Source organism: Thunnus thynnus, chromosome 23 (genome assembly GCF_963924715.1).
Source record: "Thunnus thynnus chromosome 23, fThuThy2.1, whole genome shotgun sequence".
In the NCBI taxonomy this organism is placed as follows: Eukaryota; Metazoa; Chordata; class Actinopteri; order Scombriformes; family Scombridae; genus Thunnus; species Thunnus thynnus.
This window is the reverse complement of record NC_089539.1, coordinates 6,480,623-6,595,982: the sequence shown is the minus strand read 5'-3', so window position 1 is coordinate 6,595,982 and position 115,360 is coordinate 6,480,623. Positions and strand designations below refer to the sequence as shown.

Sequence of the window (115,360 nt, the reverse complement as noted above, 5' to 3'; positions counted from 1 at the left end):
TTGACACATTTATTTCTTTTTATTATGAAATCCAAAGCAAGGTATCCTTGTTGGTAGCTCTTTGTCTGCTAAAAATGAAAAAATTATTAGTATCATGTTATATGCCGCATGCCTTTCCATTCTGTATGTTTGGCTTGATAGTGACCTATCAAAGTGGTATGATACAGTACAATCACTTTACAGTACAATCATTTTTTCATTAAGGTAGAACAACCCATTCAAATCTTTATTGGAGTAGATTATATAAGCATATTGTCTTTTCTTTTACTGCTCAACATATTATGTTTTGTTTAACTGTGAATGCATTCCTATTTCTCCCCCTTTCTCTGCTCTTTTTTGTGACGGTAGGTTGAGATGATTTAATTTGATCGATTTCTGTATAGAGCCTATTGTATGTATACACGCTGGGATAGTAGTGTATGCTTTTGGGTACGTAATTTGATGATATGCATACATTTCTTTCCTGACATGTTCTGTTTGTTGTGTCAAATGAAAAAGACAGTGGGAAATAAAAATTGCGTACTAAAAATGCTTGATTTTCGAGTGTGGTATTGATGGAGGCAATTGTCAAACAATGAAACACATTACAGAAATGAATAATGCATGAAAACATGTAGGAAGGCAACGTAACAGCAGCACTGACAGCCCAGAATAGAAAAGCTAAACATCAAATTGATTTGCTACTGTGGGACATTTAACAATTTGAAACTGGCAATTGTGTTCAAAGTTGCATTAGCTAGGTTGACAGTTAATGTTAGCCTCACATCATTTCATGTGTTGTACAAAATAGTAAAACAATTACCAGCATAGTGCACTGTCAATATACATAATGTATATGTTTTAGTAGTATGGGATTGATACATGATGTGTTTAGAAGTTAAAGTGCTAATGAATGACGATTACCTCCATTGCTTGTAGTGGTTAGCTGCTATTTTTAGCTAGCACGTTTATATGTTCCAGCTAAGAATGTTTGCCACTCAAAATGTCATCATTACCTGTTTTCTCTTGTTAAAATCTTTGTGTATTGGATTTGAAATCTAGCTGTGCTGTGTGAAGTCAGCTCATCAGAATGTATCAATATCTAAAGCAAAATGTCCCCCAGAGCTGTCACATGACATGTGTCTGTTTTTGCTGTCAACAAAGGCTCATATAGTAAATAACACTGTGGGTGGGAGGACAGGTTGAATTTTTAACATGCTGGTTTTAGGTTACGCTCAAAAGATGCATCCCTTTGAACCTGAAAAGGGTCAAAGGTCACATGAAAACCAACATGCTAGTGGTTGCCATGCCACTGCAGTGTTTGTGGTTAATGAGGGTTTTGGCGGGTGAAACATGTTCAATACAGTTTGCCTTAATCAAATCACTACCTAATAGAAATGTCCCCAGAGCTGCAGTGAAATCCCTTATCCTTTATAATTCACAGTGAAAATGTGGGCTTGCACACACTTAAAAACTACAAAGCAGTCACAAGGGTCCTGCAAGGTGCTATATGCATTATTTATACCTATACATTATCTTACACCTCACACTCACCAAGAGGAGGTGGAAGGCAGCTTTTGAACCGGGAAGAAATGTGTGGAGGTCTTAACACCTGTGTTTCTAGTGCAAAACAGCAGCGTTTGGTCTATGAACACACACATAACATAGAGGGTCTATAGACACAGCAGCTGTGAGCGCTGAAGTAAAAAGTCGAAACATGCAAGGGGTGTTACATCACCTGCGGTGGTATGTGATGTGTTATATGTGTTAATGTGGAATGGAATTAAAATGTACATTTCAACATTATTTAGTTAAACCCTAACCATCTTTTCTAAATCGTCACAGCTAATAGTCTCTACTTTCATTAGCTATTTCTCTTTTCACCTTTTTTGGTCATGCTATTTATTGGCCATTTTGAATTTAGATTCCATTCAGTGAGTGTGGGAGCTTTCAGTACATCAAGCATTTCTGAGATTCTGCTGACAATTGTTCTGAATTTGGTAATCCAAGCCCTGCAAAAAACAAGGCTAGTGATATTCTGTGTTTTTGTTATTGTCAAAAAATCACATGGAAAAAACAAAACTAGCAGTGTGTTAGGCCATCTCTCAACACACTCTTCCTACATCCTTACCCTATCCTTCACCCTAAACCTATTTGTCCTCTTACTGATGATGCAAATCTTTAAAAACAGGTCACAAATATGTTGCCTCACTTTGAAAACAGGCTTAGTAATATCCCAATACAGCTGGGAACTGTAGTTTTTAGCAAACATTACTCAAACTGGAAAAAATAGTGCATTTGTAAGGACTATTTTCAGCTGCGGATTGATACACATTTGGTGCTCTTGTGAGTTTTTTCTGGCAGCGGGATGGTAAATATGGGATTGAGTCAAAATAAACAGTGCCCATGTGTCATGGTAATGAAGGAACATGTCACCCAGTGCAACAAGATACACAGACAATACTTGTTAGTAGGATGAATTCATTGTTGGGTTTGGTCTTTCCATGGGATTTCTTGACAATAACAAAAATACAGGATATCACCAGCCTCATCCTTTAAAATTGCACTTTGTCGATTTGACATGTCAAAGTAATTTAGTAGTTACAGGTATTACTAAGACAGTGAAAACAGATGTATAATGTGTTCTTGCGCTCTGGAGAAAATGACTGAAATTATGGCTTTCAGACTGCAAATTTATAATAGAAAGCCTGCATTACAAACTGGTAACATGGAGTTTGACAGACAGAGATTTACCTGGCAGGGTGGTTATAATGAAAAACATTATTAAACTGCATAATGGGTGAAGGATCAAATGTGGTTTTGGAGCTTCACACATATTTGGAGTTAAAGTCACAATACTTTGACCTCTGTTGAATGTTTCAGTCCCTCAGGTTTATGAAATCACAACACTCACTTGCTGTCATCCCTCTAAATAAAGCACTATGTAATGGTGGACATGCTGCACCTGCACATACTAACATACATGCATACCATTAAAACACTCTCTCACTCTCTTTCACACACCCTATCTGCTCTTTCATATGGTGTATGTGCTTGTACTATACACCCTTGGTAATTATGGTATATATGCACTCAATCAACTATGGCAGGTCCTTCCATTAAAATCACTCTTGCAGCTTCTTTGCCCTGTGACAGCCTCCGGTGTGTGAAGGGTCATCATTAACAGCAGCACATATAGTATCTGCTGGATGGATATAAGTGTAAGATAAGGTACTGTGCAGACAGGCCAAGAGTCGCCACTTTCATGAAAATATGCAGTGCCTCTTTTTCTCTCAGTGCTTATTTTTTTCACTCTTCATTTTTATGTTATTTCTGAGTCCCACTATAATCTGGGTCAGCGCTGCAAAATTCGGGAAAAAAATGTAAAAAATTTCTAAACAAAACGAGAGCAATTTTCCTTTCACAATGGTATGTTTTAATGATGTCCCTCTAAGACTTAGCAAGAAATGTGAGCAGTTGTGAGCATGATTTGATGTCTGATTTCGAGAGGAAACGTTGCCAAATGACACAAGATGACCTGCTTGATGGTTTGCTACTAAAATCCATGCTGATGAGTGTTTCCACTTAGACGATGGATGGATTTTCCTCTCCATCAGTGGGTTCATTCATTCTCACCTAGTGTTTAAAACTACAGTTCTGCAAAGTTCGAGTGTTGCAAATGGAGACAGTTGCTGGGATATTCACACTTGATGGTTGGGATCTGTCACAGTGAACAGAGGGGGGAAATTAATGTCAACATTTGAATTTTTTTAACAGCCACTGTTCAAAATGAAATAGTTGCATATTCTAAAAAAGTATGGGAAATAAAATTGCACCACATGATTTTACCATTAATTGTGAAGCCCTCTAAGGTTGCTGCCTCTATTGGGCACTTAAAGTGACCTCTTCAGTGACATCTGGACTAAAAACCTTAAAGCTGCAAGTGTGTTTTGTTATGAGAGAAGAGAAAAAAGTACTTGCTGCTTAGTCTTCATGGTATATAAAGGTCAAGAGTGGATCTAATTTCTATTCAGTTTGGTGTAAAAGAATGTCTGTGAGGCAGGGATAAAAATTAATGAAAGCTTGCCTTGCTTAACTGATCAAATGCGTCAAATTAAACTGCAAAAATATTGGTGTCTTTAAAATATATTTGATAAGTACGTACAATATCTATTTTTGAAATTGACTCCTTTAAAAAAATAGTTTAACACTTTGGGAAAAACGTTCACTTTCTTGCCAAGAGTGAGATGAGATGACTGACACCATTCTCATGTATGGTAAATATGAAGCTACCCCCAGCAGTAGCCCGTTAGCTTAGCTTAGCATAAAGTCTGGACACAGTGGGAAAAAATCTAGCCTGACTCTATCTACAGGTAACAAAATCCACCTACCAGCACATCTACAGCTCACTAATTAACACATGATGGGCCCTATCTTACACCTGACGCCAAGCGCAAGTGTCTTTGCTAGTTTAAGACCAACATAGTTGTCATTTTCCTGTCCAGCGCCCATATTGTTTAAATAGCAAATGCACTTGTGCCCATCTAAGCACCCATGGGCGTGTTGGTCTTAAAATGAGGTGTGGTCAGGCGCATTGTTGGCATATTGCCAACTTGAGGCAGCAGGAAGCGATTGTGCTATTGCCCAACAAAAACCTGGTCTGAAGTCAATGGCGCAGGGTTTCACTGTTATTTTAAGGGCACATTATCAAGACAGTAATATGCACCTATATAGGCAGGTGCACAACGCACATACACTCTGCTTGTTACACACACACTGACACGCGCACAAACATTACAAATTAAAGGATTACAATATGAAAGATGTTTATTGTGTACATTAACATATTTTTAAAAATACATGTCATAATAGTTAGTCATAATATTTATCAGAAATAGATAATCACAGTAATGACATGTCTGATAAAATTAAACTGTCTAAGTATTTGACCAAATCGTGGCAAAACACGCAGGTATTTAAACAGACCCGTCAGGATGAGGGTGTCTGTTAAGACCCAGCAAACAGATTTCAACAACAGATCAGACATGCATCAACTTTCCTGCTACATCAATATATGAGGAACACATGGGGAAATAAATGAGGTGAAACAATGATTAAACTAAAGAAGGTGTTGGCTGGAAGCGCCCACTGGCAGGAGCCTTCCACTACTGTGGGCAGGGGAGAAAGAAAGAACTCTGGACAGTTTCTAGCTGCTGCCAGCAGCAGGATCAGCACCTTGGAGAGCTGTCAAGTCCTGACAACTGTATGGTTAATTTTTACATGATTAAAATTAACGATCTAATTTTTGAACAATATTTAACAAATATTCTTTAACATTTTTGAGAATACAGTGATCAGGTTTCCATACTTTCAGCAATTAAAACCCTGCTGATTTTACCTGTGACTCCATGACTGAACAAAACAATTTAAAAAAGAACCAAAGCTGTAATTAAAAAATAAACTTTTTCAAAAAAGAAACAACACAACACAGAAATTTGCAACAAATTAATGAACAGGACCTTAAATTGGTGCTCTTCTTCCTCCTTGGGTTTGCAAGCGAGGAGCACCATGATGGGGCTGGAGACGGGAGGGTCCAGGAGCTGCAGGGTCCAGTGTGCTCGTTATGAACCGGGTGCTTTCATTTGGTGCATGAGCAGACTTTTTTCCTTTGCAGAGAAGTGTTCATTCTTGCTACTTGGCAAATGCACCATTATAATAACAATCTGCCAAGGTGCAAGCGCACCTGGCTTTTAAAGGGAATAGGAGATGACACCCTGATTGGTTTATTGCATGTTACACACAAAACACACCCATGATTAATTAAGAGACTAAATGCAACCTTTTTTTTAACCACCACCAATTTTTCCGCAGTTAAAATAGCAAAAGTGGATTTGGACTCACCAAAGATTCACCTAAATGCACTTGCACCATGTGCTTCAGACAGTGTGCTTAGGGCCCTATATCTTGTTTGTTTAATCCGAACAAAAACCAAAGCGTTTAAAAGATAAGCCATGATTTGACAAGGAATTATGATATTCCTAGGTAGGGCACAGTGATTTCTTAGAGTCTTGTTGTCATCATGAGGTTGCCAGGAAGGCTTTTTTGTTTGTTTGTTTGTTTGTTTGGTTGTGGACAGTTTGTAGGTGTTACCCTATTTCCAGTCTTTATGCTAAGCTAACTGGCTATACTTCATGGACAGTCATGAGAATATCAACGGTCTTACCCTCAGCAAGAAAGTAGAATGACATGAAAAATTTTGCTGCACCCTTCGCCTGACCTCACTGATCGTTCAGCATGTTCCCGTGACTTTGGCATACTGAGTTGATGACATTATCTCTTCATCACGCTGAAAAGAAATAAGTAGGTCGAATCGGTGGATGGACAGATAGATGGGATGTTGAACTCCAGCTACACTCATCATCCAGACCACAGTGCTCTTCAAACCTGGTCCTCTGCCAGCTGTCAAAGCCTTGCTGGTGTTCCTTCTAACCATGTAATCAGGGACTATTTTACACCTGGAATGCAAAAGAGATACAATTAGTAACATTTAACCACTAGGTAAGACAGAACACCAGCAGGCTGCGGATCCTGAGTCGCATGAGTAAAAGCTACTGAACCATCCAATTTCAGCAAGGTAGACAGAGTAGATGTGTATTTCTAAAGAGAATGCTTCATATTATGCACAGGCGTCCCTGACCTTCTTTGTAGTTCATGACTGCTGCCGCATTCCTGTAATCAAGAACAGAAAATTATCTGAAATGAGAAAGGGAAGAAAAATAAGAAAAATGTTGGTCTATCCACGCCTTGCATATCAATGACCTGACTATGTGATTCTGGTGTGAAGATGGACACTCTGGCAAAATCCCCAGAGGCCTTCCCCTCTGATGGTTGGCACCATGGAAACATACGGCGATTTGTCTGTCACGGTGTCCCGGGTGGAAAGCTCATAATTACTAGTGCATTGTGATTAGACTGAAGTCAGGATTATAAGGCAACTGGCCTCATTCTCACTTGGCTTTCAGCTAATGGATTTGACTCATCTTCAGAAATGAGAATTCAATTGATTTTTTTCTCTTCTTTTTTTTTGTCTGGTATTGAATTGGTTGTGTGTATGTGAGGATCCACAAGATCGAACAAGAAAGCAAGAAGCAAGAAAAAAAAAAACAGCTGACGGAGCTTCAAGCTCACAGCTTACAACCTTGACAAACTGATTAGGTAGAAAAATACTTTCATGTGGTATGAAAGACACCATCTGCTAGTTGCAAACTGACACATACACAAACAGCGATAAACAGCTTCTGAACCACAGATAGAAAGCATTTTAGAAAATAAAGTTTCATGTGATTGTAATAATGAACACTTAAGACCAAATGAGACCACATGAAGTGAATAAGGCAGCAGGCTAAATTTTGCATCCCAATACTACATGGATAAACAGTATTTTGAAAAAAGAGGGGGATTATGTAAACCGTTTGCACAGCTTAACACCATCTGAAATATTCTGCTTCAACAAGCAAATCCTAAAACGCTGCTCTTCCTTTACAGTGAAAAAGGAAATGGGGAGTTTTTGTAAGCAGCATCAGTGTTTGTTTGCTTGTTTTCAAAACTCAATGCTCTTTTTCTGACACACTATTTCATACTAGCATTATAGATTCTTGCATAGACCTTAAGCAGCACAGTGCAACCCCGCAGCAATGAAACTGTGCTTCTGTAAGAGAAAATGAAAACGACATCTTCAAGGTCACAGATGTTTAATTACAACGATGTTATCTTTAATGAACCAAATCGTCCTTGCAAAGGAACCATTAACACCATGATGCTGCATAGGCAGGCTTGGGAACCACCAGGCTGTGCTGATAATCACATTGGGCCATTTCTGCAGGGGTTATGAGCCTGAACCACTGAAATGAACACTGTCAGTATCAAAGATTTAAGGGTGTTAATTCCCAGAGATTTTTATTCTCTTTGATTTTTTTGTACCTGAATGTAAGAAATGAAAGGTGCAAAAAGATAATGCAGCAATAAAATGAGACATAACAGTTATGTCAAAACATACTCACTTTTAAGTAAAATGATATAAACCTCAAAAAGGAAGTAATTTACTGTGTATTACTACTACTTCTAAACACAATAGAACTACAATTTAACGGCCTAGTGAATGTAAGGTCAACTCCTATAGGAAATATGTGTTGATGAGAGCAGTGGGAGTGAATCAAAACAGTAAAGTTATGGGCTGTAAAACCAAAACTTTGAGCTGAAAGATACTAACATCCTCCATGCAACTCTTTGTGGGTTCATGACTACAAGTGACCCCATTCATTTCATTCATAGTCAATTGACACATTCTTATTCAAAAAGTATTGTTCAGTGCAGCTTTAAATGTGACTTTCAGTGCTGTGAACAACACAAACAAATTCTATTCACCACCGCTGTCAGCTAGTTACTAACTTGATCTGCCTGCTGTTTGGTGCTGGGTAGGTAGCGTACAGTGGCACCAGAGCTTAGCTATGGGCTGTAAAACTAAAACTATGAGCTGAAAGATGATAAAACAAATGTATATCCAGTAGGATGACACATCTCTGTGGGCTTGACACTACAAGCGACACATTACACATTTGTTTGATCCATTGTTAAAATAAAAAATATGAATCATTGCAGTTTTAAAGTTGCCAGCCAGCACATTTTTTGTTGATTTGCAGGTAAACAGTTTTCTTATTGTTTCTATGTATTCCAATTATGCAACAGTTGTTTCATGAATACATTGTCATTGCAGGTTTGATAAAAGCTATACAGACACCTTTGTATAACCATCTGCCAGACAGGTGTGGTTTCATAACGCAGCTTTTACACTCAAACAACATCTTTATGTAATAATTTGCACACAAGAATGTTTCAATTCCATATATCCACTGCAGTTAACTTGACTTATTTTAAGCAAAGAATAAAACTAGTGATTCTACTAGTAACAGATGGACAAAAAATGCTCCTCCTACCATACCTCCTCCTCTTCCTCTTCTTCTTCACCACACACCCCTCTCCTCCTCCTCTTCTTCTTCTTCACAACACACCCCTCTCCTCCTCCTCTTCTTCTTCTTCTTCATCACACACCCCTCTCCTCCTCCTCCTCTTCTTCTTCACCACACACCCCTCTCCTCCTCCTCCTCCTCTTCTTCTTCTTCACCACACACCCCTCTCCTCCCCCTCTTCTTCTTCCTCACCACACACCCCTCTCCTCCCCCTCCTCTTTTTCTTCTTCTTCACCACACACCCCTCTCCTCCTCCTCATCTTCCTCTTCACCACACACCTCTCTCCTCCTCCTTCTCCTCCTCCTCCTCTTTTTCTTCACAACACACTCCTCTCCTCCTCCTCCCCTTCTTCTTCACCACGCACCCCTCTCCTCCTTTTGGCAGCATCCACTCTCATATTATTGGTGTTCTGGCTGCGGCTGCTGTGTTCCGTGTTTACTCTCAGGGCGACCCCTCCCACAGCGACATGCAACCCGACCTGCAGGTGAGCAGTTCAGACCCAGCTTCCCTGTTTCCTCCCCAAACTCTCAGTGGATTATTTGCTGGAGGGAGAGACGATGTACTCCAGATAAAGCGAAGTTGCCTTTTAGGATTGTAGGATTCACAAACGGGACGCGGTCCTGCATCGCGCGTCTGGATATGAAGGCAAACGCAGACAAGGGGATGATTTGAAGGCAGCAGTGTGGGCGTATAGGTGAGCTGTCGGCTGGGTTTCTTCTGTTTGTTTTATTGTGTTTTCCACAAAAGTCGTAGTTGGTATCTCTGCTGAGACAAACTGCGTGTGCGAATAGGACAGAGAACTTGGGAAATTTAGACAGGCATGAAAATTATAATTATACTAAAAAACTGTTTATTTTTCCGCCTCACTTTCCTATTTTTCATTGTTATTCTTATTTAATAATTGCACTATTCTTAACGTTTTACTTCTGTAAAACTTAACCTATTCTCTACTGTTTTCATACTTTCATCTTCTTAAATGATTATTATAAGGACAGATTCACAAAGGAAAGAGCCGCTCCTATCTTGTATAATTATGGTGATTTTGAATAACAGAGTAGCGCGATTTAATTTAACTCTAATTATTTCAAAATTATATATTTTTAAAGTAATATTCTTGTTTTTTATTATACTAAATATTTCAGTAGTAGTGTGCCATAGGTTTAATTAAACACATGTTAGGACTGAACAGATGATGAAAAAAAAGAGGATGAAAAAAATGTATTTTTAAAATGTATAAAAAAAGACAAAACTCAATGAAAACAGTTGTGGTGTTATTAAAAAGTATGGTGCTGTCGACCGACGCAATAAGTAATCAGACTGTATTGTATTGGTGGTAAATATGGGGGAGGAGTATGGATCACTGACATGTACAGATTAGGTTACACTTGTCCCAGCAGTTACTAACAGTTTCCACTACAGATAACGCCAGCAGTAGTGTTTAAATGTGGATTACAATTGATTTATAGTGTTTTACTACATGTGACTGGCGAGCACGTGTTTAGTGCCAGTTTTGCTGGTAGATTATTACTAAAAGTTGTATAAAAGAATAATGTGATTCATTTCCTTGTTTTCTCTGTCTTTGTGTCTCTCTTCAGTTCATAAAAGCAGTCCAGTATCAGAGGCTTGTAATCCTGACATGTGTAAAACCAGTGAGACAGTAACCTGAGATCCCATCCTGAGGGAAAACCAGGATGTGTCCCATTGTGTCACAGCTTTTAGGCAAGATCAATGTTGGAGGCAGCCGTTGCAACCCTGCTGCTGCAGCCTTGCTGCTCTCCCTGTGTCTTGGCCTCCCTCCCTCTGTGGCTACTTGCCCATCCTACTGCCTTTGTGCCAGTGATATAATTTCCTGCAGTGGCCGCAATCTGTCCGTGCTGCCCTTTGATCTCCCAAGCTATGCCACACGGTTGGACCTGAGCCACAATGCCCTCACTGTGCTGCCTGCGGATTGGATCTCCCAGCCATTTGACAGGCTCTCTACACTGGTTCTCAGCCGAAACTCCATTGGCCAAATTGAGGTGAACACCTTTGTGATGATGCCGCATCTCCTTCACCTGGACCTCTCGTCCAACCGCCTGACAGTGCTGAACTCGTCCATATTTACTGGTCTGAAGGAACTGAGAGAGCTGTTGCTGTTTGGCAACCAGATCGTTCTAATCAACCCAGGGGCCTTCAGTGATCTTCACAGCCTGAAGAGGTTCTACCTCTCAGGGAACAGACTCACAGACTTCCCCTTGGGGCTTTATGAGGAACCAGGAGGGCCTCGTAACCTGACCTTTCTTGATCTGTCATCTAACAGGCTCTCCAACGTGCCCGTCCAGATCCTACTGTCTCTCACCCGACAAGGTGGAATTTATTTGCAGGAAAACCCTTTGGTCTGTGACTGTGCTTTACTCGCCTTGCTGGAGTACTGGATGTGGAAACAGTATCGTCCCCTGGTAGACTTCAAAGGTGAATACCCATGTAGAGACAATGCAGGACCAGGGCCTAATTGTAGCCAGCAGGGAGTGTCGGACATGCCCCTTGAGACTCAAATGTACCAAGTAGAGCTGGGTAAATGGCTATGGGTGCCATGTGTGGGGCTAGCTGTGCCTGCCCAGGATGGGCTGGCAGTGTTCTGGGTTACTCCTAGGACAGTGCTTAATTCATCAGCAAATGATCCAAGTGACCACCTCACAGTCCTCCCTAATGGCACCCTCGAAATCAGAGGAGCACTGTTGGAGGATTCTGGTACATATGGCTGTGTGGCAGCCCGTGGGCGCCACTATGACCCCAACGAGTCTCTGGAGATCATTGTGGTGGTCGGAAACTTGAGCTCTGCCAGTGGCTTGGCACATCGCAGTGGCGCAGAGCATTTCAACACTGCGTTCACCACCTTGGCTTCCTGTGTGGTCAGCATCATACTGGTGCTGCTCTACCTGTACCTCACTCCCTGTCGATGCAGAGAAAACAGGGGTGGGGCATCAAGAGGGTGCGGCGGACGAGCCATAATCCTCTGTTCGGACCCCAGAGAGGTAGAGTCAGGACAGCGGCGGTCAAATGGAAAGAGGGTAGCTTTCTTAGAGCCTCAGGCAGAGGATACTAATATTGATGGCCCAAAAACACCAGTGATAAATTTCGGCCATGTTACCACTGAGGGAATTCTCAAGAATGGGAGTAGGACAGTGGGACAGACCCTCACAGACACTGCTCATGTGGTATAGCAAAAAAAAAAAAATCACCTTTTGCAAATTGTTGTATTCTTAGAGTCTGGACCCAAGTGTTTTTTTCACCATTCTGTTTCAGTTCATGATGAAAAAATCCATTTGATGTAGTGTGCTGTGATTCTTGTGAAGTAGTTATGTACTGTAGGGTTTGAGTGTTTGGTCTAAAGCAGAAAATGAAGTCTATTTGTAGGCAGAATTTCAATTACTTCTCGACTGTAAGTGGTGTCTGTTTTTACATTAAGAGTTCATATGGAAATTTCACTGTTGCCGTGAGAAATTGTTACCGCAAAGATCACAAAGATCATATAAATGTGGGTGGTGTTTTAAATTGGGCTGAGGGGAATATTCACCTCTGATAAGCTGCTAGAGACGTTAATGGATATTATACAGTATATACATTGTGAATACTGCCATCATGGTGACCCTTGTTATTTTTAACTGTCTGTCTTGTGCTGTGTCATTTTCAAAACATAAAACAGTCATATGTATGAAATGATCTGAACTTCGATGTTCTACAGATCAAACTGTCTGCTATGCATCATCTTCAAATTATGTTAATCAAATGTAACCCTGTGGAAGTTGCTTCTTAAAAGAAACATATAGTGATGTTATCAAGTGGAAACCAACAAAATGTTTACTTTGTGCTAAGAAAAGCAGACTTTTATTTGACTGATACATATTTGTTTTGATGGAATTCTCTTAAAGGGTTGCTTAACCCAAATTACAAAAATATTTTTTTTTCTTCATTACACATAGTGATATCTAGCCATGCAGAAAGTTTTATTTATTTGTTTAAGGTTCTGAGATATCTGTCTCTGAGATTTCCGCCTCCACACCAGTACAATGGAGGTAAAAATTACATTTAAAGCTGCACTAATCAATATTTGTAAATTGGAATCAATTTGTGTAATGTGAATGGGATCACTTGTAGTCACAAACCCATAGAGAATTAACACCAACTCTGCAGTTTCTCCCCCCAGCTCTTCTTAGTGTTTTATGGTATGTTCAGACAGAATGCAAAGCAAATCTTTGCTTTTTGTGTTCAGTTCAGCTTCTAACGGAACTCAGAACTCACCGGTTCTTTCTGTTATTTCCCTCCAGTCTCTCTCCTTTTCCCTGTTGTCTCTGTACATTTATGAAGCAAGCCACAGGATAGGCATGAATTTTTCAACTGTGTTCTGAGTTGAAACATCTTCAACTCTCATTGACGTGTCTTTATGTCCATTCACGCCGCCTAGGGCGAATTTGAGTCTACTTGTGTCTTTGCATTGACTTTATATATAGTTGCATCACGTCTAAAATTCGCTTCAAGTTCTTTCTGAACACACAGTTAGCGTCTTTCAGCTTATTGGTTCATTCCCACAGCTCTCATCAACCACGTTTCAATTTGTAGAAGGCAGCTATTTTCAGTGAAAAACCTCTGATAAATCCATTTAACACTACCCGCCCAGCACCAAACAGCAGACAGTCAAAGTTACCGAGTAGCTGGTGAACATAGTGAAGCATTTTGCAGCTTAGCAGCCAGATCCCTCAGGAGTTGGTGGAGACCAAAACAGAGTTAAAATGAAAGTGAATATTGGACTTAAATTAGTGTAGAGTCCAAAAACATGACTCTAAATGAAAAAATGCTTATGTTGCTCTGTGTCTGTTGGATATGTAAGTAGGTAACTGTTTGCTAACATGTTCACCATCAACTTTATAACGTGATAATATGTCTATGGTGTGTTTACAGCTTGTTGTGCTGAGGCCAATAAAATCAATTGATGCTTTGAATTGTAATTGTTTTCAGCAAAGGACTTCTCAAAATTTTGGTCAATAAAAATGATATGTACGGCTAGACACCAGTAGAGGTAAGTGAGAAAATATGTTATTTTGTCATTTGTGTGCACTGACCCTTTAAGCTGTAATTTGAGCACCATATCAAAAAGTGATACTTTGCTAACATCATAGGAAGATTCAGTCTTCTCCATGGTCAGTCAGAGGTCAGCTGTAGAACAACCCGCCTGGAACTGGTTAGGACTGACACTTAAGCAGGACGGACATTTGTCAACCTGATCCCTGGTTGTCCTCTTTAAAATTGATTTCCCTGCTCACCCTCCACCTTGTTACACAGACTTGCTAGACTAGCTTTAAAAATACCACATTCACAGAGGAATTGATCCTTATCAGTTCAGACAGGAAGGGAGTTTTGGCTGGGCAATATAGCTCCAGTCAGCCTAGATCAGTGTCACAGAAATCAGAAGGTTTGCCAGCTTGCCCCGAGCCCACCATGACCCACATTCCTCCATCCTTCCATTGTTTGATTTCGATAGGTGTGTGGAGTCATTTGCAAGGTGCCAAGAGACTTGTTAAAGTTTCAGTGTCCTTGGTTGTACCACTGTTTGAATATTAACATCTTTTTATGTATTTTCTGTTTCATTAGAATGCAGCATAAATTTTAAGTAGAGCAATGAAGGTAACACTTTGTCATGTCTGCAATGACTAATATTTCTGTTTTAATTTAGTTTATTTGTGTTTTAATCTAATTTAATTAATTTGTATTTAAAATGTGCTAATTTTGGAGGACGAGTATGTTCTTTTATGCCTACAAGTGAAAATTAAAATAATACCCATATTTGAGGTGTTTAGTATCATGTTTTGCTCCTCTCTGGAGGTCTGTTCAAATATTTTTTTGGTAGTACTCCGATGTAAAATGAACAGAGTCAGAGCAGTTTGGGTGAAAATGAAAAAATAGTGTTACATCAGAAGGATTTAAGGATAGCAAATAACCCCTTAGTGAGACAACAAATCGCATTTTCAAAAATCCTCTTATAAGCTTTTTCAATGGCTGGTGAAAAACGTAAAAATCCTGTAAAACCCTTTTTTTCTTGTACACTTGTTGGTCAGTACTTTTCCAAGTGGAAAGATATTTCATATGAATGTAGAGTAATTTCAGTGTGTTGTAATTGCAGTAACGACACAAGAAACCTTTTATTACGCTTTATGCTTTCAGAGGCGACAGACCAATGGCAGTGTTGGATAGATGCTTCAGGTAGTGTGGGATCCCATTGGGACTAATTTAAGCATCCCTCGCCATTCACAGCTACAAACTGCTTTTCACAGGTCAAGACAGTGACATCTGAAGTGTGTTGCAGGTGTTGTAAATGCAGTAGAGAAAACCAGCCACTCATTTCTGCATTTCATTTAGTAGATTTAGTAGATTCATATTTAATGTTAGGAGCCATAGAAAACTGTATTAGCACTCATGTTTGTAGTGTTAAAAGTATTAGTAGAAGGAGGAGCACATCATTCCAATCAAACCCTTCCTTCATTTCTTGCCTTTATTGAACTTCTATTTTTTTTTTGATTGACCCCTTCCTATATTAAAATCTCCATATCAATCTGAATCAATCAAATCAAAGTGTGGTGGTTCAGCCTTTAGTTGAACCACCACACTTTGCAACCGTCTGTCTATATGTATGTTTTTCTATTATTTGTGGTGGCCTTGAGAGCTCAATGCACTGCACCTGAAGAGTGCATGTGCAAATACACAAAACACAAGTAAACAAAGACATATCTTCACCAATTCCACAACATGTGTATGCTGAGAAATAAAACACGGTCAAACAAAAAGAAAACACATTCACTAATTTAACACAACACATATTCAGCATAACAAGTACAGAAGACACAAACCCAGACAACACAACCAAATTCAGAAATGCTCTGAAGTTGACTACTTGTGTTGGAAAATGAGCTTGCGATTCAAAGATCCCCTCCAGACATCTTTTGAGACATATAACAAATACTTTGCTTTGAAATGCTTTTTATTTTGCTTTCACTGTTCAATGCTTCAAAATTCTCCTAATTCACTGTAAAGTCCATTTAAGATGAGCACAGAGGAACTTTCCTCTTCAGCAGATGAATGTGAAAACAACCTTCATTCTGCACAGTGAAGCTCAAACATCCAAGTGAAGGCACAATAAGCTAAACACATTTTTGACTGGAGGGGGACTTTTAACATTCTGATAGCATGATTTCAATGTGTTTTCTTGGGTTACAGTGTATTGACTTGCAACCATGTCTTAACATTAGTTTAATAGCACAGCCATCAGGGTGCTCGAACAAAGAAAGCCACAGTGAACTTGTGTGGCTGGGTGTACATCTTTATGCAGTCTATATGGCTTATGGCACAATATACTCTGTATGGAGTGATGCTGAATTTAATCTGTCATCTCTATATAATTGTGTGGTAGTTGTTTTTGTAATTTAGTAGCAGTTGCATTCATTGTAATACTTGGTTGTATAGTAATAGAGGAGTAGGTGCAGTAATGGAGCTGCAGGAGTAGTGGGTGTATTAGCTTCTATAATAATACACATTGGATCAATATTATACAATGTAGTATTTGCAAATTCTGCTAAAACTGATTAAAAAAAAGTTTGAGACATAAATATAGTCCGACACCACAGAAGCATTTAATCTCCTCTGTGCCCAATATAAATGTAGTAATTTCCTGACTATCCATAATTCAAATGCTGGAGGAGTGTAATGGATGTGTGGGTTGTAATTGAAATAGGAACATTAATGTGGACACATTCAAGACAATGGGACCATTTAGCAAATTTAATTAACATGATTTTACAGCACATCCTCATAATTAAATGACCACATAGGTCGATTGTACCATGCACTCCAGAAAGACCCATAGGATCGTTTTCAGAACGACCCATAAGAGTGAAATATGCTGCTTTCCAAAACTTGTACAAATCACTGTTGAAAAATAATGATGTTTTATGGTGTGACAGCACTGTGGTTAAGGTCTGATTAGGTTTAGGCACAAAAACTACCTGGTTAGGGTTAGGGAAAGATCATGGTTTGGGTTAAAATGTTCACTTGTAACGTGGTTACCACTTCCGTGAAGTTAGGCAACCTTTATCATCATGGCAATAGTAAACACCAAGACAATTATTACAGTTTTTTTTTAAAAATGTCCCAACTTGCAGTTGGAAACATGACATTTGTGGTTGGAAATGGGAAGCGAACTGTGGTCTCTTGCAGCAAAGTCCACTTTTTGCCATTTATCTATCTAGCCATCCACCCTACCTGCTTCCTCCTAATAAGGAAATTTGTCACCTCATATTGACATCATCTGAACTGCATCACTTCCCTGGGTCATAATTACTATGGCCGCTAGATGGTGTCTGTCACTCAAATGTAACTATAGGTTGTTTTTGTTGGCGTGAATTTTAGACCTAAACTGTCATTGTTCTTGTGAGGACGGGCTGTGATTTTGTTAATGTTTCTTAACTGTACGATCCAACCACCATGTTGAGACAGTTCAGTCCAGAGCTATGTTATATAGAAAGACACACCTTACCCGAGAAAGATCACTATAATCTTTCCACTATTATGGTAATCATGCCCCCCGCAGACTTACCATTTCATAAGCAAATGCTGCTTATATGATAATCAGCTCTTTTGGAGCCAGAACTCAACTCACAGCACATAATAATGATGTAAAGTCTTGTCAAAAAGTCTTGTCAACATGCATCAAAAATTAATGCCATTTGATGGACACCTCCTTTATTCATAGCACATTATACTGTAAGTGCCAACATTTGGAGCATGTGTGAGCCCAGTGGGATTTGATCTTGTAATATTGGTGGCATATTTCCTGCTGCTGTATAATGTATGTTGGACCCAAGAGCTTAACAGTTAGAGTACTAAGTACTGTGCTTTCAGGGTTCCTGGTGACATGCATAAAAACCATGTCCAAAAACTACACTATTTGCATTAATATTTGTTTAATTTTTTATGACAAGTAAAACCATTTGGAGTGAAGCAGCACAATAAACAATGTAATTGATAAATAACTGAAACAAGCAGATTTATAGGAGTAAAATGTATGACACACCTTCAGTTTCTTAGGGACATCATGCTCTCCAGAACTTGGGCCATATATTACAGAGGAAAAAGGGTAACAGACAGAAATTCCATTATCCAGGGTGAAAACTTAATATATATAACACCAACTCCAAGTATGAGTTCTGTAATAACTGTGAAAAGCCTCTGCTTGACGATGAATTGGCCTTAAAGGTGGGAAAAATATTTCAGGATTACATTGAGAGAGTTTATTACATCCTGCAGGGCCATGTCAGGTATTCAAGATATCCTTTTTTGTGCTGTCTGACTTTCTTCATGACTTAACCTTAAAGTTGTAACTCTTAAATTAAATTATAATTATAATGTTAGGTTGGAGTACCTTTAGTGGCTCCATGTGCAAAGTCTGATAAATTGACTCGAGTGAGTCAGCGTCCGATGGGGCTGAAGACTTCAAGTTTGAAAATGAAAAAAATTTGGGGGTGTCTAGCTAGAAAAAAGTTAGGTTACCAGACCTCTTTAGCCTGCTGCTCATCTCTGCTGGAGGCTAGCGGCTCCAGACTACTAGCATATACAACCCAACTGTTGCCGGTCAACTTGAATTGTGGGTAATATAGGTGCCAAGTTTTGACAAAGAATTAGAGGCATGCATAAACTGCTTCACAATAAAAGCCACTCCTTGTATTGCCAGATGAACACTTACAATGTAAACTAGCAGCAGGAGGAAATGTTGGGTTAGCATTAGCAGTAAATTAATACAGCACTGACACGGCTGAAGGAGAGTCAACAGTAAACAGTATGGACGATATCAATGAGATAAATTATGCTAGATTACATGCCTGCTTTTCTGTGGATCCGTCATGTGTATGTAGACCATTGGAAACCCATGTGGGAATGGCAGACCCTGCCAATAGCAATGAAAACTACTATATAGAAAGGTGATTAAAGAATATAAATATATTGAGTGGCTATTGTCACTTGTCAAAAATGGGATTTAATTTAATGAAAAATTTAAAAATTATAACTTTAAGTCTTCCTTGATTACAGAGCAGTGTTGTCCGTAACATTGTAATATGACCGTATTAAGGCAGAATGATATTTCAACATTACTACTCTTACTGAGGAACACTAATATCATAGTCTAAACACTTGAAAATAATATTTCAAGCTCAGAATGATTAAGTGTTTGAGGACGAACCAGTAAGTGCTTAGGAGAGAGCTAGAATGGATGTTTCATCAACTTGCTCTAATATGCTTTAGCTTAAGGAGCATATCAGAGTGGATGGAGGAGGCAGACAGAGGAGGGAATGTGATTCATTACTGAGAGATGTGAGCTATTTGTTCAAGGGATGAGTGTTCAGCCCACAACAAGATAGGGAGAAATTTTAATATTATGAGTGCATTAGAGCCGGACTAACCTGATATTGTAGATATGTGAGATAAGGTTTCCAGTGTAATTTTAAAGCCACAAAAAGAGAAGTTTGGACTAGGTGGCATGATTATGAGCTAGATCACACTTCATTAAAATGTACAAAGGCAAATAATACAATTTTCATTTATTGCTGTGAACTGTAAGAAGTTTCTTTATTCTGCAAGATCATTCAGTGGGATTCACAGGATGAATACAGCATATTACCTGTGAAATTGCAGGTGAAATCTCTCTTAAAAATGACATGAGGTAGCAAATATCTGTGCAGCTTAATTGGGCAGAGACAGGCACTACACACTGCCATGTTTAGAAGGCTGGATGCTAAAAATGACGACATTCTAGTGGTTTATTCTTTCATCTCTTTCCACCGAAAAGGAAGGACTGCAAATTGATCTTTAAAGCTGACATTGATGATTTGTGGATCTCACACAGCTCTTAATCCATTTTCTATGAGGTATGTGTGTTTTCCGATAATCAAGGCAACATAACACTGCCAGGAAATTTCCTTTGAGAGAGAAAGAGAGGTCAGGTACTATAGAGACTCCCATGAATACAGAGAGAGAATTTGCAATCAAACGCTAATGATGGTAGTGAATGAAGTATGAAGGAACTCAACAGAATTTTAGACACAGGAAGCTTGTAATGTTACAGTTAATTTATTGTTATGTCACCTCAGGCTTCCTGATCATAACCATAGCACTTACCTCCCTTACTCATGTACTAACACAGTACTCTGTCTACGAAGGCATATGATTGTTGCAATAGATTGCAGAGCAGTGTGCGTCAAGTGACAGATGGTGTGTCAACTTCAAATGTATTCACTACAACACTACCAAGGTCGAGCAGAGACATCAAAAGTATCTGGATGTTTAATATATCAGGAGTGAAAGGAAGTGCCAAAGGTGTTCATTCTGCAAAAATAAAAATACAAGCTGTGGCATTTAGAGATATTTCAGTTAACCTTAAACACATCTTTCATTTACATTCAAAGTGAGGTTTTATTATTTATACAGCATACAACATTAAAAGACTGGTCTTTGCCCCACATAACATTTTTTACTTACTTCAACATGTTTCAAATTTAAAGCTGCTGATATTTACGCAATAACATTTAGTCTGATGAGAATTTTCGGCACTTTAGTTTTTTTTTAAAAGCTGCCCTGATCAATATTTTTATATGAACAACGGGTAAAGTGTAATGTCAGAGGTGTTGCTCTTAGTAACAATGCCACAAAGAATTATCATCGACTCTGCTCAACGCAGCATTTTAGCGTCAGACAAAGTTAGTGACTAGCTGGTGAACATGGTGGCATTTAGCAGCTAAAGAAACTAGTGCTAAAAGGTGCATATTGGGCTTAGATTCACCAAGTGGAAATGATAATTTTGCTTTGTTTCTGCTGAAGCTGTAAATAAACAGCTGCTTACTAATAAGTTTGCAGCTTGTTGTGCTTCCATCAAGTGCCCCCCCAAAGTGCAACTTGAAGTCAGTAATTTGACTTTTTAAAGCCATCACCGCCGCCGTGTAAAGTAAGTGTTTTTTACTTGACTACAAATAAAATTATATCCATTGCGGAATACACATTCATAGCATGGGTGTCTGAAAAAATTGTTTGTTGTCAAAAGTTTTGATCAATTAAGTGTTTTTCTCACCTGTTGCAGTGTTCAGATATAAGCAACAATACATAATATGTAATGTGGTTATAATTGCCAAAAGAGGTTAGTAGCTAACAGTAGCTAGTTGAGTCGACTGCCACACACCTGGCCAGTTGCTATGTGAAGTAGGTGTACTTGTGCTTGACCTGTGCAAAAAGTTTCAGAAACTGTCAGATGCAGCTTCTCCCCAAGAAGAATAAATCTGTGCTGCCCCAGTTGCAGTACAAAAAGAAAAAGAGCTACCTCCATACTGTACCTGAGGCCATTTGTCTATTGAACTCCCCCCTCCCCTCTGGGAATCCTCCCATCCCCACTACTGACTGATGTGCCCAGCATGTAGTATTCCCCTCTGGGGATGAATACAGTTCTTTGAATTGAACTGAATTTGCATGCAGGTAATCACATCCAGGTGTTCCTGAGTTTTTTTTTTTATATAACATAATAACATAATGCACAAAGCATGCTGGGAGATGGAGGCACTGTGCGACAGACTTTTTGAGCAGAAGAAGCCACATTTTTGTGTCCATGTGAATGGCATTTCTGGAATTTCTACACTTTAGCAAAGCAATGTCCCTTGATTTTTGAGGGGAAATCCTTTCCCTTATTTGTGGACATATATTTGATTCAGTCTCATACTACAATTAGTGTTCAATGCTATGTTCACAGCAGTGAAATTCCTAAATTGCCTATCAACCAAACAATTTGTAACCACTGGTAACTACTGTAGAGTTTCTATTAAAGCAGTTCCAGCAGCATGGCCACTGTGCCTGTCTTTGTTAATTCAAACCTGTTTATTCCAAAATGACAGAAATGTTAAATGCATCTCCTCCTGTGCACTGGAGGAATTTTAGAGTAAAGAGCCAATAAAACAAGAACAGTGAGCAGTATATAAGCACAAAACAGACCTTTATATTATAATAATATAATTATATTCTGACTTTTATTTTTTACATTAAAATGTAAACTATTACAATTTTAGTAAAATAATGGTATCTACTCATACTGGTTATTTTATGTATCATGTTAGAGAGCCACAGGAGTGCTAACATATTTCCCCTCATTAGGCAATTACAGCTCCTCTAAGACAGCCAGGTGTAAAGTGCATCATCCAACCCCCTCTTAAGACAGAGCTGTAAAGCCTTAATACTGAAGGGACAGATGGGAGAAATGTGCTACCCAAAGATGCAGCAGATGAAGATGACCCAGATTCCATGGGTAAGAAGGTGAAAGGAGTGTCTTCTCTGCAAAGTAATTTCCTCTCTCTGCAGCAGGCGATGACAGCTTTGCCCTTAAAATTGTCTGATCAAATATTTCAGTGTGAATGTAGGGTCACAGTCTGGGCAGGATGTGAGCTGCTAGCCGTATCTTCAATATGTTATTAGGCCTTATTATCTGTCCACTGTTGCACACTGGGTGTGTGTGTGTGTGTGTGTGTGTGTGTGTGTGTGTGTGTGTGTGTATAAATTCTGTATTACCAAACTAATGACAGCCAAGTGCCCTCACAAGGGCAAAGTAAATGAGCATTCAGTTTGAAGGACTTTAAAATGGGGTTTAGGATTAAGTTCAGTGACACTTAAAGGTTGGGATTTGGGTCAAAGGTTAAAGCTGAGATTAAAATTTAGGTTTAGGAATGTCATAGGGATGTTAAAGCAACTATAATCAGTGTTTTTATATTAGCAATGGATCACATGATTACTTGTATGTAAAAGTAGTGAATCATAGTGAAGACAAAAAAAAGGTGATGATATGTCAGTGTGTTCATAGCTTGTTTCCATTGCCCACGAGAAGCCAAAAATCTGTTATTGCTGGTTAAAAGTTGAGCTGAAATTCAAACTGTCCTTACTTTTTCTGTAAGGAAATGTGAACGATAATGATGGTGCAAATATTGTGTGTTTTTGGACACAACCCTCAGCCTATGGGTGGGTGTTTCCCATTGCTGTCAAATCCTGTGCTTTTTCAGTACATCTGCATAGTGCAGGTTACTGTTTAAGAAGTCCCTTTAGAACATTCATCATTTGGGAGCACCAATCATGCTGTTCAATTTGTATCCCACTCAGAAAGTAGAAGCTAGTTAGCTAGCTAACATAAACACTGATTCTCACTACAAGTTACTTTTCTATCATGTTATTTCAACACCTGCTGAGTCATTGGCAGCTCCCACACACTCAGTGTTGTGTTTGTCCCATGGTATACAAAGGAGGGGAGTCTAGCTAGCGTTGGCTGTCACTCTATTATGGGTCCAGTCCAACATGGAGAAATATAGGAATCGCAGTAATGTCGATACTGCTCAGCTAAATCACAGATAGGACTAAGCGATGGCTAACAACATTAGTCATGACATCATGTGAAGGCTAGCCTCTGTTCCACTAGCGTCTAGTTTATGTGCAAGTTCTCATTCAGATATTTTTTCATCGATTTTTATGAAAAAAGGAAGCGTGTTCCTGGGGTTTACTTTCCAGACAGCACTTGCTTTTTGAAGTTGAAACCTTCAAAAATAAACAACCATTAATTTTTTAGCATAGCTCTCATCAAAACTTACCAGCACAGTGGCATGGGAAGCCTACTTACATCATTGTAACTTGGCTTTGTTGACTACTAATGTCTTTTTAAAAAAACTTTTTGTTGTCATCTCTGCTATCTTGGGGTATTGGGGTGCAAGGCTCAGGCTTGTTATGTTATGTTGTGGCATTTTGGTTAAATTAATCAGCTTTTGCTTTAGCAACATTGTGGTGTTTGTTCATTAAGTTTGAATTAGAAAATTGCTTGTGCTACACTGTGATGCGCTCTGACACAGATATTGAGTGAACCCTTTTTCTGTTGATACTGTGTAATTAACAAGTTTGTGATTATTAAAGTATTAAAGTACATGTTGTTAAGCATTATTTTAATATGAGGGGTTCTCTTGTCACATAGTAGTATTGGCATTTTTACCCTGTAAAGGCACACATTTCCAACCATGTTTAAAGTCTGGCCTCCCTGTGAAAACTGAATGCTCCCCCGTTCAATTTGTTCTGGCTACAGGGCTGCTCCTCTCTCTCTTGCTGTTATTACAGACATGTCTGCACTAACTGCAACCCCTTGACTGGCCAAACCAGAGATATTGAATAAACAGTGATATTAAATAGGTTGTGGACTAAGGCTGGATTTTTAGTTATTTACCACACTTCAAATGTCAATGGGATTTTGAATTTAGTTTTCTTACACCTGTAACAGAACGGAAGTTCCAGTATCACTTCGGCTCTCTGTGGCTATGTTCAAAATCGCATACTACAGAAACGTACTTCCTACTACATAATCAGTATGTACTGCATACCGCTTACTAAATGAACAATTAAGTATGCCATCATCAGCAGACTGTTTATACTGAGGTAAACTCAAGCAAGACAGTCCTGACAGTCAAAAATTTGATGAAATTAGTTCATAAGTCCAAACACAGAGAAGCAGAAAAGAAAAAGAAATGAGACAGACTGAGAAAGAGAATGAAAAATGGAGAAAAAGAGAAAGGAAAAGGGAGGAAAATTGAGATGGACTTGTCAGCTGTGTCGCCCTGGCAACTGCAGCCAGGAAACAGCAGGAGTGTTTTATTTTTCTGTTTTTCTTTTCTTTTTTTTCCCTAGCATTTGCAGGGATGATCCAGGATGTGACATCAGGGCCTTGCTGTCTAATGTCTGTGTGTGCAAACAATCTGCCTGGCAGCTTACAAGCAGCGCTCGTTATCTGAAATACAGAGCCAGGCAGCTGGAGCCTTGACATTTCAAGGAGGCGGGTTTCTGGCACGAGGGTAATTCATCTACTCGCCGTGCAGGTTACGAGGGGGAGAAAACACGTGCTGGACGCCTGGCTCGCTGTCTGTTCTCTTTAAGCCTCTGATGGATGCAAATATTTAATATGAGGAGGGATTTGTGGAGGAAACTGTACCTGAACACAAATATTTGGCATATGGATTATAACAAACAACATATAGCAGAGAAAACACAAGTAAAAATGAATATTTAAATAATTTAAAAGCCAGACATATTCAAATTTAGTAGTTTAATAATGTAAGTCTAAAGTAATAATGGTTTTAAATGGAGTGCAGGATTGATTACAATATACTCAAGGTTGCCTTTCCTCTTAAATCTTTAAAGATCTGGTATTATGGCCTTTTTTGACTCATTTTTATGAGTAGTCTATTTTAAACATCTGTGACATTTTATTCACCAAAGATTGTTTGGATTTCTCTAAATCCATCTCTCCTTACAGCCCAGATTCCCTTCGGTCCTCCAGCAGGCTATCTTGGAAGCTGTTCACATAAAATCAACATTAATAATGACCACCTACTACATTTGGCTGGAGGTGTGGCCCCCACCTTCACCCCCCGCCAGTCAGAGTACTACCTAATCAATAAAACAAATTCCCTTACGCTGCGTCTTTACCTGGAATAATGGCTGCAGCTGGAGGACAGTATATATTGTATATATGAACTGGAGTCTGATCCTGAATGAAGGGGAAGAACCTGCTGTTACCCAGGTGAGATTTCACAAGGATGTTTCAGAAGATCGTGTCTAAGTTTCCCACAAAGTAAAAGTCATTTTTTCAAACGTGGCTGGAGGTCGCTAGCTTAGCTTTAGACAGATATATTATTTTAGCTGAGTAACAGAAAGAAACCATGTTTTAAAACTTCATCCAAAGATTGAAGATGTAAAAGTAGAGAATCCTGCAGTGTACTGCATCTCGTTAAGCAGACGGTTGGCTGCAAAATGCGCCAAACACACACACAGAACTACTCGCCAATAATGCAGGGAAAATCTCCCAAAAAAAAAAAGAAAGAAATCTCCTCTGGAAGGCTGTAAAGACTTTTAAGTTGCTGAACAACCAACAACACTTCCAGTGTCCTGCTTCCAGTGTCCTGAACTGTGACTACAGAAGTTACGTACTCATTCTGCGTAGGGCTGGGCGGTGATGGGCTCATGCTAAAGCTTCCTCCATATTTGATTTGACTTTCTGGTATGACATAGTATTGCGTTCCGCCTCAACACCGCTAGCTCTTGAGCAGCAAATTTAAAAATTTCAAATAACTTAAAGAGACCGAGGAGATAGAAGAGAGAGTCATTTTACAACACAGGAGGGCCCCCAACATCACCCTAATCCAGATCTTTTTTTTTGTTTTTCCACAATACCAGCCCTTAATGTGAAACATTTGTGCAAGTCCAGCAGCTGCCTTAAAAACTTTAAAGTCTCCCTCCACTCAAAAATGTTTTTCTTCTCATTCCTTCAGTTGGATGTTGGAACAACACTGTGCAGAATGATGTGTATGCAAAATTTATTTTCACATTCATCTGCTGAAAGTGGAACGTTTCTCTGTGCTCATCGAAAATAAGATTTTAAGGGGCGGGCCTACAAACATGATTTGTGACATCACAACTAGTTTGGAGCCAATCATAGTCCAGTTTTCAACTTCCACAAGTGTGATGAAGAAACTTGAAGCCTCCAGTGCACAAACACTGAAAATGGACTTTACAGTGAAGTAGGAGACATCTTGTGTCCAACAGGAAAACCTTAAAAAATTAAATATATTGCATATTCATAGATTCTGGATTTTTAACGAGGGAGAAGGAGTAGATTTAATTTTAAGTAATTGAACTTTTTTGTGGAAAAAACATATTCGCCACAAATTATTTTTCATAGCAGTATACTTCTATATGTCTTAAAACATGTCTGGAGGGGATCTTTAAATGTGATAAATTATAAATAAAAGTAAAGTAAAATAAAATTGCCTATAAAAGTGATTCAAGTAGCAGCACAATGCTGATTGGGCCAGTCACACAGAGCACAGGGATGGGGCATGATGTGATGGACGAATTAAATGAGGTTTTTCCAAATTGCTCATTTATTTTAACATCAAAGAGAATAAATCCCAGGAGATCCTGCAGTCTTCAGAGGTTCAGGTTTCTCTGGCATAACAATGTGTTTCCAAACTGCTTGTGGTGGGTTGCAGGATTTGAAGTAGAAATGAGAGTTCATCAAGTCAAAACAGCATACATTGTGTCATTCTGAAACAGCTAAACTTCTGTTAAATCCTGTATGACTTTGGTAATAGGTTGTGCACAACATACAGGCATCATACTGTATTTACCAGACAGTCTGTAATACTTTATAAAGGTAAGGATATAAAAAAAGAAGCAAGTCTAGCTGTTTCTTGACTTTATTGCTTTAAATTTTTTGATTTTTGTGAAGATTTTCTGTCAGTAACTTTAGCAGCTCACACAAGCTGCATCCACAACAGTGAGATGCTCTTCTTTGCTGAAATGTGATCATTTATTGTTGCCTTGTTTATCAGAAAACATACATCCTGCAAGTCAAAGCTGCCAAGATTTGTATTTAGGAGCACATCTGTGTCCCATCCCCATTAATTCAGATGCTGCAGATTTGCAGTCTGCCAAATTTATTTGCCCACTGGTGGGAAATTGGCACACACGAGGAATATAAATAGCATGCTTTAGGGTGTTTTCTGAGAGTGTTTCTGGATGATTTTCTTTTTTAGGATGATGACATCTGATGATCTGATCCCTAAAGGATAATTTAATGTTCTTCTTGCCTACCTATTCTTGCTACTGTTCCCTCTATCATGTGTTTAATTAAAGCAAGAATAAAGAATTTCACTGTTCTAAAAATGGTCCCTCTTTCTTTTACGCCACATGCTCACTGTTTTACCACACACCTCAGATCAACTACACCGATTTCACAGAGGGCTGAGCTGCCAAAATGCAGGATATGAGGAAATGTCAGATATTATCCTCCTGACAGCCTTACGTAACTCCTGAGCGCGTGTCAGGGGTAATCCTCTTAGTGGGAGAAAAGTCGCCTTAATAGGAAACAAAACACAGTTTGCCTCCTCTGTCCCCTGCTTTTAATAATCAAAATGGAGTTTGTACGAAGGCCACCACACCAGAGTAATCCATGCTGGAGGACAAGCCTCTGCTCTCTAATCTATGATTATTTATATATTCAAAATGACCAGATAGTGATAAACTGTTGGATCAACAGATGTGTTTGGGTATTAAAATGCATCTGAAGGAACATTCAACACAATGCCAATCATGGTGGTATTGTTTTGTTGGAAAAATCTCAAGGTGTGTGACTTTGAGAGGGTGATATAAATTCATTCATACATTGAAATATTAAACATAGATTCTGGTAAAAACGTCATTGATTGTCCCTGCTTTCCAGCAGACAAGCTCATAAAAACTGTCTTGATCTTGAAGGCAGTGTTTTGCCTCATCATAAATTACAGAGAGATAAGCCCTGATTGTAAAAGTCTTCTTATCTGTGTTGACAGGGATAACAAGCTGCCTAGCCTTGAGGCCAGCTGCACGAGGCACAGCGTGTGTAAAATCTCAGTTTACACAAACAAAGGTTGAAGGATGTGCAACATCATCAGCAAATTTACCCCCTTCATCTCCTGTGTCGTAGGCTACTACAAGAAACAATATATTATGTACAAACAGAGTAAATACGTTTTCAATCCACTCAAGAATCTTTAAAAAAAACAACTTCATATTTATGTTATTCTTGATATGACTTGGTCAAAGTAATGATAGTGTTATGAAGAGTTAAACACATAAACTGTGTGAAAGTCTGCTGCTGCTGCTGAAACGTAGCTAAGCTCTCTGGTCCCCCTCTGATGGTGTGAAAGAGAATTACAGGTTTGGCTCATGAGCAAATTGAGGTCATGTCCTCTGAATTTTTTTTGTGTGTGTGTGTGTGTGTATGTGTAAATTTAAAGGTTTTATCAACCTGGGGTAAGTAAGCATTCTACAAATACAGTCTTAGACTGCATATGTTCAGATTTGACTGACTCTGGGTCAATAAAATTGTACATAAACACAAGCTTCAGCATCCCCCCCTCAGAAATTTATACCTGACAGTATGGCTTTGAAACAGCCTTTGAGCCCTCATTTTGGGAAATAACATTTACAGAAGGTATAAATGAGCAGTTAACAGAATAAATAAAATATGAAAAATGCTAATATTAAAAAAAAAGACTGCACCCCCAGTTTTTGATCTAGGGGATGCATTAGGGGGACTCACTATTATTCTATTATATTCTACTGTATGTAATCCTGGCTATGGCCCTGCTTTTACCAATGTTAATAAAAACATGTGCTGTGTATTGTGTATATATAACATCATTCTTTACTTTCAGGGGAAAAAAATGTACTAACACTGACTTAAAACACTCTCCGCTACCTGAGTATTTAAGGTAGTTTCTTTTTCTTTGTGCTCTCTTTTTTCTTAGTGGACGAAAATAATACAAATCAATACAATATAAATATATTAGATGTACAGAAAATATATGAAAAATAAATAACAGAATAAAAATATACAGTACTGTGCAAAAGTTTTAGGCATTTTAGATGTTTGGATTCTTACGTATAATGCAATACCATCAGGGAGGCATCTGATCTGATGTCCCAAATTTATTCTGCAGCGTGACGATGAGCCCAAACATACAACCAGAGTCAAAAAGAAATGAAGCTTAGCGAAAGTTCAGTCAGGAAGACTATCTTTTGCAACCCATGCGTAATTTTTGCACTCATACCTCCCTGTCATTCTCATTTCTCACGCATGCTGTTAATGTACGGGGGCATAGTTTGAGTTTCAGCTGTCACCAGCTGATCACTTCTACCTATAGCATGGCGACACATTTTCATTGTTAGCCTATCATCTGGTTGGTCTCCACCCGGTCTCCGCAGGATCGCTGGTACCATCACTTCATCAGCTATCGGTCTCATCTCAAGTCATCTTCCACCACCATCACCAGTACCTGGACTCCATGGGGGGATCTATCTCAGGGATGATGTCCTTGTGGAGTCCAAGCGCCAAAGACTCTATGACTATCACATCTATCTGTATCATAAACTTTATCTTTTCTCATTCAGTGATCTCTCATGATTGAACTGTCTTCAGTGACAAGAAAAACAAGGAAAAACAGATGGTTTGGCCCCCACAGAGCTCTGATCTCAACATCATGTAGTCAGTCTAGGATTACATGAAGAGACAGAAGCAGCTGAGATGCCTAAATCCAAAGAAACTGTGAGCAAGTGTACAGAGGAGAACTGCTGCTGTTTTAAAGGCCAAGTGTGCTCACACCAAATATTGATTTGATTTAGGTTTCTTCTGTTTATTTAACTTTGTATGAAATTAACTGATATACAAAAACTATGTATAGCATTATTTTAGAAAGCATCCTCACTTCACTTTCGTCGTCTTAAACTTATGCACAGTACTGTGCATTAAAATGGAAAGCTGTACGGATGTTATATAATTTTTCCTCAATTAAAAATATAATTTTCATATATTTTTACATATCTATAGAATACTGGAGTGGTCTTCATTGGATTTTAGTGGATGATATGGTTATCATTGTCATTATTTTATCATTGTGTTAAATGGTTGACTAATCTTTTTTTTTTCAAAATTCCTGGTAGTTTACAAGAAAAATCTGGTATGTAAAAATAGAAATATCTTTAAACCCCAGCAAATATTCATTTATTATTACCTTTTGCCTGCTCAGCTTACTTACTGTGCATTAAACTTTGTTACAATAGCAATGAACTGGAATGAATGAATGAACTAATCAAACAGTCTCCATTTCCATTTAATTACTACCAAATTACATCATTCTTTCCTGGAAACTTCTTGGAAATTATTCAGAAATTACTGACTTGTTAAATCAAGTTTACAATTACATTTATTTACAATTCCTAATATTCTTTTGGCTTTGTTGAGTGTTTTTTTTTCTGACCAGAGTGACAAGGATGACCATAATGGCTAGGCTAGACTACTCAATAAGAAGGTTGTAAGAAGGTTGATTTTATTGGTAGGGTTGCTGAACTCCACTTGTCTCCATAAACTTGATGACAATGTTCAAGAAAGACAAAGTCAAATCTCTTTACAATAAATAATGTTTATTACTGCAGTTATCAATCTAAATTCAAATGGAAAGCATTTCCAATTTAAGCAAACTGTGGACACTACCACAGTGTACCTTTTTAATGCACTACACTATAGCAGAGCAGATAGCCTGACATTCATTTAAATATCTTTATTTACAAGCAAAATGTGAACTCCTAAAATAAGGAGAAATGTAAACAGGGTGTGTCATTCAGTAAGCTCGGGAGAGTTTTTTCCTCTCATCTAAAATCTGTAAAAGTTTAGTCTTGCTTGAAGCTACATTCAGTATCTGAAGACATACGCTGCTGAGAGTCCAGTGTGGTAGAAACTATCTGGAGAAAATAAAAGGTAGCAAAACCTGCAGCCAAATGTTCAAGAGGACCTCTGTTATGTGTGCAGACACCAGGGCTCCATGGTCACCGTGTGACCCTGCTGGATGCAGTTCATCAACTGTCCACTAGGAGGTGCTGGTCTGACATGGCAGGCGGAAGGTATGAGGGTCCAGTATCATGCAGGAAACCCAGCGCTCCTCTGCCCCCTCTACTGGGCACTGAAAAGCAAACACCAGCTGACAACCTGGAAATCAAGAGAGAAAATGTGGTAAGGCCTGTACACACTGGAAAAAATACAGCTTCATATGTTAAATTTTTTATTTCATTTATTTTTGTGTTGTTATACTTTATTTATAGTTTTGTCATTCATTCCTGTCATTTATGATAACATTTTATTTAACTCTCATAGACACAACTTAAAGTGAATTTTCCTTCATTCTTTTTCTTTGATGCAACATGATTTTGGCCATTTTTAATCTTAAAATAATTTTAGCAGGAATTCAGTAACTTTAATGTCCTCTTACATTAACAAGTCCTTGATTTAATGTTTCCAATTGCAGCTATTAGTTGACTATGGCTGGAAAGAGTACAAATAAATGCAAAGCTAAACTTTTGTTGACCTCAAATGCTCTGCCTCAGATCTTAAAATATATACTCATTAGGCTAGTTGACTGTTAGCTTAGTTATTGTGGCTCTCACATGGCACAAATGCAATTTACAATAGTAATGGTATTACTACTTGAAATTCTTAATAATTTCTTTAAAGAACTGTTCCCTGATCTCAGACAGAGGAACACAAAAGCAGGCTTCTCATTCCTAGCTGGAGATTGTCAATACTGTTGGCTAAAATGACAACTGTCAGCTACCTAGCTAATTAAGCTAACATTAGCTCTATTTATTGGTTGAAATCACCGTCAGCTGACTCTTTTTAAAATGAGAATCTTGTAAAAGAGGTCTTAGATATGCACTTGATGGCTACATACATGATATCATGTTAAAGGTTAAAGCTGCAAAAATGTAAGATCAGAGTTTTATTTCCTTATAACATAAACCAGTTTTGCTGCTTAGCTTACATGTCCATATTTTTACACTAAATGTTTTCATCTGTAACATTACAAAGGAAAAGTCACATTGTCACATTAGACCGAAAGCCCATAGTCTGACAGCCCCCAAAAATACACACTGTGGAGGTGGAGTTCAGTGACTGCTGGCCTTACTACTCTCCAGACTGTTGACATATTGCTCAATTTAACAAATAACATATAAATCATAATGTAAGTCATAACGTATGACTTTGTATGACTGCTAAAGAAAGACGATTCATTTTGGCTGACATTTAACTTTAACAGTTCTTCAGTACACTAAATTAAATAATTTTTATAACGTGATTTCATTAAATCAGTTCTACTTTGTGAAACATGACACTACATTTCTCAGAAGAACTGAGTGAATTGTGAAAACTCTGATAAGGTAATTTTAAATGACTGATGATGAGGCAAATAAAGTCTTCAATGGTTTCCTGTTGTCGGAGGAAAATCTCTGTTAACATATTTTTAAATTTAAAGGAGCTGAGCTTCCCGGTAAACATCTACTCCTTCTAAAAAGATAATTTATGATTTCTTACGTCTCATAAATGGACACAAACTCATATGACGAACATTTAACATAATCAGTATTAATATTAGCTCCATGTAAAGTGAATAAATGTGATGATTCCACATTTGTTTCTACATTTTTAACGACAGAGGACCTTCGTCTGTTTTGTCATTTAGTAAACATTATCAGTGTCTGATAACCAATAATGTTGCACTGCCATTATTTATGGTTAGGTGTTCCGTAAGGCTACCTCTGTCGTTTTTTGTCCTTAATATCTTAGTGTATTTTGAGGTGGTTGTTAAAAAATAATTTTATGGTGTGACAACGCTGTGGTTAAGGTCTGGTTTGGGTTCGACCAAAAACCACCTGGTTAGGGTTCAAGTGATCACTTGCACATCAAGAAACACTGGCATGTCAGCTTTCAGAGCAATGGGCCTTCCGACTATGGGCTTTCGGCCAAATGGGAAGCACCATTGTAAACAAGGCTTTTTTTTAACATTAACTCTAACCCCACACAATAAAACCTGGGTTAGTTAATGTTAAACTGCATACAAGTCATGAACAGAGCTGATAACTTCTTCGACAAACGCTTTCTGAATCTCTAACTGTACCAGTCGGTGCGTTCAGGGCCATTCCTTGTGATGGGCCCCATCTTTCTTCTTCTTCTCGTTTTTCTCCTTCTGCAGTCTCTCCAGCTCGGCCTCATACATCATCTCCTGGATCAGGTATTTCTCTCTGCGCATTCGGTCCCGTAGGTCCTTGGGAAGGTCGGGGATCAGGTACGCGATCAGAGTCTTGATGGCAAAGACCATGTGCTGCAAAAACAGAGTATATTATCACAAACGTCAGAGCCATTCCTCCACAGTAAAAACAAACAAAAATTTATTTATTATTTAGCCGCTAGATGCTTCATTAGGTTCACCAGCAAATCGATAATGTTGCACAATCCACTTTTATTTAACCTCCTCTATTGAAGTAAAAACTGTGGCACAAGAATCTATGGTATAGATACGTCTTTTGAAAAAATTGTATTAAGTTATTGTCCTGTCATCAAGCTAAGCTAACTAGTGCTTGCAGAGCTTTATTTTCCTTCTTCAGTAACATTCTATTGAATGAAATGGTGTGCAATGGTGAACATAAGCTTGGGAGGAAGTAAACAGAACATTAAAGAGAAAAAAGAGAGAAGCTGAAGGAGCTATTGTGACTGACTAGCACTAGCTGGCTAGCGAGTTAGAGGATAGCTCACCAGTACAGCAGTTAGCCCTGGGAGTAGTCACTTCTGGCCTCCCCTATTTCTCATGGGCGAGCAATGTCACTTTGTTGCTTTTAATCATGTTTTAATAGGTGCCTTTTTGAAACACCTTTGCCTTTTTGATTTGTTTAGTTGCTCCTTGACTATGGGCTTGCGGGCTAAGTTAAATGAGATTAATTTGAAGCAGCTGTGTATGTCCTCATTAGTGACAGTGTGTGCACATGGTACTGGACTGAGGCTGCTGATTAAAAGTTTGAAAACTTCAAAAACAATCACGTAGTTGGTTGCAGTCAGAGCAATAAAAACAGACAAAACAAGAAATGGAAAATGGTGACAAACACAATGTCAAAAACCTTTAAGTGACTGGAGAAAAGGTAATACAGGCTTTCCTTGTTGTAACACTATGAGTCTGGATTTCAGCAATGAAATGAACTCTGCTGCATCTTATTTTTTACTAGTCCCTGAAACTGGTTTGGTTCTATCAAAAAAGTATTTTTCTGGCTAGTGGAGCAAAGTATCTACACTGACAGCATAATTCTGAAGCTAAGTTTGCCAACCTGGAGACTTAATTTAAGGTTGATTCATTTTTGAATTAACGCTATTATTCAGGATATCAGTCAAGTTAATTCAGGACTACGAACCTAAGACCTTTCCAAATTATTTTCTGAGAGAGCCACTTTGAGTTAATCTGCGTAAAGGGAAGAAATGATGGGGCTGTAAAGTCATTTTGGTTTAAACATCACCAGATCTCTTCAGCAATCAGCAACATCTTTATATGTTTTGAGCAAATTACATCAAAATGATGAAGACATAGATAGTCACTGATGGATGAAGACAGAAAAGGGCATCGACAAAACAATATGAAGGATTCCAATTCCAAACCTATCCTGCAGTTTGGCCTCATCTGTCAAAAACGCTGTGAAAACACTAACCTCAAAAACAATGATGAATGCCAGCCGGGCTGCCAGGACGTGCCAGAACTGCAGAGTGTATGAGTACGGCTCAGCAGAGTCTGGAGGCTCCCTGTAGTCACGATATCTGATGGGTCAAACAACGGAAGCCAAAGGTCGTCACAAACAAAAATGATATCTAAGCGATATCAGTGATTCAAAAACCAAAGGAGAAGTCAACAAATCTGAGTGGAATTCGCTGCAGTTACGCTCAGAATGCTGACAGCATCTGTACAGATGCAAGCAAAACATCAAAATAACTTGTGTGCAAGCTTGTGATTTCATTCTGTTATTTCAGTTCAGCTTTACGTTGTCTGAGAAAACCTGAAAGTGTATGTTTATTTATTCTTGTTGTACTTGGCTTCTTTTCTTTTATACTCCTGTTTATGTAATTTATATATGTGCAGCTCAGTAAGATTGTGCAAAATGCACAGAGCCTGCATGTTGGTTTATGGGGATAAAGTGATGGATGGACACACCAAATGGGTTATGCAATCCACCCTAGGTCTGCATAAATGCTTGTAGCCAAAGCCTGTTAAAAATTAGAAGGTTTGTTTTCATCAAACACTTTTTTTAGTGCAAAAGATACAAGGGGGAAACCTAAATCATGGCTCAGCTACAGAAGTACAGTTTTAAAATGCTTGAAATTATGCTCAATGAGCACTGAAAGCCGTTGGTGCTGGGGCATATACACAAACACACTACCTGCAATACTTCACATCTTCTCCAAACAGCTCAGAGCCATTTGTCTTCGGCTGTGATGTCTTCTCAAAGTCAGACACGCGAAAAACTGAGAGACTGGCATTGACATAACCCATCATACACCTGAGGAAAACACAAGATATCATTTAACACTTACTGCATCAAAAAATATCAAAATAACAAAAGGAAAACCACACTCCAAATAGTTGGTGAATATGAAATAAAGAAAGAAACCAACAGGTGCACAATTATCTTCACTCACCCCTCCCCTGCTCGACCCTGACCAGCACAAGGCCCATACTTGTAGGCGTAAACAAGGCGAGGGATGAAGTCTGAGGTAACAGCGATGACAAAGGCGTTGGTGATGACGGACAAGATGCCGATCCCCTCCAGAATGCCATACCAGATCCCTGCCACAAACACACACAATTAGACACAGATAGAGTTATACCCCCCAAAAAAGAAGAACAGAAAAACATTATTTTTAGATTGGGAAAAAACAAAAAGATAAATGTGCCAGTCTTCATTACCTATGTCTTTGGCTTGTGAGGGCAGAGGTCGGCGCCACTGTGTGACAAACTTGTAGGCGTCTAAACGGATCTCAATGATGTTGTTGAGCAGCGCTAAGAGAGGGGCCAGAGGGAAGGCTGCCACAAAGATGGTGGTGAAGCCAAACTGTAAAACTGAAAACACAATACATGCACAAAGAGCCTTTAGGTCCTGCATGTCGTCATCACAGCTAACATGAGGGAAATAACTGGCTCTTAAGCTGCTAAATGCTCCACTTCATTTACCAGCTGGTTGCTAACTTTGTCTATCTGATGTATGGTGCTGGGCAGGTAGTGCACAAGGGGTTTATCAGAGCTTTTTCGCTGAATACAGCTGCCTGCTGTGGCCTTAAATAACACTGTAGAGAGCAGGAATACTGCAGGCCAGATAACCAAAACAATGAGCTGAAAAACACTAAAACGCTCTGCAGAGCTGAGGGAAAGAGATTACCTTGCTAGGCAGCTGGATTTTCGAGATCACAAGATCACAAGATCACACAAGAATCCATCTTGTCAGGCTTCAAGTTATGTGCTTGTGGTTGAGCCACCAGTGATTCAGACCAATCAGTATCCTAGAGCTACTGGCAGCTATGGGTGTGGTTTGCGAGAAGCGATTGACAATGATAGACAGATGGTTCACCCAATCACCTGCCAAGTATTTTTCAGAAGTGCCTGCCCTTTTCCAAACAGTTTCTAGGGATGATGTCTTAGATGGTTCTGTGTAACAAACCACCGGGCATGTCAAGATAGGAAAGGGAGTGGGGTGATATTCTCTGTGGGTTCATCACTATAAGCAACCCCTTTAACATTACCCAGTCATTTCTTCCCCTTGTTGATATGAACTTATTTATAAATGCAGCTTCAAAGTTTTTTAAGTTAACCCACAAATGCAAATGAATGACTATTTTAACAATTTGGTATTTGTCCTTTTCATTTTTCAGTTTTGAATCTATTTGATGATAGACAGTGGTGACAAACATGAAAGATGTGAGCATGTGGAAAAGCTCCTAGCCAAATCCAGTCCAAGGCAAATCAGTGTCACAGTTACATAATATGCACTGCAGCTGCTGGATCACCAAATGAAACTGTCCTGTAGAAGATTAAACTGGAGTGCATTTGGGATAACCTTAAAACTATAAATCTGATATTAAAGGTTGTAGTACTCACATAGGTAAAGTTTTATTATCTCTGGAGCCATCTGTACTAAATATGTAAAGAAAATATATGCATGGCACTGGAAGTGCAGCTTACTCATTTCCAAGTATTCATCAAAGAGTCCGTAGGCATTCATTGGCTGTAGGTTGTAATCCCTCTCCCACTGTGGGAAGCTAGCTTCAGCTTTCTGTCCGTGCTCTCTCCTCAGCCGCCGCCGTGTCCACCAGTTCTGGATCAGTCTAACAACCACAAGAAAACAAACAACAGAAGATGGCAGGAACGACTGATTCAGTACAGAAACATATGTATACAATTTGATCTGTTATTAATCTGTAATCAGTACAGTTACACAGGAATATGCATGTTGTCATTGAATTAGTTAAATTGCTGATCATATTTAATTATCAATAATCTGTAGGTTGGCCAGAAACATAATGTCTGACATCTGATAAGCACCACTGAAAAACACACTTTAATTTCATTCTCAATGTGGAAAAAAACGTCTGGAACTCACGGGTAGCCAAGCTCCATGAAGTTGTTCCAGGTCTGTTTTAGCACCATGATGATCCCCATCTGCATGCAGAGGTCAATGAGACAGCCACTGGGGTGGCACTGCAGCAAGGATAGAGAGAGAGGGTCAAAGTCTAGCCCTCGCTAACAATGGCACTTATAAAATGTAAGCAAAAATTGGTGGAACTCTGCATTGCCTCATCATTCTCAAGACTCATCAATCTAAACACCCAATCTCTCAGTCTGTTAGAAATTCAAGCAAACCTAATGCAGAAGACAGACTCCACATGGTTATTATACATAAAGGCATTATACTACATTATATAAAATTTTACATTACACAAATATACATTTTGAAACGTCAAAATCCCTACTGTTACTATTTATCAATACATATATCTATTCTTACATTTTGGTTACCTTTTCTGTAGAAGGCCCTTCTCACCCACACAGGTGTCAATCAAGCTCAATTTGTACATGCCCACACAGTCCAGTAAAGAGGTCTAATCAGGCAACATAAGTGAGAACACCTGTGTGGGTGGGATATAGGTGTGTAGGGGCTTTATACTAACAGGAATTGCATCATCAGATGTAAATCACAGTACAACTTTAGAATGCCACTACCAATTAAACTTCATTTTATTCCAAAATTTTAATGACTCTGTTCTGTACATGATTTTATTATGAAGAATGGCAGAAGCTTTCCAAAGTTGCAGTGTGATTGACATCCAACAGTATACATAATGTATCATTTCCTCTTAGTACAAAACTATGTTGATTTCATGTATACTAACTGCACAAACAGTATACTATAATGATCAATGTTGCATTGCATTGTGGGAGTGTGCATCAACAGCAAATTGAAAAGTGTTTAAAGTATGCTTTTTTAAGTATATGTCATTCTACTACTTGTCCAGTATGGACACACTACACTCTAAAGGTGCTACCATTAGTGTTTACTACCTAACTGGGAAATATACTCTGTATCTAGAGCTCAAAATTAAATGTGCTGGTAATCTGTTGGTTGTCATTTCCATCTTTTCATATTCCATTGGTAGATTGGTAGTATCTTATATCTAATCAGGATTTAAAATGTAATTATTTTACAGACCTGAATAAAGCTACTCACTACTTACATGGGCACTTTTGCAAGCAAGTAAATTTACATAAAAGACATAGCACAGGCCTATAACACCAACATGAGTGTTTTGTTGTAAGCAAGAAACCTTTCAGATGCATCTATTGAGCTTATAGAAGCTTTTGCAAATGTTCATTAAAGGCCAGTAAGCTCTCCAAGCACAATCATGATTTTGCATGGCCACAAAGGCTGATTGAGTTCTGTATATCAAATCACAGAGAATTTGTCATTTCAATTTCTGCAGCCATGGGAACATGTGGGAGTGCATTAGCTCAGCATCTAAAAGCACCATCTCAGGCCTTTTTTCCCCTTAGACCACTTCAGTGTATTATTTCCCCACATGTTCCCATAAGTACTGCTGGCTACGCTTACTGCTGATGGGGGTTAAATGCCTGGTGGTTGGGCATAAAGTAATAGCCTAATGTCCAATTTAGAAATACTTGGATCCATAATGCTTTGCTGTTATTCTCCCATGGGAAAGCAAAGTAATTACTCACTTCTTCCAGTTTCCAGCGGTTGATGAGGCGTAGATATGCACCAGGCCGGCCTGTAAATCTGTCAACCAAAGAAATAACTATTTTTAAAAAAATAATGTAAGGTGGCAGCTTAATATCAATCAATATGGCAGGCAGTATCTTAGGACCTTTTTTTTTTTTAATCTAAGATAGCTTACTGTTTATTGTTTATTTATTTTTTCTTAAATATCTTAATTGTCTTCTCTTTGTTTTTGCTTTGAATGTTTCTGCTTTCATCATCTGTCTTTTTTCTGTTTATTGTTCATCTTTTGCTGAGCATTTTTTTATTACATTTGTATAAAATAGGTTCATTGTTATTATGTATCGATTGTGGCTGTTAGAGAACTGAAATTTACAAAGTTACAGTGGCACATGCTGCATTATGTTTGTGAATTCTGCACAACATTCTCACCTCCCCAAAAAAAAGGCGATGTAGAAAGTTGAACTGTTGAGGTTGACAAACTGAAAAAGGAACATCTTGAAGGTGAAGCTGTTCTCCCACTCCAACTCTGTCCTTGGCTGCTCTGTGGCCACAGGAAGAGAAGCAAGGAATAGTAAGATAAACTAAACATGCAGACTGGGCATTTTAGTAAGGTGACCAATGGGACAAATGAGATTAATTTGTATGACAATCACAACAGTCATAGACCTAGACCAGAGTGAATATTAATTATCTTAATGGCTCTGAATTTGACCGTTCACTAAACCCCTCGCCAGAACAGTGATTGTCAAAACATAGCTTAGCAACAGGAACCAGGCATGGTAGACCTGTCAAGCTGTGGATTTTTCGACATGGTGAAGCGGTGCACATGGGGCTGTAGTAAGATAGGTCTACTCTGTCTATAAAGAGTTTTTTATTTACGACTAGCACATCCAGTGTGGGTCAGTCCTGGGTAAGTTTTAAAAAAAATACATCCTTCATGGATTACAAATTCAACAAACACAAAGAGTAATACTTGACCTTATTTGCAGTTTGAGATGTTCTGTCAACAGTTTAATAGACATTTCTGTTATAATGGTGGACTATGGAGACAATGCTTTCCAAGCCACAGGGGATTTTTTTCACTGTAATACTGCCAGTGGCCACTAGGAAGAAATGGCAGTAAGGCCATATAGAGACCAAATCAGGTGGTGCAGCGAAAACGCCAGTCCCCCCATTCATTTGAATGGGAGTAGTGTGTTTCGTCTGCGGCCGTTTTGGCCGCTGCGGCGCTGCACCGGACTGCAGCCGGAAAGTTGAGCCAGAGTCAACTTTTGGAGAAACGCAACCTGACGTCACTGTGGCTGAAGGCTTCAGATCAGACTGATCAGAGTTGTAAACTCTGCCATGAGGGAGCACAAAGACGTTACTAGGATGAGGGGAAGACATTTCTCTTTATATGACAACGTTAAAAGTAAAGTTAGAGTAAAGAGAGAGAGCTGAGAGCATCAGTGAGAGAGAGAGAGAGAGAAAGAGAGAGAGAGAGAGCAGCTGTGGTTGAGCGAGCTAGAGAGAGAATGAAGAGAGGGAGCCCTGGTAGCGAGAAAGCTGGTGAATCAGATCAATAAAACGTTATTTTCTGATTGTTTCACAGCGGTTACATTCTAGAGCACAAATAAACACGCCCACAACCCCCCACCACACCTCGACCCTGCGGCTGAACACTGCACCACCTGATTTGGTCTGAATACGGCCTAAGACTGAGTGGAGGCACTGTATCGAGCTCTCTTTATACATCCATGGCCAACAACAATGTACTTAACAATTGTAATTGTAATTTAAGCCTGCCTGAAGAAACTTTTCACCCTCAAGAATAGCAGATCTGCTGATAAAACCAACTTACCTAAATTGGTGAGCAAGAGAGCAACTTTTTCATAGAGCTAGGGGAAAAAAAACAAGGTTTTAAGTCATTGCTGAGTGAAGAAATTAACAACGACCGAGTTAAAAGAATATACTGCATATATTTATTTTATTCAGAAGATATTTAGTAGATTTGTACGGTACTTATGCATATTAGTATGTCTGTATGTATTTATTATTCTTTACTTGGCAATGTAGCAAATGAAAGCATCCTGTATCTTGGTCATGTTGTGTTATGATTATTATCCTTCTATTTATTAGTTGACCAACCTCTCTGCACCACTGCTGTTGATAGACAGCAGAAACTCACCACGTTGAGGAGCATGATCACGCAGAAGTTGATACAGACTGCCGTGCCCGTAGTTGCCACCTGAGAGTTGTTCCTGATGAGAGCCCAGCCAAAGGCGGCAAAGGTGCTGACGGTGATCACACGGTAAATGACAATGCCAAACACAGCGGCGATCACCACCAATATCTGTGACACGTGACAAAAATACCACTACTACTAACAACGACAAATATCAATTATACATTGGCCTTACACTGTAAACATGTGTTTATCAAGTAATTTACAAAATTCATAAAATAGGGAATTGTACAATGAATACAACAGGTAGTCACCAAATGCATAAAAAAAGATAACCAGGTGGTGAATCCGCACAAACAAATTGAACATTGGCATAAAATTAAACTACATAATAGATTACAAATAATAGCAAAGAATATTTAAATCTACCCTACCAACAGGAAAAGTGACTTTCCATTAAAATGATGAATCAGGATGAATAAAATGGTGAGAGTGCCACACCTACATTTATTTACCCCAGTAACTCACCATGAAGAATATCCCAGATGCTGAGACGATGAGGCGACTGTATTTGTCAGTGAAGGCCTGGTATGGCTCAGGCTTTCCTGATATGGGATTCATCCTCTCTTTCTTTGAATATTTGGCCTCAAACTGGGGGCGTATTTCATCCTGCAAAACAATGGACATCATGACACACATGAGCAAATTCTAGCAGAAAATGTGATAAAAGACACTTGTCAAAAATGCTCAGTCCAAAGCCCAAAGTGCTAAATCTTTAAATTATAGTTCTGCATGACTAAAATACAGTAAGTGCTATGCAGTAAGCACGCACTGACAGCATTTCATTTCCATAAACAATTTGAGAGTTTCAAGCTCCAGACTTATTAAACCAAACCAATTCTACACTTAGCCAGAGTGAAACCTAATATTTTCCTTCTCCTTCCTACCATCTATTTGTGTCGAGCAGCTCTTCTTCATAGGACTGTTCTACTACTAGTGTACTATAACACTACTGTACAAAGTGGCGGTATTGCACTATTAAGCTGTTTACACTTGACTTGCAGTACACTGAATATTTAAGATTATTATTTTTTTGAATGTAGGAACATTGCAACAATAAACTTAACAACTTCCAGTGTGACATGGTGTGCCTAAAAACTGTAATCATCCCGAAACACAATAGGCTTTTTTCACAGCAGTAATTTGAATTTATATCAGTTTTATATTGGTCTCATATAGAAAAGTATAGATGAAAAGAACATTATTACAGTGCCAGTGAGCAATACAGTATAATACAATATCAGGGCCCAGAAACTGGTGCACCTAAACAAAATACAGCCATTATTACTGCATTACAATTGCAGCACTTCTTCTTCAACAAAATGTGCAATATAAAAAGGTTTTAGTTCTTCCTTGATTGTGAATTAGCCACAACTGCTGCAGGTACCAACCAGGCATACAGTTGCTTATGCAGTTTATTATCTCAGTTTTGTGTCACAGGGGCTCTGAGTCATTTTCGCATCCACAAACAGCAGCCTTTCAAAGAACACATTTATCAGTTAGAGAATGATTGACAGAGAAGGGTTGGAGGTTGATACATAATAAAGGCAAGAAATTTATAAACCCACCAAGATTTCTCACACAACCAACCTTTATATTATCATATGACAACTGTGTAGACAGTTGACTTTGACTTTGTATGAGCTGTCATTGGTAAAGTGTTAAAACTGTACATTTTCAGTGAGTCATAAATTGAATTGAGAGAGACTTTCTTGGTGTAGACTCTCAGTACAACAATCCCAAAGGAAACTCCACACAAACACATGCAAACCTGAAACTGCAGCATTTCTTTACTGTTGTTCATGAACCAAGTTGTCAAGACATTACACTTTAAAAGAAAGTCTTGTCATAACATTCATTATATTTTGAGGTGAGTAGATTAGCTACATATATAGATGGACTCCATAACTATGTCACCTCTTCTTCCTCCCAGTCAATGAGGTCCCAGTCGTAGGCGAGGACGGCTCTGCGCCTTTTCCAGAACTCCAGGAAGACTGTAGCTGAAATATGAGAAAAATGGCATTAGGAGCATGTGACCATTTGTGTCTTCTCTTTAACAGTACTGATCACAACAGTGATTTGGCTCCTCATAAGGTTATATCCTTCTAAATATCTGGTAAGACTCTCAGGGTAAAACACTCTGAGGTTTAAGGAGAGCTACATTTTCTATTTTTCCTTGTAGAAGTTTATTTTCAGAGATATTTGAACGCAGGGAAATAAGCAGCATTGTCCAGGTTGTGGTATGATGCCTTTAGGGTAAGTGCAAGGTCTCAAACCCTGGACTGACAGTTTTTCTCTCAAAAAGCAGGTATTAGTGGAGTTTAGTTCACTACGGTGCATATTAAGTGCTGATGTTTTTTCATAGGATTCCAAATAAGTGATTCCCTTTTCTACAATCCAAGCGTGCCCATATTTTCTTTAAAGTTGTATTAATTAATTTCGAACATTTCATCAACATATTATCAGCTTATAAATTTGTTATGGCTAATATGTTATCAGTTGCTTATGTATACATCCAGCAGACAGAGTAAAATTAGCATTCATTTACAGTCGTCTCAGTCCAATGTTCACTCTCTATAGATTTACATTTTTTCAAGTCTACCTTAGAAAGGTAGCAATATTTTTTTTCTGACTACTTTTCATTATTTAAAAACAAAAGTAAACACGTCACTGTCTGGGCGAAAATGCTATTTTTGTGCCAGTGTATCCGGTACATCATAAATTACAAATACAGCCGCAAGCAGTGGTTCAAGCAACACAGACCGTTAGTAGTTGAAAGCTTCAACAGCTTAATTAAAAAATATCCACCAAGTTTGGTGACATTTGGTCATTGATTTATGGCCAAATTTGCATCAGGCCCATGAGTGTGTTTGGAACTGGTGGTGCCCCCTATTGAGCAAATTCAAAATAGTTTTACACACGTGGTTCAACACTGTTATGAAACATATCCTGTGAGTTTTCTTAAGATTGGACAAACAATTTTTGATTCATAGTCTGATTCTTGTTATGCAATGCATTTCTTGCATTTGTAGCGCCCCCTAGTGGTTGATTTGAATGAGACTTTCAGGGTATTTTCCAGGTACCTATGTGGAATTATCCTGCAAATTTGTGATGACTGGTCCAACGGTTGTTGACTTTAGTCTTATGTGCTAGTGCTTGTGTCTTTATATGCTGAACCATGCCCTTTTGAAGTTCATTAGTCAGTATCTTGAAAACTAAATAAGACATCAACAAGTTTTATGCAACTTAAGAAAGCTTGTAGGCCAAAACATACTGTAAAGTTCGTGGTTGTAGCATCACCACCTGGTGCTATAATAAGGCCATTGGGGTCGTATTTCTTGGGCAGCACTTGCACACAACTTCCAATCAAACTGCAACATTGGTAAAAATTGAAAGTAATTCCTTTCCGCAGAAAGTCTCTTTCATTGCACAACATGCAAATCTTTGTAAGAAAAACCAGTCTATCAATCATTTTACATACATATTTTTACATAAAACATTTAAAGTATAGGTTTACATTTTTTCAAGTCTACCTTAATAATACTGACATGCCCATATGTACCCTGCAAGGGTTGTTAGTGACTGTAACCGTTTCACCTGTTCATACTGGCCGCAAAGAAATGCCTTTTTAAAATAATTTCAGTGTTAGTGATGGGGGAAAAATTAATAGTCCTCCATCTGTGCAAAAACACATCTTAAGTTCAGCTGAAGCTTCTGGCTTCTGCAGTCAGTGTTAGAAAAATAAAGTGGGTTCTTCCAAAAATAATCTTTTTTAATGCAAAATTATGACTTTGTGTGTTTACTTGCTGAACTACAGCAGAAGAGTAAGACTACAACTACAGCCCACTATACCTTATTTGATCTAAAAGGTGAAGTCATGATCAAATCCCTCAGGATCTGCTTTCATTGTATGTGATTGGTTCTTTCTTCTAAAAGTTCATCCCTCATGGCCAAATGATAATTACTGAAACCAGTTAGTTTGCTGCCAAGATAATCAGACTGTGTTGATATTGTCTCTGGGGCAAAGTGACACAGAGCTGGTTTATGTTCTGGTGTTTACAATGCAGAGACAGTGCTCCACCACAGAGGGCAGGCATATCCGACCAAAGTCCTAAAGATGGCTTACTTATTGCACATATTTACCTGCCTCTCCACTGACAACTGGAGCAGTATTTCTACAGAGGCTCCACTATGACCACTTAGGTTTTTGTCCTCATTATTTCAATGCTTGTAGTTTATTTTCTCTTTTTTGTCCACTGTTGAGTGCAGTGTTTTGAATGTGACTCAGCTGTCTGAAAAGGGCACCACTTCCCATGTGGAGGCAGCAGGGGAGCGCACTTCTGAGGAACCTTAATGAAGGGATTTGAGTGCATTCTCTGCAGCAGTTGAACCCAAAAATATATTCATTTGGACAGCAGTGGCAACAGCAACTTGCAACACCAAGAAGCAGTGACTGTAAGGTCAGTATATAAGTGCACTTTCTATTAGATTTTCTTTAAACTGGATAAAAACTGGAATAATGTGAGGTATTTGCAGACGTTAAACTGGGCTCTGCAGGTCTGTGCAGCTGTCAAAACAGCTTTAGCCCTCCTCATTGCTCTTCAGAGAGTTTACCATTTGTAACAGAAATCCTCGTCCACTTTACAAAGGTTTAATATCAGCTTGGCATGTTTTTAAGTCAGATTATTAGTTTGTATGTTAATGTGTAATGTCTTATGTGTTTATAAGTATGTATACACTTGCACTCAGATGTTTTATGCAATCATATATTGTATTCCTGATATGTTGCTATTCGAAGCTAAATCAAATCTAGATACCTTCAAAGACACATTTCAACACACTACATGACATTTGGGAAAAAGTTTAACAGTGCACTGTTTAAAGTTCAACATGCTTTTTATTTAAAGGTGTGTAACTGATTAAAGGATTGTTTAAGTCAGCCTTTAGAGAAGATCAGATGGAGAAAGATCATTAAAATAAGAATGTGACCTTTTTACTTCAAAATACACATTTAATATCAGACTGACATGATAAAATAATCTTTAAGCCAATGTCTTACAAAAATTTGAGAGCGGCAATACTTTGAAAATTTTTATGATTTTCTGCTCCATCAAATGCATGATTTCTGTAACTTGTATTTAAAGTGAAGTGGATTCCCCAGCCCTGTGTTCACACAATAAATTTAATATTTCAAATAAAGCCTATTAATAACCTTTGCATGCCTACTGGAACCATTATAATACAGTAGTTTAAAACAACTTAAGTAGAGCTCTATCAAGACTAGAATTCTTAAATAATAGATTATACAATTACATGAAAGAGATTTTACTATGAACTCTTGAATCAGGAGAGGAAGATAAAAGAAAAATGATCAAATCTATCAGGGTTGATTTTATATACTCAGTATATACATGATATGAAAGATTCATTTTCATTTCATATCACTGTGAAAAGACTGTTTCTCCCTCCTTTCACATGGCCTTGTTTCTCGACAGTAGTACTTTTTTTTTGTTACATCATTCACTTTAAGTTCAGTGTTTCAGTTTATAGTTCAGTTAATTCAACAGACAGTTTGTGTTCAAAGAAATTGATGTGTTAAATGGGGTCAACCCTGCTGTAGTGATGTATGATTTTTTGTTGTTCTGCGTGTAATGTCGGTTCTGCAGTAAACTGCATTCTTTAAATTGTGTGTGTGTGAATGTGTGCCAAGCGATAAACTACAATGTGAGGGGTAAATGAGGTCTTAAATTAATTGTTTTTCGTTAGTTTGTAATTTCTGATTGCTTTGTATCTGTCTAGCTCATCTACCTGAGCAGGTAAAACAGCGGGTGACAGTTAGGTGAGGCTGAGAAGGTTCAACCTGTTGATTTCTCTTCAAGTTTAAATTGTATTGTTGAACTTCCCGCGGTTTGTTTTCTGCCACCTTTTTTGTATCTGTCTACAGTTCAATACCCCCTTCAAAGTTTCCCTGAGCCAAACATTTTCTGCCCTTCATGTGGACTTTTATATAACAGCATCGCATTCACAAATACAACGTCAGCAACTACTCTTCCAAAGGTCTTCAGATTCTTTTGATGTGCAGTAGAAAACTTTAACCTTTGCCAGGGCATTAGTAAATACAAGCAAATGCTTCTGTCTGCTGCACAGGGACTCAGCTGTAGCAGTGACGGATCTGACTGATGGGATTCCTTCAGAACCAGAACCTGACTCTGGGCTTCTCTCAGCCACACGTCTCCCACTGGGAGTCAACACCACAACTATCATCAGCTGGTCAGTAACAACATTGCTCAGTGGCTGTCATCTCTATTGTGACTGGAGTTAAAAAGGAAATGCACAAAGGCTCTTAACCATATAAGCAAACAAGGGACCAGTTAAAAATCAAATGTTTTTCTTTATAGTTTTTCATACCTTTTTTTTTAGTTTGCCTTGACAGAAGTTCAGTCAAACTACATCTGCAAGTCATCATAAAACATTTATAAGTGTGAAACAGATCAAGTTTCCACTGTGATGAGGACATTGTCTGAATATGCCTGAATGAATTATTAACACACACAAATGCAACAGGGCCTGCACTGCTTTCATTGGTGTATATACTCAAGTATAAGAACTACGGCACTCACTGTCCAAGAATTACACAATTAAGGGCAAAAAATCACTTTTGATTGACATATTAAGCATTTGACTACATTACATTTCAACATTTATACAGGTTTAAAGGTGTCTGATGGCACTAAAATGTCCTGGCTTTTGGATTCAATGTAAAAAAGCACAGCATGCACATAAACACTTCACTGTGGGATAATTATATTTTTCAAGTGTAATGATATGATTGGATTAACCTGCATCCACACAACAATAATGTTTTTCTGTAATCTCTGCCATAGATATTTATTTTTATTATGTTTATAGATTTTATGTATTTATTATTTATGCATCACCAGTACTCCACTGTATGTCCATGATGGCACCAGAGGTGGTTGAGAAAAGGAAGTTTATATAACATCTGCAATTTGGGGAATACTTTTACCCAAAGCACTTTACACTCCAATGATTGCATATATATTTAGTTTAAATGTCCTGGCATTATTAGTTCCATACTGTTACACTAAGCTACAAAACCACATTCAATGTTCTTTTCACAGAAAAACAGACAGATAAATAACTTGTACCATTCCTCTCTCCTTTACCCACAACAGTTAGCAACACCATCATCGTGCTGGGCGTGTTGACCTTTGCCCTCCAGCTGTGTTTAGTTCTGTTCTTCATGCTGAGATGTTGGAGGTTGGACAGCAAAGTACAAAAAGCTCTCAAACACCCAGACACTGTGCAAAAAGCCTTTGGTGAGCATTCAGTCTGCTGCTAGAGTTTTTGTTTTGAGGTTTAGAATTTAACTAATCAACAAAGTTTCAATATTGATAATTAAATTAAAAAAAAAGCTAATAATGAAACTTAACAAGTGGCGTGAGTTGTTTTTGAGAAAATAAGCATTTTTGCAGCCTGACTTATTTTGTTTATTGTTTGAATCTAATCTAGGATATCAAAAGTAGCAACACAATATAGTACATAAGTTTTCATTCTTAAAACTCTCCTGCTTAAGTTAACTGTAGTGTAATTACAATTCTAGAAATTCCAGCATGCAAATACAAATCACATATACAATACAAGCCTCCAGGTCTAATTTAATAGCAAATAGTGTATCCATATCCGTAATATGACATCTATGAATTAAAGTAATAGCAGCAGTGTGAACAGGGAATATCCAACTGTTTCACAGTAAAAGCTTTCTCTCCTGCCACAGTTTAAAAGTTGCCTTGACAATCAGTTTAACTCAACATATTAGTAAACTGCTTTGTAAAGAAATGGAAAAAAATAAATGTCTGTGGTCTATTTTTTTCTTCAACACAATTACTTTAAGTTCATTTTTCATTTCTTTTGCATTTCTCCAGTCCCCTCATCCTTCCAACTAGATGTTCACAGACTGGCTAGCTATCAGCTTTGTGATGAGTCTGCTACTTCATCTCCTGCAGAGTTGGTAGCAGTTGAAGAACATGAACCCACCACAAGCTCTCTGTTTGCGCCTTCAATACCCTGGGACCTTGTTCAGCGCTGACAGGCTCCTGATCCTACTGCCATTTACACAATATAAATGAAAATGTGAATATTGAAGTTTCACTTTATGACAAATATACTGTATGAAATACTCTATATCACTTTGAGACAATATGCAATCTATGTGAAGTAATAATATCAGTCAGTCAGTTTTTAAATGTAGCAATAATACTTTTACTTTTAGAAACCTCATGTTTGTTTTTTCATTTTTTCAAAAATAAAAAAACTGAAGTTAAAGCTGCACTGATGAATAATTTTACATTAACATATAATGTGAAAGGCGTTGCTCATAGTGATTAACCCACTGAGAATTATCATCAGACTCTGCAGTTCCCCTCAGCTCTAAGGAGCATTTCAGCATCTTTAAGCTGATTGTTTTAGTTTTATAGTTCACAACTTTACTGTTTTGGTTCACTCTCACCACTCTCATCTGTGTCATTTCCAGCCACAGCAATAAGCTGTTTTCAGCTAAAAAAGCTCTGGTAAATCCACTGCACACTGTCTGCCCAACACCAAATTACAGACACAGAAAGTTAGCAACCAGCCGGTGAACGTAGTAGAGCATTTAGCAGCTAGAGAGCCAAACATTTCCCTCAGAAGTTAGAAGAGACCAAAACAAAGCTAAAAGTAGAGCAAATACTGCACAGGTGGTCATAAATACAACTCTAAATAAATGCTACAATTCTCGGTATCTGCTGGATGTGTAAATAGCCAACTGTTTGTGAACACATTTGGGATTTCAACTTTCTAGTGAAAGTATGTCAATGTTGTGTTTACAGCTTGTTGCGCTGCCCCCAAGTGGCCAAAAATGCAGGTAGTAAATTGTTAAGTGCATCTAAAGTGTTTTTGTGAAGAGGAGGAATGCCTGGAAAGTTCCTGCAAAAATGTTAACTGTCCAACTTACCCCAAACAGCCATGAACACAGCAAAGAAAACAGTCGCCCCATTGTCAAAGAGATGAGTGACCTGAAATAAAGAAAGGACAACCTTAATATGATTTGAAATTTGAAAGATACACAATTTATCTCAAGTTCACAGTGAATAACATTAACTTTAGTCTTATGACAGCAAATTGAGTTCATTGGTTAATCCCTGAACAACAAAGTTATAAATCAAACACATTTTGGCACCAGAGTTACCCTTAATTAACCACTAATGTGCTTAATCATTGAGAGTAAAAGTTGCATATTATTACACATAGTTGGTTCATGACACATTTTCCACATTTTCACTAACAAATAGGTGTTGGGAACATTTTTCCCCCTTGTTTTGGCTCCGTGGCAGCAATACCTTGGCGTAGATGCAGCTGTCTGACAGTTTCAAGTAGGGGCAGTACTGGTCACAGATGGGGCACATGATGATGTCAGTGGCCTGGCAGATTTCTTTACTGGAGAACAACAAACAATTAGTCCATCAAATTCTGATAAAGCAGCTATTACAGCATCCAGAAACAGTCAAAGTGCCTTTACTAAAACCCCAAACTAATGTAATGCAGTTTCTTATGTAAGTTTTTGATAAGATTTTGTTTGTCTGGAAAAAAATGACAACACTTTATTCTGCAGCACTACACAGTATTTTGGCCTTTTTTCTTAAGTGATGAACACCACACATTTACATTTTAGGCACTTATTTTACCAGAGCATCCTGAATAAGTTTAACTTCCTTTATTCCATCTGACAAGCATCTAATTTGATGGGTTACAAGGGACAATTTCACACCCTGTTGCCTTAACTGTAATCATCATTTGCATCAAGAGTAGTTACTTGACTTTCTCACTAAATAAATGCTGCATTTAATCTGTAGTTATTGAGCATTTGTGCAGCTTAAACAAACAACAAAATGAAGCAAGATAAGGCTTGGTCTGGCATAGACACTATTGTATACAATACCAGCTCTAGGGAAACTATTTTTATAAGAAAAGAGAGGAGGTGTGTTTACCTGACCTGGCACTGCTCCAGAGTGAAGATGCCGTACAGGAATACCAGGAGGCCGACCAGAGCTGCAGGAAATAGCATCCCTGTGTACCAGCCAAGCCAGGCGAAGTACAGACCGATCTTCTCCCCAAAATACCTCCTAAAACAGCGGCAGGGCAGAAGAGTTTGAGGCATCTTTAAGTCTGCCAAAAAGTGTCCTTAAAATATTCATATGACATAAATACTGTGTATATAATATACTGTATATACAGTATAATATCTGGTAAAGTTGCAGTCCAGTGCACAGCTGTTAACAACTGCACTCTGTTTGCTCACTGGATTGTGATGAAGAAACTTCTAAATAAAGGTACTAGAGTTTTACTGCTACTACTACTTATCTCATAATGTCTTGATTTAAATTGACATTAAAACCTCTTTAATTGTCTGAATGTAGTTACCTGATGAGGTCCAGTGGCTGGTACTTGTACCAAACCCCCCACCAGGCCCAGCACTCGTATAGCAGGTGCCGATGGTTCTCTGCTCCATGTGTTCTGATGGAGTTTTTGCTATGATAGCTCCCCTATTAAAATGTATACACATGTGTAATGTCACTGATAACATAATCTATGTATGTACTGGTCTAAAATTTCATGGAATTTCCTTTTTACACATCAGCGACCACATACATGTCAAAGCAAGCAGTGACGAATTCAAAACAGGTGGCAGAATTTAATTAATGAATGGATTTACGGAGATTAGGCAAATTACCTCATGAAGAGGGAAAGCTGCTTCATATGAATTATTGCTCAAAAGACGATTAACCCCTGGAATCAAAGACAGAGAATCATAAATGAAGAGCAACAGTCAGTGTGTCAGTCGAGCAGTGTAGAAGATACAATGCTGTAATTGTAACTGTTCCAACATGATCTGTTCAAATTTCTGACTTTTCAGTAACAGGCATTGCCTTGTTCTCCATGTTTGTACTTTCCATCTCACCCATTGCATGTAATGTTGCCTTATCAGTAAACTATGCCAATGTTGTTCTTTTTGCTAACACAAAACTAGCAGAAAACTAGCAAGCCTTGCTGAATCATGTCACCAAACCATCTAAGTAGAAATGTGATTAAGTATTCTGGGTTCAACAATATATATGGATAAATCATGGTACAGCTGTTGACTTTGTAAGCTTTGTAAAAGGGCTTGTCACGTTAGCTTGTTAATGCTACAAAAGTTTAGCATCTCGCTACAATGGTTGCATTTTAATTAATTTGAATGAATTACATGTTAAAATTTGTTGAAACTTGTTTTTTTTTTACAGCCCAATCAGGCACAGACTACTATTAGGTACTTAATTATACCAAAAGGATATGATAAGATAAGATTAACTTTAGGGAAAAGTGGACATTTGTAACTGCAGCAGCAAAAACTAGAGGTGCAGCTGGACAAACTGGGTTTCCTACTAGAACCTGATTTCAGCAGAGCTTCTCAATATTTTTCAGGGTTGATTTATGAAATATTATTGTCATTTTTGTTTTAATTTTATAAATAGAGACTGTAGGACCTCTAACATACTCACTAAGACTGCAAATATACTACAGGTTTACTAATGCAGAGAAAGGTCTTATTTGAATTAAGCATATTTACTAATGCCTTATCAATCAGTTATAAGCCATTTTTAAGACATTTTGGTTTGCCAGCATGTGGAAAATCCTCCATGACACTCCAGCATTCTTATAAATAATCCATCAAGTCTGCCAATCCATCAAATTGTAAATGTTAATGAATTCTTTATAAATGGATTTTGGTCCAAATCCCACCTGACCCCACTCATTGCCTCAAACACTGACAGTCAGATGGTCTCTCTACATTTCTTTTATCTTTCTTTTTTTTGCACCCCTTCCTGTTAAGCTTCAATTTTCCTTATTTTTAAAAATATTTCTGGTATTTGTGATAATGTTCAGGGAGAAACTCACCCATTTTATTTTTCCCCTCCTCATATTTGACCCGTTGGAGGATGTGGTGGACGATGCGACTTCTGGTGGCGTTGTTGAAAAATGTGTCTTTGTTGTGGATGATGAAACTACAGTGAAATGACATGGTTGTTAAAAATCTGTCTGCTGTGAATGATATTTCTTATCTGAGTGTGTGTGTGTGTGTGATGATTGGTATAAGAAAGGCAAGATAGAGAGTTTAAAGTGGCAAAAGCACAATAGAGTAAATTGAAAATGTACCAGGCAGGCACCAGGTATAAAGTTCAATTCATTTTGTGGGGATTTTTTAAAGTGCAGTTGTGTAGAAACTCACTGATGTATCCTTGATCGACTGAAAGGGGCGGTAAAGCTCTCGTTCTCCTCCAGGTCAGGCAGAGTGTTGTTGTGAAATTTCATGGGCTTACGGGGAAGCCAGCCTCGGAATTTGTTGATGCGCTTCTCCATCCTACAAGTGAAGTTTCTGTTAAAGTTGCCAGAGTTTTGCTTCGTTCACCGACCTAATGTTGCCTCTTACACTGAATACTCACCTGCTCATGAACTTGTGCCGTCGGTGCATGTAAAAGATTTTCCTCCTGGAATATTTAGGAATATTTGAAATAATATTTGGAAATGATGAACTTAGTACAGGGTGATATAGATCAGTAATGAGGTTATAGCTACAATGAATTGTACTACTTCTACTGCTGTTACCATTACTATTACTGCTTCTATTGCTGCTAAGTTGTGGTTCTACTAGCCATGTTGCTATGATAATACTACTGATAATACAAACATTAAAGGTACCCCTTGGAATTTTTTGACCATTAGTAGTGCTATGGAGCAATATTTTTACAGATAGGCCACTGTTTTATCACAAGCACCACAGTACACATTCCTGATGCCGGTTTCATGTTACTCTGTTGATTGTTGACAATATCGTACAAAGAAGCATAGCAATGTCCCAGCAAAGGCAAAAAATATTATGCTAGCTATGCTAACTTAAAATATATATAAAATAATGTTTTATGAGGAAGGAAATACATTGTGTAAGTAAATACACTTTGTAATGTAAACAAAGTGTTTGTTAATAAGAAAACTCCACAGGGTACCTTTAAGTTTTTTCCATTATAAGACACTTTCAGAAGTGGTTTTATCTCACCTAAAAGGCATGCGAATGTTCATGAGCTCTGCGTAATGGCAGAGAACATCCCATGGTGCATGAAGCTTCAGGAAGATCACGTCGCTGTTGGTTAAGGAGGCCTGTGACGAAACCAAACATACAAAACAACAATACAATGTCAGTAACAAAGATAAGTTAAATAACTAAAATAGGGAGGACCAGAGAATGTCATTTACATTTAATTTTCATTCTGTATTCACATTTATATATTTACAATGATAGTTTTGAGTTCCCTGACAGAGTAGGAGTCAGTCTAAAGGTACAAGAATCAAGGGTTAACTGTAAAAAGACCTAAAAATAACTAAATAGCTCCATGTAAGAAACACACACAAGTGGGCTGTTGAAGGAGACAAGGGCCCTTTGTCCTCCCCTGTGTGTCCTAGATAATGCTGACCTTGATGCTACAGCAGAAAGCGCAGAAATGAACACACACACACACACACACACACAGATCACAATATCTGCATTTCCTACTCTTTCAAGGGGTCCTTTTGCTAAATACGAAGCAGCAGGGGAGAAAATCAACAGCAGCTCATTAGTTTGGGTCTATGAGTGGTAACCAATGAACACCAGAACAGAACTCAGCTGTCAGACTTTGTAAGACCAGGTGAAAAGGCTCAGAGCATTTTAAGATTCAACAATCTGGCCATTGAAATTACATGCATTATAGGACTGAGCATTAAAATGCTTATTCAAACAAACTGGTATTGATGTTGCTCATGTTGCACATTATGAATGCAGCTGCATGTTTGCCAAAGTAATCACAGCAAATCTAATTCAACAAAAAATACCTACAGAGCTGCTTGTTTATTTGCTGTCATAAGTTTTCAAAGAACTGGCAATTTTTGCTTTGCAATAAGGCCAGAAAGTGAGAAACCCCTTTACTGAGCAGTGAGAGAAGATATGATTTTCCTCTTGGAAGAGATGGAGACCTAATGTGATAAGGCCACTTTTCCCCTGGAACCCCCTGGTAATAGCTTCTGCCCTGTTAAGGTGTGCTTGAGTAAGAAACTAAATCCCTATCAGTTGGAGTGCTGCTCTGTGGCTAAACCTGACCTCTGACCCTGTTGTGGAGTGCGAGAGGAAACATGATGAATTAATCAATAATTAATAACACAATAATAATCATTGGTTATCAACACATAATCATTTATGGTTTGAGTCATGATAAATATACCAGTTGAATATATCACATGTAGCACCTTGTTGAATATGAATGAATATGAATATTTCAGTGTCTTTAAGCTTATGGTTTTAGTATTGTTTTGGTTTTTGTTAGGGCCCACAACTTTTTTGTTTTGATCAAATCTCATCAGTGTCATCTCCAGTAGCAGCAGGCAACTGTTTTCAGCAAAAAAGCTCTGATTCTCCCACAATACACTACCTGACCGTAACCAAATGGCAGATAAAGTTTGAGACTAGCTGGGGAACATAGTGGAGCATTTAGTAGCTAAAGGGCCAGATAAATACGTCTCCAAATGAATGCTAATGTTGCCCCATGTCTGCTGGAGGTGTAAATAGGCAATGGCTAACACGTTTTCCATAATCTACTTTATAAGGTAATAATATGTCAATGTTGTGTTTACAGCTTGTTGTGCTGCCCCCAAGTGGCCAAAAAAATCAAATCTGGAAGTTTAAACAATAACTAATCATTTTTTGTATCTCTGTATTAGTTACTCAGCAGTCCAAGTGGAGTCATTAACTGTTTTGCAAAAACACATCAAAAATATTTGCTAAGCATGTGGATCATCTGTTACATTGGCATTTTCTGAAACCAGTGAGGAAAATGAAGTAAAATATTTCCTGCAGTTTATCAAAACAAATGTTTTATATTGTAAATATTCCTGGATGATTTAGCAGAACCCTTGTCAACGTAATGAAATAAGCAGCAAGTGTAAACGCTCTTCACCTCCTTTTCCATCTGTAAGCCCTCTGCTCGGATGTTCCGCTCAAATACCTCCCTCTTCTCTGATTGCGAACTGGACTTCCTGTAAACCAGGATGTAGTCGATGAGGCTCTTTCCATCGCTGAAACAAAGGCCGCTGGACTTACTCCTCCCCTGAAAGCAGACAACAGACAGAGAATCAGGAAATGTAACTATAAAGGAAGGAATCTCTGTATGTCTACAACAAGCTGTAAACACAACACTGACATATAATCACCTCATAAAAATGATATGGCGAATGTAAAAGAAAACAGTTGCCTGCTTACACACCCAGCAGACATGAGCAATATAAGCATTTATTTCAAATCATGTCTCAGGCTACCTAATAAATGTAAGTTAAATATTCACTCTCCTTTTTGCTCTATTTAATTCTCCACCAACCCTTTGGGGTAATATTTGACTCTTTAGTGGCTAAATGCTACACTATGTTGACCAGTTTACATGAGAGCTGTCTAGGTATTGAGAAATTGTCCCATTCTGAACAGGCACGTTTTGAACAGGCACTGCATTAGCAATAATAATTGGCCATTGAGACAAAGAGGAAAAACAAGTTGTGGGAGTTTGATTTGCATGGAAGTCAGTTTCATCGGGGAACTTCAGGGAACCATAGGTCGTCACCGGAATACTTTAGGGAAGGACACTAAAGCACTAGCTTACAAGGCAAATATCAGTACTTTTCAATTGGACAATCACTGAATTTCACCTCTTTCACAATAAACATCTCATCTGATTTATCTGTCCACTGCATTGTTTTAACCTTGTTCACATTTTTTAATTATACACATTAATTCTGAAGCCCTTTCCATGAAGGGCCTATACCTTCAGCTGGAATGGAAGGAGTGATGTCTCTGGGAGGCCCAGAGATTTTTTTTACCACTGACCTCTGGGAGGCCAGAATCAGACTTTGTGTTGTCATCAAGGATGCTGCTGTGGGTGACCGGGTTCAGCAGGGTGGAGTCATCATCTCTGGATGGGGTGCTGGTGCCCTCTGACCTTTCTCTCTCAAGCAGGACATTAACATCCTTCACAGCTGGAGGGAAGACAAGAATGGATAAAAAGTAGACTAATATTAGAAGTATTAATATGACAGTGAATGCTGTATGGTTACCAGTCTGCTGAATGAGCTTTTTCACAACAGCAGGGTCAGCTATCTTTTTACTCTATGGTTTGGGTTATTAAGTGCTGAACAGAGTGACTTGTTGAACAGAGAAGAGGTACTGTATTATCTGTAATTACGGTAAAATATTAAGAAATTTAAATGTACGTAAGCGTGTATTTTTGCCACTTGTGGGCAGCACAACAAGCTGTAAACACAACACTGACATATAATCTGATAAGAAAACAGTTGCCTGTTTACACACCCAGCAGACATGGAACAATATAAGCATTTATTTAAAATCATACCTCAGGCCACCTCACAAATGTAAGTTCAATATTCACTCTCCTTTTTTCTCTATTTTGTTCTCCAGCAATCCCTTGGAATAATATTTGACTCTTTAGTGAGTTTACTAAGTTTATCAAAGCTTCTTCACTGGAAACAGCTGTTTACTGCAGTTGGAAACAATGCTGTTGAGAGCAGTGAAACTGAACAGTTAAGTTACTGGCCATAAAATCAAAACAATTAGCTCTAAGAGGTTGAAACATTCCATAGATCTAAGTGGAACTGTTTGTTTCCTGAACTGTACAGCAAACCCTTTCTATCCTTGAGTGATAACTGTTCAATTCGGTTTTGCTTTTGGGATCTAAATAAGGCTTAGGCCATAAAGTATACCCTCTGCAGTCCAAAGGGGCCCCGCCCCACCTGTCAACAACTATTATAAGAATTACAATTTTTTATTTCTTTAATTAAAACAGATTACAATTACATAGGTTGCACATCATGATGTTGACTGTATATTCAGAGGCAATACTGGTGTAAAGATAAAATCAATATTTTAAAAAAATCTTTGCTGGTCCATATTTTTCTAGGAGCACTTCAAAGTGTGTATTTTATGCAGCAGTAGACACTGCATTGCACAGGTGACACACAGTTTCCATGGTATGCAAGAGGTAGCAAGGATGTTTGGGTTTTTACACCCACAATAACGTTTGTCAAAATCCTATGAGGAAATGTATAAATCAGCAAGTGCCCTAGCTGACCAATACAAAGATGAGTTATCTGCTCTCATTGAAACGTGCATTAGTGTTAAAATATAAAGAAAATCAAGCATGGCTCAGTCCAAGATTTTGTGCACACTCTGTTTATAAAGCATCACTCTATTCTACCAAGTGTGCCTGATGTAGCCATAGCTATTAAACTATTTTGTAACTCTACCTTTGAATGTCACAAGTGCCTAAAGATCCTTCTCAAAACTGAAACTAATTAAAACATATCACAAAAGCACCATGGCACAGGAGAGACTGTGGGAGCTGGCTATCTTGAGTATTGATAATAAACACGCTTATAGTCTTGACTTAAAGAGGGTGGTATGGGATTTTGTTCATCGATATGCCAAAAGATGTGTGCATATACTTGCCAGCAAGCCTGTAAGAGAAGCATCATAAACAGATACTGTAATCTTATTGCTTACTCTGATGAGGAGTGCTGATAACCTAAATGTTTCATCACATATATTGATGAATTGTGTTACCTGTTAAGATGAACATGTATTCACATTGTGAACCCTGGCATTTCAATTGATGTAATCTTTATTGTTCTGTTTGAGAAACCGATTTAAAATAAAAGTAATTTGGCCTTAAAGGAAAAGCTTGTTCTGTCTATCATCACAGTACAGTTATGTAACAATCTGAGTTGAGTGGGCAGGTGGGTTTTTTGCAATAACTTCGATAATGAAATCCTCCACTCTGCGACAATGACTAATGAGGAGAAGTCAAATACAGAGTACTCTGTACAGCTCCCGCAATCATGGCCATTACAGGATCAGCACCTTGGACAGTGGTCGTGATGCTTCAATAGAATGTTGGAAAGCTCCAACAGTTTAAAATTTACTCAATACAATAAACTCCATAATTTTATCCAGTGTTCTAAGTGGTCTGTTAAATTTCACTGTGCGTTTGAAATGATTTCAGGTGTTTAGTGTTTTCAGACAATTTCCATGACAATGGGACTGCCATTAATCTTGCAGCAATGTCATAAACCAAAGTATTGGACAAACTGAAATTCTGCCAATATGATAGCACTAGATAAAAAGTTAATGGATCACCATCATGATTCACACTGAGGGGGACATGACTGTCTGACGTTTTGCTCAAAACCACAAATGCTTGCGTAGATGAAATCATCACAAAAGTCTTAAGGATAAATCATTTGGGAACCATGACTGTCTGCGTAAAATTTTGTAACAATCCATCCACTAGATGTTGAGATATTTCCCTGTAGAGAAAATTTGACCTGCTGGTGGTCCAGAGTTATTAGGGTTCCCTCTACCAAATTCCATAGTAATTCATCCAATAGCTGTTAAGACAGCCTGTTGGTTGGTCCACTAGCTGTCGAGATATTTCAGTCTGGAACAAAGTGATGGACAGTCAGACTGACTGAAAAAATGATATTGTCAACCCTAAAGCCATGCCACTAGTACGGCTAAAATGTAGACAGGAATACAGATTGGATTTCTTGGACCTTGTGACACTCATTTGTTGCCTGTTAGGTTTCTATCAGTGATCTTTATATTCTAGTAAATGTTGACTGGAAATGTAATTTTTTACATGTGAGGCACATCATAAAACTGTCTTTTAAGTCTCTCATAGTGCAGTTCATTTTTAGTAGGGGGCAGTGGCACTTGCTGTGATAATAATTAGATGTAGGGGGAAGAGATTTGTAATGTAAATACAAATATTTAACAAGTTTATGTACTGTGATTATACAGTAGCCTGCAACTACATCCAGTACAACACTTCTATTACATACTGAATAGCTTTTTATGTTTAAACAGGGATTAGCTTTTTGTTGCCCTATCTAGATCTATTCATTTTAACCATGCCAATGCAGCAGCCCAACTTGTGGTGTACACATACACGGCTTGGTTAAGTGGTACTTTCAGATCACACACTTATTACTTGAAGCTGCCCAATATTACTGCCATTGAAAGTGTTGTGCTTTGCTCAAGAGACTCGTCTAGGAGTTGCTGAAGGATTGGAGAGCTTCTTTACCCACCCAAGGTTGCCAGCCAATCTGGGGACTGACTTCCCTTACTTCTAGGTCATTGTGTCTGTGGGTCTCACCGAGGGGAGGCACATCGTCTTGAGTGCTGGAGTCCGGGGCTTCAGCCGAGGATTCCTCCATGATTTCTGCCTTCCCACAAGAGGGGAAGGCGAGAGGTCTGTCCGCTGCCTGGTAGCCAGTGGCTGAAGGATGCAGCGAGACTCTGTGTCTGTGGAGGCTCTGCTGCTGGGGTTCAGACCCATGTAGAAATAAACTCACACCTGTAGGACACAGAAAGCTTCATTTCACTTTCTTTCTTTATGTTTTGCAGCATTTATAACATAATTAAAAATAGAGAGGGGCAAAAAATTTTTGGAAAGATAAATTATTAGACAATTAGACTTAATACTTGAGGGCAGCACAGCAAGCTGTAAACACAACATTGAAATAATATCACTTCATGAAGTGTAGAACATTAGAAAACAGTTGCTTATTTATATCAAAAGTAAGTCTTTATTATTCTCACTCTCATTTCAGCTCTGTTTTGGCCTCCTCCAACTCCTGGAAAATATCTGGTTCTTTAGCTGAATGCACCACTATGTTCCCCAACTAGTTGCTAACTTTGTCTGCCACATGATGCTGGACAGAATAAGGCTGCCCAGTGTGTCTGAAAACGACCCATTCCGTCACCACTGGATGTTCCTGCCATATTTTTTAGTTTGGAAATGTCTCAAGTAACCCAGAAATAATAGTTTCAAATGCATACAGGACAAAACTCCAAAGCTTTGTGCAACAGATGAACACAGACATTGGAAATCTGACTCTTTGCTAGCTTAAGTCCATTTTAGCAAAAAGTAGTCTGTGAAACAGTTCACAGATGTTGGATGGATAACCACTCACACGAACGCAAACTTTTTTTCTGTGTAAAAGCTAATTTAGAAAAGCTGAAATGGAACGAGGAGGAGGATGAATAGAGAGACGAATAGTGTAAGACAAGATGTGTGAAAGTCAAAGAGGGAAGACAGGGGTGGCTGTCTTAGAAGTCTGCGTACTGAATTTTCATTTGTGACAGCAAAGGTGACTCAGCTAAATTTTTCTGCTGAGTCGTAGTACCAGGGACAGAGATAAAGTTAGGGGAAGCGTCTCAGCTCTTAATCAGCCGTTGATGCTTTGGAAAATTGAAGCCTATGGATAGAGCTAATAGAGACACAGTAAATTTCATACTAGTGAGAGATCAGCAGTCTGCTTCCTCTTCCTTTACTCAGACCATTAGCAAGCAAAGAGAGACAAAGAGGGGTTTGGATATCTAACCAGGAGCTAAAGAGGTCAGGCTGAGAAAAAGTTCAAGAAAATCTGGATTCATCCAGAGATGAGGGTGATATCATTGCAGCGGAATTTCAATGAAGTCTTTTTTCATTTTTAAAGTAAACTGCAGATCTTTTTTTTCTCAAACCCTTGTGGTTTGATGTACTGTACTGTATATACAGCACATGAAAAAGAGCTTGGTAATTAAAAGACTTGAGACAAGAGGCTTGTTCGGTCTGTTATTTTGCACTTCCTCCACATACATGTATATAATGACTATGGGGATCATCAACACTAGCTTGTTAACTTTACCTCCCCGTATTCAAAGAACTCACCGACCCCGTTTCCTCAGCAGCACTCCCAACACCGGTCTCATTAAAGGGAGAGAGAATTGCTTACTATAAATATTGGCTCTCAGAGGAGAGACACTACATATTAGCCTACATGCTGCTATGCCGAGACAGTGACCAAACAATGTATCCATCAAACTTTAACAGCCCTGTGGTACGTCTGTAACCCAAGCCACAGCTGACGTCACATGGTACTGAAGATTTGGCAACACACACACAGAAGTGCAGCAGCGTGTTCTCTTCTAAACTCGGCTACAGTATATAAGAGCTCTGATGTTTCAATAGCTGTTTGATAGTTTTTTCCCCTATTCATTTTCATTCTTGAAAACAAAGACAAAATTAAGAGGGCTACTAGCTGTTCAAGCTGCACACAAGCAGTCCCATGAGTTGTAATTACAAACAAGATTTTACAATAGCTAAGAATTACTAATGTAAGCTAACGGTAAGTGTGACTTACCATTAGACTTACAGTTCTGACTTGCTGGTGACCTTTGAAGTCTGACCACTTGCCAGCACATAATCAAACTTTTACAGTCACTACAGGCCGTATTATTACTCAGTGGATGCTTTCTCTTTTAACATTTTTTGTTGGCATCCTTCATGTATTAAGTACACCTTCCCAGGGCCAATAGTGGGACTTCGAGCTGCAACAAAGAGTGTAGTATATGGTTGTGTAGTATATCGGCTGCTTTGAATTGTAACAAAAAGGGAAAATGCATGATAAGACACATTAAAGCTGCACTGTCTAACTCATTTTATTCATTTACCTTTGTTTACTCAGGGGCAGATGATTACTCTACAACAACCTGAAAACCCCTGATTAACATTTTATCGGTAACGTTGTTGTGGCTGATGAGTTGGCACACAATTGCATATTAACACATTCAGCAGACATTGGCAACATTAGCATTCATCGGTCCACTTGATGAACCAAAGTCCTACATTGACTCTCCTTATCTCTGTTTTGGTGTCAATCAACTCCAACAACGAATACTCATGTCTTAGCTTGCTAGATGCGGTTATCACTTTACTGATTTAAATCATTTTGTTCAGTTGAGTTTACAATCCTGTGTAATTTTATCTCTGCAGTTCAAAAAAGACAAACAGGGTGGTGATTCTTCTCTAGTAAAATGATCAAGCTGATCCCATTATGTCAGTTTCAGTAGCCTGGTTCTCCTTTTATGTACGGTATCAATAATTAAATATTGTCAACCCAATAGTTTTGAATCAGGACCTTTAGTATTTGGAGCAAGTAGCTCATGAAAATTAATGTATGCAAAACTAAGTAGGCTACGCCAGTTACTTTAATGTGCCGGATGCATATTTCATCATTTCATATCTTATGCTGCTCATCTGATTTTCAGGTCGTCGCTACAGATGGCAAACATTAATTAGACTTCCACTAAAAAAGTTTGTGCCTTCTCAGTCAACAAAAGGTGATTACAGATCCCAAAATGGATCACTGAGTGTGAAGTTAGGTAATGTTATGTTGAAAGCGATGCCTAAATCAGTTGCTGGATTTGTAAGTATTCTGATTCAATGAGTGGAAGTACACTGGATTTGAATTTGAAAAATTACTATTAGACCCTAACTCTAATTAAAGTCATTATTATGGGAAAGAAATAAATTCAGTGACTGACACTGGTAAATGCACAGTTGACAAAATCTTCTGATGCTTGCATACTTAGCCACCAATTTATCGCATATCTCATCCTGTTTTGATTTAAAGGGTCACTCCATTTATTTTACTCATCAAGATCAGCTTACTCATTATTGGAAGTGCTGCTCAGCCTGTGAAAACAGTTGTATATAATGTCTTCTGTTGCTCTGGATAGAGCTTTCTGATGTGGAAATAATCCCTATGATGTCATTGGGTTTATCTTGGCTCAGGATTGGAGACTACAAATTTTTGACAGAAAGCCTGCATTAAAAATGAGACTTTTAGTTTGAAAGATTTGGCCACTCACCTGGCAGGGAAGGTCTAACAAAAGACACTACTGAGTTGCATGATGGCAGGTGTAGGATCTGGTGTTTTTTGGAGCTTTACTCATACTACAGTCAGGATATCCTGGTTTCTGCTACCCCAATTTTAACCATATTTTAAAACCTGCCCCTCAGAGGAGCCCAAACTTTATGGAAGTGCAATACTAAACCCCTGGAGTGTTTAAAATACATTTGGTTTGGCTATTAACTCCTCATGTAATTAGCTTGCAGTACCACAATATAAACAGCAGGACATTATGTCTAAAACAGGACTATTGCCACATCAAATTAGGTTTTATGAACAACTACTTAATTGTAGGTTTCTTCTCAAGTCATTAGTATTTTTCATATTTGATGATAAATGAAGCCACATTTGTTATATTTGTGCCTCTAGTTGGTGAGAGAGACAAAAACAAAACTGAAAAAATACACAGCTAAAAAACAGTCAATAACATAGTGGTTTCTTGCGTAATACAACCCAGTCTGGAGATGACAGCTCACACAGTGAATAGAGTGGAAGACTGCAGGGGGAGACAGAAGAAGAATGGGAGGTGGTAGGGTGAGATGTGTTGCCGAGGGGATCGCGTGTCAGTCACTTGTGAGGAGGAATCTTTCCTTCATTCCTTCTGGATGCACCCATCATGCCCTAGCGGGGACAGGGTGGGGGTTGTATGGTCTACCTGATGGTGAACAGCAAAGATTTTGCACCTGCCAACCTGCTACTGGTGCCTGGACAAAGTCGCAGCACACACACACACACACACACACACATACACACACTCCTCACAGAGGCATGACCCAGTTCTCTGTCTTAGAACCAATACATCATGGAGGCTAAAGAAGTGGTGTATGAAAAAAAACACATTTACAACCAAGGGAAGGGACAACAACTGGGTGAGTGAGGAGGAGAGAAAACAAGTGTATGTGAAGGTCAAATGCTTGCATGGTCACAAAGAACTGCCTGAAAGAATGATGGAGCAGCGTAAAGCGGAGTGTGAGTAGGACACTGTAGCACATGGGAGCATTGCGGTAAAAAAACATCCACTCTGGAGAACAAGCTGCCTTTGCTTGCGGACAACTTGACAACACTCACCGTGTGAAGGTGGAGAGAGGTAGGGAGGCAGCTTCACCCCTCAGAGGAGAAGAGAGAGAGAGAGGGGGGGGGGGGGGCTTCCCAGCTGAGCCGCAGCAGACGCCAAAGCAGCCAGAAGACTCTTCCCCATACACACACACACGCACATACAAACAGCGGTCACCCCTCCTCCCCCCCCCCAGCCCCAGCGTGCAAATGACCTCGCTGAGGGAAACAAACAAACACGACGTCCCACGAGGGAAACCAGCATCCCCACTTTTCACTCCGTACTCCTCATCACTGCATTGGTCAATCCAACATCACTATACACACAAACACGCACACACAAGCACTCACACAGACGGATCTGTCATAGTGTAGATGCTACGACCAGGCAGCAGAAAAGCTCACAAAAGCTGTCAAAGATCTTCTCTGAGGAAAAAAAAAAAACATAAGCATGAGCAGGATGTTTACAGTGAGCGAGAGAGAGGGAGAGAGGGAGAGAGAGAGAGAGAGAGAGAGAGAGAGAGAGAGAGAGAGAGAGAGAGAGAGAGACAGAGAGAGAGCGAGAGAGCGAGGTAGAGAGGCAGAGAGGAGGTGCGTGCCTCTAATCGGCATTCTTAATCAGTCTCCCTTGGCAGCCAATCAGAGGTTAAGCTGCTCTGACAGCAGCCAATCAGAAAAAAGGGCTGGCTGTGTCAGTGTTGCTGCAGCCCAAAACAATGACAGTTGGCACTGATGACAGTGTCAGTATGTACCTCTGATGAGGACTCAAGGGCATAGACACATGCAGCAAAGAACACACACACACTTACAAACAAGTAGATGTATAATTTGAAATAATGATTTTTTTTTGGTTGAATTTATATTTGTGGGCTAGATCCATGTTTCTATGGGAGAAAACCAGAATAACCAGAGAAAACCCAACTGACACAGAGAGAACATACAAACTCAACATGAAAAGGATCCTGGCAGGGGATGATTTGCTTAACCCCTCCCACGCACAGTGATTGTCCAATCAAAGCTTAGCAACTGTATCTAGGCATGGCAGGACTGCCAGGCTTTGAATTTCCTCTCATGGGGTTTGGAGGGTGCTGTATTGTGTAAACTGTAAGGAGTGGATTAAACTGTGTGTTTGTCAGCTCTAACATTATCATGTTCAGCTAACTAGCTTACTACACAACCCAACCCAGGTAACTTGCAGTACGTCCAAAAGCGTAGCAGCATATTATTAGCTCATAACATCATTTTGTGAATTGCAAACTACGTTAGAAAGAAGCCAGTAACTTTCTGGAATCTCCACTGGTGTCCTGGCAGCTGGTCTCGATCAAGAAATAGAATGCTGAATTTTTAAAAAGTTTTTACATTTCAGTTTTTGTACAGATTAAACAACACTTATGCACTTGCAACGCTTGCAACTTGCTATATTCTGTTGGAGGTCTTTAGGATATGAGAAAAAGTTAATTAGGAGAATATGACTCCTGCACTTCTTGTGACGCGATCACCTAGAGAAGCTTAAGAAGAGTTGTTGGAACTGCAACTAAACTCCACTAAAGTCCACTTGCAATTGGACAGTGGTGTTAGAGAGTGGAGTTTCTTCCCACGCAAACATCTTTGGCCAAGTAAACATACTGGCTTTCAGAGAGCACAGAAAGCCACAAACAGCCAAGTTTAATTTTGTCACATCACTGCAATACTAGACCTGCAGCCGGCGACATTTGTCATTTTAACCAATAAAAGCAACAATCAGTGCCGGCTAAAGAGGTGCTGCTACCTGAATGTTTTGTACACAGAAAGAAAGAGGAGCGATAACAAATTCAACAACAGATTTGTTAGCTTCGGCGAAAACCTGTAGATTTTGCCAATTTAAGTGTCTCTCTACATAGTAGTCAGTATACTATACAGTAGACCAAGTTGGAAATAAAAAACACAGCACGGCAAAAACAATGATGTAATTTACACGTGTCTACTATTTTACTATTATCCATTATAAAGAACAAGATGTGAGCATGCTCTCTTCTACAGGAGTTTGATTATACCTAAGAACAGCAAGTGACATTACATCATCTGAATAAAGGTGTAGCTCAAGCCACCACTGGCATTCAAACCGCAGGGAAGCTGCTATCACTCACATATTAATTGACAACTCTTTTTATGCAGGAACTAACACAAGACTGAATCGTTTTATGAATTGTTTTATGTTGTAAAATGTATAAAAATAGTCTGCTTTGAATAATAATTTGTATCTGAATATGGTCTTTCAACAAAAAAGTTCAATTAAGTACTTACAAATTGTTAAAATGACATCTACTTCCTCTCCATCATTGAAAATTCTAGATTCTATGAATATGTAAATATTTTTAATTTTCAAAGTTTATCTGCTGCATCAGGATGTCCCCTGCTTCACTGGAAAGTCCATTCTCAGTGTGTGTGCACGAGAAGCTTCATGTTTCACACTTGTGTAAGTTGCATACTGGACCACGATTGGCTTTCAAACTAGTTGTGATGTCACAAATCATGCTTATATGTACACGCCTTTAACTCAGATTTAAGGTGATCACAGGGAAACTTTCCTCCTTTAGAATGTGAAAACAAACTTTGCACATACATCATTCTGCACAGTGAAGCTCAAACATCCAACTGAAGAAACAAGAAGAAAGACACATTTTTGAGTTGAGGGGGACTTTAAACTTCAATCTGCTGCTCCAGTAAAGTGAGGGCTCATAGTTTAAACCTTTGCTGTACTGCTATCTACATACTAGTGCTGCTGTCGCGGATTGTCTCCTGGCTGGCACTGCAGGTGGGCAGTGGGGTGATTGATAGCGATGCCGGGCAGGACACAGGCTCAAGATGCTCACTGGTGGGTGGGACGGCGGAGGACTCAGAGTGAACGCAGTCTGGACTTGGTAGATTCTGGCCACTCGCTGGGAAAGGGCTGTTCCAGTGGGAGAACCCGATGGCCACTTGACCCCCGAGGTCAAACCCTGCTGACGGAGTCAAACCACAAAAAGAACACAGACTGATGAAGAGACAGTTATTCACACTCCAACCTACTGCCAGCAAACAAACATACATTTTCCAAGAGTCACAGTGGAATATGAAACTGAAAACTGTACTTCTCCTCTGTCATACATGATTATAGTTGCATCTGCTATGAGGACTCTGTGAGCTTCTTAACAGTACCAACAGTCAAAGTATTAGTCATTTCCTCTGCAATGTTGCCCTCTAGTGGTGGGATCATTATAACATCTCCACACCTTTGAATTATCTGCTGAAATACCAACTTTAAATGTCATCATGCATTATACAGTACCTTACTGAGTCTTGCAGTCGCAAATAAAGGTGTTTACAGAGAACATGAAGCACTCAGAAACTCAGCAACTGTACTGTCACTAATGTTACAACTTCTACAGGCTAATCATAATCATATTTTGATCAGATGATCAAAACATGTAAACTGACAGGATGAAAGCATATTCCTGACTAAAATCAACATATATGTTCAAGTATTTGACATTCACTGCCATATATCAAAGCACAATAACAGTGGGTCTGATAAGAATGTACCCTTTGTGTTATACAACCAGTCAGTAATACAAACAAACAAGGTACTGACTTAAAAGACGACATTATTAAAAATTATTAGGTGGAGGTTTGGTGGTAAGAGTGTTTGTATATGACTATCCAGAGCTTTTGATACCTTTGAAAGACATTAACATTTGTATAAATGTGACTGAATTAATTCTACTACTCAGGATTCAGGGACTATAAGTCCTGTCCTTTCAACAGGTTTGACTAGGTTTGCCTCTGGGTTACATAAACATAATGAACTGGTTTCAGATTTGTGTTGGTGTGGTGTTGCCAAACTCATAACATGCTCTAGGGAATATTTTAATTGTCATTATACAATGCAGGATTGCACACTGAAATTCAGTTGTAGCCCACTCCATGCTACACACATAGACAATGTATTTACAAATATTAGAATATTTTAAATTAGAATAGAATAAAACAATCAATTTGGCAATAAAATAGAACAAAGTATATAAAAGTAGCACTAAAAAAGAAAATGAAAAGGAAAAACTTTACATACTTACAAACTGTACCTACAAGTAGTATATACACTGTATACACCCACAAGTTTTTACAATATGTGCAAAATAAATGTAATATGCAGGTTATGGTACAAAAAAATTTGGTCTTAGTGGGATTTCAGGTAGTGCAAAAGTATGTAATGTGTACAGAAGGTTTCAATGTAAATTTCACATATGCAGTGTAATTAACAGAAGAGGTCCAGAGGATGTGATGGAGGTTAGGAGCCTCACAGCCTGAGGAAGGACGCTGCTCTATGGTCTGGTGGTACAGCAGCTGACGCTTCTGTATCACAGGGTTGACAGCAATACGTGTGCATTTTCTTGTCCTGTCTAACCCTGTCTAACCGGCAGGTCATGAGCAGTGAAGTATGTTTCAGAGCCACAGAACTTCATTTCGTCTTGTATACAGTGGAATGTATCTGTAAGCAACACATGGTCCACATTTCTGCACACCACAGTATCTGTTTATGCACATGCATGGTGAAAGTAGCAAGAGATAGTGAACAGTCAGGTGCCCAAATGAACACTGACATGTGTTTCTCTTGCTGTAATCACTCCTCCTGTTCATACTGACCATTGAGAGATCTCCAAATAGACTTTCAATGTAAGTGATGGGGGACAAAATCCACCGTCCTCACTCTATGCAAAAATGTATTTAAAAGTTTATCTGTAATAACTTCAAAATAATTTTGAAGATAACATGAGGCTTCAGCCATCCAAATTAGTCGAATTAAGTCGATATCTTTCGAAGTTAAAGGCTTTTTAACAATCCCTCTATTGCAGCTGAACAGGAAAACACTGTCCGTCGAGACACAAAGAGAGAATTTTTTATTAAAAAGACTGTAACTGTGGAAGATATCCACTTTATTTATCACTTTAAACCTTTAAATACATGTATGTGCAAAACAAGGACTGTGGACTTTGTCTCCTTTTGTTTACATTGTAATTTCATTTGGAGGAGAACACTTAATACCCAATGATTACATTTAGCAAAACCTGTTTCAGTGTTCATGCAGGCAGACTGTTGCTTTAAGACAATAAGAAATGTGGACCTATCCTTCAAGTTGTTCTTGTAGTCTCCTCTTCATTTATACACCTTTTATTTTCACCAATTGGGCTTGCGGAAGTTCTAGTTTCGTTGCTATAGTGTACAATATTAGGTAAAAAATAACTTTAAACCTGAACTGATTCCCAGCACTCTTGCAGACAGCTACTAAGTGGCTTAAGTTTAGAATCCATGTGTAAAACATCAGTGTATTATAAACTTTACAGTGGATTATCAACATGCTTGTCATGCTTCTTAATAGCAAGTTATACAACAAACTCATTCTACTCTCATGACTATGTTGAGTATGAACCACACAAAATATATCTGCATTTTATATACCTTTTACTTTTTTCAGCCTTATATTTTTGGTATCTTTGGAAACTTCTGAAAATTGTGTAGAAGTTACAATCCTGCTCTGTGGGTTTTAATGATGTTTGGCAGCTCATGAATGTTAGTATGCATGAATGACAGAATCCATTATGGGTGAAGAGATTAAAACTGACAGGTCTTATTCTGCTTACATGATCCCTGACTGGATATTTATTAAACACAAACGTACAGTACAGTGTGCTGTCATGCCCTTCCTTCTGCTTGTTTCCTACACACTGCCGTTACATAACACACCGGGGGCAGGTGGGGCAAAGGAACACACTCACCCGCACTTCCCACTTCCTACTGTAAAAACACAAAGCCCAGCACATTTCAAAGGGACATCAACAATGGACAAACACAGCCTGATCGATAGCAGTGTGGTGGAACACCATGCAATCTCTAAGCCTCCCAGCTCGCTCCTCACACAGCACATTCAGCATGAGGATAAATTATGAGGAGGAAGGATGAGATAAATCTAAGCGATACATCTAACCTCAGCTGTTTTACAGCCTTGAATTCTCTACAAGAAAAAAGGGTTTTTCACACTATGGAGTGTGACCACATCCCTAAAATAATGTACGTGATCAAGTCAGCACTTGCAACAACTAGAGCACAGAAAAGGTCTTTAATTTTCCTGAGGGGAATTAGTCTTGTTCAGCAGGTTTTGGAAAGAAAGATCCAACTGCTCTCTCTGGGAGGGAATCTTTGGTGTATGACAGTACTTACAGAAAATTACAGCAATATTTTTATTTATGTTTTTACTCCGTTTCACTGCTCATTGTCCAGGCTGAAGAGCAACACCAGTTTACCAAGATATTTGTACATTAAAATGAGCAGAAATAGCCCACATATTTAAATAAACTAAGACTAAATGCTCTTCTTTTTGGTATCAGACACAACACACACTTTGTTCTTTCAATTTCTAAATTTGGAAAATGTCCAGCAACAGCTCATTCATCCATTAAGTAAATGCCCACAAGCAGATATTATTTTAACAGGGCGATGGACAGATGCCCAAAACAACTTCTCTTCTTTGACAAAATGAGGCTGGACACAGTGAAAGTGCAGCTGTGGTGTTGATTTGAGAGTGTAGTATTAAGTATCTAGTTTTGGAGATTTTCCTTTTTTATTTTTGAATTTGATTTTACTTTTTTTAGGATTACATTTTACTGTAGTTTGTAGGCCAAGAATGCTCGCTGAGATTTGGTTTTAGTTTAACACTAAAAGTCATGGTATGAAAACTTACTGCAAGATAAAAGACTGTACAGTAAACCAAGGACATAAAATCACAATAACTAGTACTACTTTTGCTTGTACAAGTACTAGTACTACTACTACTCATTACTAGTCAAAGTCATTTCTTAAGTAATTCTTTCACTTTGTTTTAGTCAGTATACAAGCTTTAAAAACATGAAAGGCCATGATGCATTCACTGGTGCTCTAGAGTAATAAAACTACATTAAAAATTGCTTCTTGCTGAGCTTTGACCAACCAATGAAAGCTAGTGAGGTTGACGGATTTTAGTAAAAAAAATACATCATGACAGAGTGATCTGGGAACTTTAATGGTTTGTACAGAAACTTAAGGAAAACAATTGAAAACAGCCATTAGTGAATGAATGATTTTCAGACATTAAGAGCTGCATTGGGTGTCCCATGAAAGTCACCTGAAATGGTGGGAGGGGCGGATGTGGTAATCTACACCTGGCATGTATCCAGACGACCTCTAAAACTCATTGTGCGTGCAGCCTGTTGGGACATAGTGTGTTCTAAGCAATATCTATGTTGCAGTCATCAGAAAAAAATGCCCGCATGGCTCTCTGAGGAGAGCAACGACCAGATACTTGTAGTTCCTGACACCCTCAGAGGTGAGAAAACAGATGCAGGTGCAGAAATCTGGGCCACACACTGAGCTAACAGTCTACAGTAATCATAGAAAGACTTGAGGTGGAAGTCATTAGTGTGCATGTTTTTCTCACAGAATTCCAACGAGGACTGTCAGTGGCTATTTGACATCCTGGAGTTAGCATTAGCATTAGCGCCTCAATGGAAACTGAAAAGAGCTAAGAATTCAAATGATAAATTATCCACAAGTAGCTGTACTTTTGATGATCACCTTTTTCTGTGTTGTTTATCCTAATAAAATATTGCACACTGATTGCACATCAGTAAAAGCTACAGAATACACACTGTATACATAAACCTCAGTAGAATAACTGAATAGGCCCGTTGATGATGATACCAACATATTTTGACGTTGGTGGAACGCCCAGGGAGGATGTCCAGTGATGGCCAGGTAACGTGCACTATTTTCATTTTGGAACTATTTTTTAACCATTTCGGGACGTCTTGACGGGACATTCAATCAACGGTCATTCAAAGTGTAAGCGTTTGCTGGGATGCAACTACTGTAGCAGGTGGGGTTTTTTCAAAAGAGGGAGACACTTTAGCTGACATATAAAATTGTTATGTGCAACCTGAAATTCCTTGACATCCTTTTCACTAAACACACCTGATATCCAGAAAGCGCAGAGTCAGCACAACCCAAAGAAACACTTTGGGTCGAGCACTGTTACTATCCGCCACATGAATCGAATCATTCCCAGGGATACAACAGAAAGTTTGAGCATGTTCATAGCTCTTGGCAATGTGTCCCTGATGATGCCAAAAAAAAATGCCCAACAATGAAGGAGGGTGGGATTAATGGAAGTTTATAATCGATTAGAACTTTTAAGAACCTACAGTGATGCTGACTAGTATTTTCCTCTCAAACAAAGGCAAGAGCTTTTACAGTCAGATGTGTGTTAATGTCAGAGTGTGGGGTAGGACTATAGATCTTTTCCTTTGTAAAATGAAGAGGGTGAGTCTCAATGGTCCAAAGCTCTCCATCAGCACTTCATCAGTTTTTTATTTAGCACAGAGAGAGAAGAGGAACACCTGCATGCAGCAGCAGCAGCTGCAGCACAGCCTGAGCTGAACTCAAGTCTTAATTGTCACAGCATCTAGCTCACAGTGTCTCTGACTAACCAGGCAGGGCTGTAATATTCATCAAAATCGGTTTTGTGACAGACAGGAAAAATATTGCAGACAGCTTTGTCAACAATGCACAATTTGCTGTCAACAAATGCTGACATACAACAAAGTTACATGTCAGGGGAAATGTTTACTGTTCTTACTACTTAGTAAATCCTATGGTTAGCTAGAGTTAGCTTATAGCTCATTTTCATCTGCAGTCCCTTCAGCAGGTCACAATTAAAACATATAACAGCACAATAAAAAACAGTACAGAACATACAGGACACATAATACAAAATACAAAACTACACACAATAGTACATCACGTACACCCACAATGTCAACTAGGATTATTATTATATGAGTGATACCTGTTATTCAAAAATGATTTTGCTGTTAGTTTTACCTCCAGTTATACAGATTATGTGATATATTGTAGATAACTGTTTTGCAGTATACTGCATAACACACCTACAGTGATACACTACTAAGGTCTACAAAGGTCAAATTATACTTGACAGTACTGTAATATATGTTACCTTTAAGGGTTGGTGTATGTATGCTTGATCAGAACTAGTCTGTACATTCGGAATCAGAAATGGAGAGTAAGTAAGCCATCATAGAGAGAAGAGGGAAACATGATAATGTTTAAATGCGAGGATAACAGCGCACATTTTCTCAGTCTCACCTGGAATTCATATTCATATTCACATTCATAGTGTTGCACTCTGTTGACCACATGATGTGAGACCTTTCTGAAGCTGTTCCACCACACAACAAGTAGTTCTGGTGGAGTATACTGGCCCCTTACCAGCCAAACTAGTATTATGCCAATCCATGCACTGCTTTTACAACTGTTAAGTTAAAAGTGAAGTTTATATTCAGTAAATCTCAACAACACACTTTCTGTGTTTCCTTGAGGTCTACCAAACAAAGTAAATGCATTTCCGTCCTCGTAAAGCATTTGCAAAGTCAATTTTTTAAAAACATTATAAACATAATTGGTAGCTTGCAGTCTTCTTCCAACAAACTCTCCACTCACCAAAATATTGCCCATAGGTTTACTGGTGGTCAAAAACTCCACAGGGTACCTTACTGGCATACTTGCATCACTTTTTCATGACTATACCTGAAATCAACAGCTTTCAAAACATACATAAATAAATGCATGATATAAAACTAGTAAACAAATTAATTAATAATACTATCATATAGGGCTTGAGCTTTTTAGGTACAAAATATTATTAAAATAACAGCCCAGTATCGCACCAAAGCGTGTAATACACCTGCTGATGCACTAGAGGATACCGTGTCAGTGTCATGTTTTCCCTTGCCTAGGTGTGAAAAGTACATGTGTATACTCAATGCCAACAATTTCCTCTATCTAAATTTCCATATTAGGAGGCGGGTTGGGTGGATGGCTAGATAGATAGATGACAAAAAGTGGACTAACCTGCAGGAGACTGCTCTTAGTTTCCTGTTTCCAACCGTGAGTCGGGACAGTTTTTTAAAAAACATAACTTAAGATTGTTGTGGTGTTCACTGTTCCCCTGACGACAAAGGTTGCATAACTTTAACCCACACCACATTTCAAGTGAATTTTTTATCCAAAACCAAGTGGTTTTTGTGCCCAAACCTAACCAGACCTTGACCATAGCATTTTCACACCATAAAACATCATTATTTTTTAACAGTGATTTGTAAGGATTTTGGAAAACAGAAAAATGATGCTGTCCTACCGATTACTGCTGATAGAGTTGCCATATAAGAAAACTCTCCTAACATACACACATGTACTTTTCATGCCTTGATGAGGCAAAACGTGACACCGACACAGTGGACTGACAGGTGTATCACATGCTTTGGTGTGATACCAGGTTGTAACAAGTATAGCAAAGCATTTTCCACCTTTCTTCATGAAAAAAGCTCAATCAATTTGGAACAAAGTGTACTCACCGATAGTGATTTGACTGACACAGCTGTAGAAAGTTCCAGTAGAGACATTGTTGCTGCCACTGCTGGGCTCATGGTCTATGACAGAAGGAAGCATCTCATATGAGGAAAGTCATCACACACTTATCCAGAGCATCTCAGTACCACAAATGCATCGATTTTTAGCACAGGAGAAGATTACAGTTTTAGTCATTTGTATAGCCATTGTTGTTGCAATGGATGTGTAGGGCAAAAAATCAAAAGTTTTTCTGAGTCCCACAGTATCATGTATTTTGCAGTTCCAACTGCATCCATTAAGCCACTAAGCCTAGTTCTGTTCCTAGGGGCTTGATAAAAGCCATGACCCCGCAGCGTTACAGGAATGAAACACCTCATCCTGCAATGTTAGTGCCACGCTCCACACATTGAGCTACACAGGGAATAAAACCCTTGACCTTGGCAGAGTTGAAGGAATACTGTACCAATTTATATATAGAGGCAATGAAATCATCCACTGTGGTAGAACATTGTGAATGAAATTCATAACACTAGCACCAGTGTTATGGGAATGAGCCCATAACTCCCCTAATCTTGACACTGTTGTACAACATTAACATTCATTTAAAGTTATGTTTCTGATCACCTGACTAAAAGCCCAATACTCACTCTTCTTTTAGCTCAGTTTTGGTCTCCACCAACTCTTAGCTGCTAATTGCTCCACTATGTTGCTACTTGCTAACTTTGCTGTCTGGTGATGGGCAGGTAGCATACTGTGTATTTTTCAGAGCTTTTTCTTCTCCCGTTTTTTTTAAAGCTGCCTCTTGCGACTGAAAATTGGATTGATGAGAACGGTGAGACTGAACCAAACCATTAAAGCTCCAGCCTGTAAAAATGAAAACAACAACCAGAAAGATGCTAAAACACTTTGTAGAGCTGAAAAGAACTGCAGAGTTGGGTGATAATTTTTTGTTGGTTTGTCACTAGAAGTGACACCTTACACATCACACATAGTGATTTGGTCCATTGTTAATTCAAAAATATTAACAGTGCAGCTTTAACTTACCTAGAATAGTCAGATCTACATAATATATAATACTGGCAGAAATATTTCCCCAAAATTGTGTTGCACTGAGTGTAACCAATGTCTTGTTGTTTACACTATTAGTTGACCTAAGTATCAATTCAACTTCATGCAACTTAGTGGCGCACAACTTTTCAGTTTATTTGCGTGAGAGTGATCAGGTATACAGTAGGTACAGCTCTGATTAAGTTCCTATTCATACAGCCAAACTGCATGAAAACTGGCTTGTGTGTTATGTTCATTGCCATCATGGAAAGTCCATAGCTCAACAACAACAACAACAACACATAAACACAATACTGGATTGTTTGTTGTTACAAAGCTACAACACTTGATGTGAAACACTGCTTGCTATCAATGAGGTTGCATGATCAATAAAATAAGCTTGACACTGGAAACTACTGTAAAAACCTAATTTGGAACTCCAAGTTATCAGGGGAGACAGAGTTTAAATCATGAATCTGTCTCAGCAGAGGAAAAGACTTTCTCTGGCATTGCAGTCACTACAGACAGGTACCAACTGACATTTTGGCATTGCACTGAGAACTGAAGACAAAAGAGCCTACTCATTTACCAAATTGGAAAACTTACTCCCATTTCCTTATTTTCTAATCTAATGCCTACAGCTGCATCAAAGAAAAGCAACTGCAGCACAGAGTAGACATTTATCACTGACTGGGAGTCTTTTCAGCTTAAGCACTCACATTTGCTTGCATGTTTGGAGATAAAGCTGCAGGTACCATTTATTACCAAAGCTATAGAAAGTGGACTAAGCAAACTATATCAATCTCTGAGCAGCCTCCAGTAACATCCATAATTTATCATCAGATGGGATTTTAAAAATGTCAAACATCATTTCAGCATTGAGCACAATGTACACAAGTACATTTCATTCACAGTGAGGTCAATATCTGCTGCTGTTTATGAATTACACCTCAGCATCCAGGAGTGAAACAATCTCAAGTGTTCGTAGCAACTTCACAAGCTGCTAGACATCTGTTTTATTGTGATAAGAAACAATATACTTGGAGGCAGTCTCTAGATGTTTTTTTCTTTTTTTTGCCTAATAGGCAAGTTGATTTGAAAATAAAAGGCACTAGTGTGTTTAGCAAACAGAATGAGGAGGCTTAAAAAGCTAGTTTGTGTCATGATGATAAATTAAGGAAATTCAAACACCACTGTGTCTGATTCATAGCAACATATCTCCTACAACTATAAACAATAAACTATAAACTTTGCACATTTTTCACACATCGATGATCCACCCTGGATGCTCATTTAAGAGACTTTATACAGACTTAACATGACTGCCTTTGGGGCTGTAGCTCCTGATAATTAAAAATACATCAAACTGTTCATTTTTCATTATAGCATGAACGTTTCTGCCATAAACTCATACATTAATTTGTTAATGTTGTATTATTCATTATTGTTTGATAGAAAGAAGGTGTTTCACTTATTCTTGAGTTGTCCCGAGCTGTCACTTGAAGCATACTGGAACACCACACCCTCATTTTCAGCCCACACTCAACCCTGAAATTGGGGTAATTGATTATATGAACTGCCAAAACAGTGTTAATCAGATAAACAGGCAAGTATTCTTATTGTAGACTATGTATGCTATTTTTTCTAGCTGCATACACTGCATAGGATACCTGCGGATCCGGAGGAGAGGCGCGCCGCGATGGCGCGGCGAGGACTGCACGGACTTCCCGGACAAACCCGCACCACCTCGTCCTGACATTGCAAACCAATGACCTGGTTTTCGTGATTTTCTCCGACCTTACTGCAGCCCATGTGCTCGCTCCCGGCCTGGATCTTCATACCTGTGTTGATCTGATGGATCAGTCGCATGTGTGATCCTGCCTCATGCTGCAGCATCCTCCCCACAGGCGGTCACGCCCATTACGCATGGCTTCGGCGTGTGAAGGAAACGACTTCTCCTGTACCTAAACCATCCTTAAATCTACCCACTAGACACTTAATTCGAACGCTGATTATTCAAACCTGACCCCCTGCACGAGCTCACCTCCGCCATCACCCATTTCAGCTCGTGTCGCGGTTGACGTCGCGGTCTTTACGCGCGACTGCAGACGTGGCTGCTTCACGTGGTGAGGTCGCAGTGTCAAGTTCCTTTGGGAATGAATATTAGTGGTACCAAGATAGAGAAGTCATAAAACTAGGCCTCTATTTAGTCCAGCAGAGACTGTATGCCATGAAGGGATTATTACATTGACACAATAACAAAAAGTAGTTTGAAGTCTCCGGACGCTCAGCATAAAAGACAATGGGGACAGATTAAGTACATGTACACAGTGGCGGACTCAGGCTGTCTCAGGGGGAGGGCCAAAAAATATAAGGGCACCCCCACTTCACAATATTTTCTCCCCTACAGTGCATGCTATAGAGCACATTTTTTCATTGAATGGGCACCCGATTTTGCGCTTCAGTATGTTAGACCAGTGGTTCTCAACCTGGTGGTCGTGACCCTCACGAGGGTTGTGAGATGATTTCTGGGGGTTGCCAGATGGTTGTGTGAAAAAAAATAAAATAACATAATTTAGACTGGAAACTGTTTTTTTTACATTCTACCGGCTGTATCAGTGATATAATTTGTCTTGACATAGATTTTATTTTCTGTCTGTGGGCAAAAAAGTTCAGGGATCGGGGGGTCCCGAACACCAACCTGATTATTCTGGGGGGGTCACGACTCAAAGACTCAAAGATAAAATGACCTTAGAGGTCATTTTATCATACTGTGGGGGCACCTTAGGGGGCATTTTTATCATACTGTGGGGGACCTTAGAGCAGTGGTTTTCAACCTTTTTGAGTCGTGACCCCCCAGAATAATCAGGTTGGTGTTCAGGACCCCCCACCCCCCTCACTTTTTTGCCCACAGACAGAATAATAAATTCCAATTTGGCTTTAGTGTTTTTACATTTATTTAAATAACTGCACCTTCACGGTCAACATGTGTGCATTAGGCCTTAAAGAACAATAATGGAAAGAAATACATTCTCATATTACTGACGTAAGTGTTAACATGTAAAAATAAAACAGTATAGCCTTATAGTTTTACAGGCCGTAGTTTAAGAACTGTTTTATATCTGTTACACCTTTTTGTTAGCATTAGTTCATTCAGTATATTTTCCACCTAAATAAACAATTCAGTACATTTTCCTGTAATAATAGATATTCTGTCAACATGTCTGCTTTAGGCCTAAAAGAACCATAATAGACAGAAATACAGTCTCATTACTGAGATAACTTGACCTGTTAACGTATAAAAAACAACAAAAAAACACAGAGTTGTGGTCTTACAGGCCTTAGTTTAGGAACTGTTTACACCTGTTCTGTTTAGATCAGTTAATTCAGCACATTTTCCTGTAATAATGGAAATTCTGTCTGTTCTCTCAGGTTTTGACAGCGGAATTGTCTCCAGTGTGCTAGCTATTTTTTCACCATGCATAGAGCTCGTCATTGCAATGGCTGCGGGGTGGATGAGGCCTTAGCAGGGACTGTAGCAAACTCGCTCACCGCTGTCTTTTGGCTCCGTAGTTCTCCCTACTTGCGTCGAAAAAACTCTAAGGGTTTGTTAATGTGAGAGATGTGTTTTGTTTCCAAATGTCTCTTAAGTTTAACTGGTTTTAAGCTTTCATGTGCAAGCACTTCTGAACAAATAACACACTGAGGATAATCCATGTTGTTTTTTTCTATGCATGTAAATCCATAGTGCAGAAAGTCAGGCTGATAGTTCCGAAGCTTGTTGGTAGCTTGGGGCTGTGTTGGAACTGCTGGCGCCTTGAGTTTCTCAGTTGATGATGCTGCCGTCTTTTCAGGTGACCCACCTTGAGACACCTCCTTTGGCTTGAGTCTTGAGCTGGAATACTTTTTCTGAGAGCCATCTCTCCATAGTCGTTCCATATGATAGCTAGTAGCTAGCAAAACCGGCTATAACCAGGTATTGTGGCAAGCGCCAAAATGATTTTGTGTACTGTGTGTGTGTGTGTGTGTGTGTGCTTGTGTATGCGCGCACGCCGTGTGTATGTGTCCAATCAAAACTCAAGTGCAGGCACACTTTGACTCTCACACACTCAATAAAATCTATGCAAAGACAAATTATATCACTGGTACAGGTGGGAGGATGTAAAAAAAACAGTTTCCAGTCTAAAATATGTTATTCTATTTTTTTTCACACAACCATCTAGCGACCCCCAGAAATTATCTCGCGACCCTCATGTGGGTCGCGACCCCCAGGTTGAGTACCACTGCCTTAGAGGACATTTTATCATAGTGTGGGGGCACCTTAGGGGTCACTTTATCATACTGTGGGGATCATTGGAATTTTCTGAGGAAAACAGAGGTTCTAAATCACTGAACTTTTCATCAACGTGTGTTATAGAACATATAGGTTAACATAAAAGGAGCTTCTAGAAGCAAACTAACCCAACAACGTTATTGAAAGGATTCTAAAAGACAAGGGCAACCCAAGCCATAGCTTGGTCATTCTGCTGCCATTTGGCAAGTGATACAGAAGTATCTGCTGCCATAAAGCAGACTACAGAGCTGTGAAGGCTCAGTAAAAACAGACTTGGAACTCGTGTTATCCCCCCGAGACTGTACCTTGGCACATGTGGCAGATCTTGGCACTCACTCACTAGAACGAGTACAATGAAGAGGATGACCAGCATGTGTACAAGGAGGAAGATCCAGTCTCCCTCTTCTAAGATGAGCCACCAGCAGCATATCGCTATCCCCTCATCAACCTGCCTGGTCTCTTTGTCTCAGCTACTGATAGGGAAAATCTTGTAGTTGTTGAATAATTGTTGAATAATACATTGATGAAAAATAAAGCTGAAGAAACTCCACAAGCTCCAGCTGAATCTTACTTGAATATATGAAGTTTATTAATCATCAATATCTGAGCTCAGAGAAGCCTTTGGCACAGTGTATACATGGATACAGTCACACCAAAAACAGGAAAACAATCTCTTCTTATAGAGTTGCTAAGGTCATGCTTTGAAATATTGCCCTTTGAACCATGAATTTCTAATCATGGGGAATATATCAATGTATTTAAAAAGTACAATTCCCATTAGAGACGTGCCTTAAAATTTGTTAGTAAACGTACAAATCAGCCAGCATACTTGTAGTTCTTCCAGTTTCCAGAGAAGGGTAATTTTTCACCTGTCCTGCACCTGAAAGAGAGTGTGGGATACTATTTGATGCCCATCACAGCCCAAGTCCGTGAAGAGATGTCAAGAGGCAGATATCCACATTTTATTTCATAATGAAAAGGTCCAAACCTTCAGGTGCGCAAGGAAGAAAACAGTGAAAAGATGAGGCGAAAAGAAAGCTAGAGGTGTGACGTCTTATGTTAACATTAAATGCCATTCTGTGTGAGACGTTAGACGTTTCGTTTGTAGTAACTAGCTAGCTAAGTAGCAATAAAGCTAATGCTAGATAATAATACTATAATAGCTGCTAGACTCAGATAATGTTACAGAGTGAAGGATATGAGACTGAATGGCAAGCCAGTAGCTAGCTATCTAGTAGCTGCTCCTTCCTAGGACGTAAGGCATTGTGCTGAAATTTCACTGACCAATACCAGTAATAATGACTAAAGCTATCACCATAAAAAGATAGACTGGGTTGCATCAACTATGTGTAAGCTGGTATGAGCCACTTGGCATCGTAGCACTTTGTAGTAATCTAGATCGATATTGAAGTATCATATCATGCAGGGGGAGGTTCTAATCTCCTTTGCTGTGGGTAGGTTGCTGTGAGTAGGCTATTCAGTTGGGTGTTATTATTGGGTGATTTTATGTTCAAATATGTGAAGTAGAGTGTAGTAATATCAGCCATTTAATAGGTAAAGACTGTTCAATCATGCTTAATGACTGGGACAAGCCAGCTTTAATTGTATTGTATATTCCCTTGTTAAAAAAACAAAAACAATGGCCATTTAGAGCATGGAATTAAATGACACATCTTTTCTATTGTAAGGAATCCATTCTAGCTTTTGTATTAAAGTGCACATATTGATGTTATAAAGTGTATATTAATAATGTAAAAGGTGCACTGTCATTTTAATTTATTGTGTGTGCATGTATGTTGTTATTATTGTTGTTTCTGTAAATGACTTTAATGTTAATCAAAGTTATGAACAGAATTCGAGAGACAGTAGATCCATTGAGTGATGATGGTAACCATGGCATACAATTATTTTTAGGCCTGGTAAATTTTCTTAGTGAACAGTAACAAAGCTGCTTAAGCACTAGAACACTGTGGGTTGTTTTGTGTCAGATAAATGCATTTATATAGTGCTTTTATGCAAAGCGCTAAACAATTTGCCTCACAAGAGACTGAATAATGTAACTAACATTTGAAATTTTCCTAAAAAAACAAAAATAAATAAAAATAATCTCCCAACTACTCAGTTCTAGTCAGATATATTCAAAGTTTTAGTTGATCGAAAAAGGAATCTGACAGAAAAAAAACTAAAGTCCTGGCTTATCACTGAAAAAGGTAAAGGTTTTTTTCAACCTGTAACAGTTTGCATCAAATGCAAGATATTTTCTGCAAATGGCTAATCTTTCAACAAAAAAAAAGAAAAAAAAGAAGCTTGCATGTTCATAGTTTGACATATTAAGCCTGTCTAACTGAAACATCATCAACAGGGTACTTGAAACAAACATACGTTTCCCACATTATTCTCTACCAAAAGCCTGTGTGTTACCTAATGCAAAGTTCATACTCTCCCTGAAATCCCACTTTCACTAACACACAGAAAAACAAGCAAGAAAACACCAAAGAGAGCAATGAGAATTTACAGCAATTATACCAGAAAGTTAAAAGTACCATATAGAAAGCTCCAAAAGACAGAAAGGAAAGTGACAGATGAAAAGTATGTGAGGAGAGAAGGAGTGAAAGAAAAAAACAAGAAAAAGTTAAGAGAACTATAAAGATAGCATATAAAATTATTTAAAATGTATATAATGGACAGACAGTCAACTCTATAGGGGACTGTAAAAAGAAAGGAAGCAAAGAGTTAAGAAGACAGAAGAAGGGAAGATGAGTAAGACATAAAAAGAAACAATAAATGGAAAAAAAAAACAAAAAGGAAAGAAGGGAATAGAGGCCAAATATGGAAGCGGAAGTTGACAAATTGGCCAGATGGTGGAGCTAAAGCAAAGTTTAGGTAAAAACCCAAATCATTTTGATGCATCCTCTCACAATAATGATACAGTAGTAGTGCAAGTCTTTTCTCCTAGCCCAATATTTGTACACTTTGTAAACATGACTTAGGCAGTGCCGTATCTAGCAGTAATATTTACCTTTAACATCCTGCAGGTAATCCCTCCAGAATGGAACAACACGTTCCTCTGCCCCTCCCTTGTTGCTTCCCACTGCAGACAGCTGGATGTGGAAAAGGTGATCCATTAAGTCAGCAATGAGTGGGGATAGTTTAAGATACATTAAGGGTCTAAAACTGTCTGAATGCACTTTGATTGCATTCAGAGCACCAATGGTCTTCAGCCCCTCCCTAAATCTATAAAAAAGAGACACATATGAAGACAAAAATGTCTGTTTCAAATTGGCTTGATAATCATATATTGTTAGGCTTGCGGGGGGAAAGGGATGACTTGCTTCACCAACGTAGAATAAAAGCTAGAAAACCAGGAGAAAAACTACACTGAATTTATTGTTGTGTTTAAAATGTTTTTGTATGTGTAATAAGTCTCAATGGTGAAAATATAGTTGTAATGTGTGCAAATAGCTTATTTTACAGGATACTTTACAGATAGTAATAAGTTGCTTACAGCCTGAGTTGTTTTTCATTGTTATTCTTACATGACACTTGTAGGCCTAGTTTATACAGATATAAAGTGGCTTTTAATTAAGAACATACAGTACATGTTCAAATGTTTCGTTCTTGTATTTGTGCAGAGGAAATGGTAGAAAATATCACTTATCATCCACGTAACAAAAATTTTACTTATTTGGTTTCTGAACAATAGTGTTACACAAACCTTTCAAATGCCCTGCAGACTCTGGACCACCTGAAACACGACAATATCTTGAACCAGCAGATCTCTGTCTTTAATGCATTTCAGTGGCCTCAGACACCCAGCATTTGCCAGGTAATCTTGCAGTGGTTCAGTGGTATTTATCAGGTCATCCAAAGACGTACATTCGGACACCTAAAAGCACCACACAATAGAAAGAGAGAAACAATAAACAAAAGCATAGTTGAGCAACCAAGAATACAAACAGTATGTGTGATAAATCTACAGCTTCCCTTTGACAAGTGTTTTACTGCTAGAAAACAGCACCTCACAGTTTTAACTGTTTTAGGAAGAAGTTGATTCAACTGTATGATCATTTTGGAGTCTGCAGGTTTTGGTGTTGTAGAACTGGATTGACCTATACTGAGAAGTGTTTTGGTTATCATAAATGATCATGCAGTTGAATCAACACCTCCCTAAAACAGTTTCAACAAAAATTGAACATTAAAACCTTCATGAAGGTAGAATTTATTGAAGGACTGTTGGATTAGACTACATTAGTTTTAGCGAGGTAGATCTAATAAACTGGCTACTGAGTGTATATTATAATGTATTTACCTTTTTAACCTTCTCATAGAGGTCTGTATCAACGATGTCTTCCAAGACAGGCTTTATTGAGGAAATGCCACCAACTGCACGAGAATACATTGTTGGTGCAGTGAATCCTGGTGGAGGACCACCATGGACAAGATGTGGCAATGGCCCGGCCAGCGATAAAATGTCAATCTTCTTTTAAAGCTGAAGACAAAACACAGGATAAAGTGGATGGCACAAGACTTGGGCTGGGAACAAGGGATATTGTAAAAAAAATCAATACACTGGAACCAAAAATAAAGCATATACCTGAACTGTCCAAAGCCGAGTTTCTCTTCCTTCAAACATTGGTTACAGTGCCAGGGCTTCAATGAGCAATCGTAAAAATTCTCTCCTAGAGCTACCAAGGTCCACAGCCTCTTCATCCATTCCCAAGTCATCTGAAAAGTTGATACAAATCTAGTACATGGGATTACAGTTTTTGGTTACTGTCAATTTGGGATGCAAGATTAAGGAGCACCAGTTGGTGAAACCAGTTTGTTTCCACATGTCATCAAGAGTTTAATACTGAAAAAATAACAAACAATGAGTGGTTAAACTATATATAGTTTATATTACTTATATAGTTAAACCATATAAGTAAGAGTACATGTAAGTAGACATACCAAATGATGCTACTGAATAACTCCTTTTTATTGTAAAGCTATCATCATTTCTCCCCAAATTGTGGCTGTCTGTGCTCTATCCAGATCCGTGGAATACCCACATAGCCAAGTGTACTCTCACTCCTCATTGTTCTCCCACAGGCATGAGAAGTGAGCAGAACATGCAGTTAGTTTAACACCAAAACAGGGGATAAAATCTCCTGTCCTCATTAAAAACCTATAGATAATTATTTGGCAATTTGACCAGCTTATAATGGATTTTCAACATTTAGGCATGTGTAAATCTCACAATGGATCCAGAGGGCATGAATAGACAAACATGCCACAAATCACCTCAAACAGCTCATGATTGTGCTTTACTTAACAAGACAAGTCACGCTCACAACCTTACTAAAAGAATAAGGTTAAGCTCTTTGCAGCAAACTATTCATTGGCAATATAATGTCAGAACTATTAACTTTAGCTATAGCTGTTATCTTAGTAAATATATATGTACAAGATTATTTATTATCTGTTATTAATTCTTTGCATTTAACATAAAATCATAACATTTAGAAGAAAAGAACACTTTCAGGTTTGTCTTTTCTAAACAGGAAGAGCTTAAAGAAATAAAACGGCTTTTATTTTATGGGAAATCACAGGAAGTCCTCTCTGCCATATATATATATATATATATATATATATATATATATATATATACATATGTGCAAACACAATGAGATTTTGTATTTATAATTGAATAATAATTAAGTGGGTCTGCTTCAACTTTTATTGTAGGATGACAAGCTGTAAAAAAAGATACCTGGTACAAGGTACATAATATATTTATCTAGACTATTGCAAATTCATCTTTATGTTGCACCTAATTTGTAACAGTGCTCTTATGGTTATTTTTGTATTGTTTTGCTATGATTCATAGCAGTTATTCACAGGTGTGGTCTGTGTACTGGGAGTCCTGTCACTGTTGATAGTGGTATGGTTTGATAGCATTGTGTTTTTATTTGAATTATTGGTTATGGTTTATTTTTTTATCCCTTTTCACAGGTAGGATACTCCCAGCACTCTACCAGTGGGTGTGTGGTTCCCCGGCCGTGGTACACCAGTCTGTCCTCTCCTCTTCCTACCTTTTTAGAGGTATTAATTCAGAGCTGCTGTTCTGTGATCAGATTTCTTTAAAGAACACTTCAGGTTAAACATGAATACAGAGAGTTGAGACTGTTTGTGAATCAGCAAACCTTAAAAACCTCCTGCTGTGTGTTACATGTTTGTTCCTCTTCTGGTTGGTTTCCTGGTTGAAGCTGCTGGTTAATTTCACTTTCACTCGACAGCTTGATTCAGCTTATTTTCAGCATCTAAAGGTGATGTAACCAACAGTTTTCATCACGTTTATGTCAGCGGGTGTTAAAATGATCTGATAATGATCTGATGTGTTGCTTTGCTGACCGCATTAGTGGAATGAATGAACCTCCAGGAGGAAGAAATACAAGTATTTATCAATACTCTTATTGGTTCTTTTTCATTACTAAAGAATTGGGGGTTTGTGAATTATTATTTTAAAAAAGAATATATTCAGAACTGGATTAGAATAGATTTACATTTTAAATATGACAAAATATTGTTTCTACAGCAGTTCTACAGTTTCTATTGTTTCCATCAGCAAATTTACTATATAAATTCAATATTTCCCTTGAAAAAAATAAAAATCAGGCATTCCTCCTGTCCTCCTTCCTCTGCTGCTGGTCGAAAGCAGGGGCTTATCTAGCCAGTAGCTGGAGGGTCCCCACTAGGAAAATTTTAGTTACAAAGACTTGATTTCCCGCATTCTGTTGAATTTTTGTGCATGTGAATAACAAACTAATGAACCAACAACTGCTCAGTACAATGTACTGTTATGAACCTCAAATAAAACCAAAGGTACATATCATTTAGAAGGGAGACAACAGTAATACGACTACTGTAGCACCAATGCTACACTCTTCACCTTCAAAAAGAAAAAAAACAAGAGCATGCTATATTTTTAATGTACCATTATAATAGTTAACCACTCTCTCCACCTATTCAAAGAACAGAGCAAGAGTACAATACCCTAGTCAGTTTACTGATATACACCCATCAGAAGTTTGAGTACACCTGTTTAAAACTATTTTTTTTCATAAAATTACCCTAAACTGTATACATTTGATTTTTCTAACATGTCTTGTAACTGCAGGTTGCTCTGAAGTAGTGTGGCACCAATGCTGCTCTCTCCACCTTCTAAAAAAAAAAAAAAGCAATAGCACAGCACTGCATATCGTCTAATGTACCAATATAATACAGTTAACAACTCTCTCCACCTATTCAAAGAACAAAGCAAGAGCACAATACCCGACTCAGTTTACTGATATATGCTACCCATCAAAGGTTAAAATCGCCCTTTAACAAACACAAACATTATATAACATAGATATTTAAGTTTCAACCAATTACATTAGCCTGAATAGTGTGACAGAAGACATTGTGTTGTCTCTAAATTTAAATTATGAGCTCAAAGTATTAACTCACTGGCTGAAATTTTCACCAAAACAAATGAATTTTCAAATAATATTGACCACATTATTTAGACTAGATATGCCAATTATGCCATCAATGTTTTTGAAGACATTAAAAAAAGGGAACTACTACTTTTATTATTGATCATCCGGTTTCTTGCCAGCTTTAACATTGACAGGGTACGATGATGACGCATCAGTAACATTAGCTATGTTAGCCAGCTAGCACGTTTATTTACCTTTCTTTTTCTCTCTCTTTCCCTCTTTGCTCCACCCTTCCTCTTTTTTCCACCGTCCATCTTGCGGCTAAGTCATGTAGCTGCAATAAATGCACTTGCTGCCAAACTAAACGTGTAACTGTCAGCTAGTCTCTCTCTCTCTCTTCTTCTACCGCCTGGCTGTGACAGTGCGCAGGGCAGTGTTGTGTTCAGGGTCAAAAAATAAATAAATGAAAAAATCTGTGGCCTGCGGTGCCATTTAGCAGGCCAGGCCACCGGGAAAAGTCCCAGTGCTCCCGATTGCCAGTCCGGGCCTGGGGCCACCTGTGGATGAATCCTCATGTTAAACTGCAAGGGGAGTGACGCTGCTGACTTTGGTTATGGCCTCGGTTGATGGTTGATCAATCAGAGGAATGTCCTGGGTGACTGGATTAAGTTTAGTAGAAATGACTAAAAGGCAAACATACCACATTTTGCATAGAGATCATTCAGGTGTCAATTAACACTGTTTCTTTGTTTTACAGCCACAGATGAAGACTGATCATCAATCATGAAGGCCAGAGCTTGTAGAGAAACAGTGGTCAGCTTTTGCTGTCTGAAGTATGGTGCCATCTTCCTTTTCCTGGCTGTGTTTGTCTTTATCTATTTGCTTTTTAACATGGACTTTCTGGAGGTGAGAATTAGGTCTTGAGTGGGACTGCTTGAAGGGTGGACCCCGTTTGAAATAGTCAGATTTCAGGATATTGTTTTCATATGCAGTGTGGGTTTGGATAACAGTAAAGTTCTTCATCAATATTTCTAAACAAATGCAATTTGAGGAAAATGGTTCTTTTGCTAACAATCATGCATTTGGCTGACAGCAGACACTCCCTCAAATAATTATACGTGTATATATTTTAACTTTATTACTATTTTCATCTATATTTTTCTTATCATCAGTAAATCCCTTGAAAAGACCAAAACCAACAATGTGTTAGTCCATCTCTCAATACATTCCCTAAACAGGTAAAAAAAAATATGAACTGCTTTTTTTCCTTTATGGAGGGTAGTCATGTTGAGCTAAGGCTGATGCTGTGACTCTTAAATGCCCTTCTCTATCGGTGCTGGCATATAACAACAAACGTTTGAGCCAGTCAGGTGCTGATGACATGGCTCTGTTGGTGGGGGTTGCCGCCATGGTAGTATGCAGGACCAAAGTGGCACAGCTAGCCCCTGCTGTGAGGGTGTAGTGGAACCGTGTATCATCATGGTGGCTAAAGCATAAGAACCCAGCCGATTGAAAAACTACTATTGTTTCATTTTCTTTAAAAGCCAAGTAATTTATTGAAACAGTTGGCTACTGTAGTTTTTAGCCAATGTTAGTCAATCAGTTGAAAATTTGTTGGGGACTATTCTCAACCATAGATAATTATAGATTTGCTGCTCTACTGGGTATTTATGACAGCAGAACAGTGTATGTGGTATTGACTCAAAATAAACAACAATGCCCATGTAAATTTTAATAAAATGTCACCCAGTGCACAGTTTGGCTCACTGATGTGTTTTTAATCGTTTCTGGGCAACAATTGAGCTCTATGGCACAGAGGAACAATCCACATATATCAGGCCTTTGCTACACAGACAATACTTGTTAGTAGGATCAATTCATTGTTGGGTTTGGTCTTTTCATGAGTTCAGTGCAGAAATGTTTGTTTTGTTTTGCAACATCCTGGAGTGGAAACAAATAATTCCTCAATGAAAACCCAATGCATAGAAAGAGTATTGTACCAGTATTAGACCAATTTAACATTATATTTGTACCTTCACTTTTGAGATTTATATGAAGAGGAAACACAAAAGTACTTTAGGTTTCCACCTGAATAACTAGTATCAACACTTAAGTTGTGTTAAATATTAACATCATTATCAAATTGTAACATTGTCCTCATTCGAAAATTCATCAAGAATTATTTTTTTAAAAAAGGAGGAAAAATGCTCTCTGATAAATAGCGCACCTTAAATTCATCAACCTGTGTAACTGTAGACAAGCAATATGAAAAGTAATATTTAAATTATTGCTACAGTAATTACTAAAATGGACTGTAAGGATATTCTGACTTTAGTTTTCCTTCTTTACCCTTTTTCATGTTGCCATTATCGTTGATGAAAGAAGTTGATCAGTATTTGATCAACTTCTTTCATCAACCCCTAAAAATATTCAGTGATTTTCTGATATGGGGCAGGAAAAATCTTCCTTTTGTTTTATTTAGTTTATTTGTCTTACATTATAAATTTGTTTACATATCTTTGTCAGATCAACTTCTTTCATCAACCCCTAAAAATATTCAGTGATTTTCTGATATGGGGCAGGAAAAATCTTCCTTTTGTTTTATTTAGTTTATTTGTCTTACATTATAAATTTGTTTACATATCTTTGTCACATCACTCTCTTGACCCCCCTGCCACTTTCAGCATAAAGCGATCACCACCTTCCCTGCTCCAAGACCTCACCTACAACACCGCTTCTGCAGCTTCCAGCCACTGTCCCCTGAAGATGCTCTGGAGGAACGTATCCTATTAGACTCCATTGCTTGGCCTGAAACTCCATCCCTGCCAGATCCTCTTTCCCTGGAGCAGACCACCGATCCTGCCCACAGCACCTTCACTATTCTCCCAGAGAAGGGTGGACGACAGTGGCATGTAGGGGATCAGCTGGAAGTTCTGATCAAAATGTATGACTTCAAGGGCCGTCCTAAGAAGTCTGGGGGAGACGTCTTACTTGCCCGTCTGCGAAACCGAGCACTTGGTGCAGGTGTGGCTGGGCAAGTGCTGGATCATTTCAATGGCTCCTACTCTGCTGTATTTTCTTTACTCTTGGAGGGAAGCGCACAGGTTGAGGTGATGCTAAAAACTATGATGTTAAATGTGATCGTGTCAATCTTCTAATTTACTGTTAGCTAAGCCCCACCCCCCTCAGTTACTGTTGCTAGGCCTGTCAACTTATTGTTCTCACACAGCACATATGCAGTTTGCAATAATACTACTTAATATACTTAGTAATTTTCAAAACAGTGGGTCCTTTATTTCATACAGTGGTTGGATTATTTGTATGCTGTCAATCATTCTTATCAAAATCAAGATAACCACTCTACCATAGTCCAGATTCGATTGCTAGCATAGGATTGAGAAGTGCTAAACCAATTCAGCAATCAAAAATTTGATCTGGTCTCTAGCACTATCTAGAAAAGTATTATCCCGTTTGGCATCATTTAATGTGGCAGTGGAAATTTTAAACTTAGTATGTCCAAGAGTAATAAATACCATTGACATATTGAGAAATAGATTTCTTCCAGTGAGTGGTTACTATTAATATTAACCAACTAACATAAATACAGCAATGGGAAACAGATGGATCTAAACCTGCGTTGTCATCTAACAAACAGGAGAAAGGACATTTTTATTGACAATACTTGTTTGGGCAGATGTCATTGACTGCCAAAATCTGTCAGCCTTTGTGCACTTCCACATCATACCTGTGTACCTTGAGTTCAGGGAAATTTGAGCATTTATGAGAATGATTTAATGAGACCCTAGTAAGCCTTTTTAGGTGCGTCCTCATTAAAATTATATATATCATTTGACGATTGGGATTAGGATTTCTGTATGCCAGCTTGATGTTGTGCCATACTCTGGACCAACTGATATGAATTACATAAGGGATAATCAATGACTAGGTGTGCATTAAACGGTTTTAAGGCACAATGTGGAGGCGTAATGCCTTAAAACTGTTAAATGCACACTTATAAGTTGAGTATCCCACTTATACCATGGTCATTTGCCAATAATATAAAATAAAAGCATTCGCAAATTTTTGGTGAAAGCTTTGCACTAAAAATCGAAAGGTTGTGAAGGAAGAGCTTACTGTTGTCATGACAACTTGCCACACTTTACTCACTGACAGCCTGAACTGAGGCATAAAATTGAGGTAAGGTGTCATTAAGCATAACTGCAGAGTTTGTCTCCAAATCAGTGTTCTTTTGTTTTTGGTAGAGAAATCGCTCAGTATATTAACTGTCCATTTTGTTGCCTTTTTTGTATTAATCTCATCCTTCTCTTTCTTTCTCTTCCATCATTTTAAGCTCTTCAGGTGTCAGTTCCTTGTGCCGTTTTTCACTTGGTTTGTTTCTTTTCTCATGCCTCACTGCAGACCTCAGAAGCATTAATCTCATTACGCCAATCCTGATTGGCTGGTGAACGTGTTCGTCCGCATCAGGTAGTGCCACCTACCTTAAATCGCTGCTGCGGACAACACAGTCTCTTTCAAACACCTCTTCTCATTTGGAGCATATCTTGCGTCAGGAGCTAGCTAGCTTAACTGTCCACAGACGGATCTTATTTAGCTTCTGTCGCCGGGTGCTAGCTAGCTTTAGATTTGCTTCTCTCTCCGATCACACCAGATCGGATTCGGTGTTTTCCTTGCCCTCCACGGCTTGGTCATCGTTTCTCGGCTCCTCACCATGGCAGCTTGAGCTTGTCGAGTATTAGCATTCCAGCTTCTCCTCTCCCCAGCTCGGACTTGCTGGACGTGTGCAAACGTGCTGCAGACCGACTGGCCATCCCCTGGCCTGCTGTCGTAGCGGAGACCACCAGATCCCGAGAAGAAGTTGCTCTTGGCCAAGAGTGCGACAAAGCAACTTCTCCCCGTCTTTCCGGAGCTGCTGGATGAGGTCGCGCGTTCATGGAAGGACCGCCCTCACAGCAGCAGGAGCTCGATACCCGGTGCCTCATCCCTTGACTGTGAGGTGATGGAGAGCCGGGGTCTGCTGCGTATGCCTCCGATGGAGGCTCTCTTGCTGCCCACCTTCATCCCCGGCTGTCAACGAGGTCCTCCAGGAGCCCTGCACTGCCGTCTAAGTCTGACCGGTTTCAGTCAGCCCTGACTGAGAAGGCGGCAGCGCTTTCGGCCAGAGCGCTCAATCTGCTCACGGCATACCAGGCGGAGATATGCGAGGATTTTGCGCGGACACAGGACCCAGCTACGTGGGAGGAGATACCGGTTATTACCGACCTGTGTCTCCGTATCCAGCGCTGCGTGGTCCAGGCCACGGGAAGAGCGATGGGAACAATGGTCCTACAGGAACGAGCGTGGTGGCTAAACCTCACCAACCTGTCAGACAGAGAGAAGGACGATATCCTGGACATGCCCATCGTCCCTGAGGGTATCTTCAGCTCTGCGCTAGCTTCAATGCAGCAGCAGTGTGAAGCCAAGAAGAAGGAGGATGAAGCTCTCCAGCTTTCCCTCCCTCGGAAGGCCCCGGTTCCCTCTCCACCTGTGCAGCGAAAAACCTTCGCTCAGGCTGCTTCCCAGGTTCCACAGTTTAAAATCCTTAAACGGCCAAAACCTCAGCCAGCCCCTTCTCTGTCACCCAGACAGGAGGCCGGGACCAGCTGGCCCAGAAAAGCCCTGGCTCCGGCTGCAGCTCCTTCGAAAGAATGATTTCGCAGGGATACAGGCTTCAATTTGCCGTCGTTCCCCCTCGGTTCTCCGGCATAGTGCATTCCCAGGCTCAGGGAGAGTCAGGCAATAGCCCTGCTGAGGTGGCAAGGCATCTGCCTGGCCACGTACCTGGACGATTGGCTGCTGTTAGCACAATCGGAGCAGGAAGCCAGGGCGCACACTCGTACTCTCATACGACACCTATCCGACTTGGGTTTCGTGGTAAATGCGGAGAAGAGCATGCTGTCTCTGGCACAGAGCGTAATCTTTCTGGGATATCAGTGTCTTTCACAGCTCGCCTCTCAGGACGTGCCTTGCGTTTTTTCGTCCACACAGATCTGTTCAATTCAGATTATGTCTTCAATTACTTGGGTTGTTGGCGTCTGCCATTCTCGTAGTCCATCTTGGCCGCCTCCACATGAGGGATTTCCAGTATTGGGTGGCTTCCCTCAGGCTAGATCCCGGGCGTCACGGCGCTCAGAGAGTGTTGGTCACATCAGAGTGCGTCAGAGCGCTGCGTCACTGGCGAGCCCCGTCTTTCCTGACCCGGGGGAGGCCCATGGGCTCCGTCCTGTCCAGGAAAGTGGTCACTACAGATGCGAGTCTGTCAGGCTGGGGCAGAATACATGAGGGCCGGTCTGTGAGAGGATGTTGGAGCGCTGGTCTCCAACGGTCTCACATAAATTTTCTGGAGCTTCCTCCCGTCTCTCGCCGGTCACCATGTCTTGGTGAGGACGGACAATACGACGACAATGCCGTATATCAATCATCAAGGGGGGTTGCGCACCCATCAGTTACACACGCTGGCATGCAAACTGATCCTCTGGAGCAGTGAGCGTCTCCTCTCCCTGAGAGCGACGCACGTTCTGGGGGCCCTGAACATGGGTGCCGACCTGCTGTCCAGGGGCGCGCTGCGATGGATCTGTTCGCGTCAAGAGGAAACGCGCAGTGTGCGCTGTTCTTCTCCCTGCGCAGCATGGATGCTCCCCTGGGCGTAGACGCACTAGCGCACACCTGGCCGCACGAGCTTCTTTACGCGTTCCCTCCACTGGCTCTGATACCCCCCACTCTGTCCAGAGTGAGGGAACACGGCCACGCGCTGTTTCTGATAGCTCCGCACTGGCCTGAGATGCATTGGCTAGTGGAGATTTATTGGTTGCTGCGCGCTTAGCCTTGGCAACTCCCGCCGCGCAGGGATCTGCTGTCGCAGGGAGGGGGGACGGTGTTTCACCCACACACAGAGCGCCTCGTGCTGTGGGCCTGGCCCGTGAGTGGTTCAATCTGACCGCTGTGGGGGGGGCCCACAGACAGTGATTGCCACTATCCAAAACGCTAGAGCCTCCTCCACCAGGTCTCTGTATGGCTGTAAGTGGAGAGTGTTTGAGGAATGGTGTCTCACAGAGGGACACATTTCTTTTCAGTGTCGATGGGAGTGATATTGTCATTCTTGCAGAACCTGATTGACAAGCGAAAAGCCTTTTCCACGATTAAAGTGTATTTGGCAGCCATCGCCGCCTGTCATGTCGGATTTGGGGGATGAACAGCGAGCCAACACCCGCTGGTTTGCCGTTTTATGAAGGGAGCGTGCAGGCTTCTCCCCGTCTCTCGACCGTTGTTGCCTCCGTGGGATTTAGCTGCGGTTCTGGAGGGGCTTAAGGGTCCTCTGTTTGAACCACTGGAGGAAGCGGACCTGAAACACCTGTCCTTCAAGACAATGTTGCTACTGGCGCTGGCTTCGGCTAAACGGGTTAGCGACATCCATGCGCTTTCGGTGCATCCCTTGTCTGCTCAGTTCGCCCCGGGTGATGTAAGGATGACTCTGAGGCCAAACCCCACCTTTGTGCCCAAGGTGGTTGGTTCATGTTCTCCTATCGAACTTGTGGCTTTTGCTGCCCCTCCTGGAGAGCAGCGGTGGCGTGTGTTATGTCCGGTTCGTGCGGTGCGCACTTACATGGATAGGACCGGGGGTTTCAGGAAGAGCGATCAGCTGTTTGTCTCCTGGGCTAATCCTCATAAAGGAAAACCTGTTACTAAGGTTACTGTTCTGTTCAGGATATTTGTGCTGCGGCAAGCTGGTCTTCTCCTCTCACTTTTGTCTATATGCTGGACGTCTCCGCCCCATGTGTAGCACGCGCAGTTCTGGAGTCCTAGCTGGAACAGAGCGGCTCTCCCTGTGGGTTGGTGGACACTAGATAAGCTTGTCTGGCAATACAGGAGCTACCACATCCCATAGTGAGACATCGAAACGAATATTATGACAGAGAACTTTAGGTTATTTACATAACCCCGGTTCTCTGAGTAATATGAGTGGGATGTCTCACCAGACAACCCTTCTTGCTTGGGCGAGTGAGAAGAGGTGCTTATCTTGAATGAGACTGTGTCGTCTGCAGCAGCTATTTAAGGTAGGTGGCACTACCTGGTGCGGACGAACATGTTCACCAGCCAATCAGGATTGGCGTAATGAGATTAATGCTTCTGAGGTCTGCAGCGAGGCATGCATCCCATAGTGAGACATCTCACTCATATTACTCAGAGAACCGGGGTTATGTAAATAACCTCCATGTGAAAGCATCTTTCATCAGATGGACGTAACCCTTTATGTGCTTGCAGTTCAGATTTCCCAGAATATTGATCCCTGCTCCCATTAACACATGACGCCATGCAGGAAATGTTCCCAAACAGGGACAGACTGCATGTGTGAAAGGGGCTTATGATTGGACAATCGCTGCTTGGGGGAGGGGTTAGTGAATGGTTAGTTCTCCGGACATGGGTATCTGGAGATCAATCTGTTTTACACCTGAAACGAAATGTGTAACTTTAAGTAGTGTTCACTTTATTTGTCTTTACTGCTATGACAGTTTCAAGCAATGTGTACGAAATTTGAACTGTGGTTCTCATGTCCTATCAGGTGACACTGGTTCACCCCAGTGAGGCTTTCATGGTGCTGCAAAGGTTAACCAGAGAACAGCCGGATAGAGTTTATTTCAAGAGTGTCTTCCGCTCAGGCTCAGTCTCTGAAACTACCACCTGTAATGTCTGCCTGCGTCCGACCCAGCAGCCACTGTGCAACTACACTGACATCAATACAGGCGAGCCGTGGTTCTGCTACAAGCCAAAGAATCTGAGCTGTGATGCCAGGATCAGCCACTCCACAGGAGGATTCAATCAAAACCTCAAGGCCAAGGAGGAAATGCTCTTTAAAAGGTGAAGGGACAGAGAAACGGGACTGGCATTTTGTTTGACTTCTAATAAATACATATGTATCTCCTTGGTGGAAATCTCAGGAGTGTGTAAGCTGGTAAATCTAAAGGTGTTTTCAATCTAAAATGACACAAATCAAAAAATCAACCTGATTCGCTTTAGTTTATGTTCATGGTGTGAGAGCTCCAGCTCTCACAGTTATGTTCGCTTTCTTTCATTATTTTGCTGTTTTTTGGCCTCTCTCTACTTCTGTACTGTTTGTCATGCAAGCTTCGTTTCAGTGTCAAAACGTACATCTTCTTAAGGAGATGTAAACTGTTACTTTTCTTTATTGTAACATGTTTCAGTGATTTTATATCATTTTTATTAAACATTATAATGGAAAGTCTATGGGAGGAATATTTTGAATTTGATATCTCAAAAACTAAAAATGCTGAAGTATTCATACTTCATGGACAGGTGTGCCATGTGGAAATGCTTAACATATTAAAACATGGTACCCATAGCGCCACCATGTGGTCAGTTATTACATGTTTTATGTTTTGACTAACTCATGAACTTTGAGGCAATATTTGCCGTGTGTTCCTTGGATGAAGCTGACTCGAATAGCCAATAGCTGACTCGAATATAAGCCACGCCTATTTGCGCCCAGAAAGATTTTTGGCCATTTTTGATTTTTTGGTAGACACTTCTTTTGCTTCCTTTGGCACATATTTCTTCTAATCTTCACCAAACTTGGTACATACCATATTTAAATGACCCTGAACAAAACGTATGAGTTCGTTTTTGGGTATCACTTACTGTTTGTAATCGGTTACCAAACTTTCAAAGGCATGACCTGATGCCCTTAACAGGCTGTAACTCTTCAATGCTAAATTGGATTGCAACCAAATTTGGGAATGTGGCACATATAGCCGCACTGCACAAGTGTGTAACATTTGATACAATTCTACCCACAGGGGGCACTACTGTAATTTCACAACATGGTATTTCTACATTTCTGTTGTCTTTAATAAAATTAAACTTGGTACACAAGTTCTCCAAGTTCACCACCATACTAATTAACTTTCATATCTCTTAAATGTAATATTCCATGGTAAACAAATTCAGCAAAATTGGGGATGCTGAACAAGTCTGTAGCATTTGATACAATTTCATTTGTGGGTGGCTGTACAAGATTTAAAAAAAAAATGCTGCTAGAGCAGCAGCTTGCAGCAGTAGCAGCTAAAAGCTCTCACACGCATTTTCTTCAGAAAATGCAAATATTCTAGTTTAATGTGTGTTGTCCTTAAAAATAAATAAATGAAAAGAAATGAAATTAAGAAAAATACTGTGTAGTGTTATTCATTTATATTCTAATTCACATTTTTACAATGTATTTAGGATATGGTCTTTTAAAAAATGTAAAGATGTGCTTTTTCAGTTTCTTATTTTGTGACACCAAAGCAGCATCTCTGCATGTACTGGGCCACTTTAGCAAAATACATTAGTCTCTACATGAGAAGAAAAACAAAACAGTTTTGTTATTACATTTCTAAACCTTGTTCACATGATGTACTTGTCAGCAAACACTTGCAATTTATACAGAGCAACATTTGAAGTTATTTAGAGTGTCTATATACATATATATATATATATATATATATATATATATATATATATATATATATATATATATTTAAAAGGTGCTAGGCAAATGTACAATTGGTTTATCAATGCTTTTTTGCTGGAAACAGCTGCCTGCTACATATGGATAATTTATTATGCATGTTTTATTCTTCAGTGGTGTCAACATGAAAGTCTCCATTAAGGCATCAGGATCAGCCAATGTCAACGTGTTGCCAAAAATTAAAGGTAAAGCAGAATTTTCTCTAATTCAACCTCTGCCTGTAACAATAATTCAAACTTAAATGTGCCAGAGACAATTAAATGTAAAAACAATCGCAAAGAAACATTTGCAAACAACCTACCATTACCTTTACTAGCGCTTTGTTGGTTTCAGTCTTTTAATGGGATTTGTTGACAATAGGAAAAATATACAATAATGCCAGCTATAATGCCTTAACTTCTTCTCAGGTCAACCAGAGGTAATGAGCAGAAGTGTGAGATCTGGACCCTCTGGCTATTACTATCAGGATACGTGGCAAGCCTTAGGTGGCACCCCAGTCCGCCAGTTCAGCACATCCCCTGCCATTAGTCAGTGTCTGAAAGGCAAGGCCGTCCACCTGTATGGAGACTCTACCATCAGGCAGTGGTTTGAATACCTCACTGCAGCACTACCAGGTAGTTAATAAACAGAAATCTCAGTTTAAGCTGCAGTATGAACATAATCAATGTGTCCTAATTGTGTTCCCTCTTTAATACTTTTAGATCTCAAGGAGTTTAACCTGCACAACCTGAGGCACGTTGGACCGTTCATGGCCTTAGACCATGCAAACAACATTTTGGTGACATACCGGTGCCACGGTCCCCCTATCCGTTTTGTCAATGTCCCAACCCATGACCTGCGCTACATTGCCAATGAAATAGACAGCTTAGTGGGAGGCATTAACACTGTTGTCGTTCTTGGCATCTGGTCTCACTTCAGCACTTTCCCCATCGAGGTGTACATCCGGCGGCTGCAGAGCATCCGCAGGGCTGTGGTGCGGCTACTGGACAGGGCTCCAGGTACGGTGGTTGTCATCCGGACTGCAAACTTCAAAGCTTTGACGCTTGATATGTCGCTGACCAACAGTGACTGGTACTCACTGCAGCGTGACAAGGTGCTCAGGGCCATGTTCAGAGGACTGAATGTTCGTCTGCTGGATGCCTGGGAGATGGCCTTGGCCCACCACTTGCCGCACAACCTACATCCACAACCTCCCATTATTAAGAATATGATCAACGTCCTCTTGTCCTACATGTGTCCCCAAAATGGCGGCTAGATGTGTGTTTGTTGTGAGAATGGAGTGTGAATTCAAGTACTTGTGTTCAGTTTACACATTGTCTCTGTGTTTCTGCCAGGTGCTGAAATGCACCTGATATTTTTCTACCATTTTTCTATTTTTAACCAGGGAAGTTGACAGAGCAATGCCTCGCAAAATGCCTCGAAAAAAGAGAAACAGAACAGGAAGAAAAGCATTCATTATGTTGCTGTAGGCTTGGTTGTAGTGTTCACCGCCTGGCTAGGCAGCTGCTCAAGAGCAACAGGTTGCAACACTGCCCCACTTGACTGCATTTCAGATGTTGTGGTGACATCATTACATTTCGTGAAAAATCCATTTATCTTTATTTACCCAGGGAAGATTTGTTGGGCGCAAATGATCAATTTTAAGGCAATACAAGTGAAATTAGTTTCTTATTTTTAGTCTATTAAAAAGCAAAACAAAAAACCCCCCAAAAAGACAACAACAACAAAAAAAAAAACATTCCAAGGTATGGCAGCTGCCATACTTGCCATACCCCAATTGACACCTATGCTCAAAATGCTTTGAAGACATAAAATAAAAATTTGACTAAATTGTCACTGACAAAAACTAGACTAAAACAAACAAATCCAAAGACTAAAATTTCACGAAAAGTAATATACATTTTCGTCAAAAGACTAAGACAAAACAAAAATTAGGTTCCAAAATTAACAGTTACTTTAACAAGTAGTTTGACATTTTGGGAAAAGCACTTACTCACTTTCTTGTCAAGCGTTAGATAAGAAGATCGATACCACTCTATCTGTCCTTTCAATATGAATTTTGAGCCAGGAGAAGGTTAGCTTAGCTTAGCATAGAGAATGGAAACAGGGGGAAACAGCTAGCCTGGCTCTGTCAATTAATGCACTTTAGAAGTTCTGGCTGGCCAATTTTGTTACCTTTGGAAGGATCCAAGTTAACTTCACTCCCATTCCCAGCCTTTATGCTAAGCTAATTGGCTGCTGGCTCCCATAATGTATATATACAAATACAGTGCATACACATTAATTAAATAATGCAAAAGCAATAAGCACTAAAAATGTGGAAATGAATAAATGCAGATAAAAAACATTGTGCAAACAGAAAGGCAAAAAATAAAATAAATAAATAAAATGCAATAATCATTTAGGAAATTGCAGTTGGACTCAAATTTGTTTTTGGTATGATGAGGAAAACACAGATAAACATGAATATTCAAGAACCATCCAATGTTTACAACAAGATTCTAATTGAATAGATTTGTTAGACATAATAACATTTCAGTCAAATTAAATAACACATTATCCCAATAAAAAATTAATATTTGTCCCTCTTTATTAAGGCCCTAATACTCTCTTAAACTCTGCCCAAGCTTTTACATGCATGGTTCCTTAAGAACTGAGGAGTATTGATATTTGCAGACATGGTTCAAAAGGTCAAAATAGGCTGTATCCTATTTCTGTACCAGCAGACAAAGTCTAGCCTGCACTATTTCAGCTAATTGTAGCTTAGTGAGCAGCCACGCAGCCAAGGGTTCATTCTTTCTGACAGAAACTTTAACAAAACAAGTAAATTTGACTCAAAATGACTCATGGGATGGTTTATGCACCATAAACTGATATTAACCAGCATGGTGGGATTTTTCTTTTAGTTGACAATTACTCAAGTAAGAATAAAACTACAAGTGGATAAACTTTTCAGGAATGTATAATAACAGCCATAATATTAAATAATATCTAACTTTATCTCAACAGCCACATATTTATGAACATTTTACTCAAGCGACATGAATGTGTTTCTCAGCTCCAAGAAACAGCAGAAACATAGAATTATCAGAGCTTATCAGAGTATCGATGCAATACATGTACATTACATATAATTTAAACAAGATGTTGTTGTTGACAGAATTATGGATATTGTATGAAATGTTTCTTGGGTTATGTTACTGGTTGTGGGTTGATGGAATATGGGGAAATGTAATTTCTTAGTTGTTGCATTTTTCTTTATTTTTTATGTTATGTATACAAGACATATATGTAAAAAACAACTGGAACAACCATATGGAATATAGAGTATTTTTCTTAAGTTGCATTTATGTAATAGTAGTTTGAAGATTAAGTCACTGTGAAGTGAACTCACTGTTACTTGTGATGGAAATCTTGGAGGTGGGTAATTCAAAAATACCTTGAGACCTTCGATGTCTTGAGAAAAATAATTTATTGACAGTTGATTGATTGAGAAGACCCTAGGATATATAACTCCAATGCATGAAGTTAACACTGAAATGTTACCCAAATTCTGAAGGAAGTTTTGTGAGCAATGCCTTATTATCTCCTCATCATGTCCAGATGAAGACTGGTTTCAGCAACAGCCTTGGCTCAAGTCATAACATAACAGAGACCTTGCAGCCTTGGCTTAAGTCATAACAGATACCTTGCTGTAAGATTGTTTACTTTAGCGCCAGTGTAGATACCAGAATGGCTTGGCTTGCCAGATCGGCTCAGGGTCCTAGCTGTTTGTTCTGCACAGTAATGCTGATGTTCTTGTGGTCTTTGTTTGTTAGCTAACATTAGCTATGTTAGCTAAGGTTAACTGGCTAAAATATCATGAGCTGTGTTTGTTTGGAGTTAGCTAATGTCTTGTCATGGGGAATTTATCTGTTTTTCGGGTTCTAGCATACATCCATGCTACAGCTAATTGGTGTGCTGTCAGAACGTTCCAGGTGGAACTCGTGCTCCAGAATTATTGTACTGCATGTCTGAGTAAGTCGATTATTAAACTATTTTGTCTGTAATTATTTTGGTCATAGTGTATTCTTTGTACGAGTGCATGCACTGAACTGTAACGTCCATGCTGTGATGCTTTGTGACGAATACATGGTTCTAGGATCTAGAGATACTGTATTAAGAGTCAGTTGGTAGGCGATTTGAATGCTGGAGACACAACTGAGGTTTCCTCCATCAAGACAGATCAAACTGATTTGTCACAGTTTTGCAGCATTTTTGCCTTACTGAATTCCATTTGTGGATTGTACATGGAATTGTTGTTGTACTTTTTCTAATAATGGAGCAGTCCATGTCCTAGACTGCAGCAGTACATTTATGCCCAGCACAGAATTAAATAATTAAAAAAATAAAACATCTTGTGTACAGATGGGACAGTGTCTACATTAAATATATGAAACATATTAAACACTACATTAAGAATATCTATCTGGTATTGTATTATTAAGATATCTATATCTATAGAAATATGTATTTTTTAGATGTAAATATTGGCATTGATATTTGTTCAAATAAATATTAGTCCCAGACTGCAGCAAGACATTTATGCACAGCATATACACACACACACACACACACACACACACACACACACACACATATAGTATATAGTGTACAGTATATGTATAGTATTCATACAGTACAGTACTAGTGAACACACTCTCTACACAAACAATCGCACAATTAAAATTTGCCCATTTAAATGGTACTCTGCGGCTCAAACACATGGCATCCGTACACTTTCCATTGTACAGCCAATAATATACTCTTAACAACACGCAGCCAATCATAATGTGTCTGTAAACGATCTGGAAGGCCGAGCCGATCTGGTTCCTACACTGGTTCATGAGAACAGCCACAAGGAGAGGTTGGCCTGACCCAGAGAAGGACAGACAGCTGGCTGCTCTCTCTATCTTCTGGGTCTAAGAAGTAATGTATCAATAGAGGAATATTATATATATGAAAATTCCTTCATAGGTCCCCTCTTATTGATCATAAGATCAATAATAATTACCTACCATATTATCCTTCAGAGTTGGAGTAACATACACCTGCCAGTCAAACATTACGTGAATCAAAGTATACAAAGATTAATATGAATCATATTATACAACAATTAAGAATTAATGTAATGTATTGAATCAAATAGAGAATTTTAAATCTTTAACTCAAGGCCCCCTATACACCTTGCATTAAAATGTGTTTTGGGTGATTGGATTGCAATCGGATAGCACTTGACCACATGAAAGTTCAGGTGGAAATGCACCCAAAATGCACTGAGGATGGATTGTGATCCGATCGGCCAGACCACTTCTGGCGGTGGTCAGGGACGCATTGTGACCACATTGTACACAAGTGTAAATGCAATTGTGTTTTGAATCCACATACAACAACTGCATGAGTGGAAATGCGTAATTGTGCGCAACAGTTCCAAATCAGCGAGGGAGCAGCAATTAGCCAGTTAGCAAGCTAAGCTACTAGCAAGAGAGCAGCAAGAAAGCCATGGGTACTCAAGACACTTGTAGATGGAGTTAAGACAAGACCAAGTGTCTGCTTTCAGTTTGGTCTGATGAAAGTATATAAGCGAAACTTTGCCATTCATATTGCAACCAAGCCATTCATGCGGCAATGGCTAAGCAAAAGGTGGAGAACGGCTACAACCACTCCTGGCTGCAATGTCACAAATGAATGAAAACGAATAATTAAACACAAGAAACTGGCAGGGGCAGTGTAACTTGTCCCTCTTTTAATGAACCGGATGCAGTGTTGGGTGATTGACTCGCAATTTGCCCTGGTTAAGGGGATGTCATAGATTCTGAAGATGCTAACGTTAGCATGTACTCCACCAACAGTGGAGCCGCAGTGGGTTGAGGTGAATATTAGTTCATGCCAGAGATTCACGGGAGTTCCAACATGCAAATTATTCTGTATTCTGTCCTGAGATTCTTAAAAGTACTTAATATAAAAATGCTATTGCAGTGTACTTATTATTTTGCAATTTTCTTTCTTAAAAAGTCACCAGAATGCAGGAAACAAAGTAAACAAAAAAACCCCTCAGAATCCTCCTCCCCCTTTGGTTTCAAAATCCTCCCTATTTTTGAGGTCTCAAGGTTGGCAACTATGGGTCTTGGTTCCTCAGAACTGAGTGGACCCGAGAAAACCTCTAGTGGTAAGTCACAAACCTCAGAGCTAGCATATGAACATGGGCACAAAATGTGGTTACAGTATCTCAAAGTAAAGCAAAAGAGATGATTTTTGTGCGGGTCAGTCCAAACTTTTCAAGTGCAAAATGTGGTGAAGATTGAAACAAATTTGAGGGCTACAAAAAACTTTTACATGTTTTGGACTTAAAGAGGCAATATTATGCCCCTTTTCCAAGGCCTTAATAAAGTGTATCTGACATATTTTGGTCAAAATATCAAAAGGATCAAGCGCCACTGCAGCCTTCTCATTCTGTCTAAACAACCCAACTCAGAACGGCCAGTTTGAGTGTAAATAAACTTAGATTTAGTGTGATTAAATTTGCAATAAACAGATAAAAAGGATGCCGAAATAACTACATCATGATGTTGATTTGTAAAAAGCCTGAATTCTTTCTTTCTTTGTCCGGTCTGTCCACATGACAAAAAGCAAACAACTGTTAAAATGCTATCAGTTTACTGAATGGAGTTCAGATCAATCAGAGCTACGCTAACATTGTAGCTGCTCCGTCGACACTCAAAATAACGTCAAATAAATACAACAGCATTGTTATTGTTTATACACATTGATATCTACAGACTGTGTAACATTAAAATCATATAAACTCACCAGCATCTAAGATGTTTATAATTGATGACAACAGCTGAAGTGGTGTGTGACTCTGGTGTTAGCTGCTGCTAGGCTGAGAAGCCAGATTGAAGATAAATCCACTTAATCCCAAAAGTTTAAAAAACAAAGTCCCCCCGCTGGTAAACTGCTCTGGATCAAAGCAGAATCAGGTTTTTATTCCTCCAGAAGACAAGGAAGCAGCTGCAGCAGCAGTGACAACAGACTCTTTGTCTGCTCCTCGGCTGGCTCTCTCCTGCAGAGCTCACTTGAGCATGTGTTGACAAGCAGTGGCTCTGTCTCCCAGTTCAGCCCTGCCATACGGGTGAATTTTTCGCCCTTAGCTTAGCTTATTTTATCCTAGCTTCGCCCCATGTTACGTAAGAAGGGGCAAGAAATCTGAATGGCCTGTTGAATCACATGAGTACAGAGCAAGCCAGCCCACACCAAACTGACAGAAGGGCAAATTGAGGAAAATCAAAACCAGTGAGACAACTTTCAAAAAGAGGCAACAACAAGAATCATTACCTGATGTCAAGCAAAGAAAACAGATTTCCCTGCAAACCAGCAAGATACACTCCAGGATTAATCTGAATTTACTGTGTTCCTTCAAAATGAATCTCTGCTGAGGTAAGACACATGATATGCTTAAATGTTGCTTATTAAATGTTTGTATGCTTAGATTAAATTTGTTGACATTTGAAATTTCAATTCATACACATCATGAAAACTAAATGTGGCTGCTAACCATTTTCAGAGTTTTAACAAGTTTAATTACTTTAACTTGCAGCAGAAACCCTGCCTCCTTACGTTATAAGTGATTACATTTCCCACAAATTGTTTTTGGCGAAGCATATTTTTGTAGAATTATGTAAACACAATGTCTAGGTTTGCCAATATAACACATAACCTCACATTTTCTTTTGTTTGTTTGTGAACCAGATGGTATTTGAATATTCATATACTGTATGTTTCCTTTACTTTACTAAGCCCTCCCTCAATGGGAAACTAAAGTATGTGATAACTTTTATATGTGTCCTAATTTTAATAAAGTGCGAAGTAAAGCTGAAATGAACGGAACTCTCACTTCTTTGTGTTTGTTCCTGGCACATTTCTGTACTTACACTCACACTCTATTTGGATTTTTCAATGTCAACCCTGAAATGTGCGTCAAAATATTTGCATGTGAAAGAAATGATATCATCTCTTTGCTGTATGTCTGCAGAACACTTCCTTAAATTAACTCTATCCTAAATGATACATTCAAGCATACAGTACATTAGATCAAATATATTATCAGATCTCTCTCTCATCATGGCTGTACTCTTTCAGATAAAAGTAAAAAACCTGGAACCTGAAACTCAGACTTTGAATTTGACTGTTAAATATATTTGTTTACACCTGGCAAATATTCAGCATCCACTATGCGTCCAAAAGACAAACACATTTACAGCCTCCCAAAGGGCTGAGTACCCAACCGAGCTTATGAATCAATTATGTAATAAAGTCTAAATATTTTTTTACAAACATGTCCACAGACAACTAAAAATTCTGGTGATTTTGATACAGCTGACACATCCTGATTCACAGATCTTATCTGTTGTTAAGATAAATTAAGTGTAAATTTAGCCTACAACTGCAGTCATTTAGTAGTAATTTATTATTTATTTATTTATTATTTATTTGTTATTTATTAGTGATACAAAAGCTGAAAATAAATTAACAAAATATTTTTGTCTGTATAATACTCCACATATGGGCTGCCACCTCAGGCCAAAGATGTTCCCCCACACCACACCTACTGTGGAATTATTTCCTGGTTAATAAACCTGTATAACAAAAAACATTTGAGTGACAGACACAACCTGGGTGTGTATCTGCAGTGAAATAACAGGTTAAGTCTATGATTTGAATGTAACTGCAACTGTTGATTCAATGTTTGGATTAGACATATAAACCAGTACTTACCACTTGCACGCACACACACCTATCTATATCTATCTTTCTCTATATATACACACACACATATATATAGTACTATACATACTATATGTATACTGTGTATTTATGTATGTGTGTGCATAAATATGTTTGTACTGTATATTCAAGAGGAGGCTGGTCCATAGAGGCAGAGGAGGTCGCTCCTCTTCTATTTTTTGAGAGGCAGGAGGGAGATCAAAATATAAAAAAGAATATTTGATTGAAACAAACCATTACCAAGTCTCAGTATCATTTATAAAATATTTTTTCTCTCTTCTTTGGAAAAATGCATGATTGAAATTCTGATGAAAATGCTTCAACAGCGACACCTGCAGGGCAAGAGGAGAAAGGGCAGTCTGTGTGAAGTGGTGGTGGGGAGCAGTGGGTATAGTGGGGGGCAGAGGAGGATGGGTTCCTGCTGTTCTCCTCAGAGCGGGATCTCTTACATCAATTTAATGTACTTGCTACTCTATGATTGGCCAAGACACGTAAAATGCTCCAAGGGAGGACGTCCTCCCTAACCAATCAACAACCAGAATGCAATATTGATGTCACAATGGTCCAATGATAGTTTCCAGATTTCATCTTCAATTCTCCCTTCTTTTTCCTTCCAACTTTATTGATAACAATCAAACTCAAACAACAGCAACATAAACAAATCTAAAGAATAAAAAGAGGACACAGAATCCCAGGGAATTCAATTATGACATTAAAAAAACATTCGGAAAAGAATTGTGCAAGAAGCTTTTTACATTCACTAAAAGCAAAATAATACATAGGAAAATAAATAAATAAAGGGGCACAGGTTAATAAAGTGATACAGTTGATAATTTTATGTTTCAAATATTGTTTGGGTCTTTGCTGCTTTTCTATTTGTCATCTTGACTATAGAGTTGTTATAGAGGCTAATATCAATTAGAAATAAAGTAAAGTTTGGTTTTCTGTTGGTATATTTCATTTTATGTATGTGGAATTTGCCAAAAAGTATAAACAGTTGGATTAAAAAGCTAACATTTTTATCTATTGAGTTATTTTTTAAATAAATGAAGCTATCACTACCAGAAAGGCAGTCACTACCGGGCGCAGTGTTACCTTTTGGCCTCTGGTCGGCTCCTTGGGATGTCCAAGTTGGTGAACAACATCAATGGCAGCAACAACATAATTTTTCTCTGCCTCAGGAAGTGCAGTTCTGCAAATGTCTTTCACTTTTGAATGAATGTTCTTGTCTGTTTTCTCTGTGATGCCATCCAGTCACAGGTTTCATCTTCTGCTGAATCTGTCAGTTTCATTAACTTTTTGTTCGGTCTCAAGAACTTTCCTCTTGAGGCCACTTGTTTTTCAGTGTGGCGTTTTCTTGTTTTAGATCAGATACCTCAAGAAAGCAGTGATCGATGGATTTTTAAGGCCCTCAATACTCAATACTATTTTTGTTAACCATGCGTTTAAGGTCATCTACGCTTTCGTTGATTTCATTAGTTTTGGTTGTCAGGACACGAATAATGTTATCTTGTTCTTCACCTAGAGATAACTCAGGATTCATCTTTGCCTTCTTTGTCTTAGCTGATCCGTTCTTTGCCGGTGTGTTGGGGCAAGAGTCACATTCACTACCTTCATTGGATTTGCAGAAATAGGAATGAGTCATACTTGTTTCTCTTTTCTGTTGAATTGTCTGTTTCCATTTCTATCGTCGGTTCTTCCATGATGAAAGTTTAGTTTTAGTCTTCCATTTTTTAACCTAATGCTAGCTTCAAAAAGTTGATGCCAATAATTCTTTCTTTCTTTGTCCGGTCTGTCCACACGACAAAAAGCAAACAACTGTTAAAATGCTATCAGTTTTCTGAATGGAGTTCAGATCGATCAGAGCTACACTAACATTGTAGCTGCTCCGTTGACACTCAAAATAACGTCATCCAAAGGCATAAATACAACAGCATTGTTATTGTTTATACACATTGATATCTACAGACTGTGTAACATTAAAATCATATAAACTCACCAGCATCTAAGATGTTTATAATTGATGACAACAGCTGAAGTGGTGTGTGACTCTGGTGTTAGCTGCTGCTAGGCTGAGAAGCCAGTTTGAAGATAAATCCACTTAATCCCAAAAGTTTAAAAAACAAAGTCCCCTCGCTGGTAAACTGCTCTGGATCAAAGCAGAATCAGGTTTTTATTCCTCCAGAAGACAAGGAAGCAGCTGCAGCAGCAGTGACAACAGACTCTTTGTCTGCTCCTCGGCTGGCTCTCTCCTGCAGAGCTCGCTTGAGCATGTGTTGACAAGCAGTGGCTCTGTCTCCCAGTTCAGCCCTGCCATACGGGTGAATTTTTCGCCCTTAGCTTAGCTTATTTTATCCTAGCTTCGCCCCATGTTACGTAAGAAGGGGCAAGAAATCTGAATGGCCTGTTGAATCACATGAGTACAGAGCAAGCCAGCCCACACCAAACTGACAGAAGGGCAAATTGAGGAAAATCAAAACCAGTGAGACAACTTTCAAAAAGAGGCAACAACAAGAATCATTACCTGATGTCAAGCAAAGAAAACAGATTTCCCTGCAAACCAGCAAGATACACTCCAGGATTAATCTGAATTTACTGTGTTCCTTCAAAATGAATCTCTGCTGAGGTAAGACACATGATATGCTTAAATGTTGCTTATTAAATGTTTGTATGCTTAGATTAAATTTGTTGACATTTGAAATTTCAATTCATACACATCATGAAAACTAAATTTGGCTGCTAACCATTTTCAGAGTTTTAACAAGTTTAATTACTTTAACTTGCAGCAGAAACCCTGCCTCCTTATGTTATAAGTGATTACATTTCCCACAAATTGTTTTTGGCGAAGCATATTTTTGTAGAATTATGTAAACACAATGTCTAGGTTTGCCAATATAACACATAACCTCACATTTTCTTTTGTTTGTTTGTGAACCAGATGGTATTTGAATATTCATATACTGTATGTTTCCTTTACTTTACTAAGCCCTCCCTCAATGGGAAACTAAAGTATGTGATAACTTTTATATGTGTCCTAACTTTAATAAAGTGCAAAGTAAAGCTGAAATGAACGGAACTCTCACTTCTTTGTGTTTGTTCCTGGCACATTTCTGTACTTACACTCACACTCTATTTGGATTTTTCAATGTCAACCCTGAAATGTGCGTCAAAATATTTGCATGTGAAAGAAATGATATCATCTCTTTGCTGTATGTCTGCAGAACACTTCCTTAAATTAACTCTATCCTAAATGATACATTCAAGCATACAGTACATTAGATCAAATATATTATCAGATCTCTCTCTCATCATGGCTGTACTCTTTCAGATAAAAGTAAAAAACCTGGAACCTGAAACTCAGACTTTGAATTTGACTGTTAAATATATTTGTTTACACCTGGCAAATATTCAGCATCCACTATGCGTCCAAAAGACAAACATATTTACAGCCTCCCAAGGGGCTGAGTACCCAACCGAGCTTATGAATCAATTATGTAATAAAGTCTAAATATTTTTTTACAAACATGTCCACAGACAACTAAAAATTCTGGTGATTTTGATACAGCTGACACATCCTGATTCACAGATCTTATCTGTTGTTAAGATAAATTAAGTGTAAATTTAGCCTACAACTGCAGTCATTTAGTAGTAATTTATTATTTATTTATTTATTATTTATTTGTTATTTATTAGTGATACAAAAGCTGAAAATAAATTAACAAAATATTTTTGTCTGTATAATACTCCACATATGGGCTGCCACCTCAGGCCAAAGATGTTCCCCCACACCACACCTACTGTGGAATTATTTCCTGGTTAATAAACCTGTATAACAAAAAACATTTGAGTGACAGACACAACCTGGGTGTGTATCTGCAGTGAAATAACAGGTTAAGTCTATGATTTGAATGTAACTGCAACTGTTGATTCAATGTTTGGATTAGACATATAAACCAGTACTTACCACTTGCACGCACACACACCTATCTATATCTATCTTTCTCTATATATACACACACACATATATATAGTACTATACATACTATATGTATACTGTGTATTTATGTATGTGTGTGCATAAATATGTTTGTACTGTATATTCAAGAGGAGGCTGGTCCATAGAGGCAGAGGAGGTTGCTCCTCTTCTATTTTTTGAGAAGCAGGAGGGAGATCAAAATATAAAAAAGAATATTTGATTGAAACAAACCATTACCAAGTCTCAGTATCATTTATAAAATATTTTTTCTCTCTTCTTTGGAAAAATGCATGATTGAAATTCTGATGAAAATGCTTCAACAGCGACACCTGCAGGGCAAGAGGAGAAAGGGCAGTCTGTGTGAAGTGGTGGTGGGGAGCAGTGGGTATAGTGGGGGGCAGAGGAGGATGGGTTCCTGCTGTTCTCCTCAGAGCGGGATCTCTTACATCAATTTAATGTACTTGCTACTCTATGATTGGCCAAGACACGTTAAATGCTCCAAGGGAGGATGTCCTCCCTAACCAATCAACAACCAGAATGCAATATTGACGTCACATTGGTCCAGTGATAGTTTCCAGATTTCATCTTCAATTCTCCCTTCTTTTTCCTTCCAACTTTATTGATAACAATCAAACTCAAACAACAGCAACATAAACAAATCTAAAGAATAAAAAGAGGACACAGAATCCCAGGGAATAAAGTTATGACATTAAAAAAACATTCGGAAAAGAATTGTGCAAGAAGCTTTTTACATTCACTAAAAGCAAAATACTACATAGGAAAATAAATAAATAAAGGGGCACAGGTTAATAAAGTGATACAGTTGATAATTTTATGTTTCAAATATTGTTTGGGTCTTTGCTGCTTTTCTATTTGTCATCTTGACTATAGAGTTGTTATAGAGGCTAATTTCAATTAGAAATAAAGTAAAGTTTGGTTTTCTGTTGGTATATTTCATTTTATGTATGTGGAATTTGCCAAAAAGTATAAACAGTTGGATTAAAAAGCTAACATTTTTATCTATTGAGTTATTTTTTAATAAATGAAGCTATCACTACCAGAAAGGCAGTCACTACCGGGCGCAGTGTTACCTTTTGGCCTCTGGTCTGCTCCTTGGGATGTCCAAGTTGGTGAACAACATCAATGGCAGCAACAACATAATTTTTCTCTGCCTCAGGAAGTGCAGTTCTGCAAATGTCTTTCACTTTTGAATGAATGTTCTTGTCTGTTTTCTCTGTGATGCCATCCAGTCACAGGTTTCATCTTCTGCTGAATCTGTCAGTTTCATTAACTTTTTGTTCGGTCTCAAGAACTTTCCTCTTGAGGCCACTTGTTTTTCAGTGTGGCGTTTTCTTGTTTTAGATCAGATACCTCAAGAAAGCAGTGATCGATGGATTTTTAAGGACCTCAATACTCAATACTATTTTTGTTAACCATGCGTTTAAGGTCATCTACATTAGTTTTGGTTGTCAGGACACGAATAATGTTATCTTGTTCTTCACCTAGAGATAACTCAGGATTCATCTTTGCCTTCTTTGTCTTAGCTGATCCGTTCTTTGCCGGTGTGTTGGGGCAAGAGTCACATTCACTACCTTCATTGGATTTGCAGAAATAGGAATGAGTCATACTTGTTTCTCTTTTCTGTTGAATTGTCTGTTTCCATTTCTATCGTCGGTTCTTCCATGATGAAAGTTTAGTTTTAGTCTTCCATTTTTTAACCTAATGCTAGCTTCAAAAAGTTGATGCCAATATGTGTTACAAGAGAAGGAGGTTTTTCCAAAAAATACAGTCGGTAGCTGGTAGTTGGTAACTTTGGTAATTAATTTGACATTTAAGTACAGGTATTTGCAACCTAAATAAACTTAAACAAAATATTAGTGAGGAAAACCCGAAGAGTTGTTCCTCAGCTGGGGAGCAGCTGGAGAGCTCCTCTCTGCTAGTGCAGCCTTGGGCTTCTTTGCCTCCGCTCTCCGGTCTGGACCCTTAGCGGGACTACGGTGATGTGCTGCGGCCCGACATACCATTGCTCTGAAAGTGAACTCCTCTCAACTACAATAGAAAGTTAACAACATAATTTAAATGAAACAATCAGGAGAGTTAGCTTGTTGTTTACTAATAATATCAGACCAGTTAACCATCAGCCACAATGTTCTGTTAACTAACAAACAAGATGACCAACAGCCACAAATGGACGTTATGACATCGATACTTCATCTCCATGAAAGAAAGTAGAAGACGTCTATGGCAAGCTGTTTTAACATTTAATGGAACCACTAGCAACCAATAGCATTTCTCCTAGTCAAAATTGTATTCTCACTAGTCGGAATGGTAATTAAAGATATCCACAATAACATTCTTACTAGTAGAAATTGTACTTCAAGATATCTACAACTTTGGTAGTACTAGTCATAAATACATTTAAGATATCTAAAAATCTTTAAAAAGTATAAGTGGCCATTTTACCATTTAATAGCTAGACTGGATATTCATTGCAGATATCTTAAATTCAGTTCTTCCTAGTCAAAATGAACATTTCAGATATCCACAATCTGAACATTTCCTATCCACAGCTGTCATTTCAGATATCTACGACGTCTTCCTAGAACAAATGACGTCACTTTTGCCATTCATGTGTATCGGGCTTTCAATTTCAGATATCCACAATTACATTTTGGATATCCAGAATGAACATTCTGGA

General features: G+C 38.9%; 3 protein-coding genes and 1 long non-coding RNA gene across 6 annotated transcripts; 3 read left to right on the top strand and 1 right to left on the bottom strand.

Annotated features, from left to right (window-relative positions):
* Positions 1-8,852: 8,852 nt before the first annotated feature.
* On the top strand, positions 8,853-13,981 carry LOC137176038 (amphoterin-induced protein 2-like). The gene is made up of 2 exons (XM_067582068.1): positions 8,853-9,700; positions 10,602-13,981. The coding sequence occupies exon 2, from the start codon at positions 10,698-10,700 to the stop codon at positions 12,207-12,209; it is 1,512 nt and encodes a 503-aa protein (XP_067438169.1). The 5' UTR covers positions 8,853-9,700; positions 10,602-10,697; the 3' UTR covers positions 12,210-13,981.
* Positions 13,982-31,083: 17,102 nt separating this feature from the next.
* LOC137175805 (anoctamin-4-like) lies at positions 31,084-80,169 on the bottom strand. Of its 2 annotated transcripts, none has more exons than XM_067581698.1 (29): positions 79,159-80,169; positions 76,447-76,521; positions 68,722-68,949; positions 61,333-61,533; positions 57,993-58,141; positions 57,076-57,225; positions 55,146-55,246; positions 54,535-54,579; positions 54,321-54,452; positions 53,990-54,096; positions 52,785-52,840; positions 52,475-52,596; positions 52,042-52,176; positions 51,394-51,490; positions 51,009-51,069; positions 43,913-43,995; positions 42,464-42,604; positions 41,939-42,103; positions 41,612-41,648; positions 40,201-40,312; positions 39,771-39,828; positions 38,140-38,237; positions 37,722-37,864; positions 36,453-36,605; positions 36,185-36,332; positions 35,926-36,045; positions 35,203-35,308; positions 33,630-33,833; positions 31,084-31,666 (listed from the first exon to the last, which is right to left on the bottom strand). In XM_067581698.1, exons 1-28 carry the CDS (start codon positions 79,382-79,384, stop codon positions 33,642-33,644), a joined length of 3,441 nt encoding a protein of 1,146 aa, XP_067437799.1. In that variant the 5' UTR covers positions 79,385-80,169; the 3' UTR covers positions 31,084-31,666; positions 33,630-33,641. The 2 variants fall into 2 exon arrangements, with proteins under 2 accessions (XP_067437799.1, XP_067437800.1); XM_067581699.1 differs by having other exon boundaries at positions 68,722-68,946.
* LOC137175806 (uncharacterized) lies at positions 41,972-50,148 on the top strand. 2 transcript variants are annotated; one of them, XR_010925720.1, is made up of 5 exons: positions 41,972-42,061; positions 46,265-46,455; positions 48,143-48,265; positions 49,192-49,335; positions 49,942-50,148. It is a non-coding gene; the product is annotated as an uncharacterized lncRNA (long non-coding RNA). The 2 variants fall into 2 exon arrangements; XR_010925719.1 differs by lacking the exon at positions 41,972-42,061 and having other exon boundaries at positions 45,778-46,455.
* A 2,558-nt stretch (positions 80,170-82,727) lies between the features above and the next one.
* On the top strand, positions 82,728-103,912 carry LOC137175883 (NXPE family member 3-like). The gene is made up of 9 exons (XM_067581807.1): positions 82,728-82,865; positions 84,857-84,937; positions 87,816-87,905; positions 90,042-90,190; positions 91,969-92,394; positions 97,902-98,197; positions 99,978-100,048; positions 100,271-100,477; positions 100,565-103,912. Exons 4-9 carry the CDS (start codon positions 90,068-90,070, stop codon positions 101,116-101,118), a joined length of 1,677 nt encoding a protein of 558 aa, XP_067437908.1. The 5' UTR covers positions 82,728-82,865; positions 84,857-84,937; positions 87,816-87,905; positions 90,042-90,067; the 3' UTR covers positions 101,119-103,912.
* The last annotated feature ends 11,448 nt before the right edge of the window (positions 103,913-115,360 follow it).

What these genes read in the sequence shown, in the direction of transcription:
- LOC137175805 (XM_067581698.1), bottom strand. Translation starts at nt 79,384, where the DNA reads ATGCTGCAGCATGAGGCAGGATCACACATGCGACTGATCCATCAGATC. An exon ending in CAGCTTTCCCTCTTCATGAG is followed by an intron (nt 52,597 to 52,784) that starts GTAATTTGCCTA and finishes ACATTTTAATAG; the next exon opens with GGGAGCTATCATAGCAAAAA. An exon ending in TTCATGGAGCTTGGCTACCC is followed by an intron (nt 37,865 to 38,139) that starts GTGAGTTCCAGA and finishes TGTGGTTGTTAG; the next exon opens with ACTGATCCAGAACTGGTGGA.
- LOC137175883 (XM_067581807.1), top strand. Translation starts at nt 90,068, where the DNA reads ATGAAGGCCAGAGCTTGTAGAGAAACAGTGGTCAGCTTTTGCTGTCTG. An exon ending in CGTGTTGCCAAAAATTAAAG is followed by an intron (nt 100,049 to 100,270) that starts GTAAAGCAGAAT and finishes ACTTCTTCTCAG; the next exon opens with GTCAACCAGAGGTAATGAGC. An exon ending in CCTCACTGCAGCACTACCAG is followed by an intron (nt 100,478 to 100,564) that starts GTAGTTAATAAA and finishes TAATACTTTTAG; the next exon opens with ATCTCAAGGAGTTTAACCTG.
- LOC137176038 (XM_067582068.1), top strand. Translation starts at nt 10,698, where the DNA reads ATGTGTCCCATTGTGTCACAGCTTTTAGGCAAGATCAATGTTGGAGGC.